Genomic DNA, 121,896 nt, shown 5'->3' on the forward strand with positions numbered 1-121,896 from the left:
AGTGGGAAGAAGAGCTCCCCACCCTCCAACAGATCGAGTTTCCCAGGAGCTACTTTCCCTCGAGCGTCAGTCTGACCGGCAGCCAGCTCTCCCTTCATGTATTCTGTGACGCGTCTGAGAAGGCATATGGTGCAGTAGCGTACCTGCGCGCGGTGGAGCCCGACGACACAGTCCACGTCTCCTTCATTCTTGCACGCTCAAGAGTTGCACCCAAGAAGCAGCAATCCATTCCCCGGCTGGAGCTCTGCGCAGCTCTAAGTGGAGCCCAGTTGGGAAAGATGCTGAAGGAAGAGCTGCACCTCCCCCTTCACGCGGTGTCGATGTGGTCTGACTCCACAACAGTCATCCAGTGGATCCAGTCGACTTCGTGCAGATATAAAGTATTCGTAGGAACAAGGGTGACAGAGATCCAAGAGCTTGTGGGGATCAGCTGCTGGCGATACGTTTCGACAGATGTCAACCCGGCGGACGTGATCACCAGAGGTGCGACCCTCGAGGAATTGGCACGTCCCAACCTCTACCACCGTGGACCCGACTACCTACGCAAGCCAGAAGAAGACTGGCCTTCTCCTCCGAACTTGGAGAACGCAGAGGTGGAGGTGGAACTTAAGAAGTCCATCTTCTGCGGCCTCACTGGACTCCAAGACCCTTCAAATACTGACGGTCCCAAGGTTGAGGATTGCCAGACCCTAGAAGAGCTCCAAGTACGTACCTTCCACCACCGGAACCCCGGTCCCGGAGACCCGACCCCTCTCAGCGCCGACGACTACGCCGCAGCTGAGATCATGTTGCTGCAGAGGGTGCAGCGGGAGGTCTTCCAGATCGAGATGGCGTGCTTGGGACGGAAGATGGAGCTACCAAGAGACAGCAAGCTGAGGCTACTGGCCCCCGAACTGGACGAGAAAGACCTCATACGTGTCGGAGGCCGCCTACGACGGGCTCAGGGCCTCACTGAGGACAGCAAACACCCCATCCTACTCCCCTCGAAGCATCCGGTGACTAACTTGGTGATTCGTCACTATGACACCAAATTGTATCACCCTGGAGCGGAGCGGCTCTTCGCGGAGCTCAGGAGAAGGTTCTGGATACTTCGCGGCCGGGAGGCTGTGCGGCGTTACCAACGGTCATGCACAGACTGCCAGAAGCTCAGAGCCCAACCCATCATGCCACGAATGGCTGACCTCCCATCCTGCCGCCTCCGTCTCCAAGAAGCGCCCTTCCACAACACGGGCATGGACTGCTTCGGGCCCTTCACCATCAAGGCGGAGATCGGGAGAGCAACTGCTAAGAGATGGGGAATCATCTTCAAGTGCCTCACCACGAGAGCCGTCCATCTCGAGGTGCTGGCTGAAATGACAACAGACAGCTTCCTCCAGTCATTCCGTCGATTTACTGGAAGGAGAGGGCGACCCCATACCTTATGGTCTGATCACGGGACGAATTTCAAGGGAGGAGAAGCTGAACTCATCAAGAGTTACCACCAGATGAGTGAGGAGTTGAGGGACGAGCTGGCCTCCCAACAGGTCACCTTCTCCTACAACCCTCCAAATGCACCCCACTTCGGTGGAACGTGGGAGAGAGAGGTCAAGTCAGTAAAGGCTGCTCTAGCAGCCGCGCTCAGAGGACAGGTTCCGAAGGCAGAGGTCTTCAACACCGTGCTGGTGGAGATTGAAGCCATTCTGAATTCCAAGCCACTGGGGTACGTCAGTAGCGACGCGGCCGATCTCGACCCCATAACACCCAACAGCCTTTTGATGGGGCGGCGAGACGCGGCCCTTCCCTTTGCGGTCTACGCCTCCACCGAGATCATCGGCAGAAGACAATGGAGGTATAGTCAGGCTTTAGCCGACCAATTCTGGAAGAGGTTCACCACCGAATATCTCCCATCGCTGCAAGGCCGCCGTAAGTGGATCACTGAAAGAGGCAACCTAGAACCAGGAACCCCAGTCATGATCGTGGATCAGGCGCTTCCCCGAGCCCGCTGGCTCACCGGAGGGGTGAAGAGTGTGGTAAAAGGGCAAGACGGAAGAGTCCGCTCTGCTATCGTGGAGGTCGGAGGAAGAACATACCACAGACCAGTGGCTCGACTGATCCGACTACCCCCGTACTCTGACTCTGACCAGCCTGAGTGACTACTAGACATTCAGCAGACCTCAGTACTGATTAGCGCCGCAAATCAGGGGGCGGCTGTGCTGAAGGGTCTGCAATTAGGTAAAATTAGACCTAAAATAATCCCCCTTTAAGTTAATATGTGGGAGTTAAGTTATTATTTACCACATAATGTTACACTGCTGCCTATTGATTGCATCTCAGGTTATATGACGGTGCTGCCATCTAGTGGGCCAGAGGTGGTTTAGTGTCCCCTCGTATCTGCGTCACTTCCTCTCTATGAGCTTGCGACATTGAACTTGACCGGACACGGAAGAGAGCGGACGTACACACGGCGTTGCTCTCGTTAACGTTATAAGTTTGACGGTGACCAAGTATGAAAAGTGGCTTACCAAGCGGACATTATACCACCAAGAGAGAGTGAGTTTTAGTACCCAGCTAATTTGATGTTTAGTAAACGTCTGGGATTAGCATATTACAGCAGACTATAGTATTCCCCATCTATCGTTACCAGTTAGCCGAAGCTAGCTGGCTCGGCGCTAATACCTAAAGTAGCTTCGGCTCATGCTTCGATAGCTGCTCTATACTGGACATATCAGTCGATATATAACACAGACCAGAGAACATTTAGATAAGGTCTGTGTCGCTGTAAAGGGACACAACTAGTCTTAAGAAGTAGCCATAGCAGTAACCTGTGGTACAGAGGGGACCAGCGTGTCTGCAGCAGCTGTCGGCGTGCGCCGTGCAGCACCACGGAGCGGAGCGAGACACTCGGACCACCACAGCGGAGCATCTGGTCTGCAGGAGCAGACTGGAGGCGCCTATTGGACCGGGCAGCGTCTTCCCGCCCTCATCAACACGCAGCGGTCTACTACTACTCCTCATCACCTCCATCTCTCTCATCCTGCAGAGGGAATTGTTCCTCTGTCACAGTGGTAACCGCGGCAACGTTTGGCCAGAACACTTTATTAGAACTATTTGGGCGCCCATCTAAATTTAGTAATAGTATTTAATTAGGCTTTGTGTAATGTGATAACAATATTTTGTATGTATCTTTTTTCCCCTTTTTGCTTATATAAAAGCATTATGTTTCAAACAGTTTCCTCGCTCTTTCTAGTTTAGGTGACTCCATTTTAAGTTATTCACTCAGTTGTGTATTTGGTACAATTAGTTTAAGAGTTAAGGCATCCTACCACACCCCCTAAGGTGATAATTATATACAGTCCTCTAAGCTCCCGCACACTCATGTTCTTGAATGTCCATTCTTCACAAGCAAATGTGTGAAGAACATACTCTGCAAAAACGCAAGTAGCTACTTGGTATTGATAATGATGTTGATTAGTCAGCCTGCATAATTAATCTCGATGTTTTTTTTACAAACCCCTGTCGCACAGATAATGACGTAAGCGTAAATAAGATGGAGAAGGGAGGGACATTCTCACATGGTAGATGCTAGATCGGACGGCCCGGAAGAATTTTCTTTTACATTTATTAATGTGTAGGTAGTGGGAGATTGGGAGTGGTTAGTGTTAATGATAGGTTTACAAAAAACGTTTAAGGTTAAAAGTATGACGACATGTAGCTTTGCAGCTTGGCCAAAAAACTGGACGCCTCAATAAAACGCCGATGACCCCGTCCGATCTAGTATCAACTTCCCACATGCAGGACTATTTTTTTTGCAGCTTGCAATCTCGACTATTTTGGCTTCGTACGCATTTGCTAAGTGATTAGGCGGTAGGTGTACATGTTTCTTCTTGGCTTATTTATCTCAAAGAAAGCAAATACGTCCAGTGCATGTCACTGCATTATCATAGCGCTGTTCTTTCTTCGCGTCAACAACAGGGTGAGGGAGGGCATACAAAGACGAACAATTTCTCCCTCCATGTCTTTTGCCTTTCAACTGATGTTGATGTATTTATGTTCCTGTATTTACATTTGCATTAACATGCAAGGAAATACGTGACAACAACATACTCACTCTGAATGTGTTACATACAGGCTACAGCGTACAGCCCAAGCCTTTCTCTGCAGGTTTGCTTTCGAACGTTTAGTGCTTTTAACGTTACAATAATGGTCCTTTCCCCCCTGTTTTACAGGCCTGCATAACCACATGTTGTGCAGGTGTGAGGTCATGAGTATTTGATGTTTTATCACATTTCCTAAGAAAGCACATTTATATAGGTTTTTTTGTGTGTTAAATGAAATATTTATTTTATTTAATTTCCTGGATTTAACGATTATAGCCTAAATCTCCTCTCATCTTGACCAACAGGCTGAGCCATGGCGACATCTTCGCCCAGATTCACCTGGTGCAGCTGTCGCAAACACAAGATTCCCGTCAAGGACACCCACGAGCTGTGTCTCCACTGTCTGGGCATCCAGCATGCTAAGGAGGCTGTGCTGGAGTATGGCAAATGCCCCCACTGTGCCAAGATGGACTGGAGTACCTGCATCAACCGCCTGACCAAAGTCCAGGAGGTGATGCACCGTGAGAGCCAGCAGAAGAAACAAGAGGCAGCCCGGTCTGAAGTTCAGCCCAAGACTGAAACCACCGCTGTGAGCGAGCCAAAACCAGAGCAGGACCATGTCCCCACCCTTCCCCCTCCCTGTCTCCCTACATCCACCGCTGCCCATTCATCCACCATGCCAGTGATGTTTACCATACTCTCACCACCCCCGGTGCAGATGGGAACCAATCCTAGCATACTCAAAGGTTCCTTCCTATCACAACTGGCTATTCAGCAGTCTGCAGACTCCACCCCCTCGATGAGTCAGCCGAGTTCTCACGTCCTGACGACCAGCTCCCGCAAACGCCGTCGCTTTTCGTCCTGCCGCTCCCGCTGCCCCAACCGCTCAAAGCGGAGCCGTGTGGGTCACCGTCGGAGGCTTTCTCCCTCGTCCTCTTCGTCATCCCAGTGCTGGACGTCGGACGACGACTCTTGTGCTTCTGGCACGGGGAGGAGGAGGTCTCCGAGAGAGTCTCGACGAGGGAGCAGGGCGGAGAGACGGCACGGGGAGCTGGTGGAGGTCGTCCAGCAGAGGCTCGAGGCCCAGCAGCAGGCCGTGCAGCTGCAGTGGGCCCTTCTAGAGAGACGCATCGAGGCCCTAGAGCGGAGAGGTCCGGAAGTTGCTTTTTCAATCCCCACACAAACCGCACAGCTCAATGCCCCTACCTCCCAGGCATCCACTTCCTCTCAAGAGCTCCAGAGAGACATGTCTAGTTCAGCGGGGGACCAGCTAGTGACGGAGTCCATCTCTAGAACCATAGTCAAACAGGAAGAGGAGCCGTCCTCCCTCTCGTCGGTCTCTAGGCCTCTCAGCGACGGAGAGGGGGATGCCTCCCAGTCCACTGAAGGTTCCATCTCCAATCAGGACCTACTCGCAGCCAAGGAGCTCCAGAGCCTCATAGCGCGAGCGGCCAAATACCTGGGCATTGATTTCCCCAGCACATCAGCAAACACGTGCAGCCCACCCCATCCCACCATGTTGCCGGAGTTTGAAGAGCTGGTCCAAAGCAGCTGGCAGAACCCGGCCAGCTCCAAACCCTACAGGGAAGTCTTCTCCAACATGTACCGGCTTCACGACTGTCAGTCTCCGGCTTACGACCAGATGCCGCAAGTCAACTGTTTCATGTCGGCCATTTTCCAGGCGGTGAAGCCGACGGAGAACAAGGAAAGCCAGGCACCGACTGAACGGTGGCGCTTCACCGAGACTCTGGTGGAGAAAATGTACCAGACAGCTGGCATGCTGGCCAAGACGGCCAACTACCTGCGTTACCTGTCGGACTACCAGAGGATGTTGCTGGTGGAGATCACGGAGGATCACCCTGCCCAACGTTTTGTCACGGTCCTCAATGAGCTGAAGCTCATCGGACAGTTTACCCTCCAGTTGTCCTCCCACCAGGCGGAACTATCCGGGAGGGTCATGTCTGCTTCTGTGGCTGTCCGGCGACAGGTGTGGATGGCCAAGACCAACTATACTGACTCCCTGAAAGCCACCGTGGCCGACCTACCCTTTGTGGTCAGTCAGTCGTATGGGGTCAGCTCAGGTCCTAGCTCCTCGTCGGGAACAGTGTGTAAACAAGAGCCATCATAATGGCAAAGTGTACATAGGCAAAGAGTTTTCAGTAGGCAAGACGTGTTAACGTGTATTTGTGCTTAAAAGTGGTTGAGACTAATTGATTTGAATTTTTAAATAAGCTACTTGTGTCTTGTAGACATAACATTTCCTATTATCTATTGCACTCAAGTTCCTATGAGACTACAAGTACCAGTTCCTATGAGACTACAAGTACCAGATATGTGAATTAGATTTACTGTAAGCTCTCAACTGTTTTTGTACATAAGTAGTGTCTTGTCATAATTCTTGTGCTCAATAAATAAATTGCATTAAACACTGGATTATTGACTTTTGTTTTTACTTCTGTGGTGCTGAAATGCATTTAGTAATATATAGTTAGTTACTATGAGTAGTGTGATCCAACACAATAGTGTTTTAAGTATTGAAATGAGTGTAGTTTGTTCCTGTGGAACCTAACTCCAAGACATTTATTTCACTCTCAAATTGACTTGAGATAATTATAAAAGGACTAACCGTATGCAACAGCTAAATATTACACGTATAATCTATAATACATTAATACATGTGATTTGTAAGCCTACTGAAACAAAATGGATCTTTTTAGTTTGAATCTGAAGAATGTAGATTTAAAAACTGCAATGGTAACATTTCATTGAGCAAGCCCAAAAATCTGAGTAGGCCTATTCATAATTTATATGATAAAGTGGATGGGGCGGGTTCAGTCTTGATTATATATTTATTATCTTGTTAGTAGTAGACACAGTACTGTACATGCTGTCCAGTGTAGTGGTACTGTACATGCTGTACAGTGTTCTTCCTGAATTTGCATACAGTGTGCAATATGTGGCATGTTGGTCACTCACTGTACATTAGGAGAGGGAATGATCTGAAGTGACTAACCCCTCGTGTTGACATGAATCATGGGGGCACAGCAGTAAACAACACTAGAGGCTACAGCAGGCCCCCTGGTCCTGGATCAGCATACGTGGCATCCAGCGGTTGCAGTACCAGCCAGGGGGCTCTCGTCGAATCGCGAGGCATTGTGGGGCGGAGGCGGCCTTCTCCATAGAGGCAGGCAGCAAGGGTTCTCCAAGTAAATAACGGTGGAGGAACACTTTCAACATAGCGAAACATTCAACTGCCACAAAACTGCATTGTCCTGAGCCTCAACTAGTATTCAGAAATGGGGCAGGAGGAGCTCATGAATACAGCCGAGGACGTGGCAGACCAGGTAACTTAAATTTTACCATGCCAATATTGTTAGCCAGCCCTAACAATACCAACGTTAGCTTGTTAGCCGGCTAGCTAACGTCACACACCGTTACGTTAGCCGCTAACTCAGTGGCGACTTGGCAATGATGTGGCAGAACGACAAGTGGTTTGTTGAATAACTCCTCTAGAAATGTGTCTGCCTACCTAACGTGTTGTTCCTACTAGCACAAGCTGACACATAAGAGGCCAGCGAAGCTACCTGTGGAACAACGCAACGCCACATTGATCCGTGTTTGATCAGCATGACATGGTTGTGTGCCACTGCATATCACTTCAGCCCAGTTGGCAAAGTGTAGCGCTGCCAACCATATAGCATGGGCAAGCTAAGTGACATGATACCTGGTTAGTTAGCTTCCTTCTAGCTACCTAGCGACGTGCAACACAGAGCACGCTACTAGTTAGTTAGTTAGTTAGTGCTAGCTAGCCTTCTGAAGCTGTCAGGTTTTATTACACCTGGACTGTCAAGTGTCATCATCGTACGAACTCAATTCAAGCCAGATGATGCTAACCAGGATGGAATACAAAAAAGAAATACATAAATAAATAAAAATCCCTGTGCTATATTATTACCGATAGATGACGTTAGCTAGATACTTGCGTGGAGAAATAATAATAATAATAATACATTCTATTTATCACTGCCCAATACCCCCTGCTGTTTGTTTTGTCTGTTATTTTAACTTCACTGTTTTTTATACTTCTTGTTTATCTTATTCTTTTCTTAACCTTGTCTTTTAACCGCCTTGCATACTTTGGGCATACTCACTATAACTGCACCCTGTGTGCCACTGTTTTATATTTCATACGTATGGCATCTTAAACCTTATTGCTAGTGCTGGCGGCTTATGGACATTGTTGGTAGGAGAGCTATTTCGTTTCCCCTGTTGTGGGCCTCCTCTGTGAATTAACAATTCCACCATCCACCTCTTTCGGGATACTTGAACAGACATGCCATCGTTTTGAATAGATTTTTATGTTTGCTGTAGGCAGCAGGCATAGAGAGAGAGCATGCTGCTTGCTCTGGATTAAATGCCAACCCCCTTTGGAATGCTCTGTTCTATAAGGGGAGCTGTGAGGAGAACCCCATCTAGTTCAAGTTACAGAGTATCTGAGTCTGATGGGAAGGTAGACTTATTATTGCATACCGTTGTGCCTTAATTGGGTCAGTAGGAAGTCATTGTAGTTTATGGGGTGTTTGCCTAGACATTCTGTCAGGTTGGGAGTGTTTATATATTGTCACAGGCCAGGGTAGGGTAGGCTTGAGTTACTTTTAATAGTGCCCTGAAGCGTTTAAACGTCAAATAGTCTTGTTGCGTCATGTCTGTGTCCATTTTGTCACAACTTGTGTTGACTCAAGCTCACTTCAAGATACTTGGCCTCCATTGAGCATGTTGCTAAATTACTTTCAAAAGGAAAGTGGAACTCTCACAACCATGTGCCTGAGACTCTTTAACCCTTTCACTGCCACACGGTTAACCGGCTGTAGTGAAAGGGTTAACCTTCTGTAGTGTGTGGTAGTGAAAGGGTTACCCTTTGTCGTGTGGCAGTGAAAGGGTTAACCTTCTGTAGTGTGGTCGTGAAAGGGTTACCCTTCTGTATTGTCGCCATGAAAGGGTTAACCGTTTGGTAGTGTGGCAGTGAAAGGGTTAAATGCCACTTTTACAGCAAATTCCTCACAAATAAGCTGCAAGCAAAACGGTCTTTGTAAATACACTCCAGAAAAGCCTGTTTCCAGGTTGTCACAGCACCCTCTGGCTCATCGCAATTGGCTCCCGTCTCCACCATTCATGCACCTCACACCGGTGCCATGTGGCGGTTGTTGGAGCGCAATAGGCTGCTGGGGTCTGGCAGTGCTGATGTGGACCGTTTGGTGGGTGGGACAGGGGGCAGGACTGCCCCCACACTGTAGTAGTGGGGAGGCTCTTCTCATGAATTCGGCTTAGAGGGAAACATTAGAAGAGAATATAGGGCAGTTGGTTTTTGTAACATCCTCTGCACCTTGACCAGTTCCCTCCTAGGAGGAGTACAAAGGGCCTCTTGGGGCTTCAACAGGAAGGCAATGTCCTATTTCTGTAGGAGATAATGTAGAACACTGCAGAACTGTTGACCTTTAAAAAAAAAAAAAATCAAAGCCTATTGCTTTCAAGTTTCAATATCCCCCCCACTGTGACATGTGTACTCTATCTGTATTTAACACCCACGCCTTTCTTGAGGGCAAAATCAGTAAAGGCGCCAGTGTGAGTCGTCCTGTATCACTCTGCTTTGGAGCGTTTTTTTTAGGGGTGCACCGATATATCGGTCGGGTATCGGTATCGGCCAATAAGTGCCTTGTTGACTGCCATCGGCCTATCGGCCGATAAACTCAAATGTGCCGATCAATTTGTGTCCCGTCAATCTGGCCCACACGTTAAAACTTTGAAAAGTTTCAGTCAAGCGACCTGCAGGCACAACGCCGCCCCACACACACGCTACTGCATCAAAGTTACTACTTTGCACAGCACGATCTCTCAGCGGCGAGGGTCTGCGTGGGAGGGACACGCCGCCCCCGTCGCTTCCTGATTCTACTGCGCAGGCGCACCAACCAACCTGTAGGAGTCGCTGTCCACAACGTCCGATCCCCACCCACCAGCTTCCCACCCCCTAATACTGCCAATTGTATTAGTATGAATGACCAGCCAAGCTGGTAGCAACGCCGAGACCTGGGCTCGAACCCAGCATCTCCTGCGTTGGTGGTGAGCGCCTTGCCCACTGCGCCACCTAGCCGCCCTTAAATTGTGGCTTTTATACTTTCCATTATCATCTCCTCAGGTGATAGTATAGGCCTAAATACTAAATAGTTGTGCAACGTATTCCTATACTTCCTGACTGTTCTAACCATAACCAGTGCCACTCAATCAAGTCTTCTTCCCAGGGGCTAATTAGATATTCCTTCTGTGGCATGAAAATGGTATAAGAAGCACCGACTTTAGAGTGTATCTCATATGGGTAGTCTTGTTAATAAAAGGCTGAAGTGTGACATTGTGAGATAGTTCAGAGTATCTAATTTCAGGAATAAGAGTTATTTTATGCAAATTTTATGCAACTCCATGCCATGGTGCTCAAATGGAATGTTTTATCCATACCCACCACCATCCATATTTACACTTGAAATGGCCAGCAAATTATGTGCTGCTTTGGCCTGTTTGATCTACAAGATTGCATTTTTCAACCATTGTACTATTCAACATGTCTGAGCATAAGAGAGAGGAGGTGAAACCATTTTTCATGTTGTGGAAGTCTCCTCTCATTCAAATAGCTTGTCTCAAAACATTTTGAAATTGGAAGTACAAAATCATGTTGTAATGATACATTGTGTCTTAAATACAATGTGTACAAAATATTATCTAACTTCTCCGCTGTGTAATAATGACAACGCAAACTATTTAATCATAACAGATTTGGCAGACGCAACACATTAATAACACACTGATCGCTGTAGCTTTGCAACCATAATGACAATAGTATTTTAAATTGTATTTTACGATGCAAAAGGCACTTCACGCAAGCAATAAAGTGAAACGGACACAAGGGATATTTTCTAGTATTCGCAATGATGACTTGTCATTTAAACAAGAACACCTTGAAATGATTTATAATGAACACAAATACCAAGAAATATTCAGGAACATACTTGCATAGTTTTGTTGTGCTTTTGGCTCAATATTTGAAGGCATCAAGCTGATAGGATATAGTCTAGAACAATTCTCACAAACTTCTATGTGTTGTTTAGCAGGTAGATTATGGTGAATTTATGGGTGAATTATTCATGCAGTCACAGAGAATTATTTCTTGATCTATAGAATTCTCTCTGGTGGGGGGGGGGGGGGGTCACGCAATTATTATTACGTTTTTAATAATATATTATAAAAAATTAAATTTAAATTTTTTTTCATGCAGTCAGGCCACTGAACTTAGAAGCAGGCCAGGCCAGCATTTCTAGTTGCAGCTGCGCGATAGTTGGATAACCTAGGTGGGGAACAACCAGGAGATCACTGCAACAGAGGGTAACACAGTCTAAACTCACACAAGTTGGAGAACTCAAGTTCAAGTTTCTTTATTAGTTGTCATTCGGGCTGGGCGATATGGAAAAAAATCATATCGCGATAACGATATGATAATTTAATTTAATTTCTCGATATCGATAATTATCGAATTGTTATAAGTATAAAAAAACTAATTTTTTTTTTTTTTTTTTTTTTTTTATAAACAACAGATGTATGTTTATTTTGCAGCAATTCTTTGTCATTGCCGCCATCTTTAGTGTTACATCCCCTCACACTCCAGTTCTCAGGCTGCAGTAGGGCTGGGCGATATGGCCTAAATATGATATCACGATATTTTCTGACCTTTCGGCGATACACGATACGCATCACGATGTTTTTCTTTTTTTCCCCAAACAATTCATTATGAGGCTTACCAAGACAGTATTTGAGTTTGCAAGCTAACATTAAAGACAAAATAAAATACCCATGCATTTAGCATTTTTATATTATATATTAGATTTAGATTATTGGATTATTAGATTATATATTGCATATATTTAGCAATGAGATATTATATGATTTAGATATGAAATATGATGAATTGAAAATGGGGGACCCTGATGTAAACAAGACGAAAGTCTTTCTCTGGTCTGCATCCTCCAGTCCACTGTTGACTGTTGTTGTATTGAGCTGTACTGTATTGTACCCATGCTGCAATCTGTTAATAACGTTCTCATTCATTCAGTCGGCAAACAGAATCATTTTGATTGACATTTGCGTCTGCCAATTACGTCACATCGCTTGCACCCGCCCTGCTGTTCTTAGCACCAATCGGCAAGCACGTATTCATTTTTTACTTCCGCCATTGGAGAGCTCAATGACAATAACAATGGCAGCGGTAGCTCGCCGCGGCCGACGTTTAGCTTTTAGCTCCGCAGGAGGACTAAACGACTGGAGGCATAATGATTTTACTGCAACGGATGTTATAATAAAAGCCTTTCCATACATCTGTCTGATTGAAAACTTTATTATTAACAGACCGCAGAATGGGCACAACGGAGTCAGCACGGGCTGAGATATGAACGACTAATGCTTGCTATATCTAGGTCGACCTCGGTCGTTGCTATGTAAATACGCTGATGTTATTGAAAGTGTAACTATATAACGTTAATGCCACAAAACGAATGCCTTTGTTATCATAAGTAGTAACTTTTGATGCAGTAGTGTGTGTGTGGGGCGGCGCTGTTCAAAAGTGTCAACGTGTGGACCAGATTGACGCGACACAAGCCTCTTGGGCAAAACATCACGATATCCACGATACGTTTAAAAAGTGTATCGTTAATGAACTGTACCCGATATTTATATAATATCGTCATATCGCCCAGCCCTAGGCTGCAGCTGGTTTAAAAGCTAAAGTAAACCGGCTTCTCTGCTGGCTGTGGCTCCAGAGGAGTTGAACAGTTCTGGCTCTGCTAGTTTATTTTCGATCTTTTGGTGCTTTTTTGGTGGACAAACCACCGCACATGTGCACTGTGACTCGTGACTGGAGTCTAGTTCTGCTAGCACACATAGCCTACTGTGTACAGACGGTTTCAAAATGTATTTTAAATTAGAAAGCAAACAAAATAAATGGACAAGAGAAAAATAAATCTGAATTTGGTCAGTATTGTCATTTGGACAAGCACAGCCATTATTTTAAGTTGCAGGCAAGAAAGACAAGTCTGTCCACTGTCTCTGGTTTTAAAACTGCCCTGTTGCAGGTAAAAAAAAAAAAAAACTAAAAAAAAAAACGATTTTTCGATTTTTTTTTAATTTCGATATTCGATATCGATTATTAAAATATATCGCGATATTTATCGTTATCGTTATATCGCCCAGCCCTAGTTGTCATACAGAAATACAGAATACTTTGTATGAAATGCTTCTTTCTGTTTTGCTCCTGAGAGTGTGCTAGATAAAATAAAGATAGTATAATATAAGTATAAAATAGAAAGTCAAGTACGTAAGCAAGTGTAAACAAGCAGAGTTAAGTTAACAATATACTCGTTATCACCAACGCTTATATTGAAACACGTTGACATTAGGGCCGTTCTTTCAACCTAAAAGTGCACTTTCTTCAACCTCGAACCTAAATTCCTTAGCGACCGTGTTACCAACTTAAACAAATCAGTGCGCACATTCGAGACACGCATATGAAACAAGTCATACGGAACAAATAACGTATAACAGAGGCTGAAATTAGACCAATGTGACTCTCAAACTCACGACAGTAGTACATAACTACACATACAGACGCACAACATTTATTCTGCATTGATTAACTGATCATCAAAACCCAGCTTAAGCCGTTAAACCCCTGTAGTGAATCACCAAGCCAATACGCACACACACAGTCGAACTGGAATGGTTTACCAAACATACACTCCCGGCATTCATAACTCGTACGTTCATCTTCCATACGCTTAACCATAACATAACTTACTTACCGGTACCCAAACAACGTGTCCCGAGTCCACATTCATGCACGAATCCATTTCAAAACGTTAGAAAAACGCTCCGTTTCCCGATTCCTCAATCATCCAATGTCTGGAAGTGGACCCATGGTCCATCCATTCGACCTTAATAAACGGAGGGCCACCGGTCCATAACCGCATTCTATAGAAGAATAAGTCTTTATTTGTCGTGTAGATTAATACACGCATGCGAGATTTAAGACTCAAAGTTACACGCGCGTGGCTCTGCTGAGCTCTGACTGAGTCAATCTGACTGCCCTGCTCTGCCCTCTGCTGGCACGTGCTGTGCACTACAAGCAACGCATCTGTGATCTGGCGCACAGTCTGTGACGTCACGGTATTGAAAATCATACAGACGGGATTTAGAAATACCCTGGTATACCGTAATACCGTCCTACCGCCCAAGCCTAATATATACAATGCAGTAGAGAAGGTAACTGAGTTACAACAATATACAATATACAATAGCTTAGCTTGTGGTGCCACAGGGTGAGCAGCTTCAAGTACCTGGGGGTCCACATCTCAGAGGACCTGACATGGTCAACACACATAGGCACAGTAGTAAAGAAGGCGAAACAGCGTCTCTACCACCTGAGACAGTTAAGGAAGTTCAGAGTATCGGGGAAGATACTCCAGTCCTTCTACTCAGGAGCTGTAGAGAGCATCCTGACCGGAAACATCACTGCCTGGTATGGAAACAGCACGGCACAGGACAAGAAGGCCCTACAGAAAGTGGTGCGCTCAGCCGAGCGTACCACGGGTATTGCACTACCCCCCCTGCAGGTTCTATACAACAAGAGGTGCAAATCCAGAGCCTGCAGGATAATGAAAGACCCTCACCACCCCAATAACAGCCTGTTTCAGCTGCTGAGGTCAGGCAGACGCCTGCAAATCCTAGCTACTAGGACAGAGCGGCTTAGGCTCAGCTTCTTCCCCCAGGCCATCAGAGCCATGAACAATGTACATTGAGTGCTCAGAACATTGAACTGTCCACACACAAGCACACATGAACACACACACGACACGCACACTGTGCACGCTCACACACGAGCAGCCACTTAACACTTTAACATGAGCGGGCACACACTCATGTCGCACACACGCACACTTATGGCCAAAGGAAAGGACACTTTAAATTAGAATAACAGGAACAGTGTATTGCACTACCAAAGCTAACTAGCATGTCACACATGCGCTGTAAATAACTATGTACAGATACCGAGATGTCACTCCATGTTACCTGCTATCTGTTACTGCACAATGTTGTTTCTTCTTTTGATTCTATTATATGTACCACTGTATTGCACATCGTTGCAGGCAAGACCACCCGCATTTCATTGTATACCTGTATGCCGTGACAATTAAAACTCTTGACTTGACTTGACTTGACCTTATGGTGGTGAGGTGCAATGAGGTAAGAGGTGATGTTCAAATCTCCTACCAATAACATAAAGTGTGTTAAGTGTCTAAGGTGAGTAAAGTGGGTGCTACAGTGAGTTGTCTATTTAAAGTGAGTGTGGATGTGTGTGCTGTGGCCTGTGGGTGTATTCAGGGCACGAAATTAACTTTTTGACTCACCGGCCAGTGGCGGGTAGATGGGAAAAATCTACCCACCAAGCATATTTCTTACCAGCCAATTTTTTTCTTTTTTTTAATAAATTATATATATTATATAATCATACTTGTAGTTGTATTATCTGCGAGATATCGCCACAAGTCAAAATGCTCGCTATCTGCACTTCTTGTGTGTATACTCGAGTAGCCTCCAGCTCCAGCAAGGATTCTCCGGCACTGCAGCTGGACCCTAGGTCAAATCACATTCAGCATGCCCTAATGCGATGGAAGCCAGGGGCTCGAATACGCATCGAATCAATGTTATAAGACATTGATACCAGGAGCTATCTGTAGCTACTGCTAGGGCTGGGCGATATGGCCTAAATATGATATCACGATATTTTCTGACCTTTCGGCGATACACGATACACATCACGATGTTTTTCTTTTTTACCCCAAACAATTCATTATGAGGCTTACCAAGACAGTATTTGATTTTGCAAGCTAACATTAAAGACAAAATAAAATACCCATGCATTTAGCATTTTTATATTATATATTAGATTTAGATTATATATTGCATATATTTAGCAATGAGATATTATATGATTTAGATATGAAATATGATGAATTGAAAATGGGGGACCCTGATGTAAACAAGACTAAAGTCTTTCTCTGGTCTGCATCCCCTTAACAATTGTATGTATTGAGCTGTACTGTACCCATTCTGCAATATGTTAATAAAGTTTTAAATCAATCAATCAATCAATCAATAGCATTTTAATGAAACTACTGTATATATGTATGTCTCTAAATGTTTTGATGAATTGAAAATGGAGGACCCTTATGTAAAAAAGTCGAAAGTATTTTTCTGGTCTTCATCCTCCTGTACTGTATTGTACCCATTCTGCAACCCTTTAACAAAGTCTTCACTCATTCATTCTGACGGAAACATATAATTTTGATTGACAGTCGAGTCTGCCAATTACGTCACAGCGCTTGCACCCGCCCTGCTGTTCTTAGCACCAATCGGCAAGCTCCTAGTTTTTTTACTTCCTGAATGTCCTGTGGCTCAACAACGTCAACAAAGCTACTAACGTTAGCTCCCCGCGGCCGTCGAGTAGGAGACCAGTGCTCAACAGGACTAAATGAGGCATAATGATTTTACTACAACGAATGTTATAATAAAAGCCTTTCCATACATCTGTCTGATTGAAAACTTTATTAACAGACCGCGGAATGGGCATATCTCAGCACGGGCTGAGATATGAACGAGTAACGTGTGGACAGATTGACGCGACACAATCCTCTTGGGCAAAACATCACGATATCCACGATACGTTGAAAAAGTGTATCGTTAATAAACTGTACCCGATATTTATATAATATCGTCATATCGCCCAGCCCTAGCTACTGCTAGCCGGCTAGATAACGTTAAGACAACGCCTCAGTCAGGGCAGTACAGTGCGATATATATGTCTCACGTGCGACACTGACGTCAGTCTGTGCGATGAAAGGATTGACTTCAATAGCACTGGTGCGATGGCTTGCGATGGCCCGCTATCCACTTGGTACTTGTAGTCTTGTGCGATTAAATACAATGTCCCTTCTGCGTAAAACTCCATATATCAAACACCAAATCCCATAATCCCTAGCGAACAATATCCCCGCGAGTTGCGAGCAGTGACTCATATCCGCTCGGCTCAGCTCACAACACAGCAGGTGACTGCAGGACTCGTCTCAGCAGCGTTTGGAACGCGGACATTGAAACAGAGCTAGTAGATAGTGTTGTCGCGACCCAAAACAAATCCCTGCCGTTTTATTCGGCAACGGGTCAAATGCATATAACATGCTTTGCAATCCTCGCGTCATAAAGTCCGAAATGAACGTTACGTTAGTATGAGCTAACAACAAGCTGTTCATAGCCATATTTATATAGAGAGAACAGCAGACGGGCAGAGTGAGGAGGAGGGTGAATGAATGAATGAGAACTTTATTTAACAGATTGCAGAATGGGCTCAATACATACAATTGTTAAGGGGATGCAGACCTGAGAAAGACGTTTGTCTTGTTTCCATCAGGGTCCCCCATTTTCAATTCATATAGAATAGGGGGCAGACATTCTCCCTTCTCTGTGTGTGTGTGCGTTTGGAAAGATCACATGAAGTCAGACGAGTATATTATATTGATAGTAAATGTACTGAGGGTGGACAGATAATGTTGATATTTAAACATAAAAAATACAATACAAAATAAATGTATTCATGATCATGCAACATAAAACGGTTGCGTGTTGCGAGTTCCAAAACATTTAACTTAAAGTTTAAAGCTCAATATATCAAAACGTGGCACTTTACAGTGAACAGGAGGTCTATGTGTATTAAAAACAATAGATTGTTTTTCCTTTAAAAGTCTGGAAGAGGTCAAAAATAAAAATGTCAAATGATATTTCCGTTGCCTTTTTTGAGTTGATCTAAATGTTACTGATTGTGTTAAATGGGCTTATGTTATGATATCGTCTCATATCGATTGCAGTCACCTGCATCGTATCATATCGTGGCATATATCAGCAAATATCGTATTGTTGTCCAAATAATCTATATCGTATCGTATCGTGATGAAACTGGTGATTCCCACCCCTAGTAGAGTCCATACACCCAACACCAAATCCCATAATTCCTTACACGTAGCGTGTCTGGCTGTGTGACGTCAACTTGTCAGCATAAAATGACAGCCAAACATGGCACTGCAACTAAATAACACAAATACAATAGGCACATTTGTGACTGTTACAAATATAACACATTTTATACTTGTGCTACAAGATTTTGGCCTGTGCTACAAAACGATCAACCTCTGTAGCACCAGTGCTATGTGCAAAAAAAGTTAACGTACAGCCCTGGCCTCAGTGAACTATTTAGTTTACTGGGACATTTCGTAGTGAGCTAACGTGAGCTACCTAGCCAACAGAGGTATTTAGGCACTACTAGACTATTTCTGGAGCATTTGTTGATATCGGGAGCTATCAGTAGCTAGCCGGCTAGATAACGTTAGACAATGCCTCATGTATTAAACTAAAAGTGAATAGTTGACTGGGTCATTTTGTAACGGTAGCTAACGTTAGCTCACGGAGGTTCCACTAGACTAGAGCAGTCAGCAGACTGCCCGAGGCAATAGCCTCTGTGTTTACACGGGTTTGGGAGGGGCAGGAGGAGGAGGAGGAGCAGTGCGCTGCAGGTCTGTGTGCTTGAGACAGAAATCAGCGAGTGAGAACTCCGCTAAGAATTGGATCATGTTTTTCGATCGGTTTTCACATGACTATTTGGTTGCCCGCCACATGGCGGACAGACTTCTCAGTCTCACTCGCCAAACCTAAAATCTGCCCCCCAATGGCGGGTAGTGGGCTCTAATTTCGTGCCCTGGGTGTATTTGATCGTTTGTTACATAGTGTTATTGTTCATTGAGCACTATCTCTCTCTCTCTCTCTCTCTCTCTCTCTCTCGCTCACACACATGTGATTGGTGGAGGCGGGACCCTTACACAAAACTAAAAATCCATCAAAATCAGTGTCGTTGCTAATCATTGACACATGCTATAGCCTGTAATTTTGTGGTTTTTTTTACAATCATTTGTAATGCCATCACACACACTGGCATTTAAAGGGTTAGAATTATATTGAATATGTGGTGGTTATGATCAGGGCTGAAGTTGAATAAAAATGTATGGAAGAAAAGGTGGTAAATTATTTCAACATATAATATTAAAGAAATGTATGGGTTTTTTGAAGAGGACAATTGAGTCCCTTATGGATATTTTTTTCAATCTGACATTACAATAAGACAAAAAAATCCATAAAAATCAGTGTTGTTGCTAATCATTGACATATGCTTGGCTAGCCTGTTTTTTTAACAATAATTTGTCATGCCATCACAAACACTGGCATTTAAATGGTACAAATAAAAAAATTCCTTCGCCAGAATGCAGGAAATTAAGTCTTTGTAACAAAAAAAACTCTTTCTTTTTCACTTAAATTATACATTTTTTATACCACCTCTTATAATAGTGGGGGTCGTGGCCTGAAAACTTGCCCTAATTAATAGAACTACCCATGTATCCTCCTTCCTAGCTTCTGCTGTGGTTCTCCTGTCGTCATGACACAACAGCACTGTCTGGAACCTCCACTTGTTGAACCTAACCAGCCCCCCCTCCCACTCCTCTCTCTCTCTCTCCCTTTGCTGTCCAGTTCCTGCGATTAACTAAACAGTACTTGCCCCACCTGGCGCGCCTGTGTCTCATCAGCACCTTCCTGGAGGATGGCATCCGTATGTGGTTCCAGTGGAATGAACAGAGGGACTACATCGAGGCCACCTGGAACTGTGGCTACTTCCTGGCCACCTGCTTTGTGCTGCTCAACCTTATAGGACAGTTGGGTGAGTCAGGGTAGTGGGACAGAGATATGGGCAGAACTAGCAACCGGGCAGGGTTTTAGGCCTAGAGTAGCCACAGCATTCAGAGATGAACTTTGTTCCGATCCATTCCGTGTTTTGCTTCATTCTTCACATCTGCTACTGTTTCAGTCCCAGTTTTGGTTCCAACACATGTTGTAGCATTGAACCTGTTCTTAGGTAGTAGAGGTGTAGGGATGTGCATAACGGTTATTTTGAGAACCGGCTATCCGTTGTCATTAACCGATTGAAAACTTTTTTTACGTAACATGGTTCCAAGTAGTCTGCCCTGCGCACAATCTGCTCACATTCTAATTCTCTCTCTTTCAACACAACAATACAAATCTATGTAACGACTAGACGACATCTCTACAACATAGGCTACACACAGCGATCATCCACAAGTTAACACTGCTGTTCATCACATAACGATGCTTGCTAATGCATAATGTAACGCATTTTTCATCCCTCCATTTTCAAAACAATTCCTGTCCACATCAACTGTTTTAGAAAATCTCTGTCCACAACACCACAAAAACATGCATATAAGCTGACCTAATGGCAGGCTACAGGGAGCTCTCCATGGTCCTGATTGATCTGAAGGCAGGCTGCAGGGAGCTCTCCATTGACCTGATTGATCTGAAGGCAGGCTGCAGGGAGCTCTCCATGGTCCTGATTGACAGGCTGGAGGGATCTCTCCATTGACCTGATTGATCTGAAGGCAGGCTGCAGGGAGCTCTCCATGGTCCTGATTGATCTGAAGGCAGCCTGCAGGGATCTCTCCATGGCCCTCATTGACCTGGTCATGGTGTTAAAGTCTTCCAAAAGCTCAGTTTTAGCTCCGTTTCACCTGTCCACTAGGGCTGTCTTAAATACTTCGAATTTTTTTTTATTTTATTTTTTACTTCAGTGTCTGTGTGTGTGCATGGGGCCATTGGGTGGGGCCGGGGGACAAATACACTGGAGGAAAGTAACCCAGCTCAGCACTGCCCAAATGATATCATCACTATTGCCTGTTTGAAGGATATCATCCTCAAACACATATACACCACCTACACGCCTATTCTCAGTCCTTGCCCCACAATGGTGGAATGAACTACCCACCCCAGTTAGGACAGCCGAATCCCGTCCAATCTTTCGCCGTCGACTAAAGACTCACTTCTTCAACCATTATCTGAAATAAAATAAAATAAATCTAACCCTAACTAACCTTACTGTCATGCACTTGTCCTAATAAACTAACCTACACTGTAACACGCAACACTTTGATGAATATTGTTACTCAGCTGGAAGGATACAACTCTGTCGTACAGAACTTATAAGTCGCTTTGGATAAAAGCATCAGCTAAATGACTAAATGTAAATGTGAATGTAAATGCCTTGTAGAATTCCACACATAAGAAAGAAAGATACTGGGATGAATAAACAAAATAGGAAATAAAATGTAGAAATGCATGCAATACATAAATAAATATGAATCTCCATATATGAAATAGAACATTTAGATAAGGTGCTACTGAGATGTTTTGGTGAGTTCTTTGTTTTTTTGTGGAAGTAGCCCTTCTTAAAAATGCATGAACATTCACTTATAATTGGTCTGTAGTGGAGTCTACAAGGTCTACATTGCCGGACCTTGTAGACTGACATAATTCTGTGCATAGTTTAGTCTACACAGGCCATATTTCAAATAATCAAAATCTTACTTCATTCATCTTAAACATTCTTGATTTGGGGGATTGGTAGTTCCCATGAAATCTGAAGTTGTTCAAACGACAACAGCGATCCACCTTGAATTAAATCACACAGCCGTGTTGGCTGTGTCACAGTCACGAAAGGGGCTACTTAATTCATTAATCCAATCCACTTTATTTATAGAGCACATTTAAAAACAACAGTTTACCAAAGTGCTGTACAAGTCCCACAACATAAGAAAAAAAAATATAATAATAATAAAAAAATCGAAGCTCGGCCCCGAAGCCGAACGTTTGAACGTTTGGGCTCAGCCCTACTGTCTACACATATATAGGCATTAGGCACATATTGCTTGCTACTTGCACTGATTCGTTTATTAAATGTAATGATCGATGACATGATCTGAATAAAACTGGCGGCTGGGTAGGGTGGAGGACTAAGCACTCGTTTACCATCGCAGAGACTCTGGGATTGTATCCAGCGTTACCTCCGGCTTGGTCAGTCATCCCTATGAACACAATTGGCAGTATTCGCGGGTGGGAAGCCGGTGGGGTATGTGTCCTGGTCATTGCAAAACAGCGACTCCTACTGGTCGGTCGGGACGCCTGTTCAGCAGGGAGGGGACCTGGGGGAAATAGCATGAACCTCCACACATGTTACGTTCCCCCAGTGAAACTCCTCGCTGTCGGGTGAAAAGAAGCGGCTGGCGACTCCACATGTATCGGAGGAGGCATGTGGTAGTTCTACACCCTCCCCAGGCCGACAGTGGGGAAATGCACGCAACGACCAGGAAGGGAATTATCATAATTATCAAATTGGGATGGGTGAAAAATACAGAAACCCCAAAAATAAAAAAGAATGCTAATTCTAAACATTATGTTTTTGTCTGCAGGGAAAAGCTTAGTTGTAACATCTCTTTTTGAATTGTGGGGTGTTTTGAATACATGAATTAATTCATTGGGAAGTCTAAACTAAAAAGAGCCTTTTACGTTTCGTAATATCTAACCTTTGTGCTCTTTAACAGGTGGATGTGTCCTCATCCTCAGCAGAAACTTTGTACAATATGCCTGTTTTGGATTATTTGGCATCATAGCTCTACAGGTGAGAACAGGTTACTTATTGGCACTGTTGCTCCAGTCCGCACAAGTAATTAATGATGTCTTCTTGTGTCTTGTTTTAAATATCTTTCTATCTTCCTCCAGACGGTTGCATACAGCATTTTATGGGATCTGAAGTTTTTGATGAGGTAGGTTTATCTCAACGAGAATTTTCTTTTGAATTCATTGAGGGAAAAGGTATTTTGAATATGGTAATATGGTAGAGCAGAAAATAAAATCACATTTGGTCTTAATTTCCTCTCTATACAATTTAGCAGAGTGTTGTATTCCAGTGGCAGAGCTGTCCTCCTAGCCTAGAGAATCTTAGTCAAGTGATAGTCACATGGTTCTGTTTACTAATCAAATACATTTAATTGACTAATCTGTAAAATAGCTCCACATTAACTCATTCTGCGCCACGGGTCGTGGAGCCAGAGGGCGCTATTACGCCAGCGCTGTAAGTCAATGGGGCGCTTTGTTCACTTGCGAGTGCTTAAAATATATCTTATATTATATCTATGGGTCTAATACACCCGTCGACTGTCAGTGAGTTGCTTCCAGTCAACATCCACGAAACAGATTGTTTTTACATTTCCGTTTTATACCGTTTTGAATATGAATATAGTTTGGGGTGCTTCTGAGTAATTCCAGGAAAAGACGCGATAATAGCCCTTTAGTGGAATACATGTTGTCATTTTTCGCCTGATTATCGAATCTTCCTGAAATCAACGCTAGATCATCACTGGCTCCCCCGCCACCTCCTCCCACCCAACGGCACACAGCCACACACACACAGAGACAGCTTCGATCGGGGTAGAAAGAAATATCAGATCAACGCAAGATTTTATATATAGAGTCCTTACCTGGTATCTGATATAATGCAAAAGAAATAATCCAATTATCTGATCGCCATTCCAAATACTGCTTGTGGAGGTCCGTCCCACATTACCGAGCGTTACACATGAACGGGCGGGCGGGGTTACTCTTCCATGCCATCGTTGCAAAGGCCTACGTCGCCTGAGCACCTAAACCCCGCCCGCACGGCTCGGATCGTCCCAGAAAAGAAACCACCATTTCCAATTGAGTGCAATACCAGCTCGAAGGCGTAGGCGGCGGTATCTTCCCTTTTGCGAGCTCAGACCCATTCCCAATGATAACATCAGGCTGGATGGATGAAAATGAATGGATATAGCTAATAAAAGAAATACCGATTTAAAACCTGAGTTTTCTCGTGATTGGCGCTGAACGGTTGGCGAGTTAACCTGACTTTTCTCATGGCTGGCGTAGAATGAGTTAAAGGTAGAATCTGTAATATTGTCAAACAGTCACCTCCAGGCAAAATAACCCCTCTTGGTATTGTGCTTTGTCTAATATCTTTTTGGTTTTGGTCTGATGTGTGGGTTTGATTTTGAGTGGATATAGGGAAGGGGTTGCAATTGCTAGCTACACCTCCAGTATATATAGCCATATACCGGTAGTAACTATCATTCTGTGAATCTGAGACCTCTCTTGGCAGAGCCTGAGGTGTGGCCAGTAATAGCAGTTGTTAGTACAGTATATAATTACTATACTGTACATTTCATCAGACCTCTCTCCTGAGGTGTGGCCAGCAATAGCAACTCATCTCCACTCAAAATATCCCACTCTACTCCAACCCACACATCAGACGACAAATGTAAACAAAGTGCAATACCTAGCGGGGCTCTTTTGTCTAGAGGTTTCTGTTTGACGGCCTTACAGATTCTACCTTTAATGTCCTGCTGCAAATAAATGCAATCATGCAGAAGGACCTCTTTAATTCTAGTGTGTGTTTAATTTTTTTTATAATAATAAATAAAAGGAAGAAAATATAATAATAATTACAAATACCATTGTGATATCAAGAGATGTGCTTATCATTTTCCACGTAATAACTCATTCAGGACTAAGCAAAAGAAAAATAGACCAAAGGAAACCCTATCGACCGATTAGTCGACTAAGACCAACTTCTTTATCACCATTCTGACATGTTGTCATTATTAGATCAGTTTATTTAATTATTTGTTATTGCACAGCACACATAAAGTACAATGAAAAGAAGTTGGTATCCTACCAGAGTGCAAATGTAACAGTAAAGTGCATTAACAATATACAGGACAGGAGTGTTATATACAGTGTAACAAGTGATTAAATGGAATATATACAACAAAGCTACTGAGTAATTATGTTAATCTGATGTATGTACAGTATTATTATGTACAGTAATAAAAGTATAAATATACTATGGTAGTAAGCCATACTGGCCAGTGGTATAACTAATGAGAGAAGGTATGTTATATTACATAAGTCTATACAGTGTGTACAGTGCACAGAGTGGAAATGTATACAGGAATATATGCAGATATATTCATACAAATATAGATACATCTATATATACAGTTATTGTACATGGCTATCACATTATAGGGGTATACTGTATGTTGAGGTAGGTAGTTATAATTACAGTGTAAGGCAGTTGTAGGCAGTGAAGTGAGTAGATTGGTAAACAAGATATCTAAACCCCATCCATCCTCTTCTCTCCCAGGAACCTGGCCCTGGGCGGCGGTCTACTCTTGCTGCTGGCGGAGTCGCGTTCGGAAGGGAAGAGCATGTTCGCCGGGGTGCCGTCCATGGGAGAGAGCTCTCCGAAGCAGTACATGCAGCTGGGAGGCCGGGTGCTCCTGGTGCTCATGTTCATGACCCTGCTGCACTTTGACGCTAACTTCTTCTCTGTGAGTATCAATATCACCGCCGCCCTGCCCCCGCCTCCCTGTGGCTTGCTTCCTACAGGAATAGATTCAACTCCTCTTGGAGCCATGACCTTGACTATACAGTTTGTTATTTGTGCAGAACTTGTCACCAGAGCACCTTTTTCCACATTCTTCCCCTGAAGAGGGAGTTGCATGTGTGATGCCACCAAAAGGTTGAACCTCTCGTGGTCCAATATGTGGTAACTTGACCCCTTTTATCTTCAGCTACACACAAAACTGAGTAGGTTCTGACAATTCTTGAAATAATAAAAGCTGCTGACTTGTGATTCCTGGCAAATATCAATGGGCGCTTGTTACCAATTTGCATATTCATAGATCCTTGCCTTTTCAACAAGATGTGTAGAGATGCTGCTAATCCATTTGCAGTAGTTATTGAAAAATTGTGTAGGAAAAAAAAACCTAAAACACCAGGGGATCTTTACTTAAAGACTTCAAGGCCCCCATGAAACTTGGTTTCGAGGTGTTTCCTAATGAAGCTTAGCCCCTTTTGTGACTGTGATGCAAGCCTTGCTTGAATACGCAGTCACTGATTCCACGCTACTAGCCATGTTAATGTGCACCATCATGCACTGGTTAAAAACGAGCGGTTGGTCCAAAATATATCACATAGACATTTCAAAGGTACTCACCGTTGCATTAGGGTTTCACACACAAAAGCGGGGGGGGGGTTTGAAAGCTCGTCGTTGCTAATAAACTGAGCTAGCCTTTGCTAAAATGGCTTCTTCCGCTTTTTGACGCAGGAGCGCTGTGATTGCTGGCTGCTTTGTCACATGCCTGGTGCGCCCAGCAATCACAGCGCTCCTGCGTCAAAATGCGGAAGAAGCCATTTTAGCCAAGGCTAGCTCAGTGATTTTTTTACTCATTTATAAAAATTATTTAAAATGTTTATTAGCAACGCCGAGCTTTCAAATTCAGGCAGCATCGGGGAGGGGGAGGGGAGGTACAGGTAGTAAAAACAAGCAGTGTAAATAATATAACAAGTCAATATAATTAACTAACTAACTAACTGAAATATACAGTATTCACATAAGGTGCAGTATGCATAAGGTAGTGTTATTGTCCTTTTTAGGTTCCTAGTAGTTGTGGAGCCTGATGGCCGCTGGTATGAAGGACTGGCCGAGGCGGTTAGTTGAGTGTCCGAGTCTGTGACTGAACGTGCTTCTCATCTTGACTAGCTCGTCGTAGAGGGGGTGGGAGGGATTCTCCAGGATAGCAGCCAGCTTCTTTCTCATCCCCCTCTCTGCCATCACCTCTAGTCTGACCAGCTCGACTCCCATCATGGAGCTAGCCTTCCTCACCAGCTTGTTTAGTTTGTTGGTGTCCCTCGAGTTGATGTAGCCCCCCCAGCATGCCACAGCATAGAAGAGGACGCTGGCCACTACAGACTGGTAGAATGACTGCACATTGAAGGACCTGAGTCTCCTCAGGAAGAACAGCCTGCTCTGTCCCTTCCTGTAGAGGGCCTCTGTGTTGTCCGACCAGTCCAGTTTATTGTTCAGGTGTACCCCAAGGAACTTATATGACTCCACCACCTCAACCTCCTCCCCTCGGATGGTGATGGGAATCGGGGGGGGGGGGGGGGGGGGGGGGGGGGGCCTCTTCTTGCCCCTCCGGAAGTCCACCACCAGCTCCTTGGTCTTACTGGTGTTGAGTTGGAGGTGGTTGCTGTCGATCCACCCCACAAAGCTCTCCACCAGGGCTCTATACTCCTCCTCATCATCGTCGTCGGTGATGTAGCTTACGATGGAGGAGTCGTCATAGAACTTCTGCAGGTGGCACCCGCTTGAGTTGTGGCAGAAGTCTGAGGTATAGAGGGTGAAGAGGAAGGGTGACTGCACAGTTCCTTGGGGGGGCGCCGGTGTTGCTCACCAGTACGTCAGACTGACTGTCCTGTAGTCTGACGTACTGCGGTCTGTCAGTGAGGTAGGCCTTGATCCAGGCCACCAAGCCATGCTCCAGCTGCATGACGGAGAGCTTCTCCGCTAGCAGTGACGGCTGGATGGTGTTGAAGGCACTGGAGAAGTCGAAGAACATAAATCGAATCAAATTTATTTGTAAGGCCCGACAACACACGTTAATGTCCCCATGGGCCGGACACATCTTCTTTAAACAAGTCAAGAAGAAACATCACAATAAGTCAAGAAACAAAACAAGAACACCATAAGGTCCAACAAATTTAGAATAAATGCAAAATAAATTAATGCAATGCTAACACTCTCAGACATACCCCACCACGCGAAGGTAAGGAAAAACTCACTAAAACCTAGCAATAGGAAAAAATGCACCACAGGCAGTGTGGAGGCGAGAAACCTTAGAAGGGCCATTCAAGGGGGGATCTCCCTTCTTAGATGTCGGTGATCATAATAGTGTTGCAGACGGACAGTTGGTAAGCATGCACTCATGTGTGTAGTGAAACACAGATGAGTGCATGCAATAGCAACTGAACATTTAGAAAAATGTAAGATAGAGCTGATAACATAATCCTCACTGAGCTGCGCGGCTTCTCCATGTGCGTGTAAACTCTTTGGAGCATATATATGATGGCGTCCTCCACCCCAAATGGAGAGTGACATTGATGTTGGGCCCTCCCTCGATTGTTTTATATAGTTTTCTTTATTTAAAAAAAGTACTGACAGGGTTAGCGAAACATTTAGCAGTTTTCTCTGAGTAGAGAAGAATGGAAATTTCATGTATTGGTGCTAGCTGGCTGGGCAATTAATTAATACGGCTGGGCAATTAATCAAGTTTCTATTACGATTTGGCTTCCCATGATCATGAAAAGAAAATAATGGAGATAAAACAATTATTGTGCCACATACCGTGTTGCTCTCATTAAGTCTTGAGTTGTAAATGCAGCACACTCTTCCTTCACAACGGTGCGCTCCGCCCCTCCCCCAAGCCCAAGCAGTATTTTCAGCTGGTGTTGAGAGGGAGGAGGGAGTCACGGCACGTTTCTCTGGTTATTTTGAAACGTCTTTGGTAACTTATAGAAGATGACAGAAAGGCACCCTTTGGTCGAGAAGAAAGGTAAAACAAATTCATGATGTTCTCAAATCGATGAGTAATCATGTTTAATAATCATGATTTCAATATCAAATCAAAATAATCGAGATTATGATTTTTGCCATAATCAAGCAGCCCTATAATGATTCTAAGACATGAGGTCTTTAACACTCCATTGGTCATACGGTTACACACAGATGAAGACTAGTATTGAGGGTTAGTCTCACGTGGTCAGTCTGATGTCATAAATTCCAGCGATGAACAATCTGAATGACAAGTCGGCATGTCCGGTTTGTGCCAGAGGAAAAAGTCCAGGGAAGCCTCTGATTGGCTGTAATTGAGCCAATGATTTTGCTTGTGGCACACTTTCTAAATGTACCGCCCAATGAGTTGAGCAAATAAGGATGTCTGTGGTTGGTAAATTCTAGAGATGTCCGATATTATCGGCCTACCAATATTATCGGCCGATATTGGCATTAAAGTGTGATATCAGAAATTATTGGTGTCGGTTTTCAAAAAGTTTTAATTTTTTATTATTTTTACATTTATTTAACCTTTATTTACCCAGGCAAGCAAGTAAGAACAAATTCAGATTTTATTTATTGTCAAAAGTATGCATAATGTTGTGTTAATTCCACAACAAGAGATATGTAATGTTAATTACCTGAAATTATTCCGTTTTTTGGGGGGGGGGGGGACCCTGCATATATCGGTATCTGTTGATATCGGTATCGGAAATTAAGAGTTGGACAATATCGGTATCGGTAAAAAAGCCAATATCGAACATCCCTAAATTCCTATGTCTGTCACATATTTATTGTGTCTTAGGCAGCGGTTCTTAACCACTTTTCAATAGTAGTTACGGCCCAGACATTGGGTATCTAAAGGCTGGCTACTGTGAGACTAGTTAAGGGGATACTCCTCAGTGAATGTGACATCACATTTAATCTATGTTGGGGAAACGGGTCCTATATAGACAGTTTCACTGGAATTCAGTTGCTAGGGAAGTGTTTGGATCCAAATGTATTTCCATGTACAACCATTGCAACAGGAAATCCATTTAGAATGGTTATGTTGTCAAGTTACTTGAAACCATCTATAAGGCATGTTGTCATTTAAAATGAACAAGGCTCCCACTGAATGGAATTTCTTACATGCCATGGGATTTAGCAAGGTGGTTTTTGGCCAAGGAAAGTTGGGGATTTTCAGGGAATCTTTTTTTGTTATTTGATATAAAGCCCAGGGCCCAGTTGTTCAAAAGGTGTAATCCGGATAAAACTGATCCGGATTTGTAAATCCTATGTTTTGCTATCCAGGATCATGTAATCCAATTTATTTTTGTGCAGTTTTTTTCAAAGCAACATCGGATTGGATTACTCTGATCCGGATACAAACTTTTCAGGATTACCAAATCCGGATAACCAGTGCTCGAAATGGGATAGGCTATCACAATGTAGGCTACTAGCTATGTAGACAGGTAGAATAGCCAGTGTGGGGTCACTTCAAGTGTTTTTTTTTTGTTTTTTAACAGAAAACAACACAATAAAACAAAAAATATCTTCTATTTTTGGAAACCGGCAGTCTGCTCATCTGAGACCTACAACAAATAAATAAAAATATACATTGTGGATATTTAGAACAAGTTTCAAATAACGATGTATTGAATTGAATAAAAAGGCTAAATGTCCAATACTTACCAAAAATAAATAACTTCAGAGTTCTTCGTCTGCTGTGGAGAGGCCAGCTTGTTGTGATTTCTACCCAAATATAATTTGTATTTTTGTTGGTAAGTTCTCCACCCTTAGCAGAACTAAAGCTCCCTACTATTGAGTCAAAATGGCACCTAACACCCTCTAGTAGCGCAGGTTTCGGCAACAGTGAAATTAGGGCCTTTTGAGTCCATGGTTCCATCGCTTTGGTGTAGTGAACATAGTTCATCATTTATAGGCCTTGGTTATGATTGCCTTAATTGAACACAAGTCAAAGTCAAATGACTGATGACCATGTCAGTGTGATTAATATACAGTGATAAGTGACAGTTTATAATTTATATATTATTTGTGTTCAATACTGACAGCTGTTTGGGGGATTATTTTATGAGGCCAAAATCTTTTGAATTTGCTGTACTGAAAGGCTGAATATGTAGCATAATGTCTACTTTATATATTTGATCACTGTAGCGGATGAACAAATTAAGTGAAAATCTTATGAATAAATGTATATACTGTATAATCCAAATATTCGATACAAATTTTAAAGTTTCATTACATTTTGTGACTGAAATCCACCCTGAATCCACCGTTCTACTGGGATCAGTTTAACCCTGATTTTTTTTGGATCAAAGTGATCCCAAGCCTACTAAAAGTTTTTGAACAATGCATACTGAAGGTTTGATCCGGAACAAAACCAAGATTGGATTACGTAATCCAATCCGATTTCAGAATCCTTTTTTTCTTTTGAACAACCCATTTTCAAGATTTGATCAAATCTGTTATCCGAAATCCGATCGGATTACTTTTGAACAACTGGGCCCAGGGTGTAAACACTGCATGAAAAGGATTTGAGTGACTTGGTATTGTGTTAAGACACTCCATATAGCACTACCATTCTTTAAGCCAATGGCAAAGTTTCACTGAGGTCATGTGGTCTCCTAACCTCACCTTTTCTGCCCTCCCCCAGATCCTTCAGAACATGGTGGGCACGGCGCTCATCATCCTGGTGGCCATAGGCTTCAAGACCAAGCTGGCGGCGCTGACCCTCGTGGTGTGGCTACTGGCCATCAACGTCTACTTCAACGCCTTCTGGACCGTCCCGGCCTACAAGCCCATGCACGACTTCCTCAAGTACGACTTCTTCCAGACCACCTCGGTCGTTGGCGGCCTGCTGCTGGTGGTGGCGCTGGGCCCCGGGGGCGTGTCCATGGACGAGAAAAAGAAGGAGTGGTAGTGAGAGAGAGTGAGGCTAGGGGCCTAGAGGATTTACACAGCACCACTACAGTAACTGCCCCCCCACACACACACACACCAACCGGGATACACAGACCCCTTCCCCCAGCCGTCATTGTCCCTCCCCTGTGTCCTCCTTCCCTCCAGGGTTCATGTAACGTAGCTGTTATTCTTTTTGGCCAACCATATCCACAGTGATGACCACCTCATGCGTCATTGGACACTCATGTTGTCTTTATCTTTCTTTCTTTTTTTTCTCTCAGCTGATGTCTGTTGTTTAAAATGAGATTAATACGATTGATACTGGATTTCATTTTTGTATACACCTTAATATTTATGTACCAACTTTTTGACAAGCAAGAATAAAAAAAGAAAGCAAAACAATGGCTTATTGAATAATATGTGTCAAAGTGTGGGGTTACTAACTCACGAGTGAAGGATGCGGTTTTAAAGAGGAGAAAATAACCCTTTGTGTGCGAAAGGGGTGAATATGACATTGTATTTTATGGCTGTCCTACCATATCCTGTCATAGATGAGCCACATAGTTTGTGAAATGTAAAAGTGGCAAAGTGGTGAGCAAACACGTCCGTCTGGGATTCCCGTGCGGACGGCAATCTTTTGGTCTTGTTGGACGTCGGACTGTCTTTAGACTTGCTGACCATATCCATCCTGAGACCTCGGGCACTGAAACCACAACGACTCGCCCACACTTTCTGCTTGCTGTCTGCCCTCTTGTCCCCAAAGCCCTAGCCTTCATACACAGACACACATTCAGTCTGCGTTGACTGACTGCTTTATGTACATGGGGTCGAATTCGGGCACGGGGAGGGGTAGGGGGGCATGTGTACATTGTATACTAAGTGGTGGATTGAAGTTGTGCTTGATTGAATATTGCAACACAGTTGTTAGCTCCAGGATTTCTCTGTTTTTTTGGGCACTTTGTACTGTATGTCTCTGGCAAATGCCTAACTAGTGAACTGTATTTGATGGGGGACAATGGGGAGGGGCTTGTGAAACGCCATATTCTGCGTTGATCTGGAAAAAGATAAAAGCGAAGAGGACTAAGTCGGGCCACCTGGACTTTGTCTTTGCTCAGTGTTTTTTTTTTTTTTTTGCTCTGTAAGAAAATTTTAAAAAAGATTAAGTGTATTGATTTTCAGACGTTTATATTGTATTTTTGATCATTTGTTTTTTTGATTTTGGAAGTTCATGGCGAAGAAATAAAAAATGCAAAAAAAAGTCACCGTCTCAGTTGAAGGTTTTCTTTTGGCACTTTTTTGACGACATACAAAATACATTTTACAAAAATGGGGGGAAATAGAAACATTTATAGAAATGAATTTAAAGCCCATAACAAATTGTGTTTTATATATAAGTACAACGTTCCATTGCTATGTAGAAAACAATGGTTGCTATGTTACAGGCAGCCATGCTGGAAGATGGAGAACTTCACAAACATTCTGTGCAAGGCCACTATTGGGTTTCATCCAGTTCCAGTATGTATACCAGTGGTAGGGTGTGGTCTAGAAAAGGGGTTCCCAAATGTGATGTTAAAGTGGCAAAACTCATTCTGCACCAAACCCGAGATAGTTCGGGTTTCGAATCCAAGCGCTGAGCGCCAAACCCGAACTAGTTCGGGTTTAGATCCTTTTTTTGATTTTCCCATTCTAAACTCGCGCGGACCTGCCTGTGTCTCCCTGGCACTGCTGCCTACGTTATAATTGCAATGATGATCGAATCCCGACAGGTGGCAGTATCGCGTACCTTTTGAACTGGGTGTCTCGGTTTTCTTTCAGTGCCTCAGTACCTCCGGCTGCAGGAATCCCCTCCCCATCAAAGTGAATCAGCAGCACACCGCTATCTGTCGCCGATTTGCTCGCCTGAAACCTATTGTTTCCCATGTTATAGGCCAGGAACAATGCACACCAGTAATGGCGATTACGATGGAACTATTGGGATTATTCATTTTGGAGTACCTTCTGACTAAGGTATGGTCTATTTTAGGTCTATTTTACCGAACCTAAAACATGCTTTTGTATTGATCACAGCGTTGTATTTTACAGAACCTAAAACATGCTTTTGGTAACGATCGCATCTTCGTAAAATGACCCCCCCCCCCCCCCCCCCCCCCTTGATGATTTTGTGGCGAAACATCTATATGTTATATACCTTTTGATTTGGAAATAATATAGGTTTCAGGCGAGCAACCCGAACGATTTGCGCATATGCATATAACACGTCATATCTCACGATCTAGAAAACAAGACTGGATTATTTTGTAACAGGGCGATGTTTAGCGTGGAATAGCGCACAAACGAAGGTATGTAGAAATTAACTGGTTTGTCCCTGTTGTACAATAAATAGTGCCTGTCTCCATAGCTATAATATAGAATATACGATGGGTCGGGTCCACAAAACATTGTGAAAATGGTCAATAACGCTGGCGAAAGATGGGAAAACAGCGTGGCAGTCAATGAAGATCCTCCACACGTTTTACTCTAGTGTGAATTGCTCATCATCAAAACATCTTTCAATACTCATTTTTTTTATAATTTTCTTTTGTTTATTTTAAAAAGGACAGTACACATTAATCAACATTTCTGTAAATGTGTCAGTTTTAGCCAGCTGGCTAATTCGCAACTGTTCCTACATTAAATTTAATCTTAAAGGAACACACCAACTTTTTGGGAAATTAGCTTATTTGCTATCTACCATGGAGTTAGACAGTCACAGGCAGATACCCTTTTCTTCTCTGCATTAGGCTTAGGGAACAGCCGCACCGTTAGCCTAGCTTAGCGTGGAAGTAGGTGTGCCAGTGTAGCCTAGTTCCCAACAGTCACGAAATACACTCCAAAACTTTTCTGTAAACATGTTGTGACCTGTGTATTTACCACATGGAGAAATATAAAAAAAAATATTAGACATTTTCGTTTTCTAAGCAGATATATGCTCAACCCAACCCCCTCCACCCCACCTACCAACCTCCAACCTACCAACCTCCTCCAATGTACAGTTTCTTCGTCAAATGTATATACTCTCTTTTTTAGACTCTTCTTGTATCAAAAACAGTACTGTATTTGTAAATCTGGTATGTCATAAATGTATAGATGTAGCAGTACTATCTATCTGTATGTCATATATGTTACGATGAATTGAAAATGGGGGACCCTGATGTAAGCAAGATGAAAGTCTTTCTCTGGTCTGCATCCCCTTAACAATTGTGTGTATTAATTGAGCTGTACTGTATTGTACCCATTCTGCAATCTGTTAATACAATTTTCAATCAATCAATCAAACGGGTTGGCCCATTCCTACCTGACCAACCTACTCCACCACTCCAGCACTAGGCCTCCACTCCTCCAACTCCAACCTCCTCACCATCCCCCGCACCAGGCGGTCCACTCTGGGAGACCGAGCTTTCTCTGTAGCTGCCCCCAAGCTGTGGAACTCCCTCTCCCCCTCCATCCGAGGCTCTGACACCATCAACCTCTTCAAAACACACCTAAAAACACACCTGTTCACAATTGCCTTCACGCAACACGGCCATGCTCCCAAGTAGCCCACCCCCTGGGCCCTGACTCTTTTCTTTTAAGCCACAGATCCTGTTGTTTTTGTTTTTGTTAATTTTCTTGTTACCGTTTCGTCCAACTGGACAGCACCTTGCTTCCTTTTTTTTTTATCTTATTTGTTTTATTTTTTCCTGTTGTTAGTTTACTTACATATATATTCATATTTTTTTACCCTTTCTTTTATATACCTTCTCTCTCTTTGTACAGTGTCCTTGAGTCTGAGAAAGGCACTTCTCTCTTTAAATCCAATGTATTATTATTATTATTATTATTATTATTATTATTTGATGTAGTATCATGTAGCAAGATGTGCTAAACTTTTCTTTAATATTTTTTTATTTCAGTTACCCTCTTAGATGTGTTTTTGGGGGGGGGGGTGAATGATTAGAATGTTGAATATTATACATTTTTTATTTCCTTTATGCTTTCTGTTTTCTTTTTTGTATTATTAATTACAATCTGTATTTGTATTCTGTTGTATTATTTTCTTGTGAGGACCCCAGGAAGACTAGCTGGCTGTTACACTCCCAGACCAGCCCAAGTCATGGCGCCATCTAGCGCTCACCTGCAGATGATGCAGTCAGTAAGAATCCTCTCTGATTGCATTAAAGATATGGTGTTGTTGCAATTCGTTTATTTGTTACAAGTGTTATCTGTTTAGGTTGTTCTTTGTGTTGGTATTCCGATTCTGTGTTTTGTATAGCCTAGTCCTTGTTCCTGTTGTTTTTGATTATTGTTTTGTTCTAAGTGCCTGTCTCTCCCCAGCTGTTTTTCATTATGAATCAGTGTCAGTATTTATTGCTGTTGGTTGGTTGGGTTATTGTGGCGTCATTGTCTCTGCGTTGTCCCCGTGTTGTGCCCGTGTTTCCTGGTGTTTTGTCAAGTGAGTTCGTGCCTGTCTACTCCTGTTGTTTTCTTGTTTTCACCTCGTTGTTATGTTAGCGACCAGTGCCAGTGCCTTTCGTTTGTTTTGTATTTTGGTTATGATTCAGTCAAATTCCCTTCATTAAGTATCACCCTTCGTCTCTGTCTCGTTTCATCCTTGTCTGCAAACTGTGTTCTCCTCACCTTCATCATCACCCCAAATCGTAACAGCTGGCCAGCTGTTGAATTTAGAGGTTGTATGTAGGGTTGTAACTAACTGTAACTGTACTCTACTGCTCCCATGACTGCATATATATCTGTGTCCACTGGAGGGCGCTATAGGCGGAGCTTCTACTGTCTACGCCAGGTTGGGAGTATTTAAGCCTTTGTTCCCTCCCTCTCTATCTTCTTACCACATCTGCCTCTCCCGGAGAGGAGTGCCCATGTGCTGTGCTGCTGTGAATCACTATGAATGAATAAACAAGCCAAAGGCTAAAGATGGAATTCATGCCTCCTACATATATTATTGTCGCCCCATAGCCAATTCTGTCAACATAGCTAATGGGGATCCTAATACAAAATAAACAAAACATTCATGAACTGGTTATAGATAGAATCACTATTGTGTTATATCCGTTGGAGTTAGAGTGTGGTAAAATAAACATTTATTTATATGAAAACGTTACAAGATTATTACTTTAAGCACCTCCAAATAAATGCAGTGAGGTGACACTGTGGCATTTGATACAGTTTTGTCCCAGGGACTCCCATATGGCTTAGTACAGAATTACATATGTCAATGTATGTAATAGGTGTTTTGCTATAGGTGGGGAGATATTGTAACAGTGGGGAGAGAAACCCATTGTCGATATAACTTTTAGTGAACAAAATAATAGTGAAAATGAAAATTCCAAATTTTGCAGGGGAGCTACCCTGGAGCTTCCTCAAAGAACCCTGAGTGTCTTCACACACCTGGAGAATCATTAGTGTAAGAGACTCTATGGACAAATACTGACCTCTAATGGACTATATGGGCAAAAGCAACAAAAGCTAGGGCATTTCATAACACCCTATATAGATGTTGATCAAATATACTGGAAGATGCACAACATGCAGCAGCAGGTTTCATGGTGTAGCAGTAGCCTAATTGGTTTTTGGCCGTTGTGTTCTAGCGCTGTTGTGTTCTATAGCGCCTAGATTGTGGAACAGCCTCCCCCTCAGCGTACGGGCCGCCCAGACCGTGCAGGCTTTTAAATCACCTTTAAAAACCTACCTGTTCTCCTTGGCCTCCCCCCCACTTAATCACCACTAGACCCCTGGCCCTTCTATCCTCTTTGTTTTACTGTGTCCTACCTGTTTTTATTACTTTCATTGATTTACTGTGTTTTAATCTTATATCTTGCATCATATTATTTTGTTTTTATCAACCTGCCTGTGAAGCACTTTGGTGCCAGCTGCCACTGCCTGGAAATGTGCCAGCTATACAAATAAAATGTACTTGACTTGACTTGACTTGACTTGAGGGTGGTGGTGGTGGTGGTGGTTTAATCCCTCACCTGGACCGTCCAACAGCAAAGGTCCCAAAGGTCAGTGAATACCACAACCACTACACCAGAGGAAGCTCAACAAATCATGTTAAACCCAGATTCGGCTCAAACAAGGGACTAAACACGTTTCGCAATTATGCCACAACAATGTGGAACGCCCTACCCAAAGCTGTAAAGGAATGTGAATCCCTGCCCACATTCAAAACCGCTCTTAAAGAGCACCTACGGGAGGCTGCAATTCGAAACTGGCCACCGTAAATGCCCAAAACCCCCACCACCTCCTAATAGACAGTCTCCTCCCCACCGCATGTATATATTCCCTCCCCACCGTATGTATATTTCTCTCCCACCCACCCACCCCCTCCTAATGCACAGTCCCCTCCCCATCATATGTATATACTCTGTCAGGATCTAGGGGTAACAGTACTGTATATTTGAATACCGTTTATGTCACAAATGTATCAGTACTAAATACCTATATGTCCCTATGCCATAAATGTCATGTATGTTGTGTATGTCATAAATGTCTATATGAATTGAAAATGGGGGACCCTGATGGAAACAAGACAAACGTCTTTCTCAGGTCTGCATCCCCTTAACAATTGTATGTATTGAGCCGTACTGTATTGTACCCATTCTGCAATCTGTTAAATAAAGTTTTCATTAATTCATTCAAACGTGGTCTGCTGGTCACGACGATGATCCCGTCGTCTTCAGCAGCTATACTCTAGTCTAGTCTAATTATTAAATGTATCGATCTCTAAACTCAGTTTATTCACCAAAGGCAATCACCACTTCCAGACAAACCCCATTCATCCTGATCCTGACCCAGAGAGGCACGTTCCTAACCTCTCCACGCCCTCTCATGAAGTCTCTTCTTGATTGGCTGTAGATGTTGTTGCGTGAGATTTTTGTGTCCGACACATGTGCGCTGCGTGCGCAGCCACCATTTATAACCCTGTCTGTCTGTCTGCAGCCACTACTCTCTACCGAGCGGCGGAAGAGCGACTGTTCACATTTTGGAGAAAGTCTACAGACATTTTCCCCAACGAAATAAATTGTCTGCATTTTGTAAGTACACCATTTATTTCAGTAAAGCAAGCTTTTCCGTGCTGACTACACACACCTTGAATGCGATTGTGATTATTATTATTATTTATGATGAATTGAAAATGGGGGACCCTGATGTAAACAAGACGAACGTCTTTCTCTGGTCTGCATCCCCTTAACAATTGTGTGTATTGAGCCGTACTGTATTGTACCCATTCTGCAATCTGTTAATACAATTTTCAATCAATCAATCAATCAATCAATCAATCAATCAATTGCAAACTCCACCGTACAGCTGCCAGCCACACATACGATAATTTACGATTGACTGCGGATTGATGAATGGCTAAACGTAAAGCCTGCCAGGCAGCCATCCAGGGGCTACAGCTCGTGTACAGTAGTTTTCAACACAACGTCACTCTCAAGAGACTCTGGCTCTTCTTATTAGCATATGCTGGCTTTTTATTATTTTCGTGAGGCCATGGTTTAAACCACGAAAATGAAATAGCCTTAGATAGAAGATGTCATCATCTTCTTAATTTCCCGGTTGTGGAGATGCATCTTCCTCACAACGAGTCTAGTTGCTTCTTCAATGCCGCATGCTCATACATCAGTCGTTATCATAGCCCTGATCCATTTATTACATGGTAAATGACTCTCAGTATGTCAGAGAATTTTTCTTAATAAAAAGAAAAACCTGGTAAATGACTCAGGGTCTCTGGCCCTGTATTCAACGGCCCAACAGTTGTTTATGTTCTTGTGCGTGTTATTGAGCAGAAGTCACTGTCATAACGTTATGAGGAAATATCATTTTGTACGTTAAGTCCAGCAAACTACAGATAAAATGCTATTCTGTATACTATCTCTAATAACAACAATAACATGAAATAGCCTGGTGCTCAGTAGCTCCTGAAAGATAATCTTTTCCATTCACTCTCCTCCGCTATCTGCATAGCTCTTGTGACAGAAGCCTAAGCAGCCCCCCCATCATGTCTAAAGGCACAGTGGTCCTGGCCTACAGCGGTGGACTGGACACCTCATGTATCCTGGTGTGGCTCAAAGAACAGGGCTACGATGTCATTACGTACTTGGTAAGGCAGGAAGCAAGTGTGTGCAACAGGTGTGTGTGTGTGTCTCTGTCTGTCTGAGAGGGCACAGAGTCTCCAGCTTGGCACCCAGTTACTTGCTTGGCACTTCATTGACCAGGGGGCCTACATTTAGCACTACGTTGGCAGCTGACAAGTGAACCCGTTATGAACACGACTAGAGCATACACGATACAACAACATCAATTGGTAGAGTCCTATACAACCAATATCCACTGACGATAATCTCACAGTCCTATCAAACACAGTTAACTGCCTACCATAGGGCTTTTGGCAGCATAATGCCAGCGCTAAGCCAGCTGGATTAACATCTCTGCTCTTCGGCGTCAGAACTGCACAGCACGCACATTTCCCTCTCATCCAGCTCTTCATTCAGCGGCTGGCTAGAGAAACAGTTTGGCTGGGATAATCGACCAGGGCCTGGTAGGTCCCTGCTGTGGCACGCGAGGCTTCTTGTTGCTTTTGGGGTGACTCACTCCCAGGCTTAGAGAAGAGGAGCAGAAGAACGATAGAAGAACAATAGGTTTCTGTCCCAATATGCCAACCGGTTGTTTTTGGTGAAATCCCCAAAGCATGTCTGCTGTTGTGTGATGTTTTGATTGAAAACCCCCGATAAATAACAAGCAGCCATGCATGGTGACCGCACGGGGGAGCGAGACAAAGCCTCACGCATACCTCAACACCTCAGTTATGGAACAAAAAAAAAGGCTCCGGAAAGTCTTTTTATGTCACGCGCTGACGACCAGTTAGCTGAGACTATAGCATTTTCGTGTGGACTGGATTATTTAGTTGCTCATGGTGGAATGTCCCATCGCGTAGGTTACGTATTCAGTGTTTGCCGTGCTGAACCTGTGTGTAGTCATGGTTAAACAGCAACCGCAGTGTTGTTTAGTGATATTCATGACTGGTGTCTCTGCTGTGGAGAGCATCAGGTCATCAAACGTGACCTGAATCGCACAATGGGGGGGGGGGGGGGGGGCTGGCGGACTGAGAAGCGCTCGCCAGCCAATCAGCAGGGACCTGCTCCGCTAGTCCATGATTCTTTGCCCTCTGGGACTGGGAGCTTAGGCCAGAGATGACCTGCACAGGAAATGGTTTCGAGAGAGTACACAGTGAATTAATGTGATGTGCATCTTTTCTCATTGAGCTTGCACTCACAGACTATGCACAATATATCAGTAACCATATCAGTATTGGCTATTGGCAGATGTAAACGGTGATTGTTTATTTATCATCAGCACCAGTGAGCAGAACTGGACGGATGTGAGCAGAGCTTGTTTATTTATCAGCAGCACTAGTGAGCAGAACTAGGCAGATGTGAACAGAGATTGTTTATTTATCAGCAGCACTAGTGAGCAGAACTAGGCAGATGTGAACAGCCAATGATTATTTATCTGTCTAGCTGTGCAGGGGTTTGTTTGGGTTCGTGCATTTTGCGAACAGGAAGCACAAAGTTGATCATCTGATTAGACAGGGGAGGAAATTAAAGGGAACAAATGTGTACATACATGAGCACCTCACAAGAAGAAATGTAGAGATTGCAAAGCAAGGTTCTTAAGAAAGCAGGGAAATATTGTATCTACTTGGTCTTTATAAAAATGATGAGCACACCAGGGGCGGTTAGGTGGCCGAGCGGAGATTGCGTTCGTCACCAGCCCCGGAGCTGTGGGCTGGATTCGCCTGTTCGAATCCGGCTCACAGCTCCGGGGTTGTCACCAGCTTGGCTGGCCGTCTGCACTAATACAATTGGCTGTATTAGAGGGTGGGAGAAGCTGGCGGGGTGGGTCCGGGTCGTTGTAAACGGCGACTCCTACAGTTCGGTCGGGGCGCCTGCTAAGCACGGATAGGACTCGAGGGGGATAGTGTGGTCCTCCCACACGCTACGCCCTCTCGATGAGAATCCGCGCTGCCAGGTGAAAAGAAGCGGTGATTGGCTGGACGTGTGTCGGAGGAAGCACGTGGTAGCCTCCACTCTCCCAGATGATCTGACTGTGGGGGGTAAGTGCGCAGCGACCAGGAAGGGACTGGGAATTGGCATACGACTAACATTGGGATGGGAGAAAAATCGGGGGAAAATGGAGGGGGGAAAAAGACCAATAAAAAAAAAATAAAAATAAATGATGAGCACACCAGAGCAAGCCAAGGTGCTCTGTATTAGGAGCATCGAACAACTGGAGAGGTTTGAGAAAACCTAGAAAAGACATTGATGATGTTTACAATCTCTTTGCATGTACTCTCATTGCATTGTACTGGTTTGTTGCACTCATTATGACACATTATGCTAGAACATCAACAAGATATAGATCTGGAACTTAACCTTTTTGATAATATATATATATTTTTTGTATTGATCTTTTCCCCCCTCCTTTTTCCTCCGATTTTCTCCCATCCCAATGTTAGTCGTTATGCCAATTCCCAATCCCCTTCCTGGTCGCTGCGCACTTACCCCCCACAGTCGGTCTGGGAGAGTGGAGGCTATCACGTGCTTCCTCCGACACACGTCTAGCCAATCAACCGCTTCTTTTCACCTGGCAGCGCGGACTCTCACTGAGAGGGTGTAACGTGTGGAAGGATCACACTACCCCCCTTAGATCCTATCCGCGCTGAGCAGGCGCCCCGACCGAACTGTAGGAGTCGCTGTTTACAACGACCCGGACCCACCCCGCCAGCTTTCCCACCCTCTAATACAGCCAATTATATTAGTGTGAACGGCCAGCCAAGCTGGTGACAACGCCGGAGCTGTGAGCTGGATTCGAACAGGCGAATCCAGCGTCTCCGGTGTTGGTGACGAACGCAATCTCCGCTACGCCACCCGACCGCCCCCTTTTTGATAATATTAATACAAATTGCTGTTATTACACAGAGCAGATCAAATCAAAATGTATTTGTAAGGCCCGACAACACACGTTAATGTCCCCCATGGGCCGGACACGTCTTATTTAAACAAGTCAAGAAGAAACAGTGAATAAAATCTCACTCAATATTCATAAGTTAGATATCACAATTCTCAACCATAAAATACAAATGACATATTCAGTCCATAAGAACAAAACAGATCAAAATCATATATATGATTTGAACTCATATTATAGCATAACTTTTCTCAAGTCACCGATCACCTTTATATTTCCATACCAATTTCAAAAGTCAATGGCCAAAATGTAACTCATTATTCATGAGCGCAATTTAAAACTTTTTTTAAACATAAATTTGTTCCTTATCATAGTTATATTTCTGGGTATTTTATTCCAATAAGCAACTGCTCTATACATTACCGTCTTTTTCAGAGCATTTGTTTTTGGTAGAGGTAAAGTAAAGCATGAATCTAATGCTTGCCTTGTGCTATATCCATGTCTCATATTAGTTGGGTAAAGTTGTGAGTGCAAACCCTCCCGTATGTATGTATACATCCGTATGTATACAGGATGAGATACAAGACAATAGCTCAGGGCCGTATGCAGTGGTGCAGTCATAATATGGGCCAAGGCCAAACGCCACGTGCACGCGCGCTCCAGCGCGCACGCGCATACATGTCTCTCTCCTCTTTCATGAGTCGGAGCTGGGGACGAGATGGGCGGTCTTTTGTCACATAACACACGCCCAACACTCCACACACACGCACACACACACGCACACACACACACACGCACTCACACACACACACACACACACAGTCTAGGTGATAAGTGCCGGCCGGGGTATACCCCGGCCGGCACTTATCACCTAGACTTTGCATAATAATAGGATACGCGCACTTGCCTCAGTGACGAAGCCCAAACGTCGTTTGACCGCGTATGCCCAGCACTGCACCCCTGGCCGTATGCCCCGGGGGGCAGGAGAAACCACTCAGAACTGGTCAGGGCAGAGCAGGTAAGGTTCAGCACAGCAAGGCAGACAGAAGGCTGTATGAAACTGTTCCATGGGACTGGTTGAGACAGAGACGGAGGTTAAAAAGGTTCTCTCATGTCTGCAGAAAAGCAGACATGGGTGCAAATAGACATCCTAACTAAACTAGACAGATTAATCTAAGGGTCAGTTTAAAAAAACATTTAATATTATAGCGGTTTCAGAAACATGGATCAATGCAGATAAGGGAATGGATTTTGATCTACAGGGATATGATTTAAATTTCATCAATAGAGAGAACAAAATGTTGGAGGTGTGGCTCTCTTCGTGGATAAAGGCCTCATTTAATCATTGATGATGTGATGGAGTGTATTACTGTGGAAATATCTATGGAAAGGAGCCCCCTGCTGTATTCACTGTACACACATGACTGTGTGGCCAGGTTCAGCTCCAACTCCATAGTGAAGTTTGCGGACGACACGGTGGTGGTGGGGCTGATCTCTAACAATGATGAGAACAATGACGAAAAGGCCTATCGGGAGGAGGTTGATGAACTGGCACGCTGGTGCCGGGATAACAGCCTACTCCTGAACATTGGTAAAACCAAAGAGCTGATCGTGGATTTTAGGAGAATACAGCAGGGGACATACATGCCACTGTGCTATCGTGGACAAGGTGAGCAGTTTCAAGTACCTGGGCTGGGAGTCCACATCACAGAGGACCTGACATGGTCTACACCAGGGGTTCTCAAACTTTTTTATACCACAACCCCCATTTGATTTAGGATATTTTTTGGCGACCCCACACTTAACACTTTCTATGCCGGGAAACGTGTTTAGACATCATTCCCGGCCATGCTCAAGTTGCCGGAGGACGCTGTACATATCTTATATCAATATTTCAAAAATCTGCGATCGGATTCATATGTCCCCTCCGCTGGCCTGAGATCCACCAGGAGGACCCACTGAGCTCTCTGGCGGTTCAGGAGCGCCATCTGGTGGCCGATCGGCGCAATCGCTTAACAGGATGTGCCATAGAGGTTGTGCTCGACGTCCGTATTACTTCCGGGCACTCGCTATAGGTCCCGGCATTCTAGCTCGTCACAATACACAGTGATCGATTGGCAATAACTCGATAACAACATGATTTGGACGTATATACCATTATACAAGCTGGAGATGGACCGGGTAAAAATACATCCCATAATGATAAGAGTTCTACTCTACGATGATCGCCCAACGGCGCGCGGAGACTGGGGTGAGTTTTAGCGTGTAACGTTACCGTCTTCGATACTAACTGCTATTATCAACATTTGACCCACATTAGATGATTGGTATAACGCTGCCCACGGAATTATAAACGCCCCCTAGCCCATCCGGTCAACATCAGATGACGTGTAGTAACTTCTAGAAGTACGTCTAGTTGGAATTTTTTATATCGCGCTGATTGCCATAAAACTGTATTGCATCATCAATATAATGCATTTGGGGCTATAGATCACGTTCTGGAGAAAGCTGCAGAAAGAGATGAAAACATACTTATACATTAGACCATACTTTACTATGAATATGTGAATGAAAAAGTTTAACGTTGCTACACAATGAACAATACATATAGGACTTTGAATGGGCCCTAATAATGGCAATGTAGCAATAGAATTTAAAAAGTTATAGCCATGCAAAGAAGGGGTACTTCTCCATAGACAAATAGAGCCGGCAACCTATGGTATATCATGAATTTAACCCAAGGCAACCAAAGTGTTAATGTATCGCGTAATTTCAAGTGGAAATAAGGAATATCAAAATAAAAGCACACATTGTTGAACTTGATCATGCATATTTATTAGAAAATGAAATTTCAGCACTGTTATCAATGAAATTAATTCATATTATCAATAAAAGCAACGGAATTGTTTCTGTTTACACATTTATAAAACGAGGCATATTTAGCCAAAATATGTTGCCAGAACATGAAAAGAAAATGCGCTCACGTGCGCTTTGGCGGAGATCCGCTGCTACTCTGAAAATCCGGCCTCACAGAGGTATGTTTATGAGAAGGGGACACGCTTTCTCAGCGCAGCATTACACACAACACTGGGTACTCGTTCTGGACTGATATCCAGAACTTTGCGAGGGCCTGTCCAGTGAACTTGACTTTCAGTAGCTCGTCACACGAAAGACGAATTACCCCAAAATCTCCGCTGATTAACCTGGAGTGTCACTAACGGAGTTTCGTAATCCAGGTCATTACCAGCACATTTCTCTGCCAATCGTTTTTTTGTCTGCAAGGAAAATCTGCGCTTCTTCTCTGAGTTAAAAAAGGCGATTTAATACTCCGCCTCGAGATAGCCACCGGTTATGTGCAGAGCCCATTTCATCGTGACAAACCGGCTGCTGCGGTCAGGCAAGCGCCTACGGTCACGCGCTGCAAGAACAGAGAGACTCCGGCTCAGCTTCTTCCCCCAGGCCATCAGAACACTGAACACTGAACTCTCCACTCACAAGTACACAGACACACACACACACACAACACTCATGTGGCAACCGCTAAAACAATCACTTCAACCTGTTAAGCTGTAGGAATATTTCGCCTAAAGGTACATGTCTAAGTAAATGGAAGATTGCTCCACTTCTGCAAGGTCAATTTGCATGTTCTTGGTATCTAGGAACATCTAGGGACCTGGGGGTATGTATTTCCAGTGTCAGAAATATTGTGTCTGTTACTAGGCTGAGTACATTTTAATGAAGAAAAGGAGAATATAAATGATGATTTATGATTTTTGCATCTTTGATCATGTTAAATCTGCGGGGTACGAGAAAATGCTCACTGAGCTCATTCACCACCTTATTGCTTATTAAAATCTAAGCAAATGAATAAAGGGAAGATGATTAAACAGAAGGATTTGTAGATACAGTAATTAATGATAATCGATTTTAATAAAAAATTCATATTTGACCTTGAACTTGACCTTATTATGGCCAAATCATACATCTATGGATAGGGAACATGCTCCTCTTTCCAATGGCAGGGTTTCCTTGCATTTTTTACGATAATTAGCATTTTCTGATAAATTCGTATTTCCGATAAATCGTATAAAACATCTGTAAAAATGAAAATATACACTTTGACTACTGTTTTTGATAGGGTTATGGTCTTTACTCTTGGCTAAATTTTTATTTTTTTTTAAACATTAACCTCTTAACATCCAAGGGCCCACATGTGGACGATTCTTTGCCGACCTCTAGTGGCTCGGTGTGCATTTCTTTTAATACAATATATAGATAGAATTAAAGCCCTATTTGTTGCCCGTCGATTGCCCTTTCAGGTGACAAAATCCGTTCAGCGGTTCTCGAGTTACATGCCGATTTGTGAGGCGTGCCCCAAAGTACGCAAAAGTACACATTACCACCCCCGACTCCCGGGGCTCTAGCTCCGTTAATCATTTGGCGATCTCGAAAATCTTTGCACAGGGTTGTAGCCAATGAGTGTGGCTTTCCAATGATACCCCATGATATGATAATTGGGGATCTTATACGGTCTCTATTGATCGATTTATGATAAAGAAAAGCAGGGTCCCCCTATAGGGGGACCTTAAGGCTTTTAAACAAAATGTCACTTTAAAAAATAGTCACTTTAAGGAAGGAGGTACTGTATAGTATAGTTTAGATACATTAAGAATTAATATTGTATAATAGTGTATATATTTTATTTTTTTCTATGCCTATTTTTATTATTGTATTTTGCACAATCAATGCGGGCATGACCACCCGCATTTCACTGTATGCCCTGGTATGTATGTGACAAATAAACCTCTTGATTCTGATTCTTAAAATGCAATTGTCAGTTGTTTGTATAGAAAACCAGGATCCAACATTGATACCTTCACAGTCAATATGGAAAGGTTGTTTACTAAAACAAAACAAAAGATAAATTATGTTTGTGGGGATTTTAATAGACTTGTTGAATCATAACAAGCATTAATTCAACAGACGAATTCATGGAAGTAATGTACAGTATGAGTCTCTTTCCAACAATCACAAAAACCAAGTAGAATAACACCTCACAGTGCCACTTTGATTGATAATATATTTACAAATAATGTGAAGAGTAACTGGGAGTGGACTATTAAGTAAGGGATAATGTATAGCTACGAGGTCATTGTCGCAAAATAATTGACAGACACAGAGTTTAGAATACCGAGGCTCCTCGCCGAGGTGTTCTAAACGTCAGTGAAGGTCAATTATTTTGCGACAATGACCGAGTATAGCTATACATTATCCCGCTTATTACATGGCTAACTTACTAACAATACACCTAATTCATTTTACACCATCGACAAGACGAGATCAAATGCAGACGCAGTTGTTCTGTGGCTCTGTCAGCCCAAATAAAGTGATTATTATTATCGCCGGCAGGTGTGTCTGATTGCACTGATGCAGTGTGTGTCAGTGGGCTTGATTGCTCCAGCTGCGAAAAGCAATAATCACCGGTGATTATTGCGCGTTGCCCATGGCAGCAGTCAGTTATCGAAAAATTATTCACCGCTGTCGAGGGCTATTGACCAATCACAATCAAGCATTTCGGCGAATGTGAAAACGCCATGTAATAATGAATATTTCACCTGCCTGACTTTACAATTTATGAATGTAACTATAGGAAGAAATGGGAGTTTTAATGAAGTAAAATACAGCAGGTTAGAAGAACTGAGGAATCTATAGGCGTATTTTATTTAGATATGATTTATTGAATTATGATTGGAATGGAGTATACGAAGCAGCTGATATTGACAAAGAATATGACTTATTTTTTTATTAAAATATATGACAAAAATTTCCAAATAAAAACGGTATAACAGGAAGAAACATTCAGAGACCCCGTGGATGACCAAGGGACTTGAAAATGCATGTAAATGTTTTTTTATTGATGTTTATTTTGTTCTGTTATTTTAGGTTTGCAAGATATTTAGTTTTATGTATGATATTGTGAGGAAGGGGCAGGACTAGATAAGCATTTGCTTCCTTCTTCTACTTCTCAAAGTCATTTCTTTATCATTTAATGAATTTGTATTATTTTTAAAGATACTGTATGTTTCAAATTCTGTCCATGCAGGCCAATATTGGACAGGATGAGGACTTTGAAGCCGCTCGGAAGAAAGCCGAAAGTCTGGGTGCAAAGAAGGTGAGAGACTTATTCACAAGTACTGTTGTAAAAGTGTCTCGCCAGAACATACTTAACCAATACTGGTGCTAGTCTTGGCTAGGCTATATTCCTGTGTAATCAATACTGACCTATACCTCATTACCTCAGTTCACATTTCCCACTTCCAGTGTTACTTCAGTCAAGTAGCAAGGGTTAACTAATTCTATATACCAGGGCCAGACCTAGCAAATAATAGTACCACTATTACCACTATCCACTATTATCCCTGTACCCAAAAAATCCAAGCCTGCTTGCCTCAACGACTACCGCCCTGTAGCTCTCACCTCCATAGCCATGAAGTGCTTTGAGAAGCTAGTAAAGGGCTACATCTGCTCCTCCCTCCCCATCAACGTCCTGGACCCCCTGCAATTTGCATACAGCCCCAACAGGTCCACGGAGGACGCCATAGCCCATGTGCTGCACACAGCAGCATCACACCTGGACAAGAGGCAGGGGAACTATGTGAGAATGCTGTTCATCGACTACAGCTCAGCATTCAATACCATAGTCCCCTCAAAACGCATAGCCAAGCTCAGGGACCTGGGCTTGAACTATGACCTCTGCCAGTGGGTCTTGGACTTCCTGACGGGCAGACCCCAGGTGGTGAGAGCAGGCAACTGCACCTCCTCATCCATCACTCTCAACATAGGGGCCCCCCAGGGCTGTATTCTGAGTCCCCTCCTCTACTCCCTGTACACACACGACTGTGTGGCTCAGCGGAACAACAACACAATCATCAAATTTGCTGACGACACAGTAGTGGTGGGCCTGATCTCTGCCAACGACGAGAGGGCCTACCTGGAAGAGGTCAAGGTCCTAGCGGGATGGTGTCAAGAGAACAGCCTCTCCCTGAACGTCAGCAAAACAAAGATGATTGTGGACTTTAGGAGGTCAGGGGTCAGGGACTACAGCCCCCTCAGCACCGGTTGAGAGAGTGAACAGTTTTAAGTAACTCGGAGTCCACATATCCGAGGACTTGACATGGACCACACACATTGACAGTGGTGTGAAGAAGGCGCGGCAACGCCTCTACTTCCTCAGGCGCCTAAGGAAGTTCCAAGTCAGTCAGAAGATCCTTAAGAACTTCTACTCATGCACAATAGAGAGCATCCTGACTGGCAATATCACCTCCTGGTTTGGGAATAGCACCGCACAAGACCGTAGCAGACTACAGAGCGTGGCCCGTTCAGCCGAACGCACAATTGGAGGGGGGCTTCCCACTCTCCAGAACATTTACAACAAGCGGTGCATGGGTAAGGCTAAGAGAATTATCAAAGACTCCAGCCACCCAAACAACTGCCTCTTTGAACTGCTGTGTGAAGCGATACCGGAGTCTCATGGCAAGCACAGAAAGACTCAGAAGAAGCTTCTATCCCCAGACCATCAGGATGCTCAACGAACAATAACACTATGTAACAACCATCAAATGCACTCGCAGCACTAGGGATGACCCCCGGACCCCGGTTCTAAACAGGAACCGGTACTATATTAGAAAAGACCGGAGTATTTATAAGCTCCGACGTCATCGGTACTGCTATCGATACTCTAGAGAAATTATTATTATTATTATTTAAAAGTTGCGAACGATCTCTCCTCTCTCTGTCTCTGCAGCGAGCCATTATTATTACAGACACTCCTCGCGAGTCGCGATAGTCATACACATACGGGTACTTCTTAACGAAGGTGCTGTCTCCGTGCTGAAGCGCGCTGCACACAGACAGCTCTGCCTCTGCATGCACTCGTCATGGCGGAGAGAGCGAAGCGCTCGAAAGTATGGATATACTTTACAAGAGTCGATACCGACAACGCACATTGCCACAAGTGCAACAAAACATTTGCCAGTAAGGGTGGCAATACGAGCAATTTATCAAAACATCTGTTGGCAAAACATGATATTAGTGTGCAGAAAAGCGCCGTATTCGACTACCTTGCGCACAGTGCCATCTCCATCCACGTCCACTGCAGCCGGTAAGCCAAGATACGGAGTTGCCTAGGCTAATAACGAATTATTACAAATAGGCTAATAAACAAAATAATTGTTTAGCTACAAATACTACAATCTAAAAACGTTTTATAGATCGTCAAGCTGAGGCGTCAGCCACCATGTCCCAGCCCAGTGAGCCCAGGCCACCACACATTCTCCCTCTACCTCCACCACCCAAAGTCCTTTCTCCCTAGCAGCTAGAGGAAGGATGACAGAGGATAGGGTGAACGAGTGTCACAGGGCTGTGACAAAGTTTGTTGTCAAAGGCCTGCACCCGTTCTCTACAGTGGAGTCCAAGGACTTTAGGTAACAACTAATCATTCAGTGTATATAATTTTCTTTTGTATACATAGTTGTCTAACTTGTCTGTTGTTGTTATAAGTTATTATTGAAGCAGCTATTCCCACCACTCCACACAAATTTACAATAATTCAATCATTTCTAATCTTTACTGTAGGGAGATGACCAATGTTCTCAACTGTAAATATAAAAATCATAAAGAAAAATTATCAAAAAGAACCGATAAGAGTATCGATAAAGTACCGAACCGTTAAGCAGTATTGATAAGAGTAGTAGTATCGATAAAATCTTAACGATACCCATCCCTACGCAGCACACACATCCACACGCACACACTCACTTTAAACAAACAACTCACTGCAGCACCCACTTTACCCACTTTAGAACACCTAAACACACTTTATATTTATTGGTAAAGAATTTGCACTACAACCCATCCCTCATTACACCTTACTGTAAATTGTACCTCATCCCATTTCTGCTTTGCACTGTATAGTATATTGTATATTAGTATATTGTATAGTATATTGTATGGTAACTCAGTTACTTCTACTCTGCATTGAACATTGTATATATGTACATACTGAACACTTGTGTCTACGTACTTGACTTCTATTTTATACTTGCTATACTTATTAACAGAAAGAAGCATTTTGTATAAAAGTATTCTGTACTTCTGTATGACAACTAATAAAGAAACTTGAACTTGAACTAGTAAATAAATACAAATGACAAATTCACTTTGTCTCAGTAACTATTTACATTCCACTCCCTATCATCACACTTCAAGGTTAGCCTACATATTAGCTCCTACAGGTTTCCATTTATAGTGCAATCCTTCTGGCCTTCCTCCCTGCAAAGTCATCAATCACATCATCATATGAAATCTGACCACCAACCTCATGGTTAATACTGATTACAGCCAGACCACTGAGGCGTTCTTGAGCCATGGTTGACCTCAGGTATATTTTCAAGAGTTTTAATTTAGAAAAACACTTCTCGACTGAAGCTACTGTTACTGGTAGTGGTAAACCTCTCTTTTTGTGCTGACACTTCAGCATCCACCACCACGTTAAAGAAGGTTACCTCCAGATTTAGCATGTTCTGACTGTGAACACCTAAAGCCTCACCCCCAACCTCTTAAAGACAGACCGAGCGACCATTTTAGATTTTTGGCTAATTTTCCCTTATGTAATTTTTTTAAAATGTCTAAATATTAGTTGCAAATATTGTGTTCGCCTATAGGAAGCTCCGCCCCTGAGGGGAGGTTATGATTGCAGGTGATTGCTTAACCCTTGACATCCATATACCCATTTTGATATGGGGGATCTTTAGAGGAGGAGATAAGGTCAACCATAGATGCCAAAGGTATTATATACCAAACAGCTGGGACCCTGAAGATTAATTTGAAATGCAGCTGAGCACTGTCAATTCTATTAGTCATAAATATTTTATAAACACTGTTTTTGTTTATTTGTGCCTATTCAGGCATTCAGGCATTTTGAGTGTATTTAGGCATTGAGACATTATTAAGGAAGCATATGATGCCTGTTCCCAAGCTCGAGTAATTGATTGCTGTTTCAAGTTTTGCCACAGTGTGCACCTTTTTGCTAACCGAACTACAGTAGATGATTTTTCTGCACACCGGCTCCCAGTTTGTGATCATTTCTTATTGGTGTGGAGCCGCAGAGTGGGTATGGGGCAACGTGTTTGAGTTTTGATTGTAGGTCTTAATAGAGGACCTGATCGTGTTCTCTCCCTCCCTCTCTAGGTCTTAATACAGAACCTGATCGTGTTCTCTGGCTCCCTCTCTAGGTCTTAACACTTTGAGTGCCAGCAGGGGGCGCCAGAATTAGTGCTTGAATGCCAGCCTTTTTGGGTTGATTTTCCGATAGTTCATGCTTTTCATGGAGCTATTTCTATATTCTATATGTGTCTAATACGCCCGTCGCTTATCAATGACTTGCTTGCAGTCAACATGTACGAAACGGATTGTTTTTCATCTGTACATTTCCGTTTTATACCGTTTTGAAAAACGGACGTTTTTGGAAATTTCCAGAAAATAAAAAAGATTCTGTGATATCGCCTATTTATGAATCGTTTTCAAATAAACGCTAGATTATCGATAGTATACGTATACTTATGCACGCTAGAGAAGCGGGCTGAAAAACCGATTAACTATTTCCTGGTCAGCACACACACACACACATACACACATAGGGGACACGTTGAGATATATGTGAAAAAAACTCTGATTACCCCAAGACTGGTAAAATAGATTCCTTACCTCACATCAGATGTTCTGCAAAAAGATTATTCCAATTCCTGATCGCCATTCCAAATATCGTTCGCGTTTATTGATCCAACACTGGGTACTCGAAACACATAATCCACGCTATTCTGAGGGTCTGCGATGACTGCAGTAGGCTCGGGTTACATGCCTGAGAAGTAAAATGTGGATTCCGGATTTTTCTTTTCTGATCCATTTTCATTGAATCCAATGCGTGCATTACCATCCGGGATAAGATAGGGGGCGGTATTTTCCCTGTTCGAGCTCAGAGACAGTCCCAATGGTAACGTGAGGCTAGATTGATGAAAAATGAATGGAAATCGCGAATACAAAAAATAACGATTAAATAACGAGATGGTGCAGCAGTTAAGGTGTTGATACCATTCAGCACCACATATCTGTGTGAAGCTGGCTTTTCATCCATGACAGCTCTGAAAACAAAATATAGAGCCAAGTTGAGCCTTGAGGATGACATGCCTTGCCTTGTCAAAGATCTCCCCACGTATTGACCGTATTATTAGCCAGCAGCAGCAGACCTCGCATTGAGCTAGAAATGTCCACTGAGTGAACGAGTGCTTATTTTCTGTATTTATTTATATTTTTTGAGAAATGGTAACTTGGTGATCCTTTTCTGTATTTAAAAAAAAATACATGATTTTCTGTTTTTGAGAAATTGTCAAACTTATCCAAATATGCTATTTTTATGGAGAACAGTGCAGCTGCAACAGATAGCACTTTAGTAATAATTTTCTGTAATTTTATTTAAAGAAATATGCTATTTGATTTACTACTACAAGCAGTGTAATGTCAACAGTACTAAGCCATTTAGACCTGAAACACCTGTTAATAATGCATTATATAGCCTGCATATACACACAAATGTGTTTCCCGGTTTCTTAAATACACATTATTTTGAAAGCAAGCACTTTTGTCATCATTGTAGCAAAAAAGACAGGACCGGAAAAGTCTTTATCGTATGTAGGGCAGCGTTTCCGTTAGAACATATTCGTGCCGGTCTGAGTGTCCTGCAAGATTTCTATCCCCGGACATATTCGAGAAATGCCGGTCAGCCTGGTTTTCCTTTTTACTGGCTGAATGCCACCATCGGCGCCAATGTTAACGTTAATATCGCCTAATCTATGTTTTAAATTATGGTTATGTGTCTAATCTGCCCATCGCATTATCAAAGACTATTTTCCAGTCAGTGCTGTCAAGGCTGTTTATCGCGTCGTTTCCGTTTCAGAGCAGTTAGAAAAGCCCCCGTTTTCAGATAAAAAACAGCTCATTCTGGAGCATTCTATGAAAATCGTCTTTTAGTGGAATATTCCACAACGTTGATATTCGTCGGCCTTTTTATGAATCGTTTTCAAATAAACGCTAGATGATCAATATTATACGTGCACGCAAGCACATTACGGCCGCGCGCGGATAATCGCCCCGTTGATTTCCTCTCGGACTTTTAGTGAAACCGAAAGAAGACATTTCACAAAACAGCTTATAACTTCATCAAACTTACTCTGATTATCCTAACACTGATAACATAGAGTCCTTACCTGACATCAGATGGTATCCAACTGGTATATTCCAATTCCTGATCACCATTCGAAAAAATCGATACGTGTATGGATCCAACGCGATACTGTAGAACTCCATGATCAGCGGGGATCTGAGGTTCCAGAATGAACTGTGTCACTGGTAACCCTGGCTGGATCAATGAACTGGAAAATGTGGATATAATGTCGCACCTCAGCCAGGATAATTAAACTTTCCACTCGGGCCTGATATACCTGTTTGTCGTTATGGTGGCCAGACAGGCTCAAAAAAAGAAAGAAAAAAAGATTCACATCCGAGCGGCGCCATCCGCGCTTTATCAGCGTGAAGCAACATGTAATGATTGTTTCGTTCATCGCATAGGCTATTTAATTTGAGCCTATTTGAATACAATTCAAATAATAAAATTGTGCTTAGAGAAATTATTTTCACCGGACATTATGACCGGAGATATTTAAATATTCGGACTTCAACATATTTTGCCAGTCAAATACCGGTAATTACCGGCTAACGGAAACGCTGATGTAGGGGTGCCCTGGAATATTTGATTGAACACAGGGGTGCCTTGGCAGCAGAAAGGTTGAGAACCCCTGGTCTAGACTAGAGGACCTGATGGTGTTCTCTCCCTCCCTCCCTCTCTACATAGGTTTTATACAGAACCTGATTGTATTCTCTCCCTCTCTCTCTGCGTAGGTGTTCATAGAGGACCTGCGGGCAGAGTTCGTGGAGGAGTTCATCTGGCCCTCGGTTCAGGCCAACGCCATATATGAAGACCGCTACCTGCTGGGCACCTCTGTGGCACGGCCCTGCATTGCCCGCCGCCAGGTCCAGATCGCACGGCAGGAGAGCGCCGAGTATGTATCCCACGGTGCCACTGGAAAGGTGAGATGATGGCAGGGGGGGGGGGGGGCATCACTCTAATAAGTACAAGAAGATAGATACCAATTTCCTCTTTGCGTGTTCCATAGAAAGCTATCCGGTTGCACGCTAGCCTAGCTTAGCACAAATGAATGGAAGCAGATACGGACCACTAGCCTAGCTTAAAACTCCGGGAGAGGTGTTTTAGGCCAACAGCTAGGCTAGCTGGTCCGTATTCCGCTTCCATTCATTTAAGCTAATGTAGGCTAGCTTGCAGCTGGATAGCTTTCTACAGAACGCACAGAGAGGAAATTGGTATCTATCTTCTTGTACTTATTGAAGTGATGCCCTCGTTGACGGTGTCCTGAGCCAATGGCAGAAGAGCCTGACATAAGCAAATGCGCAGATGAGAACGCTGATAACCTCCCAGGGGCAACAGTGGCTCAGGATGTAGAGCGGTCGTCTGGTAATCAGAAGGTTCCCGGTTCAATTCTAGCTCCTTGTTATCCCTGCGATGAGCCTACAACAGAAATTACTTCACGTTGGGACTGATGCTTATTAGTCCAGCCTTGAACTTTGATTAGTCTATAATATGAGTCGTCTTATAATATGATTACAAGGACAGGGTCTGGATTCAAGATTCAGATTATTACAGATTCAGCCTGTAATATATTGTAGATAAGAGAGGTTTTATCAGTCAAACCACCTTGATTGTTTGCAAGTGTAGCTAAGCTGTATAATAAATGAGTCGAGTCGGGTTGTGTCTCAATGCCGTGTATTGCAGAACGCAGGTAAACATACCACACCTTTTACATGACGCGAGACAGGTATATATATCAGTCCGTCCACAGGGTGGAGCTGTAGAGCAGCCTGTAACATCTCCCTTCCTTTAGTAAGCATCAACATCAATCAGTGCACACCTAAGTAGTATCCGGATCAGAACACCTCAGCAATAACAACCACAATAAACACAGAACAACAGAATCACAATTTTCCAACATTCCCCATTACCATCTCTCCATTAACTCTTTTTTTCTTCACTTTACAGTCCATGACCGTGTGAATGTGCACAGTCCATGCGTGTTTTGGTGCAAGCGTGACTGTGTGTGTGTGTGGTGTGTGTGTGTGTGAGACAGTCTCAGTTCGTGTGTGACCTAGAGGTTAAGTCTGTCAGGAGGCCTTAACGGCCTCCCGCTCCGGGAGAAGGCCCGGCCCTGTAACTCACGGCCTGGTGTGTTACCAGTCTGTGGGGAAGACGCCGTCGACCTCGGGGCTGATGGCCTTGGAGACTCCTCAGGACTGCTGGCGACCTCTCCGGCGCTTCCCCCACTCGCAGGCTGCTCTGGGGCCAATTCTGGGTGAACTGACCGCTGGGGAGGGGCAGCTTCTGCTGGTCGGAGATCAACCCTGTTGCACCCATACGTGGTCCCCTCCACGTCGACCAGATAGGACTGGAGTCCCAACTGCTGCAGGCACACGCCTCTCCTCCATCGGCCCGTCCTGTCACCCGGCCCCCGGGAGTGGCTTCATCCGTATGGGCCGGCCGACATTCAGCTCCGGCAGATCCTTAGCAGATTGGTCATACATCAGCTTTGCTGCTTGATGTTTCACTCTCGGCTTGTCCGGGACCCCTGTGACGACCTGAGGTACCAGTAGCTGGTCGGCCACAGGGAGAAGGGTTCTCAGTCTCCGCAACATAAGTCACTGTGCAGGGCTGCACCGCATACCCTCAGTGGGTGTGTTTCTCTAATGCAAAATGGCCTTCCAGGGGTCCTCTCTGGCCCGGTCGGCCTTTCTGCACAGGCTCTTCACAATTTTTACTGCCGACTCTACTTTGCCGCTAGCCTTCGGGTGCCTCGGTGAGGACATGACGTGTTCAAAGCCCCACTCCCTTGCAAACACCCGGAACTCTCCACCGGCAAACTGGCCCCCACCATCAGAAATGGCCCTGTCTGGGACACGGTAGCGTGCAAACTGTGCCTTGCATCATCGAATCGTGGTGTCCGCTGACGGGTCAGGGAGCAAGTCGATCTCCCAGAAGTCAGAGTAGTGGTCCACCACGAGAAGGAAGTTCTGTGCTGCATAGCTGTGCAGGTCCATGCTTACCAGCTGCCAGGGCCGTGTGGGGAGCGGGTGTGACATCATAGTCTCTTTCTGTTGTCCGTGTGCATACTCATACGGAGCACTGCTGTACATAATCTTTGACTTCCACTTGCATACTGGGCCAGTAAAGTTGATCACAAGCCTGTCTGTAGCACACCTCGGCCCCCACATGGTTGTAGTGGATCCGTCTCAGCATTTCCGGAGGACGCATAGCTTTCGGAATGATGATGCGCTGACTCCTGAAGAGCACGCCATCCTGTGCACTTATTTCATCTCTGATGGCCCAGTAGTCCCTGATGGCTACAGGGGTCTCCTCTCTGTGTTCTGGCCATCCCTCCAGCACGACTGACTTGAGTGTTTGCAGACACACATCCTCCTCGGTGTGTGTTCGAATCTGTGCCAGACGTTGGCTGCTGACGTTCAGATAGTCCGCCTGCTGAATGGCCGCTGTGTCACAGAGGTTTAGTGAAGATGGACACCAACGGGCGGTGGGCGGTCTCTGCAGTCACATCACCCCTCCCATATAGGTAGTAGTGGAAGCGTTGACAGGCAAATATGATGCTTAGGCACTCCTTCTCTATATGTGCATAATTTTGCTCCGTTTGGGTCAATGCACGGGAGGCGAACGCGACAGGCTGTCCCTCCTGAAGCAAGCAGCAGCCCAGACCCGTCTGACTGGAGTCGCTCTGGTTGGTGACCGGCTTGTGGACATCATAGTACCTTAGGACTGGCACCGCCGTATCAGTGCCTTGATTTCCTTCATGGCGGCCTCATGTTTGGGCAGCCAGTGCCACATCACATCTTTGTCCAGCAGTCTCCTCAGAGGCTCACATACCGCTGACAAGCGTGGCATGCATCTTGACAGATAGTTCACAAACCCTTTCTGTGTGGCTTGGCAGATCCAGAACCGCCCTGACCTTGTCAGGGTCAACCTTGAGGCCCTCTGCGGACAGTATGTGGCCGTGGAAGCGGACCTCCTTCATTCGAAGCTGCAGCTTTTTCAGGCCCAGCCTCAGCTTTACTTCTCTGCATCTGTCCATCAGACTTAAACAAATCTGGAAGTCAAGCCAATACAGCAACAAAACAATTTTATTTTGCAATGTTTGTGGGAACCCTGCATCCATGTGAATATGGGTAAAACTGGGTCTGTTCCAGGATACATTTAAATTATATGGTAGTTCGGTAATGCATTTATATCGAGCTTTTATGCCTCACATTTACCCACACATTCACACTCCGGTGGCGGAGGCGACCATGCAAGGGGCCAACCTGCTCAAGGACACTTGGATGCACTGCCGGTAGGGGCCTGAATGGAACCGGGAACCTTCTGATTACCAGACCACCGCTCTACCTCCTGAGACACTGTCGCCCCCCACAACAACAACAACATACTGAAAAATACATAGTGATTCAGTATGATTGGAGAGCAATGAAGAACTGCTCTAAACCTACATAAATGGTAAATGTACTGAATTTATATATTTATATCGTTTTTATCCAAAGCGCTTATGCCTCACATGATTCACCTATTCACTTATCGGGAGCAGTTAGGGGTTAAATGACTTGCTCAAGGACACTTCGACATGCTGCCGGGAGGAGCTGGAATTGAAGCCGCCTACGTTTACCTTTTCTTTTACATTAGTTTGTAATTGAAAAATTCCGAATGGGCCCACAACCCTGGTTTTTATGATTTCGTTATTGTGTGTTGCCCTGCTGTCCCTAAGTTTATGTAATTTTTTTAGATGCAGTGCCCTTTTCCTGCCTCTAGATGGAAACATACACCACTGAATTATGTCACAGAAATAAGTGCCGGCAACTGATTTCACAAAGGGAGATGGTGCGGCCGCAGGGGTGGCATTCCCATCGGCGTGCATGGCGGTGTGAGTGTCGCGCGGGCTGTTTGTGTTTTCCTTCGGTCATGGCGTGCTTTATCGGGGGGGGGGGGGGTGTCTTGGATGGGGACGTGTGGTAGGGATTGATGTTTGGGGGACTGACTGTTCCGGGGGGGGGTTCACATGCCTTCGAGCGTCATTGTACTATTCTACTTATTTTATGCCTATTCTTAAGTCTGCACGTTTACATTGCACTACTTTTATTGTCTTTTATACCTATTCTTATGTCTGCAATTTATGCAGTTTATTTTATTTTGTCAATTTGTGTGCTGATTTTATGCCCATGTTCATTTTATACTAATTGCTGTGGTGCACTCTGGACTGCGGTCCATGTGTGAAGAGTACTATATAGATAGTTATTAATATTTATTATTGTTATATTGTAGAAATGTGTGCATTGAAATGTCTGTAAAGTCTCGACGACATAAAAAATTTGGGTGACCTCAATTGTATTTTCGAGAATAAATAAAGGTTGATGATGATGATGATGATGATGATGATGAGATGTTCCTGAACAAGTTTAAACTAACTTGAGCTGTGTTAATTTGTCTTTTGTGAGGTGGATTTCTTTTTATTGAAATCACAACATTGATTGCAGATGAATATTATTTGAAAGAGTTTGAAGACGAGACATTTACGTGCATGGATTGGTATTGTGTTGCTGAGAGATCTGTCTTTCTGTCTTTCAGGGCAACGATCAGGTCCGCTTTGAGCTCACCTGCTACGCTCTCTACCCTGAGGTCAAGGTGAGTTCCCTCCACTGCTCTGCTCTGCTCTGCTCCGCTCCATACTGGATCTGTTCAAACTGAAGAAATTAAGAAATATTACAATATTCGGAAGGGACCGTTTTTCATTTTTTACGTCACACTATCTGCTTAGGTATGGAAAATCACACGTTAAGAGAATCCAATCTGTGGTCATCATATAGGATTGCATGGTAAGGGCGGTCACCCTTATCGGAGGAAGATAAATACAAAAAAAATAATAATAATAATAAGGATTGCATGGTAATGTGAGGTGCGATGAAGTATCAAACAAACTCATTTTCAATCAACATGATTATATATTTCAGAAATCATTTTGTGAGAAATCGGACTCAATATTAGCTTTTTAGCATTAGTAGACCACAAAATTGCATATAATCCTTCGTATGCTGTCGGTCTCCTGTTTAGATCATCGCACCCTGGAGGATCCCAGAGTTCTACAACCGCTTCAGAGGGAGGAAGGACCTGATGGAGTATGCCCAGGTAAACCATACAGCCTATGATTTATTAATACGGCCAGGTAAACCATACTGACCTATGATTTATTAATATGCCCAGGTAAAACATACTGACCTATGATGTATTAATATGCCCAGGTAAAACATACTGACCTATGATGTATTAACACTTTGAGTGCCAGCGACGATAAATATCGTCTTTTTTGTTTGTTTATTATTATTAGCGATAATTCACCCCATTGGATTAGACCAGGGGTCGGCAACATGCGGCTCCCTGGCCCAATTTTTTTTTTTTTTTTTTTTTATCCACTTTTTCTCCCATTTTCTATTTTTCTCCCATCCCAATTTCGTATCGTCCAATTCAACCCTCCCCTGTCTCGAACGCTGTTTCTTGCCTCCCACAAGCCGGCTGCAATGTGGACTAAGTCATACATAGCATGTAGGGCTGGGCGATATGACGATATTATATAAATATCGGGTACAGTTCATTAACGATACACTTTTTTAACGTATCGTGGATATCGTGATGTTTTGCCCAAGAGGATTGTGTCGCGTCAATCTGGTCCACCCCGTTCAAACTTTTGAACAACGCCGCTCCCACACACACACTACTGCATCAAAGTTAGTTAGTACTTATGATTAACAAAGGCATTCGTTTTGTGGCATCAACATTATATAGTTACACGTTATATAGTTACACATCAGCGTATTTACCCAAACATAGCAACGTCCGATGACGACATAGATAGCAAGCGTTACTGTTCATATCTCAGTCCGTGCCGAGTTGTGCGTGCCCATTCTGCGGTCTGTTAATAAAGTTTTCAATCAGACAGATGTATGGAAAGGCTTTTATTATAACATTTGTTGCAGTAAAATCATTATGCCTCGTTGTCATGCTGCGGTGCGCTAGTAATCACTCGTCGGCTGCGGTGAGCTGTTGTTGTTGTCGTTGAGCTGAGCTCTCGTTAAAATCAAGGAGGGCATTCAGGAAGTAAAAAAAGAATAGCGCTGCTTGCCGATTGGTGCTAAGAACAGCAGGGCGGGTACAAGCGAATGATTGAATGAATGAAAACGTTATTAACGATTGCAGAATGGGTACAATACAGTACAGCTCAATACAACAACAGTGGACTGACTGGAGGATGAAGACCAGAAAAAGACTTTCGGCTTTTTTACATAAGGGTCCTCCATTTTCAATTCATCAAAACATTTAGAGACATACAAATATACAGTAGTTTCATAAAAATGCTAAAATCCTATTGATTGATTTAAAACTTTATTAACATATTGCAGAATGGGTACAGTACAGCTCAATACATACAATTGTTAAGGGGATGCAGACCAGCGAAAGACTTTCGTCTTGTTTACATCAGGGTCCCCCATTTTCAATTCATCATATTTCATATCTAAATCATATAATATCTCATTGCTAAATATATGCAATATATAATCTAATAATCCAATAATCTAAATCTAATATATAATATAAAAATGCTAAATGCATGGGTATTTTATTTTGTCTTTAATGTTAGCTTGCAAACTCAAATACTGTCTTGGTAAGCCTCATAATGAATTGTTTGGGGAAAAAAAGAAAAACATCGTGATGCGTATCGTGTATCGCCGAAAGGTCAGAAAATATCGTGATATCATATTTAGGCCATATCGCCCAGCCCTAATAGCATGAGTCCCCTCCGATACTCGAGGTAACTGCAGTCGCATCTTATCACCTGCGCGGCGCGATCTTTCAGCGTCAGGGGTCTGCGCTTTGGAGGGGCGCCGCCCCCATCGCTTCTTGATTCTACTGCGCAGGCGCACCAACCGACCTGTAGGAGTCGCTGTCCACAACGTCCGATCCCCACCCATCAGTTTCCCTCCCCCTAATACTGCCAATGTGTATTAGTACGGACGACCAGCTAAACTGAAAGCAATGTGGAGCGCTGGGTTCGATCAACTAAAATTCTGTGCTGTTCTGTTGCTGTATGGTAGGGTAGTTCATCGAAATCCCGACGGCCATTAACACTTTCACTGCCCAAGATTAATCCCTTTTTACCCCCTTGAATGCCCAGCACCACTTCAATGTTAACGTTAATATCGCCTAATCTATGTTTTAAATTATGGCTATGTGTCTAATCTGCCCGTCGCTTATCAAAGACTCATTTTCCAGTCAACATTGTCATAGCAGATTGTTTTTTTATCGCTTCATTTCCGTTTTCTAGCATTTCACGGAAAAAATAAGACATTCCATGATAATCGCCCTTTACTGGAATATTCTAGAACGTTGTCATTTTTCGGCCTATTTATGAATCGTTTTAAAATAAACGCTAGATTATCGATAGTATATGTGTGCGCATGCACGCTCGTGCCGCGAGCTGAAAATCGATTCTCCTAGTTACTGACCGCTCGCACAGCCAAACAGCCATATCACATAATCACATAAAAGCTTATATCTCCGTGAAAACGGATCTGATTATCCTAAGCCTGGTAACATAGATTCCTTACCTGAGATCAGATGGTATCCAAATGGATTATTCCAATTCCTGATCGCCATTCGAAAAAAACGATCATTTTATTGATCCACCGAGTATAGTGTAAAAACACATAATCCCTGCTGCTCTGAAGCTCCAGAGTGAAACTGGTCGACGGCGGTTGCATGAGTGAGAAGTAAAACGTGGATTCCGTTTTTTTTTTTCTCATTCATTTTCATTGAGTTCAATCCAAAAGGGTGAATTACCATCTGGGAGACGATAGGGGGGCGCTTTTTTCACATCTGAGCGCCTGGAGTGGTTGATTTTCCAACGGTAGACTTGGTTGATGAAATATGATTTCAGATCGCTAATAAAAAAAAAAAAAAGAGAAAATACGAGAATTCTCGTGATGGGCCTTCAACCAGCGGGGGGTAAACCCGAGAAAACTCGTGATGGGCAGTCAAAGTGTTAAAAGCTTTGTCTTCCCTTGATCATAACGACTACAAAAAACGCTACTTTTTATTCATACTAGTCCTGTAGTCTTGTGCATCCGATTGTGGTTAAATGCGACACTGTACCACACACAAAACATATAAAATAATAATACACTTACCCATAAATAAAGCAGAACGTTGGACGTGAAGTCGGTTGATGAAACCTCAGATAACACGGGATCATCGCGGTTTATAAAGTCAAAAATTGACCCGTTAATTAAATCTGAACCGTCAATGTCTCTGCCTCTATTGAGAGCAGCCGATAAACTATGTGCGTCCATCGTTAATTAATCTGAATCTGAATCTGAAGTCCAACGCACATGTCTGCTGAGCACTTTAATCTAAACAAAAGCCATGTTGAGTATTGTTGTGGGCGTAGTTGGAAACTCCCGACGAGCAGGCGGCTCTTATTTATAACTGTATTATATTATAACTGTTTGCTGTTATAGTAAATATGGTCTTCAACACTCGAACTGTAATTATATAAAAAAAATATGAAGTTTTTTTCTGAGACATTCCAGCCCTGCGACTTGTCGGCATGATCGCTAGACTCGGTCACATATGTTCTTCCTGTGTCCCAGAACAATTCAGTCAGTATTTGTGAACACACACCACTCTCTCCTAAAGCTAGAAATCAGAGAGATCCCTCCAATCTGTGATGTCACCTGGATGTAAAATCTAGGGCTGCTCCATAGACCACTGTATTTTCAGGGGAGGGGCGCAGGGGATACAATTAATGAACGTTGATGAGAGCCTTGACGTAAGTGGTTGTAGCTACGGCTGTGTGGGTGCTGGAGACATGATCCACTCCGCATGCGCAGATGGCCCAGGGAGTCTCTCTGGATTGTCCAGACACACTCCCTGGGCAATCTGCACATGAGCCGGTTGGGGAGTAGGTGCGGAAAAGTGACTATAGCTCGGCCGCGAAAGTGCCAATCGACTTGGGATTGGTCTCTACGTGTTCAGGAGACTCGGGCATATACAGAAAAGTATATTGGATCTCATGTCTCCAGCACCCCCACAGCCATAGCTACAACCACTTACGCCAAGGCGCTCATCGACATTCATTAATTTTATTCGCCATGAGCTCCGTGTAACGCGGAAGTGCAGACTCAGGCATATACAGAAAAGTATATTGGATCTCATGTCTCCAGCACCCCCACAGCCATAGCTACAACCACTTACGCCAAGGCGCTCATCGACATTCATTAATTTTATCCGCCATGAGCTCCGTGTAACGCGGAAGTGCAGCGGTCTATAGACAATGAATGGGGCTCTGACTTTATGAGGCCATGGAATGTTTGTGAACTCTTACACCCAAGTAGTTTTATTTTCTAGCATTGCTAGAAGGTCTGAACCTAAATTAAAGCCTAAATTGAGAGTGTTGTGTGTTCACAAATACTGACTGGACTGTCCCAGGGCGCAGGAGGAACATATGTGGATGGTGGTATGGGTGGTATTTATTTACTTCACCTACAGTCAGTCAAGTGAGACAGACACACACGCACGCACGCACATACATACACACACACAGGCTATTTGTTGGTGTCGTCCTTAAGAGTTATACTGATCTTTTCCACTAGAGGGCGATGTTTCTCTGTCCTCTAGCTTGTAGACAGTGAACAGTGTCCCTCTAGGCAGGGGTGTCAAACTAAAATACACAGTGGGTCGAAATAAATAACTGGGACAAAGTCGCAGGCTAGACTCAATGTTTATTGAAGAATTGACTATAATTGAACATGTTTTCCCTTTTCACCAGATTTATAATGATAAACTTTTTCATATGGAAACAAACTTAACCCCTATTTTCTGAAATCCGCCTAAAAATACATACCTAAGTAAATGGAAGATTGCTCCACTTCTACAAGGTCCATTTCCATGTTCTTGGTATCTAGGGACATCTATGGATCTCAGGGAATGTATTTAGGCTTGAGTAAATTGTAATGAACCAAAGGAGAATATAAATGGGCTTTTAAACTTAAAAAAAAAATATATATATATATCTTTGACAGTGAATTACACCATGCTAAAATTGACCAGACATGAAAAATTGCCACTGAGCTCATTCAGCACCTTCTTGAGATCACGTCTACAATAATTCTAAACAAATTCATAAAGGGAAGATGAATAAACAGAAGGTTTTGTAGATACAATACTGAATTCTGCCATCCGGACACAATTTTAAATATGATTGTAGAATATCAGGCCTATAAATTACCTTATTATAGCCAAGTCGCACATCTATGGATCAGGCCAAATCTCTCCTTTCCAATGGCAGAGTTCAATCTGGATTTAGTATCACCAGGCGTGCAGCAAAAATCATGAATGAAATCTACAGGCAACATGAACGAGCACAAGGCGGCGAAATACAACGTAAGGAGGACAGTAATAGAGGCAAAAAGGCGATACAGGGATAAGGTTGAACTTCAATTTGAACAGGCTGATTCCAGAGGTATGTGGCAGGGCCTCAAAACGGTGACTGATTACAAAGGCACCTCCCCCAAGCTGAATAATGATATCTCCCTGGCGAATAAGCTAAATACCTTCTATGCAAGGTTTGAGGCTGTGAATAACACCAGCCTACAGACCACTGCAATAGAGAGGGGAGCCACTGCCGGTGGGATAACAGAACATGAGGTGAGGAGGACCTTTAAGTTAAGAAAGTGAATATCAGGAAGGCAGCAGGACCCGGTATTCACTGACATATTCAACCTGTCCTTAGAACAGTCTGTCATCCCCACCTGTCTGAAAAAGTCCATGATTATCCCTGTACCCAAAAAATCCACGCCCAATTGCCTCAATGACTATCGCCATGTAGCCCTCACCTCCATAGCCATGAAGTGCTTTGAGAAGCTAGTGAAGGACTACATCTGTTCCTCCCTACCCAACACCTTGGACCCCCTGCAATTTGCATATCGCCCCAACAGGTCCCATGTGCTGCACACAGCAGCATCACACCTGGACAAAAGGCAGGGGAATTATGTGAGAATGCTATTCATCGACTACAGCTCAGCATTCAATACCATAGTCCCCTCCAAACTCGTAGCCAAGCTCAGGGACCTGGGCTTGAACTATGACCTGTGCCAGTGGGTCTTGGACTTCCTGACAGGAAGACCCCAGGTGGTGAGAGCAGGCAACTGCACCTCCACATCCATCACTCTCAACACAGGGGCCCCCCAGGGCTGTGTTCTGAGCCCCCTCCTCTACTGGCTGTACACACATGATTGTGTGGCACAGCGGAACAACAACACAATCATCAACTTTGCTGACGACACAGTCGTGGTGGGCCTGATCTCTGCAAGCGACGAGAGGGCCTACCTGGAAGAGGTAGAGGACCTGGCGCGATGGTGTCGGGAGAACAGCCTCTCCCTGAACGTCAGCAAAACAAAAGAGATGATTGTCAACTTTAGGAGGTCGGGGGACAGGGCGGCTAGGTGGCGCAGTGGGCAAGGCGCTCGCCACCAACGCAGGATATGCTGGGTTCGAGCCCAGCTCTCGGCGTTCCTACCAGCTTGGCTGGTCGTTCATACTAATACAATTGGCAGTATTAGGGGGTGGGAAGCTGGTGGGTGGGGATCGGACGTTGTGGACAGCGACTCCTACAGGTCGGTTGGTGCGCCTGCGCAGTAGAATCAGGAAGCGACGGGGGCAGCGTGTCCTCCCACGCAGACCCTCGCCGCTGAGAGATCACGCTGTGCAGGTGAAAAGATGCAACGGCTGCCTCCTCGTGTACGGGAGGGGACACGTGATGCAAGGCTTCGTCCACATTGCAGCCGGCTTGTGGGAGGCATGGCCTAACAGCGTTCGAAATATGATTATAGAATATAGAATATCAGCGACATCTGCAACAATAGGTTGCAGTGGGTGCTTGGCCACCACTCTTGAAGAACAGGAACATGACATGCTGTAATGAGGCTTTCTTTGTGATTTATTGTATTCTTCTTGGGACCATGTTGGAAACAAGTCGACAGACTTTCACATGTTATCCTTGTACCCCTTGTTTTTATACTTTTGTATGAATTGTATGTACTAAATAAAAATCAAATCAATCAATCGAGACAGGAGAGGGTAGAATTGGACAATACGAAATTGGGGAAGCGAGAAAAGATTTAAAATGGGGAGAAAAAGTTGATAAAAAAAGGAGGTCCGGGGACAGGGACTACAGCCCCCTCAGCATCGACGGGCACCGGTCGAGAGAGTGAACAGTTTTAAGTACCTCGGAGTCAGGGGCGGACCTAGCACATTTGGCGCCCTAGGCGAGATTCACCACTGCGCCGCAGTGTAATTTTTTTTTATGGCTTTTGCCTCTTCATAGTTCTCTAACGTTAGTCTTTCTTTCCTCAACGCTCAATTCTATAAACACTTGACCGATACCCATCAATGCACAGCGCTCTAGCATGTTCTGACTGTGAACACCTAAAGCTAAGGCTCAGACCGACTGACCGTTTTAGATTTTTGACTCATTTTCCCTTATGTTAGAATTTTTTGTATGTAAAAATAATGGTTGCATATATAGAGGGGGGCGCCAAAACTGCACAGAGAAAAAAAAATTTAATAAAAAATAAAAAAAATAATTTTTTTTTTTTTTTTTTTTTTTTGGCGCCCCCCTCTGGGTGGCGCTCTAGGCGACCGCCTATATCGCCTGTAGGAAGGTCCGCCCCTGCTCGGAGTCCACATATCCGAGGACTTGACGTGGACCACACACATTGACAGTGTAGTGAAGAAGGCACGGCAACGCCTCTACTTCCTTATACAACGGCATGCACATTTCTCGATTCTGATTGGCTGAAACAGTCAAGTTAGACGTGGTTATTTCTCATAACCCACGCTCGTGATCCCAGAACCCGCCCACACCCGAATTACAATCACTCTGCCAGTTCGACTTTTTAGGAAAAACCAAGATAGCGGACAATAATCTTTACAAATGGATGTGTTGAAAGCGTCATACCGACTAATTCAAAAACGATTCTGTCATGTGGAATGTGTTAGTTTCTTACACAATTGTAACTCTCTCCAAGCACAGCAGACACAAGTGGTTTCTTTCTACGGGTTTATTGAAAGCTTGGTCCTCCAATCCACCGTGAAAACTTAAAAGAGAAAACATAAGTCGCGTTAGGTCGACACAAACAATGATATACACAGTATGAAAAACAACACGTTAACAAAGCAAAATACAAACAAACACTAAATACCTCGTTGGCTGCATGCTACAAAAAAGGGGTTTTCATTCTTCTGTTCTTGTCAACAGTCCTGGGGAACCTGTACAACTCCGACCATCCCTGCCGCTTGCTCGCAGGGGCCGTAATCAGTCCCAAAAGTAAAACGCGAGAGCAGCCCAACGGGACACCATATATAACCAGACATCAAAATGAATATACTATAAATTGTAGCAAATTAAATAAGAAAATAAGAAATGCAACATAAATACATTCTCAAATATTACACTAGACTTACAAACTTAAATAACATAAATTATGAAACCATATAATGGCCACAGCTACAACAATGTTGGATTATGTAATTGGTGGGTCATGAGTCATTGTGGAACAAAATAAAAATCGTGCAAAGTCTGTTGTTAGATGCCATTCGTCAAAAGGACACTAATTTCACTGTTAATAAAAATGTCCAATCAATCAATCAAACCAATAACATGCTTTGAAGCAACCTATTCAAAATATAAATCACGGGAAGTGTGGTGTTAGATGGCATTTGTTGTAAAATCTCCCTCTCCTTCAAAAGGACAGTAATTTCACTGGATGTCCCGCACAGGTTTGTTTGTAAACACAAGTTGGTAAACATTTCCGATTTCATTGAAAATTTTGATCTATTTGGTGGACTGACATTTGATGAATGGGATGCAGGACTGTATTTGTAAATCTGGTATGTCATAAATGTCTAGTTGTAGCAGTACTGTCTTTCTGTATGTCATGTATATGTCATGTTATGATGAATTGAAAATGGGGGACCCTGATGTAAACAAGACGAAAGTCTTTCTCTGGTCTGCATTCCCTTAACAATTGTGTGTATTGAGCTGTACTGTATTTGTACCCATTTTGCAATCTGGTAATAACATTTTCAATCAATCAATCAATCATTCCAATAACAACTGCTAACTTCATAATTCATCTGTATCGCAACCGAATCACTGATTTCGTCGAGGCAGGTAGCATTATGTTGGGAAGAATTTTATAAAATAAACAAATATGAATTAAAGAAGTTAAAACGAAGTTTAGCCTATTAAATTGTTTTAAAAGCCTATAGCCCATGACCTATTTTAACACTTTGAGAGCCAGTCCGTGTTTTCCTTTTTACCCCCTTGAATGCCCAAATCCACTCCAATGTTAACGTTAATATTGCCTAATCTATGTTTTAAATTATAGCTATGTGTCTAATCTCCCCGTCGCTTATCAAAGACTCATTTTCCAGTCAACATTGTCAAAGCAGATTGTTTTTTTATCGCTTCATTTACGTTTGATAGCATTTTGAAAATCACTTGTTTTCGCGGAAAAAACAACCCATTCTATGATAATCGCCTTTTACTGGAATATTCTAGAACGTTGTCATTTGTCGGCCTATTTATGAATAGTTTTCAAATAAACGCTAGATAATCGATAGTATATGTGTGCGCACGCACGCTCGTGCCGCGCTGATAATCGCTGCTCTTATTTCCTGATGGCTTTTATAGTCAAAACAGCTATATCACATATAGGGGAAACGCTTATATATCTGTGAAAACGAGTCTGATTATCCTAAAACTGATGACATAGATTCCTTACCTGAGATCAGATGGTATCCAAATGGATTATTCCAATTCCTGATCACCATTCGAAAAAAATCGATCATTGTATTGATCAACCGTGTATACAGTAGAACACATAATCCCGCTGCTCTTCAGGCTCCGGAGTGATGCCGGTCGATGCCGGCTGCGTGAGTGAGACGTAAAATGTGGAGTCAGAAATCCTTTCTCCCATTCACTTTCATTGAGTCCAATCCAAAAGGGTGATTTACCATCTGGGAGACAATAGGGGGCGCTTTTTTTTTTTTTTTTTTTTTTTTCTTTTTTTTTTATAACATCTGAGCGCCTGGGGTGACTGGATCTCCAACGGTAGGCTCGCTTGATGCAATATGATTTCAGATCGCTAATATATAAAAAAAAAAAAGAAAAAAAAAATATTCTCGTGAGGTGGGCATTCAACCCGGGGGGTAATAACCCGAGAAATGCCGTGAGTGGCATTCAAAGTGTTAACACACTCAACTTTTTTTCTTTTTTTTGGATCTACTTTTTCTGCGGATGGTTTTGTGAATAAATCTCCATTATGCTTCACAATGTGTGTTTATTGTATAGCAATAAGGTTGGATGAATTCGGCAATTGTATAAAGATGTAAGCACTGTCTATCTGTAATAAAAATGTCAATCAATCCCATAACCCACGCTCATGCCTTGAAACAGCGCTGCTTCTACACACGGAGGCAACGTCTCTTCTTTTTTTTTGGAACTACTTTTTCTGCAGATGGTTTGTCAATAAATCTTCAATTAATGTGTGTTTATTGTATAGCAATAAGGTTGGATGAATGCACCAGTTGTATAATGCTTAATTAGGCACCTAAGGAAGTTCAAAGTGAGTCAGAAGATCCTCAAAAACTTCTACTCGTGCACAATAGAGAGCATCCTGACTGGTAACATCACTTCCTGGTTTGGGAATAGCACCACACAAGACCGCAGCAGACTACAGAGAGTGGCCCGTTCAGCCGAGCACACTCTAGTCACCCAAACAACTGCCTCTTTGAACTTCTGCGGTCAGGCAAGCGTTACCGGAGTCTCATGGCCAGTACAGAGAGACTCAGAAGGAGCTTCTATCCCCAGGCCATCAGGATGCTCAATGACAATGACACTATGTAACAACCCATAATCTACACAAGATGGCGCCATCTACACTCACTGCACACACATCCACATATACACACTCACTTTAAAACAAACACTCACCTACCACTCACTTTAGACACTTTAACACACTTTATATTTATCTATTATTAAAAAGATTTGCACTACATCCATACCTCATTTGCACCCTACCCTAAGTTTTATACCCCATCTCATTTCTGCATTGTACCTCACTGTTACTCATTTTACTCTGTGTTGTATATTGTATATATGTATATTGACTTTACTTACTTTTACTTACTTCTTAATAACTTTTTTTTTTTTACTTTCTTTTTTACTGTATGTAGCACACTCAGGGGCTCTTTCAGAAATAAGCATTCCATATAAGGTATTCTGTATTTTTTGTGACATATAATAAACCAACTTGAACTACTGTAAGTACAGTTACTTCTTTATAATGTAAATGTATCCGCCATTTTTCATCAGATTGCAATGCCGTTTTTTGCTAGAATATTGCGTTGATCTGATATTTATTTCTCCCACGATCCAAGCTGTGTGTGTGGACTCTGTCTGTGCTGTGTACCGTTGGTGGCGGGGGGGGGGGGGGTGCCCCGCGGTTCAAGCAACATTTCATGTATACACGAGGAGACATCTTACCAATAATCTAACGTTGATTTCAGGATGATTAGATAATCAGCCGAAAAATTACAACGTGATAACTGGATTACACTAAAATGCCCTTTTCTCGTCTTTTCCTGGAATTACTCAGAATCACTCAAACCGATACTCATATTCAAAACGGTATAAAACGGAAATGTACGGATGAAAAAACAATCTGTTTTTTGCATTTTGACCAGAAGCAACTCACTGACAGTCGACGCCGTTATTAGATCCATAGCTATAATATAAAATATAGTTTTAGGACTCGCAAGTTTGGCATTCTAAAACTATATCCATTGAATAACGCACTGGCGCTGAAGGCCATCAGCGCCCCCTGCTGCTGGCATCCAATGTGTTTAAGTGTTACTTAAACATTGAATCTGGAACAAGCAAAGCTTATAAACATGAGAAGTAACATTTCAAATAAAGATATCAGTGGCATTTGTCTCTTATTTTTATTTAAATAAATAAAATACCATTCTTATGCCCCTCTCTCTATCTGTAGTCTTTTTTTTTTTAAATATATTTTAGCATTTGTACAGCTTTTTACAGACGGAGAGGGAGAATGGGAGAAGATGTGGGGGGAAGACATGCAGTAAATGTCGCCGGTTCCAAGAGTCGAACACGGTACAGCTGCGTAGCACCGCAGTGCGTTATGCGGTGCGCCACCCTGGCGCCCCTCTATCTGTAGTCTTGAGTTAATTTTCAATGGAAACCTTTTTTAACAGGCAACAACAATATAATAATTAAATAAATAATAATAATAATAATAAGCCATGCCTTAGCGTAGCAAGAAAAAAGTGCATAAAGAAAATATCCATTCAACCTCACTTTGCTATAGTCTGATTTACTCTGATGCACATTGGTCCAAGCCAGATACCTGGCATCTTTTCTTAGATGCCAATTCATCAATGTTTGGGGTCCGGCTCTGAGCTGAGGAAATCCTCAGGATTGAGTGAAGGTGTTCATCAGTGAGACGACTTCTGTGTGATGTTTTGTTCAACTTCCTCAAAGAGTAATGTAAACCTTGAACATACCCTATTCAAGTTGCAATACTTTTAACCAAACAATACTCTCTTTCTTGTCTTTCCAACCTCAGGAACACGGTATCCCTGTGCCCGTCACCCCTAAGGCACCCTGGAGCATGGACGCCAACCTCATGCATATCAGGTGGGTGTGCCGGCACAGCACTGCTTCTATGTTTACGTTTTATAGAAAGAATATCTTAGTACGGTCCAAAAATGCTAAATGATAATGGTTTGTAATAATTAGCCTCATACTCATCTACGTTTTTGTGTGTGTCTTTCTATGAACAGTTACGAGTCTGGGATCCTGGAGAATCCAAAGGTAAGACACTGAACAGAGAGAGCGAGAGTAATAGCAACGTAGCAATGCACACATGCATGCATGCACCGATTCACACGTTGACATAAAATGTCTCAATTCACAAAAAGTAGAGTAAACCAACACAAAGCAGGAGATAACTGGGTGAAAGACGTGGCTGATACTGTAGACTGAGGCTGTTGAGCAACATCTTCACATCATACATGTCACTGCTTGGCCTGGGGCCACAATCAACAGGTTGCACCAGTGGCAACTCCTTCTGTTGCTCAATCACAGCCAACTCCACACACACACACACACACACACGCTCACACACACGCTCACACACACACACACACACACACACGCTCACACACACGCACACACACACACACACACACACACACACACACACACACACACACACACACAATACTTCTTCATACCATTACTGTTGTATCCTAAGAATGAATTATAAAAAATTTCATCTGTCCTTCTTACACTCATGCGCAATTATCCCGTCAACGGCACTACAGTGCAGACATTGTACGTTTTTTCCGTCATCTTCTTGGAGCAGTGGACGTGTGCGTCGAGGAGACCGCTGTGTCGGTGCGATGTGTACGTAGCATTTAGCCACTGGAAGCGACCATGAAGATAACGAAATGTCAATCCCACAGTCGCTCCTATTCACCCGAGCGCAGACAAACCAAACTCCCCCCCCCCCCCCCCCAGCCCCTGCAGACCAAAAGTTTGATCTCTGTCGGGTCAGATGGGGGTCGAGGCGGTACACGGAGGTTGCCCCCGATGACCCCCAGAGCTCCCATCCCTCCGTCGTCCTCTCCTCGCCGCTGTCTGCGTCTCTTGTCTCCGCACGCCCCGGGTCCTCGCCGGTCCTGGGAAGAGTCCGGGACACACAGACTCTGACTTGTCGTCAGCAACGCTTCGCCTAATTCCCGATTTCATGGGAGCCGGCGAGGGTGGTGTGGGGGGTGTAGGGTGGGGGGGGGGGTTAGGGCGGTGCGCCCAGCTGGGGCCTCCCGGGTCCCAGTCCCTGGCGGCTCTTCGGGGGCCTCCATTGTCAAGGCCCCCCCCCGACCCCACCTCGGCCGGGTTGGCGGCGCCGCGGGCTGCGACGTGGGAGGGGAGCTGTCTCGTGGTGACACCGTGACACCAGCGTGTCACCAGGAACAGTAACACACAAAGAGGACGGGGCGAGACAGATGAGTCTCCCCAATGGACGGGGTGTCACAGGGAGACGAGGGGTGCCCCGCTTCTGGAGTGGCAGGGCAGGGACTGGGCCACTGTAACCCAGAGGCTCCTCTCTCTCTCTCCCTCTCGGTGTCTCTTTCTCTCCCTCTTGGTCGCCCTCTCTCTCTCTCTCTCTCTCTCTCTCTCTCTCTCTCTCTCTCTCTCTCTCTCTCTCTCTCTCTTCTCTCCTCGGCCTGTGGAGAAATGTGATGAAAAGAACTGGGGGGGGATGACGACAACAACTCAATAGCATAGCGATGTATGATGACAGTATTGTATAATTGATTTCATTCACAGGTTTCTTTCATTCTGTCGGCCCATTTACTCAAACAATGAATCGATCAATGGCTTTACATACAATGAAATATTTATGGTGCCAGGGGTCTGAGAGTGTTAATGGGATTTGAATACATTACCCACTGTGCCATGTGACCTGTCTTCTGAACACGGAGCACACTGTAATAATTCAGCGATTTGCATGTATTAAAACCTAGTTTTCTTGTCTTTTTGAGTTATAAGAAAGTGTTTATAATGGTGTAAATATTTAAAGTTTTAGGATTTCAATTGTAATAAGGTTAAACAAGCATTTAAAGGTCAGTTGTAAAAGGTAATTAACGTGATGACCAAATGAATGTCGGGACTTAAACCACAAAGAGTCATACTTTCGCCCGAAATACTACATAATCTGTCTCGCCGGCGAGGTGCAAGGATACATCAACAACGTACAAAGTTGTGGCGGCTAAGTGGCACAGTGGGCAAGGCGCTCGCCACTAACGCAGGATATGCTGGGTTCGAGCCCAGCTCTCTGCGTTGCTTCCGGCTTGGCTGGTCGTTCATACTAATACAATTGGCAGTATTAGGGAGTGGGAAAGCCGGTGGGTGGGGATCGGACGTTGTGGACAGTGACTCCTACAGGTCGGTTGGTGCGCCTGTACAGCAGAATCAGGAAGCAACGGGGGCAGTGCGAGCCTCCCACGCGTTACTCCTCGCCGCTGAGAGATCGCGCTGTACAGGTGAAAAGATGCAACAGCTGCCTCTTTTGATGCAAGGCTTGGTCCACATTGGAGCCGACCAGTGGGAGGCATGGTCTAACAACGTTCGAGACAGGGGAGGGTAGAATTGGATAATACGAAATTGGGATGGGAGAAAAATAGAAAAATGGGGAGAAGAAGTAGATAAAAAAAAAAAAACGTACAAAGTTCTACAGTCCGACAGACTCGTATGGTACAATGACAATCCTGACAAAACAACAGTAGATTATACATTATCGCTCTGATAAATACATGTACGTACATAGAAGAAGAAGAAGTCTATATTCATCATGCAGTGACACACCCATGCGATTTTTGGGTCGACGATGATGAAATTGAGTCTCTGCGCTTGACCCATCCCGTCGTCCCTTCCCCCAAGGGCAGCTGGGAGCAGATAGGGGCTGCGGCGTGGAGCCGCCCCCCGGGGACCAATCCAAGTGCTCCTGTCCGTCTTCGTCAGGGAACGCAACAGCGTTAGCTGTTATGGTTTGACACCGACCCCAAACGCAACGACACAAGAGAGTAGGATTCAGAGTTGCCAAATACGAGAGCTTGTTTATTTGGTACTAAGAATAAGAGAAACAGGGAAAGCAGGTCAAACAAGACAGGTACAATGAACAAGGGGCAAAGTTCTGCTGCTCTGCAGCTTCTCCCGTGAGGGTTGTCTTGGGAAGCAGGTGTTGACTTCTGAACCGCTCTGCAGAATCCTCTCGGTGGGTTCTCAGATGTTGTTGCGAGACCGAGAGAGGGAGAGAGGGAACGAGTCAGTGACAGAGCAGTCTTAAACGAGCAGGAGAACAGGGTGTACAATTCTTCGTGTTAACAACACAGTGAGCACAGTTCCAAACACAGCCCAAGTGAATCTCTTCGTGTTAACAACACAGAGAGAGCACAATTCCAAAAACAGCCCAAGTGAAACTCTTCGTGTTAACAACACAGTGAGCTAAATCCAAACACAGTCCCAGTGAATATCTTCATGTAAACACACAGTGAATATCTTCATGTAAACACACAGTGAATATCTTCATGTAAACACACAGTCCAATTGTGAAATAATATCTTCGGTGTGAGCAAACACACAGTGGATATCTTCATGTAAACACACAGTCCAATTGTGAAATAATATCTTCGGTGTGAGCTAGCACACAGAGGGAGATGGTAGATCCCAAAAATATTATTCCATAAAGGAATAAGCAAAAATAGATAAAGGCTGGGTGAGTGACTGTTTGACAAAAAGGTGGTAGTCTTCAGTGTAAGTTTACACACGAAAAACGGAATAGGTCAAGAACAGTCAAATAGATAACTCACCCAGACGAGATGCGTAATTGGAACTGGAACAACAGTGGAGGCGAGCGCGCGCCACGGGAGCAGGTATCCAAGCGAAGGCTTCTAGGAATTCCTGGAGAACAGCACAGAGAAAAAGGCAGCAGCAGCAGCAACGGGGAAAAACATCCAGAGACAAATCAAGGCGACAAAACAAGACGATCCAACAACTTAGGGTGGGGAAAAACGGGGTATAAATAATGAGGGATCGATTGATTGAAAAGCGTGGGGAAGTGAGAGAACCAATCAGCGGCGTCTCTGATGACGTCAACGGGGAGAAAGCAGTGACAGCTGGGGAATGTGATTGAAAAGCGTGGGGAAGTGAGAGAACCAATCAGCGACGTCTCTGATGACGTCAACGGGGAGAAACGTGTGAACGAGGGGATAGAACCAATTGACAGAAAAATGAATGAAAACAAAGCGAGGGTGGTTAAAGGAACAGAACGAGTGAGAGCGCAAGGACAGAAACCTCACATTAGCGATCTGTTGTGCATGTTTTTCCATTGGGTTTATCTTATCGGGAGGGGAAACCCTTGCGAGCACAGGGAGAACATGCAAACTCCACACAGAAAGGCCTGGGAGATACCCCACCTGGGTATCTGGCAACGCGGAAACCTGGTCCCTAAGCAGGAATCGAACCCTGGACCTTCTAGCTGTGCGATGACTGTTAAGATAAGATGATCCTTTATTAATTCCCTTGGGGAAATTCGGGGTGTCAAAGCAGCATGGGGGGGGGGGGGGGGGGGGATACAGAGCCTCACAGTCCTATACAGTCCAGTATCATATACACTATAGATACAATATTAAATATAAATACAAATACAATATAATATGAAAAAGTACAAATACAAGATAGTCCAGTGATATGAGTCTCTAGTTCTCAAGTCCCGAGTTCTGACAATGATAGTTCTGGCAGCAGAGCCGGCCGTCCGAGCCCTTTGTTGTAGAGCCTGATGGCTGCCGGTATAAAGGACCAGCCCAGGTGGTTTGTGGTGTGTCGGGGGGGATGAGTCTTTGGCTGAACGTGCTCTTCATTCTGGCTAGCTCCTCATAGAGGGGGTGAGAGGGGTTCTCCAGGATGGCTTCTAGCTTTTTCCTCATCCTCCTCTCAGCCACTACGGAGCTAGCCTTCTTCACCAGCTTGTTCCGCTTGCTGGAGTCCCTCAAGCTGATGTTGCCCCCCCCCCCCCACCACACCACAGCAAAAAAGAGGACGCTGGCTACAACCGACTGGTAGAAAGATAGCAGCAGTCGGTTGCACCCGTCGCTGAGTCTCCTCAGGAAGAACAGCCTGCTCTGTCCCTTCCTGTAGAGGGCCTCAGTGTTGTCCGACCAGTCCAGTTTTTTGTTCAGGTGAACTCCAAGGAACTTGTAGGACTCCACCATCTCTACCTCCTCCCCTCCAAGGATTATGGGAGATGGGGTTAACCACTACACCAAGCAGCGTGACAGACAGCGTACCCCCCAGGACGAGACCCCCATCATCAGAGGTCGTCTCGATCGTGTTCTCGAAGTATCTCTTCCCTGTATCTTTTTGTATATCTTTCTTATCCATCTATCTATCTCTCTCTCTCCTCCTGTTACAGGCCTCCAGGCCCAGGGCTGACCTCACCTATTCAGTCACCCCCCCGACTCCCCTCAACACAGTCACATTAGGAAATGTCCAAATGGTCGCTCATATGTTCCCCAGATAAGACTTTGGCCCCCGGGATCTGCTTCCACCGCGATTATCGCCGTAGTATCCTTCCTGATGACCCCCCTCCCCAGCCAGTCTGACCGTAGCAAAGCGTGACCTCGGTTACATTGTATTAACTCGCTCACATCTGGCATTTAACTTGTGTGAAGAAGATAATGCGCCTTGGGGCAACATCGGCTAGGTTCTGTGCTGCGTTTATTTACTCAACGTCCAGCACTGTGTAGTTGCGTTTGCTGACTGGATTATGAGGCGTCACAGTAGACGGGCTGAAGTGGATTGGGTTGATGTATGACGGTGGCCATAGAAGATAACATGCAGATATTCATTGATTGATCCCCATTGGGGAAATGCAGGTGTCATAGCAGCGCGGGGGAGAGGAGGTACAGGTATGGGCAGGGTAACGGGAAGACAATAAATATGGGCAATACAATTGTTTTTATATGAATATAAAGTATGAAAAGTAAACGGTAGATAAGAAGGTGCAGATGAGGGTCTGTATATCCTATCGGTCATTATACACAGTGCTAGAGTCTGTACAGGGTTTAGTGTTTAACCTTCCTGCAACCCACTAAAACACTGCACACGTTGACCCCTTTGGGACGTTTTATGTCCCATGTACTTTACATGTAATATATATATATTTACTTATTTTTTTATGAATACCATTATTAACACATTAACTGCCACGCAGTTTGCCCGTCTCATACCACTCTCTGCCACCACTCTAAGCCTATGGAGATGTTCACCTTCTTTGCAGGGCTATAACTTTTTAAATTGTATTGCTAAATTGACATTACTATGGCCCATTCAACATCGATTATCTATCGTTCAGCATGTAGGAACATTATACTTTTTCATTCATAGATTCATACGAAAATACCGTCTAGAACAGACCTGGGCATTGTACGGCCCGCGGGCCGCATCCGGCCCGCGGGATGATTCTGACCGGCCCGCGAAAGATTATATGATAATAAAAAAAAATAAAAAAAATATATTTTTTTTAATATTTTTATTTTTTTTTACTTTTTTTTACTTTTTTCTTTTCATGTCAACGTTCACACGCACAATATACGCTTAGGAGACATGCTCAGAAGATGTTGGTTCTCTTTGGATCCACCTACATATGTGAACAGACATTCTCAGTCATGACGTTTACCAAGTCCAGGTACAGATCCTCTCTCACTGATGAACATCTGGCAGCTGTGCTTCGCATCTCCACCTCAGACATGCAACCTGACTTTGATGGACTTGTTAAAGCTCAACAGAGACTGGATTTCTCACACTGAATGAAACAAAAAAGAACTGAAGAACACTAAAATGTGGAAATATAACAAGTGAAATGGGACACTTGATTTTTTTTTTCTTAAATGTTTAATATAGGCATGTAAAGTAAAAAAGGCTACAAAACTGGGACACTTTTCTTTACACAGTTCAGTGACATGTCTTGTTTATTTTTGCTATAAGATGATGTGATGTCTTTAGAAAGCTAAGAAAATCCTTGTTTCAATAGTATATGAAACTCAAAATGCCCTTTGTTATTAATGTTTCACATTTTGTTCATCATTTTGGAAATAAATTCTATTTGAATAAATGATATTTTTGAAAGCTAACCTCACCTTTTAATTGCCAAATAATAACATACACTCTTACCAGGGGTCAAAACAATGCCATTTACTGCTTTTTATATAGAAATAAAATGTATATTATGCATAATTGAGTTTGGAATTTTGGCCCGGCCCCCCAACATATTTTCAGTTGCTCATTCGGCCCCCTGGGAAAAATAATTGCCCACCCCTGGTCTAGAATATAAATATGTTTTTATCGTTTTCTACAGTAATTCCTAGAACGTGAGTTATAGGCATAAACGCATATATAGATTATCAACTGCCGTTTGTTGCCGATACACGTTATATTAAAAACTTCAACTGTACATGATCCTAAACGTTATGACTGATCATGCGCGGATGAGCGGGGGGGGGAGGGGGTCGTTTATAATTCCGTGATCGTCAGTAAATGCTTTATGTAGTATGGGTGATATATTGATCAGAGCAGTTTGCATTAATAATAATAAACACTCACGCTGAAAATGACGTCAGCGTCCTCTTACCGTTTGCCGATGAGACTGGAGGAAAAAGATCCTACTTATTTGATGGTGATCAACTCGATCCATTTCCGGTTTGTATAATAATAATAAACGCCCAAATCATATCGATTATTGAGTTATGGCAGTGATCCATATACACAATGTGTGTCTAGAGTCCCGCAACAATATGTGAGTGCCGGACGCATTTGCCCGGTGCACCGAGATCACCAGAGATCCATTTCCGGTTGTAACTCGCCGATCATCCACCAGGCGGCAGTATTGAAGCGTTGCAGAGTTGTGCAGGCTCCCACTGCATCAGACCAGGCTCCGTGAGGGCATTCTGAATACCATGGCGAAAAAATGAAATATGATCTCAATAACGTCGTGCGCCGTGGAATGGCAGAATTAGCATGACCTTGAAACACGTTGTACAACATTTTTGGCGCAGGATGTGTTAACTTCAGTCCTCAACATACATATAAAGTATTCATTCATTTTCAGGATTTTAACCCCTTAAATACCAGTTTGTGTGATTGAAGCGTGGCCTATTTTCAAGACAAAAAACACTAAGGGTTAATTATTTTCCATCCCATAAATGCTAATGTAATTTTTTTTGGGGTGGTATTATGAGAGCCTGGAGTGTCGAAGATTGGCAAAAAAAATAAGTTTGATATATAATTTTTTTTGTGCAGTGACACAAAAAAAACACTGCACACAGTGTACCCTTTGGTCCAAAAACTTCCCTATTGACTCCCATGTTAAACACGTTTTTTGAAAACGACGCCATTGCAGATTGAATTTAGATTTTTATAATTTTTTTCATCTAGGCCCCTTTATGGGCATTTACATATGCATGATTACAAATTTTTTTCAAGATGGCCGCATTGCGTCATCTATTTCCGGCGTCCACAGCTTGTGTGTTTACTGCTTATATCCTGCAATGCCGTTAAAAAAATATTTGTATCTAAAATTATTTGAGAATGTTTTATGGAGGTCTTAGTGTGGTGTGCATGCGTGTGTTGAGAAATTAATGTGTGTGCATGTGGTCATTTGCAGCCATTATGTGAAAATGGCTAGTACACAGTAATGTGATAAAACATTCTCAAATCATTTTAGATTAGATAGATAGATGACGCAATGCGGCCATCTTGAAAAAAATTAATAATCATGCATATGTAAATGCCCATAAAGGGCCTAGATGAAAGAATAATATATTTTTTTAATTCAATCTGCAATGGCGTTCCAAAAAAAGTGTTTAACATGGGAGTCAATAGGGACGTTTTTTTACCAAAGGGTACACCGTGTGCAGTGTTTTTTTGCAGGACAGACTATAGAGTAAAAAAAATAAAAAAAATGCAGACTTTTGCCCCAGAAAAACTGCCTGACTTAATTTCAGGGGATATGCAATAAATCAAGACAAGGTTATCCCAAGTACAGTATGTACAGTATATACAGTTGGGAAGTTTTTTGTCCCAGGGGTGCAGGAAGGTTTTAAGAGTCTGACATTTCTAAAAGTTCTCAAGTTCTGTGTACATCTGGGTACTGCTTGATTACATTTTGAATTTAATTTTTTTGTATCTTAAGGAATTAAATGGAGATCATGCATTGGATTTTTTGTCATTCACCAAATCAGTTGAGCAACTTGAGGCCACTCAATGAGATAACCACAAAACACCTTGAAACGACACCGTTCTCTCTGTTTCTCTCTCTCTACATGAGTGGTCAGGGTCTCTCTCTCTCTCTCTCTCTCTACATGAGTGGTCATGGTCTATCACTCTCTCTACATGAGTGGTCAGAGCCAGGGCCCCCAGGCTGTGTGACACTCGTCCTGAGTCATTAAAACATCACCTCAGTCTTAATTATACCCTGTGTCAGCGGCCCCCAGGCCCATCACTGAGACTGATGTGTAAGCGGGGCCCCCCCCCCCAGGCCCATCACAGTGACTGGTTTGTATAGAGGTGGGGGGGGCTTGTTGTGTGGTAAACGCAGCCCGCCCTTTGATCAGGGAATCCACGGAGCGCTGGTGTTGACCAAGAGGAGAGAGAAAAGGGGAATGAACGTAACACCAGGCCCTTGTTCCCCAGAAGAGGAAATGAGGAAACTTGTTTTCTCCTGGTCGCTTGGCAGGCTGACTAGATGGATGGACAGGGGGACAGGAGGTCGCTTGGCTGGCTGACTAGAAGGATGGACAGGAGGTCGCCTGGAGGGAGAGGATGTGGGGGGGGTGCGCTTGTGCGTGTGGTGGTGCCCATGTGTCCATTTGAGCACAGGGATCAACATATGTCACGTGTCTTACCTGTTCTTTGGTTCAACAGTTGATCTGACCTGTAATAATTAATTACTGTGTTTAAGCTGCACTGAAACCACAAGTCCTAAACCTTTAGGTATCATCCAGTGCATAATACTGACCTGATGTATTACTGAACAGTATAGACTTAGACCAGTGCATAATACTCACCTGATGTATTCCTGAACAGTATAGACTTAGACCAATGCCTAATACTGACCTGATACTGACTGAACAGTATAGACTTAGACCAATGCATAATACTGACCTGATGTATTCCTGAACAGTATAGACTTAGACCAATGCCTAATACTGACCTGATACTGACTGAACAGTATAGACTTAGACCAATGCCTAATACTGACCTGATATTGACTGAACAGTATAGACTTAGACCAATGCCTAATACTGACCTGATACTGAACAGTATAGACTTAGACCAATGCCTAATACTGACCTGATACTGAACAGTGTAGACTTAGACTTAGACTTAGACCGTTAGTCAATGGATAAAAATGATTAACACTAGAACAGCCATACATGGAGAAAATGTCACTGATTCCCGCCGGAAGGGGTCAGATGACCCCACAGCTTATATGAGAAATATGAGAAAAAAATAAACAGTGTAAACTATATAATGACCTCTTAATATAAAAATATGCGGTTTACCACAGGTTTGAGTGAAAAAAATAATATAATAATAAATAAAAATATTATAATTCTTTTTTTTTTGGATGGAAGAGCCACACATTGACGGAGCAAAGAGCCACATGCGGCTCGCGAGCCATGGGTTGGCCACCCCTGCGCTAGACGCTCGCAAAGTTCTGTGACTTTCCACATATATATTCCATATATATGTGGAATAACGATCTAATTACATTTTCCTGAAGTCATTTTGAAATTTCAGAAACCGTGCCAGATAAAACTTTGAGTGACAGAGCTGGAGCTCGACCGAGTGACGAGGATACATTTATTGAAAATGCCTAGGGGTCATTTGACCCCTTGTCAGCTGTGCTAGTGTTAAGAATGTAAATTTTTTTCTCTATTCTACGGATGTGCCAAAAATGGAGAAGACCTGTTGAACATGGCTTTGATTTCTCACATGTTGAACATGGCTTTGATTTCTCACATGTTAGATTTCTGACATGTTAAACATGGCTTTGATTTCTGACATGTTAGATTTCTGACATGTTAGATTTCTGACATGTTAAACGTGGCTTTGATTTCTGACATGTTGAACATGGCTTTGATTTCTGACTTGTTAAACATGGCTTTGATTTCTGACATGTTAAACATGGCTTTGATTTCTGACATGTTGCACATGGCGTTGATTTCTGACATGTTGAACATGGTGTTGGTGTCAGATTTGAGTATATGGCTTCTTTGCTTTCCTTCCATGTGCAGCCACTTTTATCAACTCATACAGTTAGAGACATTCAGACCTGTACAACCACAGTCGTCTGCAGTTGGCCTCTGAACCAATAGCGTATATCTGCAGTGCAGCAACCCCCGGCTTGTACTGTGTGTGAGGGCTTGTACTGTGTGTGACTGTACGTCAGGGCTTGTACTGTGTGTTGTTTCCGGTAAAACCCGGAAGTAGACAGTTTGTGCTGTTTATTTTTGCATTTCTGTGTTCCGTGTTGCGGGTTAGGGTTAAGGTTAGGGTTGGGGTTAGGGTTAGGGTTAAAAATAAACAGCACAAACTGACTACTTCCGGGTTTTACCGGAACAACACACAGTACAAGCCCTGACGCACAGTCACACACAGTATAAGCCCTCACACACCGTACAAGCCGGGGGTTGTGGCACTGCAGATATACCCTACTCCTCTGAACAGCTCTACTGGAGCATTCCAGGGTTGCTCCAGTAGGGGGCGACAGTGGCTCAGGAGGTAGAGGGTCATCTTGTAGTCGGAAGGTTCCCGGTTCGATTCCCACTCCTCCCGGGCAGTGTGTCGATGTGTCCTTGAGCAAGACACTTAACCCCTAATTTCCCCCCGATGTGCAGGTTGGCACCTTGCATGGTTGCAATTGTGTGTATTGAGCTGTACTGTATTGTACCCATTCTGCAATCTGTTAATAAAGTTTTCAATCAATCAATCAATCAATGCTCCACTGTCGGTGTGTGAGTGAACGGGGGAATGTGAGGAACAAGATTGTAAAGCGCTTTTGGATAAAAGCGCTATATAACTTCACCATTTACCATTTAAGTGCCGTGCTCAAGGACACTTCAGTGGTGATTTGTCGAAAGAGGGAACCGCGTTAGTCATTCACTGTCCCCAGGACAGATTTTTATCCCTGCCAGTCTGGGCGTCGAACCTACGACCTTCCAGTCCGCTTCTCCAACCTTGAGGCTACGGCTGCCCCTGGTGCTGCTTACTGACATTCTGTAAACTCGGTTAATGGTTTAATGCCATTCTGTAAACTCTGTTAATGGTTTAATGTTAACCAAATGTGCCAGGATGTTAAGCGTATACAGTACAACACACGCGTCACGTAGATATTGTTTCATCTCAATTGACCACGTTTGCAAAGAGAGCCTGATTTGAAACGTGGTGATTTAAGTGTCATTTCCAACCCAATGGGCCAAAGTCTCTCTCTCTCGCTCTTTTCTCTCCCTCCACCTCTGCCTTTCTTTCAGCCCTATCGGAGTCGATTGAAAGCCAATGAGGCAGCTAACGTGAGGAAAGCTAGAAATGTACTCGCTTTAAGTTCATGCATCAGGCCTCTCCTCTCTCTTTCTCTCTCTCTCTCTCTCTCTCTCTCTCTCTCTCTTTCTCTTTCTCTTTCTCTCCCTCTCTCTCTCTCTCTCTCTGTGGGCCTGGCATTCAGCACAACAATATGGCAGCAGCAGAGAAAGACTCGCCAAAGGAGCTGTTCTCTGTAACACGATGGTTCGCTTCACGCCCCATTTGCCACCAATACCCCTCTTTTCCTCTCTTTCTCGCTCTCTCTCGCTCTCTCTCTCTCTAGCTCTACCTTCCTCTCTCTCTCTCTCTCTCTCTCTCTCTATCTAGCTCTACATTTTTTTCTCTTTCAGGGCCAGGGCTTTGGGACAGGTCCACCTGCGGGGGGGGTTAGAATTTAAACGCATTGATCTCTAACACACTGAATACAAGCCTATTTCCTGGCTTTCTCTCTCTTTTCTTCCACCGCTCTTTCTTCGTAAACACTTGTCAGCTTGAGCTCTCCTTCACTCTCGTGAGCATGCAGGGTCCATGTTTTTTTAATTGTGTTCCGTGTTTGCGCTTTTGAACGAGCGCTTGTCCATATTCAGTCCATCGTAAGTGCTCTCAATTTGCACTGGAAAACAAAATACTTTTATACTGAACTTCTATAAATCTATTTCCGGGTGGATTTTAAGTAGCGTATTCAGTACATTTTATAATTACAGACATCAGTTGTATTAGCAAAAAGTCCACTAAGACTATTACCTTGGAGCATCGCTGTTGCTAGTGGCTCTTATCACCGCTGTTGCTAGTGGCTCTTATCACCGCTGTTGCTAGTGGCTCTTATCACCGCTGTTGCTAGTGGCTCTTATCACCGCTGTTGCTCGTGGCTCTTATCAAGTGAGTGGTTGAACGTAATTGAACTGAGCTGTTGACCACCACTGGTGCTAGAGCAGCCTTCACAGACCACAGTGTTGGGGTATTTAAAATGCAGCCCATCATCCTTCCCTTTTAAGGGTGTGTATCAAAAGGCTTTTTTAGGGCTGTCGTTTTGTCCCTCTCCTGCTCACTTTTCACTTGGTATCTTTGAGGGCGCTGAGGCAGAAAATACATTGAGTGGGAGACGGGCGCCTTCCAAGTCAATTTGGGTGTTTAGTTAAAAGGAAGGAAAGTGATTGCGCCTCTCGTTTTTTCGCCTCGCCAATGGGGCGCCATGCAGATGGAGATTAGTTATTGTATGATGATTTGGCGTCTGGTAAAGCTTTCCATTTAAATGCACCCAGTGGTTATTTTGCATAGTGTTGTTCCCCCCTGCAATTTGCCTCAGCTCAGCAGACATTGGCCATCGTCTCGTCTTAATGCTGTGTAATTGTTGGAGGAAGGGGGGGCAGGAGGTTGGGAGGTAGTGTAGTGGAGGTGGTGTAGTGGAGGTGGGAGGTGGTGTAGTGGAGATGGGAGGTTGTGGAGGTGGGAGGTGGTGTAGTCTGTAGTGGATGTGAGGGGTGGAGGTGGTGTAGTGGAGGTGGGAGGTAGTGTAGTGGAGGTGGGAGGTGGTGTAGTGGAGGTGGGAGGTGGTGTAGTGGAGATGGGAGGTGGTGTAGTGGAGATGGGAGGTGGTGTAGTGGAGATGGGAGGTGGTGTAGTGGAGATGGGAGGTTGTGGAGGTGGGAGGTGGTGTAGTCTGTAGTGGATGTGAGGGGTGGTGTAGTGGAGGTGGGAGGTGGTGTAGTGGAGGTGGTGTAGTGGAGGTGGGAGGTGGTGTAGTGGAGGTGGTGTAGTGGAGGTGGGAGGTGGTGTAGTGGAGGTGGTGTAGTGGAGGTGGGAGGTGGTGTAGTGGAGGTGGGAGGTGGTGTAGTCTGTAGTGGATGTGAGAGGTGGGAGGTGGTGTAGTGGAGGTGGGAGGTGGTGTAGTCTGTAGTGGATGTGAGGGGTGGTGTAGTGGAGGTGGGAGGTAGTGTAGTTGAGGTGGGAGGTGGTGTAGTGGAGGTGGGAGGTGGTGTAGTGGAGGTGGTGTAGTGGAGATGGTGTAGTGGAGATGGGAGGTTGTGGAGGTGGGAGGTGGTGTAGTGGAGATGGTGTAGTGGAGGTGGGAGGTGGTGTAGTCTGTAGTGGATGTGAGGGGTAAAGGTGGTGTAGTGGAGGTGGGAGGTGGTGTAGTGGAGGTGGTGTAGTGGAGGTGGTGTAGTGGAGGTGGGAGGTGGTGTAGTGGAGGTGGGAGGTGGTGTAGTCTGTAGTGGATGTGAGGGGTGGAGGTGGTGTAGTGGAGGTGGGAGGTGGTGTAGTGGAGGTGGGAGGTGGTGTAGTCTGTAGTGGATGTGAGGGGTGGAGGTGGTGTAGTGGAGGTGGGAGGTGGTGTAGTCTGTAGTGGATGTGAGGGGTGGTGTAGTGGAGGTGGGAGGTAGTGTAGTTGAGGTGGGAGGTGGTGTAGTGGAGATGGGAGGTGGTGTAGTGGAGATGGGAGGTTGTGGAGGTGGGAGGTGGTGTAGTGGAGGTGGGAGGTGGTGTAGTGGAGATGGGAGGTTGTGGAGGTGGGAGGTGGTGTAGTGGAGGTGGTGTAGTGGAGATGGTGTAGTGGAGATGGGAGGTTGTGGGAGGTGGTGTAGTGGAGGTGGGAGGTGGTGTAGTGGAGGTGGTGTAGTGGAGGTGGTGTAGTGGAGGTGGGAGGTGGTGTAGTGGAGGTGGGAGGTGGTGTAGTGGAGGTGGGAGGTGGTGTAGTGGAGGTAATGTAGTATATATGGGAGGTGATGTAGTGTATATGGGAGGTAGTGGAGGTGGGAGGTGGTGTAGTGGAGGTAATGTAGTGGAGGTGGGAGGTGGTGTAGTGGAGGTGGGAGGTGGTGTAGTGGAGGTGGGAGGTGGTGTAGTGGAGGTGGTGTAGTGGAGGTGGTGTAGTGGAGGTGGTGTAGTGGATGTGAGGGGTGGTGTAGTGGAGGTGGGAGGTAATGTAGTGTATATGGGAGGTGATGTAGTGGAGGTGGGAGGTGGAGGTGAGGGGTGGTGTAGTATATATGGGAGGTGATGTAGTATATATGGGAGGTGATGTAGTATATATGGGAGGTGGTGTAGTATATATGGGAGGTGATGTAGTATATATGGGAGGTGATGTAGTATATATGGGAGGTGATGTAGTATATATGGGAGGTAGTGGATGTGATAGGTGGTGTAGTGGAGGTGAGGGGTGGTGTAGTGGAGGTGGGAGGTGGTTTGGAGCCTGTTCTGGGCCCATTAAGCTGAATTATTAATCTGAAAGTGGAATAAAAAGTTTTTACAGACACAGGTATGTTTTGACTTGTTTCTCTCTCTCCCTCTTTCTCTCTGTATCTCTCTCCTTCTGTATCTCTCTTTCTCTCTCTCTCCCTCTCCCCCCACCTCACACTCGTGTGCTTGAAGGTTTGTACAGAGAAAATGAAAGTGGTGGTGGTTTTTGTCTTTTCACTCAGGTTCCTGATGGTGTTTTCAGGTTTCTTCACACATCATCTGCTCTTGTCTTCTTTTTATTATGATTTTTTGCCCAACTGGTCTGGAGTCTGTAATCACCTCAAACAATACTCTCTCTCCCGTCTGCACCATGTTCTGATGAGGTCTCACAAGGTCCTGGCTATTCATCAAGATTGTGTGTGTGTGTGTGTGTGTGTGTGTGTGTGTGTGTGTGTGTGTGTGTGTGTGTGTGTGTGTGTGTGTGTGTGTGTGTGTGTGTGTGTGTGTGTGTGTGTGTGTGTGTGTGTGTGTGTGTGTGTGTGTGTGTGTGTGTGTGTGTGTGTGTGTGTGTGTGTGTGTGTGTGTGTGTGTGTGTGTGTGTGTGTGTGTGTGTGTGTGTGTGTGTGTGTGTGTGTGTGTGTGTGTGTGTGTGTGTGTGTGTGTGTGTGTGTGTGTGTGTGTGTGTGTGTGTGTGTGTGTGTGTGTGTGTGTGTGTGTGTGTGTGTGTGTGTGTGTGTGTGTGTGTGTGTGTGTGTGTGTGTGTGTGTGTGTGTGTGTGTGTGTGTGTGTGTGTGTGTGTGTGTGTGTGTGTGTGTGTGTGTGTGTGTGTGTGTGTGTGTGTGTGTGTGTGTGTGTGTGTGTGTGTGTGTGTGTGTGTGTGTGTGTGTGTGTGTGTGTGTGTGTGTGTGTGTGTGTGTGTGTGTGTGTGTGTGTGTGTGTGTGTGTGTGTGTGTGTGTGTGTGTGTGTGTGTGTGTGTGTGTGTGTGTGTGTGTGTGTGTGTGTGTGTGTGTGTGTGTGTGTGTGTGTGTGTGTGTGTGTGTGTGTGTGTGTGTGTGTGTGTGTGTGTGTGTGTGTGTGTGTGTGTGTGTGTGTGTGTGTGTGTGTGTGTGTGTCAAGTCTCAGGTCTTTAAGATAGAGCACAAGTCAAATCAAATGTATTTGTAAAGCCCGCAATCACACGTGTTAATGTCCCCATGGGCTGGACAAGTCTTCTTTAAGTCAAAAAGAAACATCACAATGAATCAAGAACAAAAAAAAAGTCCAATACAATTAAATACATGAAAATGACGTAGGAGAATGGAAAATAACAAGAAAGAACAAGATGGTGGTTTAGAATAATCAATACTACGACTATGTTATGGCTATCCTGGGATGAAAACAGAACAGTTTCCCACACAGCTATGTTATGGCTCTGAAGAACACACATCGTTTCCACCACAGGGACCCTGATGTAAACAAGACGAAAGTCTTTCTCTGGTCTGCATCCCCTTAACAATTGTGTGTATTGAGCCGTACTGTATTGTACCCATTCTGCAATCTGTTAATACAATTTTCAATCAATCAATAACCTCACAGGTAATTCTTTTTTTGATCCACTTTTTCTCCCATTTTCTATATTTTCTCCCATCCCAATTTTCGTATCATCCAATTCAACCCTCCCCTGTCACGGACGCTGTTTCTTGCCTCCCACAAGCCGGCTGCAATGTGGACTAAGTCATACATAGCACAAGTCCCCTCCGGTACTTGAGGTAACAGCAGTTGCATCTTTTCACCTGCGCAGCTCGATCTCTCAGTGGCGAGGAGTAACGCGTGGGAGGCTCACGCTGCCCCTGACACTTCCTGATTCTACTGCGCAGGCGCACCAACCGACCTGTAGGAGTCGCTGTCCACAACGCCCGATCCCCACCCATCAGTTTCCCACCCCCTAATACGGCCAATGTGTATTAGTATGAACGACCAGCTAAACTGAAAGCAATGTGGAGCGCTGGGCTCAAACTGACGAGCCCAGCGTCTCCAGCATTTCGTGGCGAGCGCCTTGCCCACTACGCCACGTAGCCGCCCGAACCTCACAGGCGTAAATCGTTATTGCCCGCCATGCATTGAACGCCAACAACGGCGTATCACGTGTTTGGGATCAATATTTAATTTTTTCGCCATGGCATTTGTAATTCATCCAGCCTCCCTCCGGATCGCAGCCGGACCCTGTTCTGATATTGCAACCCCTCAATACCGCCGCCTGGTACGCCAAACCGGACGTGGCGATCGGTGCATCAAGGAAATTCCTCCGCCAGAGATATATTGTGGCGTGGATCAATATACACACTCGAGTGCATTTGGATCGCTTTCTAAACGCAATAATCGATATGATTTCGGCGTTTATTGCGTCATACAAACCGGAAATGGATCTAGCAGATCGACGTCAAATAATTGGGATCTTTTTCCTCCAGTCTCATCGGCGAACGGTAAGAGGACACTAACGTTAGCTTGATTGTCCATTTCTTTGTTTGCAATCAGTCTGATCAATATATCAACCCATACTAAATAAAGCCGTTACTGACGATCAATGAATTATAAACGACCCCCCCATGTCCTTCACGCATGATGAAGCATAATGTATACCGATCATATACATTTGAATTTTTTTATATAGCGTGTATAGGAAAGAAACGCCAATCGATAATCTATCATTATGCTTCAGGGCCTATAACTAGCGTTTTTGGAATTACAGCAGAAAAGCTTAAAAACATATATTCTCGACGGTATTAACACAACAATGTATGAATGAAAAAATATAACGTTCCCACATCTGGAACGATAGATACCCGATGTTGAATGGGCCATAGTAATGCAGATATAGCTATAATATTTAAAAAGTTATAGCCCTGCAAAGAAGGTAAACATCTCCATAGGCTTACAGCGGTGGCAGAGAGGGCATAATGATGGGCACAATGCATGGCGCCCAATGTGTTAACCCTTTCCCCGCCAATAACGTCGTACAACGGGTTTCAAGTTCATGCGAATTCTGCCAATAACGGCGTACGATGTGATTCTGATCATAATTTCATATTTTCGCCATGGTATTCATATTTCACTGACGGAGCCTTGTCGGATGCTGTGTGAGCCAGCACAACTCTGCAACGCTTCAATACTGCCACCTGGTGGCTGATCGGCGAGTTGCAACCGGAAGTGGATCTCTTGTGATCCCGGTGCGTCTCCCTATTCCGTCCGGCCACTCGTTTATTGTCGCAGGACTCGATACACACACCGTGGATATGGATCTTTGCCATAACTCGATAATCTACATGATTTGGGCGTGTATTAGTAATATACAAACCGGAAATGGATCGCCTAGATCCCCACCACATAACTGGGATCTGTTTGCTCCACTCTCATCGCCCAACGGTACGAGGAGACTGACGTGAGTTTCAGCGTTTTTGTTTATCATTTTCGATACAAACTGCTCTGATCAATATATCACCCATACTACATGAAGCATCTAACGACTATCACGGATAATATAAACGACCCCCCCCCCCCTCCGTTCACCCGCGCATGATCAGTCATACCGTTTAGGACCATGTACAGTTGAAATTTTTAATATAGCGTTGATCGGTATCAAACTGCATTTGATGATATGCATTTGTGCCTATATCTCACGTTCTGGGAAATACTGCAGAAAATGATAAAAACATATTTATACTCTAGACGGTATTTTTGTATGAATGTGTGAATGAAAAAGTAAAACGTTCCTACATCCTGAACGATAGATAACATCCCCATAGACTTACAGTGCTGGCAGAGATCAAACAGCGATGGATATAAGCGTGGCAGAGAATGGGTTAAGGGGATGCAGACCAGAGAAAGACTTTCGTCTTGTTTACATCAGGGTTCCCCATTTTCAATTCATAATGAATTGTAAGTAAGGGTGCTCCGTGCAATCCATTCTTTGTGGATCTAGCCCTAAGTGTTTAATCCGCTGGGTTAACGTGTTTAATTAGGTACAAGTCTCAAGTCAGGTTTCAAATTGATTTCCATGCGACTTAAGTCTGAGTCACTAACCAGTGTGTGTGTGTGTGTGTGTGTGTGTGTGTGTGTGTGTGTGTGTTTCAGAGCCACGCTCCGGCCGACCTGTACCTGATGACGAAGAATCCCGAAGACGCTCCCAACACCCCTGACATGCTGGAGATCGAGTTCAAACGAGGTTTGTGTACTTGAACATGATTTATGTCCTTTCTTTTCTCTCTTTAGTTTGCTGCATTTTTGTTATTTATACTCTCATTAACACTTTCAGCGCCACACTTAGCGGTTATCTCTATCGCTAGATGGCCAGCTTGATAGTCATTCCCGCAGTGTTTCACTATGTTTGCAAAGCTGTGTGTGTGTTCTGTATTATAGCTGTGGAGACAATGGTGTGGCTCATTTGACAGACATTACTTGTAGTGCAACATTGGAAAAAAAAAAATTTCTACACACTGTAGTTTGTAGTTTATTACACGCTAAACATTGCGCATTTCCAAGATAATCCAGTCTTTTTTCATAGATTGCGAGATAAAAATGTGTTATGTGCAATAAAAAGATCAAAGGGTCAAAACCAGAGAAATCTCGGGTCTGGCGATCAACCGCTGGTGAGTTAACCCGGCATATCTCGGGTCTGGAGCCCAATGCGTTAAGGGCGGGAATCACCTGAGGTTAGGGTGACCAGATACAAAAAGTCCAAAAGCAGGACAACAGTAAGATTTTGGCGGGACAGATAGATAATGTCTATGTTTTTTAAAGGTTGCCAATGCAAAAGATAAAAAAAGTTTTCAAGTTTGGTTATTATTTGCCACAACAAAATACAGAATACTTTATGATGAAATGCTTGTTTCTGTATGAGCCTGTGAGAGTGTGCTTCATACAGTAAAAAGAGTCATTAAGAAGTAAGTAAAGGAATGTTCAATCAATATACATATATACAATATACAATACAGAGTAAAATGAGTAACAGTGAGGTACAATGCAGAAATGAGGTACAAAACTTAGGGTAAGGTGCAAATGAGGTATGAATGTAGAAATAACTTTGATATAATGCGTATCAGGCTTATCAAACACATATCGTGTCCAGTTACACTTTTGCCCACTAGTCGATGTACAGAGCTTGCTTCAATAACATTGCGGTTACAGTGTAGTCATTCCGTCTTGGGACGGATATCCGTCCATTTGATTTGGAGATTCCGTCATTTGATTTGGAGTCGTGACGGATTTTAACCTGAGCCAATCAGAGGCGTCAAATATCCTTTTTCCCCCTACCGCGGCCGCACCAAACAGTCATTTGCGAGCAATCGGCAAATTCTCAGGCAAATGCAACCAACCAGAAGGCGAGATTGTTCTGAGTTTACAGCCCTTTCACCCGCCTCCGCTGTGCTCAGCACCAATGGGAAGCGCCCATTTTGAGACTCTCTAGCGTCTAGCTCTACTCGCGAGTAAACTTGACTCATCAACACCATGCGGCAACTTTTTACGAGACCGTAAGTTCATTTGACTTATTCTAGTCTAAAGAAACATATATATTACTATTGCTATTGATAAATCTAGGTAACGTGAATGCCACAAAACGAATGCCTTTTGTTAATCAGAACGTTATTTACGCGACAAGCAGTGTGTTGTTGTCGTTGTTGTTGTTGTTGGTGGTGTTTCGTGTGTGTGCTTGCGCCGCTCGCTTTCTGATAAATGTATGAATGTTGATAAATCTAGATAACGTTAATGCCACAAAACGAATGACTTTGTTTAAGCTCAATAAACGTCTTTCTCCCATTTGTCCGGGAGATCTCTGGGTAACAGTACTGTATATTTGCATATCATATTATGTCACAAATGTAACATTACTATATACCTGTATGTCATGTATGTCACTATGAATTGAAAACGGGGGACCCTGATGTAAACAAGACGAACGTCTTTCTCTGGTCTGCATCCCCTTAACAATTGTGTGTATTGAGCTGTACTGTATTGTACCCATTCTGCAATCTGTTAAATATTGATTGATTGTTATTAACAGATTGCAGAATGGGTACAGTACAGCTCAATACACACAATTGTTAAGGGGATGCAGACCAGAGAAAGACTTTCGTCTTGTTTACATCAGGGTCCCCCATTTTCAGTTCATCATAACATATATGACACACATGACATACAGATAGACAATACTGCTACATCTATACATTTATGACATACCAGATTTACAAATACAGTAGCCTATTGTTTGTTTGTGATACAAAAATAGTCTAAAAAGAGTATATACATTTGACGAAGAAACTGTACATTGGAGGTGGTTGGGTGGGATGGGGGGGGGGTTGTAACTATACATTGGATTATCGACAAAACCTTACTTGGTCCCAAGAAGAGGGTCTCGTGTATTAAATAAAGTTTTCATTCATTCATTCACTCTGGATCTTGTAAATCCAGTAGCAATACACACAATTGTTAAGGGGATGTAGACCAGAGAAAGGCGTTTGTCTTGTTTACATCATCAGGGTCCCCCATTTTCAATTCATAGTGACATTTATGACATACACAACATACACATGACATCATGACATTTATGACATAGGGACATACATGCCTTACAGGTATATAGTAATAGTACTGTTACATTTGTCACATATACGATATGCAAATATACAGTACTGTTACCCAGAGATCCTAACAGTAAATATATACATATGATGAGGAGGAGACTGTACATTAGGAGGGGGTGAGTGAGTGGGTGGTAAATAAATATATACAAACGGTGGGGAGGAGACTGTCCATTGTTGTTGTGGCATAATTGCGAAACGTGTTTAGTCCCTTGTTTGTATGATAACAAGCCATTTAGTTCATGGTTCAAAGTGGGGAGGGGTGCTAGCTCGCCATCAATCAGAAGCTAGCCACAAGACTTGCATTCACGCTCTCCAGCACACAACAGTAGGGTCTCTATAGTCACAGTCAGGACAGTAGGCTCGCTCTACAAGTAGGCTCCCTTAAAACGCTAACGCTATTAAAAAAAAAATACAGTATAGGTTAAAATAAGAATATGACTTGGCCAGAAAAAAAGTTCAGTCAGGAGATTTTTTTTTGCTTTAATCCCTGCATTTAGCAGATGCTATTATACCAACGCGACTTAGATTTAGTGCAATTAAGTGGCGAGAAATACAACGCTTCGGCGAGAGAGAGTGGTTACAAAATTCAGTGTTGCTCCTACCAGCTCCCAAAATGCAGCTACAATCCCATCGGGGCTACCTAAGTCGAGCTACAACAAAACACAAAACTAGCATTGTGGCATTGCATTGGTAATACAGTATATTATGATACAATCTAGTTGTTCTAAACAAAGTTGGATCTTACCTTAATTGTTCTTCACGTTATACTTTTTGTTTGAGCGTGCAGCTTCCAGTAGAACCTTATCCTTGATTTACGCTTCATTCCATACAACTGAAGTTGGTCTTGACTTGAATTTCAGCCTAATGAGCTCCACACTGCACCGGTTTCATTGGTCGGTCCACGCCATTGCCATCAGGGAAAACACCCTCTCAACGAAAGCGTTAGTAACGAGGATGCTGATTTCTAGGTTGCTTGTGCTGCCTTGTAATGTTTTTTCTTTGTTTTTTTTTAACAGTGCGCTGAATTACTACCAATCAGATCTGCGATATGAGGTAGCGTCACAAGCAATGTGGGTGGACAAGAGGAGGGTTGCTAGGGTAACGTTTACTGTAGGGAGGGCTTTTAGACCCATGTTTTTTTTTTGCTTCAAAAAGCGGGACATCATCTCAATATGTGGGACGCGGGACATTGGGTCAAATGGATGTGCAGTACAACCAAAAGCGGGACACCTGGTCACCCTACCTGAGGTCCTTCGTACGATATTCCGCTTGTCAAAGAAATTCAATTATATCCCTTAGAACACAGACACAATGTAGTAGGGCCTCAGGCCAAATTTAATCCTCCATTCCAACATTATTTTTGGCCCTCCTTAACACTTTTGCAGCCAACCACGTATATATACGTTATTGGGCACCAGCGGTTAACGGCCAAAAACGTATATATATATGCTTTTGGATCATTTTCCCTTTTTTCCGATTTTAATATCCTATTCAATGTCAGGGACCTGTATGTTGCCGTTAAAAGGCATACTGGGATTCCGAAGGTGCAGTACCGGCCAGATCCTGCTTGTAGGCAGTATCGAGAGTGCAGTAAAACCCTGTTCCAGACCGCGTGCTACGTTTAAACCGCTCCGGACGGACTTTTCTACTAATGTGAAACCTAGGGCTTCACCCGATCGCATTGAATCGTTTTCGGGACCATATGCTCGACCATATGTTGTGGTGGGTTATGTCGTGGACCAGATGGACATAGGATGGAACAGATGGCGATCAAATAATTGGAATATTCTTTTTGGAATACCACCGACCACAGGTAAGGACAATCTGACGTCAATTTCAGCTTGATCGTGCAAGGTTATCATACCCATCCCCCTAATCGGCTTGTGTTGTGGTAATAACGAATGACGTTACTGGCAATCAATTAATCAGAAACGACCCCCCCCCTCTTTCATGCATTCATGATGAAACATAATACCTATGATATAGATTTGATTTGAAAATAGTAGCTTGTCCAGGGACGAAACGCCAATGGTTTTAGTAGAATTCACGTTGCGCCCTGTAGCCGGCCTCCCAAGAATTAGCCCGGATCATTCCGAAATTATACTATTCACCACGGGATAACGCGTGAACGTATTCATGAAAAGATTCATTCTTTTTTGCATCTTGAATGGAAGATAGTTACTGTCAAATGACCATGGTATTGTATCCATAGCTATAATATAAAATATAGATTTAGCTCTACAAACAAGGTGACACACAGTGACACTATGTAATGGAAAGCTGGCCCAGCTATAGCTAGATGGGGAAATCGAATGGCCGCGAATGTGTAAAGAATATAGACACTATTATTGTATGAATATGACGAAATTCAATATATAAATTGAATACAGTAAAGGGTTCCAGAAATTGAAAAATGCATTCCATTTGTTCTGTTTTTGGTGCAAAGGAGTGATCTTGAATTGACAATGACGCACAAAGGCACAAACATAAGATCTAAGACACAGTTATTAAACTTTTTACATTTAAAAATAATGTTCAGTTGCTTTCTAGCTTGGCCAGCCTTGCATTAGGGAAATAAAAATCTAAGAAGGATAGATAAAATGTTATGGTTATTTTACGTCATTTTAAAAAGCCTCAACTCAATAGACCTCTCACTGGTGACATATCTGGATGCTCCCGAGTCTCCAGATTCTCCTGCAGCTATAGGAAAATAAATTGCTCCTACTTCATCTGTGGTTAATGCAGCTGATGTCACAGTGAACTAGGGCTGACCTCGACTAGTCGAATAGTCGACTAATTGCAGATCAGGTCACCCAATGTCACCTGCGTCAGTGCATTCTCTGCAACATTTAGGCTTTTAAAAATTGGAACGTTAACAAAACATAGAATCCTTTGCTGAAAAACCCAATTTTCACATTAACCCAACATGCTGTATCAAGGACAAAATTACTTGTAAACGGGGAAGGAAGGTTTGCACCAGGGCTTGTCATAATGACATGACAGCATGAGAGATCTGTTACTAGATGAAAGAAATTCAAGGCCTTTCAGACTTTCACCATTATTTCCATTCAAGAAAAGCATTGTATGCCATCTCATTAAAAGCCCTGAAGTAATACCATTTCATTAAAAGCCTTGAAGTAATACAATTTCATTAAAAGCATTGAAGTAATACAGTTTCACTAAAAGCCTTGAAGTAATACCGTGAAAAATATCACAATACTAACCATCACATATCAATACAATATGTGGGGGGAAAGAATCAATACAATACAATATTTAATATTTTTCCCTACCCTTAATCTGTATGTATAGAAATATTCTTCCGATATTTGGGGACCCCTCATGTAGACCGAAGACCCTGGCCAAGAAGGGGAAGTGTGCATCACTCAGGACTTGAAGACCCAGATCTTCCACCACTCCAGCTGAAGTTCCATTTCAGTCCAGTGTTTTGGTCTTCAGCCAACGCTGATGGTTAGAGCCTCAGGGCTACACCCCTCGTGCTGCCCTGGCTGTGTTTTATGACCCACCCTGACCACCCAGACTTGGCCCAAGCCCCTCACTCCATTACCGGGTCCAAAGCTGCCACGTTTGGCCTGGGGGGCGCAACACAGGCCGGAAGCATTAAGTCCAGCTAATACACCAAGCCCCCGAGGGCCCAGAGACACGCTCATTAGATATACTACCGCAGGGGCCGGGCTAAATAGTGGAAAGTGTCACATGTTTGCACAGAGAGAGAATGGCAAGAAACATCCTCGCCTGGAGCTAAAGACACAGATGGCCCTTCATCCCTGGTCACTATTGGAGGCTAGAGGCTAACGGAGGGCTAAAGGCTAACATCAATGGCCTGACGGACACTGGCCTCACTGATCACTTCGGCTTGACTGACAGCTTTATGAGCTGTAATAGCAACTTAAAAGCAGTTCAGAAGGTTGGCAGAGGTTGTTGGGATGGAGATTTACGAGCACTGACGCACAAGCTGTTGAATGCTCGCTTTTGGAACTAAACCTATTGCAGACTTATAAAACGTCAACACCACTCAGTATTCAACCAAGGTCTGTTTATGGTGATTTTGAGACATCATTCTGCCTCCACTAGTTTCTATGGAACGTGTTTTAGCTCCCGAAAAAAACAAGTAGTTTTGATAACGGTTGAACTGGTAATGAGACGTCTTTTAGTAAAACACCAGTGCAGTGGTAGACTCTATTCTTGCGTCTCGGGGATTCTTTTTAGCTGCCTGCGTTGCGTTTTCACACATATTCACTCTGTGGCTTTATTGAGCGCCCTATGACAAAAGCTGTTTTAGTCGTCCTCACAAAGGCCCCCCGAGTCTCCTACTCCTCCTCCCTCTCAGCACAAGATCAGCGCAAGAATGTTTCATTTCATTATTCTCCCACCTTTTCATCGCGGCCCTTTCTCACCAAACGTTTCTCACTTATAAAAAAAAAAGAAATATTCAAAAAGAGAGAGAATATTTTAACAGGAACTTTTTACCCCAGTCCCACTCATCTCACTCGCCTTAAAAAAAGTTTAACCCCCCCCCCCTCCTTCCCCTTTCATCCCAAAGAAGGAGAGAGGAAAAAAGAGACAGAGAGGAAAAATGTAAAGCAGTAATTTTTCCTACAACTGTGTCTGCGCTCCCATTGTCTGCGCTGTTTCGGCTGCGAAAAAAGAAACCTGAAGAAAAGGATTGTCGGGGGGGGGGGGGGGGGGTTGCAGCCGCACCCCCCCTTCCCAATGAATGATAGAACCCGCGAGAGGGACAGAGAAAGAGAGAGCAAGAGAGTTTAGGGAGGAGAGGCCGGCCCCTGCACTCCAGCATTCACACCCTCACTTAATTTATTTGAACTTTTAATCGAATTATTAACCATTTGGGGGGGGGGTTGTTGGTGTGCTATCCACACTACCCTCTCCTGCGCTGTGAGTGTTCGTTTGCCCCCCTACCCACCTCTTTTTTACACAGGAGCCACCTGAGATTCCCGGGACATGGGAATGGGACCAGCGACAAAGCCTCTTGTCAGGACGAATATTTATCAAATCCTTCATGTGTCATTATCCAACCTGGGTCTTTTTTTTCTACTTATATAAATTTAAACACGGACAGGCGAGCAGAAGTCCTGCTCACAACGCCGCTTTGAACGGCAACCGCAAGCGTGCTAAACCCTAGTGAGACGGATGTACGGAGGATCGACTGTCAGGCGATTTGTCCTTTTTTGGACGTTTTCTCCTTCTTGTCTGGTCTTCAAAAGGCTTTTACCTCCACCCCTCACCCCCTTCCTTCTCTCATGTCCCGATGTGTTCATCCTCCTCCACCTTTGACCTCTGGTGTTGCTAGTTGTGGGCAGCGAATAAGCACGTCTGCGACATTGATTGATTGGTATACTTGGTTTAAGTGGCTTTCAAAGGGGATGTTTGTGGACGTGGATGTTGTTCGGGCCCAAGTTGAGGTGTGTGTGTGGTGTGTGTGTGTGTGTGTGCACGCGCGCGCGCGTGTGTGTGTGTGTGTGTGTGTGGTGCCAGGGGAGGAAATCCACAGGGGCTTTGGGCCTTTTGAATATCCCTAAATATCACAGAGCAATCCCTGAAATTATAGGTGCAGAAAATGCCATTGGAGGGGGGTAAAACGATAGCTAATGTTACAGCTTATCTTATTGTATTCCAGGTGTAATAATAGGAAAAAGTTAGAGGTTATTTATGAATGATACAATTGTCCCATAAACACTATGGGACGATATCAAATTCACATGGACAATAAAGACTCCCTTTAGAGAATTTAAAGGTCCTACCCTGATGTGCGTGTGTTAGAGAAGAAGTCTGGAGAAGAAAAAGTGAGATGGACGGAGTCTCGCCTTCGCTCCCGCTTGTCGATGTTCCATAGCTCTCGTAGCGCAACATGCGACACTCGAGTGACACACACACACAAAAAAGGCCATAGCTGGAAAAAAGCCTGGGTGTGTAATTGAATTAGGGAAGGGCCTGCCCACAATTTCACAGCCTTCAAATGAGCTGAGCCTTTGAATTTATTAGCACTTTAGTCTTCCCACCAAATTCCCTTCAAGTATTCTATCATTATATACCCCCCCCCCCCCATCTCCTCCTCCTCCTCTCTTCACATTCCCCCACTCTCAAATCTCCTTTTCTCCTCTCTTCCCTCGCTACTCGCTGAGACATTCTCACATCACCCACCTGACCTGTGAAGTGGTGGCTTACTGCAGTGGTTTTCTCTCAATAGAATGGACTCTGGTTGAATGGACTCTACAGTGGGCCTGTGTGCGGCTGTTGTCTCGGGGGGGGGGGGGGGGGGGGGGGGTTGCACAGATATACAGGCTTATGTTATATCTGATCTTAAAAATACTAGACTTCCGCATCAAAAGTCACGCTAGCGTGTCGGGACTCAAAGCAACTGGGCTTTTTTGTCTTTTTCACACATTGCAAGATATGAATATGAATCTCTTAGTGGAGAAAGGGGATTAGTCTGTATCTCACTCACAATGGCAACACAAACAAATGGGGACCTGACCAAGAAGGGCAGCAGTACATACAGTAATAGTTCCAAGATGCAACTTGCATCAAGACAAAGACAGATGTGCAATACAGCAATACAGTTGCAATTTTACAAAATATCAGGATTTCACAGCAGATGATCCAGAAATTTTTCGCGCTTTAAAACGATGCAGATGTTCGCCGGGAACGGCGATGTTGTTGCCTAGCAACTAAAAACACTGTTGAAACAGTTGATGAGAGTGAAAATAGCAGGCTGGTGATGATGTTCTGTGTTCTGTCATCCTTCTCTGACCCATCTCTCACCCCCCCACCCCCTTTTAGGAGTGCCTGTCAAGGTGACGCATATGAAGGAATGTAAATCTAAGGACACGCCACTGGAGATCTTCTCCTACCTCAATGAGATTGGGTAAGCTGCATGTTCAGAGTAACTCTGTGGCATCCTGATTTTAAAGGGGAATGCCACCCATTTTAAGAATTCACATAATGTTCTTCCTGTGATAGTTCAGTCAGTGACATAAAACAACTTCTCCTAAAGCTAGAAACCGGAGAGAAAACCCTCTCTGAACCCTCCAAGCTGGCATGTAAAAGCTGGGGGCTGCTCCATAGACAATGAATGGGACTCTGACTTTGTGAGATCATGAAGTGTTTGTGTGAGCTCTTACACCCAAATTAGGTTTTTAATTCTGGTTCGGAACTTCTAGCAATGCTAGAATATAAACCTCATTTGGGTGTAAGAGCTCAAACAAACATTTTATGGCGTCACAAAGTCAGAGCCCCATTCATTGTCTATACAGTCCCAGATTTCACATCCCACTTTTAGATCACAGATTAAAGGTGATTGACTGATTTCTAGCTTTAGGAGAGAGTGGTGCTTGTTCACAAATACTGACTGAACCGTCCAGGGGCACAGCAAGAACATAATGTGAATTATAAAAATTGGTGACATTCCCCTTTAAGCAGCAACAATGATGGCTAATGTTTGCATGTAGAGGTTCAACTCTGCTATAGTAGTATAGTATGCACTTCTCAGTGCAGACAAGAGGATATGAGCACGGTTGTAGTCTATATGAAATAGTATGCACTTCTCAGTGCAGATAAGAGGATATGAGCATGGCCCACCATTAGAGGGCAGTGTATGTAACCTTTCGCCACTTGATCAGCATCTGCTGCTATTGTTGTACCAAGTGATAGTTGGAAATGGTGATTGAATGATTGAAAACTTTATTAACAGATTGCAGAATGGGTACAATACAGTACGGCTCAATACAAACAACTGCTAAGAGGATGCAGTCAGACCAGAAAAAGACTTTCGTCTTGTTTACATCAGGGTCCTCCATTTTCAATTCATCAAGACATTTATGACATACAAGACATACAAATATACAGTACTGTTTAAGAAAAAGAGATCATAAAAAAATATATACATCCGAAGGGGAAGAAACTGTACATTGGAGGGGGTTGGGTGGGTGGGTGGTGTAGGTTTTTTGACATTTACCGGGGCCCGTTTCTAATTGCAGCCACCCGTAGGTGCTCTTTGAGAGCGGTTTTGAAGGAGGGTAGGGATTCACATTCCTTTACGGCTGTGGGTAGGGCGTTCCACATTATTGTGGCATAATTGCGAAACGTGTTTAGTCCCTTGTTTTGTGAGCGATGGTACGAGGGGGAGTGGAATGGCCAGAATGTGACTGTGCAGACTGACAGGTTGCTGCCTCTTCTCTCTCTCTCCTCTCAGAGGAAGACATGGAGTTGGTCGCATCGACATAGTGGAAAACCGCTTCATCGGCATGAAATCCAGAGGTGAGGAATCAACAGGGATTAATCGACGTGTTCGAACAGCCTATGTGTAAAAATCGAGCGGCGTGGGGAACAAATCTGGTAGCGTCCCATACAGCCTATGCCTTTTCCAGTATGTTACAAACTGTCAAACTGTTATTTTTACAGTTCCTATAGTGTATTAGTGGTGCGTCATGACGCCTTGATTGTAGGGAACATTGTATTATTTATTTTGGTTCTTAAAAGTTCTGCTCCCTCGAAAAGGACAAAGATGGAACGCGTATCCTCCTGAAATCCCGCGCGAGGCTTTATAAATGCTGTCCAAAAGATGCGTACCTGCACCGTAATCTGAAATAAGTGCTGATACTTTCCCGTCTGATTCCATTCAGAAGCCTTCCTTTCAACGTCTGGGGCTTTCAGGCAATTGCAGTTATTTTGCGTGAGTGCTTAAAGTGTGCCGCTTGCATAAAAGCGGTCTGGGAGTGAGAAGCGTGGCCCGTGCACAAACATTATGTGTTTTTTTTTCTCTCTCTCTCCCCCCCCCTCCCCCCCCTCTGCCTTGAGCTCAAAAGAAATGTCTTTTCTCTGTGTCACCGGGGAACTGAGGACCCTGGAGTCACCCCTATTCACTCACCCATCCCCACGCACGCACACACGCACACACACACACACACACACACACACACACACACACATGCACACGCACGCTGTGCACAAATAGCAGTACGTACGCTTCATTGGATATATACAAACAAGGGTCAATTCACATCTGCACATATGCCACTCACACACACACACACACACACACACACTAACACACCAACCTCTCCTGAGCATGGCTTTCTTCTTTTTATTGTTGGGAGCAACAACAACAACAATGTTGATAGTGGAGACGACTCCAGTGGCTACATTGTGCCCTCACTGCATGTGTCACCCCCCCCACCGCCACGTACATACACACACACTGCTAACCCCGCCCCCCGCTCACACGCAGCGCTGTAACTGGTCAAATCGACTGTCCGACAACAACACTGCGGTCCACGGCGCTGAGTGGCAGGTAGAAATTGGAAAATGGGCGAAGCAACACTTTTCTCTCCTGAACAAAAGATCAAAGCGCTTTCTTTTCCTCCGTTAAGAGCAATAGGAAGAGGAGGGACATGAGGTTTGTCCAAAGTGGTTGAATAACTGCTGTGTGTGTGTGTGTGTGTGTGTGTGTGTGTGTGTGTGTGTGTGTGTGTGTGTGTGTGTGTGTGTGTGTGTGTGTGTGTGTGTGTGTGTGTGTGTGTGTGTGTGTGTGTGTGTGTGTGTGTGTGTGTGTGTGTGTGTGTGTGTGTGTGTGTGTGTGTGTGTGTGTGTGTGTGTGTGTGTGTGTGTGTGTGTGTGTGTGTGTGTGTGTGTGTGTGTGTGTGTGTGTGTGTGTGTGTGTGTGTGTGCGTGCGTGCGTGCGTGCGTGCGTGTGTGTGGTAATGGTCTTAGCACAATAGCTGGCATGGCAGGACTGAATAGAGAGACATGTCATATTTGTGTTCCTCCTCCAGAGCCGGGGTCACGGGGGAGGGGGGGGGGGGGGGGGGGGGGGGAATGTCGCCACGAAACATCCGACCTGCCTGTGTTTTCCGCAAATGCTGTTGTCCACCTGTCAAAGTCCCCGTCACACCTCTCGACTCTGGCCGCGTCGGTGGCGTTGTTGGACACAGATGGCAAATTGCTCTGTCTGATGATGAATAGGCGGCTGTCATCGCCAGACCTCAAGCCCAGCGTCGAACTCCGGGCGGCATTGACGCCACCGGGTTTTGGTTGATCAAAAGTTACATTCTGAAAGTTGAAATTAATTCTTAATTGATAGTTTCCTTATTAAAGGGGACATATTTTAGTCCCTTTCAACAAGTTAATATAGGTATTTGATGTCCCCTAAACATGGAGTTTTCTTGCTGAAAAACCCCACTCAGATGATTCATTCTAGCTGCCTCTATACCCCTCTGTTTCAGTCCTGTTCTCATTCTAGCTGCCTCTATACCCCTCTGTTTCACTCCTGTTCTCATTCTAGCCTGTCTCTATACCCCTCTGTTTCAGTCCTGTTCTCATTCTAGCTGCCTCTATACCCCTCTGTTTCAGTCCTGTTCTCATTCTAGCTGCCTCTATACCCCTCTGTTTCAGTCCTGTTCTCATTCTAGCTGCCTCTATACCCCTCTGTTTCAGTCCTGTTCTCATTCTAGCTGCCTCTATACCCCTCTGTTTCAGTCCTGTTCTCATTCTAGCTGCCTCTATGCCCCTCTGTTTCACTCCTGTTCTTATTCTAGCCTGCCTCTATACCCGTCTGTTTCAGTCCTGTTCTCATTCTAGCTGTCTCTATACCCCTCTGTTTCAGTCCTGTTCTCATTCTAGCCTGTCTCTATACCCCTCTGTGTCAGTCCTGTTCTCATTCTAGCTGCCTCTATACCCCTCTGTTTCACTCCTGTTCTCATTCTAGCTGCCTCTATACCCCTCTGTTTCACTCCTGTTCTCAATGGGCCGTTTCTTCATTTCCCATCTAGCAGTGGTTCACAAGCCCGTACCATCAAATGAAATTCAGATCCAACTACCAGACTAGACATTGCAGATCAAATATGTCTTGAGATCATGGTGGCCGGGTAGCACAGCGGACTAAGCGTCTGTCTACCATCGCAGATACACTGGTATCGAATCCGGCTGTTAGCTGTGCCTCCGGCTTGGCCGGTCGTCATACTGGCACAATTGGCAGTGTCAGCGGGAGGGAAGCCGGTGGGTGGTAATCTGGTCGTTGTAAACAGCAACTCCTACAGGTCAGTCAGGGCGCCTGCACAGCGAGGGAGGGAAATGGTGAAGGTAGTGTGACCTCCCACGCGTTACACTTCACCAATGAGAGTCCTCGCTGCCAGGTGAAAAGAGGCTGCTGGCTGTCTCCTATGTATCGGAGGAAGCATGTGATAGACTTCAGGGCTCCCTAGACCGACCAGTGGGGGGCACATGCGCGCAACGAGGGGGGAATTGGCATAACGACTAAATTGGGATGGGAGAAAAATACAGAAAAATAGGAGGAGAAAAGGTGGATAAAAAAATATATATGACTCGAGATCCAGAAATAGCATAGCCAACTTACCGTAAACTATTTTGCCAGAAACATATTTTAATAATACGAATAATACATTTCATTTATATAACACACTTTAATCTTTAAACAAGATTTCAAGGTGCTTAGATTTTAGGTTCAACTTTAGATAGAAAAGAGAAGATTTACAAGCAAGCAAGATCTCTTCACACTCACACACACGTGTGTACGAGGTCTTACTAACTACGGCGATTGTGGCTACAATTCTGAATGGCTCGTTTCAAGAGGGAGGGTTCTTGTCACAGCTGAACTGCAGAAAAGGCACAATGCACATATTTTCTCAGCCCTCATTCTGTAAAAACAATGCAAAACACAGGAAAAGGCATGGGTCCCCTTGAGGATTCCTCTATACATAATAGGAAATTGAGTGTGTTGCTATCCTGTATCCCTGTAGTAGAATGTTTTACTTAATTATGTTAGTTTACTTGTGTTTTATGGCATTTTACCTGTGTGAATGGGTACTGGCAACATGCCGGTGAGGCTAGACGGGTTCAACCCAGGTTAGATAAAAACCTTTATGCACAGGTAGCCTTACCCACAACAACTGTTTAAAAGATTAATACCTCAAAACCACAGGGTGGGGGTAGGGGTAGGGGGTGCTATCTCCCTAAGCCTAACTAAGCCACCTCTGCCAGATAGCTGTTTTTCTGTTTTATTGTTCACTTGTCTCTGTTAAGCTAGCTCTCTTTTGGAGCGCTTAAGCCTTAATGTGGTTGGAGGGCAGTTTTAACTGTGTTTTATCTGATGGGACCGGAGGAAATGTCCCTACGCGTCCTCCGAGAACCCGGAGCGGATGAACCCACGCGGCCCCCGACGGCTCAGGTCGCCACCTTTTTGGGGGGCTTTAAGTGATTATCAGGTCGGCTAAGCTCTGTTTTGGGTAGCTGAAGCCACGAAGTAACACCTCTCCGTTTTCAGATTAGACCCAGCGTGTGTGTGTGTGTGTGTGTGTGTGTGTGTGTGTACGGGGGGGGGGTCTTTTACATCTGAGTTTAGCTGTTCACCTGAGCAATGGCAGAGTAGAAAGCATTTGTCTGTTAAACCGGCTGTGTATTGGAGTTAGAGGAGCAAACAACTGAAGTGTAATCAATAAGGAATAATCTGCTCAGCAGCATAGAGTGAATGCAGAAGGTCTGAGTGTTAAAAGTAAGGAACCGTGTTGACATCTTAGACGTAGATACAGTTTAACTTTTAACAGAAGCACATGCCGTCGTCGGGGCTCCTCCCGTCCCTCCCACTCCTCCACATTCCTCCTCTCTCCTCCCCTTTGTTCCGGACTGACAGCTGAGCGACAGCTTCATTTCTCCTGTCGTCTCCTTCGTGTGTCCCCCCCCCCCCGCCCCCGCTCTCCCAGGTCCAGAGGAGGTAAATTGCAGGGTAGGCAGAGCCCCGGCCCGGGTTCCAGGCTGCCACGGGGCCTCCTACCCCGTCATTTAGCCCAGGAACAGGCTTATCCCGGGGCTGTGGAGGGTGAGTCTGTCAGAGGACGGATGACTGACGGCTAATAGAGCTGTCTCTCTTCATCCTGACGCTCAGGATTGCCACTGAGAATGATGGTGGGCACTGGTTGTAAATGTGGGGTTTGTCGCGAGAGATTTGACTCACACGGGAGGACCGTGTTCCCATTGTCCATTGACACAGTCTGGCAAAAGTATTGTGAAATGTGTTCTCTTTGCTGTATGTTGTACTGTAGTTACTTGTGAAAGTAGAATTGTATGTATATGAGGCAAAAATGTGGATTACGAATGTGGATTACAGGCTATCGATTCTGTATTTGCTCAGATATTAGCTAATATTGGGGGGGGGGTGCAGCAACTGTGAACAGTTGACATGCAAGCAAAATCAAAAAGCTGACATTCTGACAGTGCATATAAAATTGTGAATTTTGATTTCTGATTGCTGAGTGGTATGTTGTGTGTGTGGTTCACGCTGAGGTCCGGGGGTGAGCGGGGGGAGGGGGGGGGGGGGGGAGAGCGAACGAGCGAGTGTCCATGTATATTGTTTTTTTTTATGTATTATTATTATTGTATTGTGATATGTCTTTGTTAAAATATTTGATCACAAAATCAAAAAGCTGACATTCTGAACTTTAGTGTCAAATAGAAGTTTATGATTGGAAATGCACATTGTGTAAAACCCACACGACTTTTGCCTATTAATGTTCACACACGACTAGACTAAATACTAAAGTTTGGACGGATCAAATTTGCAGTCATTAACTCTGCTGAATGTCTTCTTTGCGCTGCGTGTGTCGTGCGCCGGTCGGTTCCTCAGGGATCTACGAGACCCCGGGGGGCACCATCCTGTTCCAGGCCCACCTGGACATCGAGGCCTTCACCATGGACAGAGAGGTGCGTCGCATCAAGCAGGGCCTGGGCCTCAAGTTCTCCGAGCTCCTGTACAACGGTAAAGACACACACGGTGGACCACAGCACACCACACCCTGCGATCACGTCTGATTGAAAGTGCATTGTGTTATTTTACTGTCGTGTGTATGTATGAAAGAAGCAGATGTAGCGGTAAGAAGCAGGACCCGAAATATCAACAACCGTTGAGTTGAACTCTCCTGAAGACATTATTTTGTATGTAGCAATGTGTGGTGGTGTCAGCACATCGCTGTAATATCACTAGTTGCTTGTGCCAGAGTGTTCATCACTTCATCACTCGCAAGGAAGGTATATAGTCAGGGAGGAGGAGCTGTGTGTGTGTGTGTGTGTGTGTGTGTGTGTGTGTGTGCGCGTGCGCGCGTTGTATGTTAATGCACTTTAACCTGCTTGTCAATTGCGCACCTATATAACTGACAGACTACACTGGGGGGGTCATCACAACGAAGCAGGCTATTCTCAGTCCTCCCTCCACACTGGTGGAACGAACTCCCCACCACAGTCAGGACCGCTGAATTGTTCGACTAAAAACATACCTCTTCAAACAATATCTGAAGGAGAAAACAATACGAACTTTTTACTGTTATGTACCCTAATACTATGCTACTATTCTTATACTCTACTACCTATATTGCTAATTATGTCTATACTACTACTATGCACTCCGAGTGTAACACTCGAGCTCCGTATTTGACCCACAATGCCACTGATCCTTAGCTGCCAGGGATGTACCCCTCCTGCTGGTGACACGTTGTTCACAATCTGTAAGTCGCTTTGGATGTAAGTGTAGATGACTCAATTGTAAATTGACAGACCTCTTTCACATCTGATGACTATGATTACAATATTTGATCTCCCTTGTCTGTATGTAGTTGTATGTGAACATAACTAAGTGATTTGTGTGTGTGTGTGTCAGTGTGTCAGCGTCAGTCAGTGTCTCCTGGCTCAGGTGTCTTAATCCTCTCTCCTGCCCGGTCTCTCCATCCCCCTGGCCTTCATCCACATAATAGGATCAGCACCATTAGAGGCTGATTACTGGGCTACTGCAATTATACCCTCCAGAGAGAGTTAGGTTGAGGAAAGGAGAGAGAGAAGCCCTGCCTACAGAAAGCACACACACACACACACACACACACACACACACACACACACACACACACACACACACATATATATATATACACACACACACACACACACATACACACACACACACGCATATACACACCCACACACACACACACACACACACACATATATATATACATACACACACACACACACACACACACACACACATACACACAGACACACACACATACACACACACACACACACACACACACACACACACACACACACACACGCATATACACACACGCATATACACACACACACACACACACGAAGGCTACAGGAGGGGGCTAGAGATTAAACTCATTATGGATTTTCAAAGCATAAAAAACCCATCAGATACACAGACACACGGCCAGAACCATAGAGGATGAGCTGAGTGGCTTGTTGCTACAGTGATCTCTATAGTGGGAGTCCTCCCACACACACACACACACACGCACACGCACAGACCCCGCCCCCACCTGCGTCTGTCATACGGCAGGATTATCCAAATAATTCCTCTTATTGCAGCAGCAGCAACTAAGCAACATTTCCCCAAGGGGATTAATAAAGTATCTTATCTATCTATCTATCTATCTATCTATCTATCTATCTATCTATCTATCTATCTATCTATCTATCTATCTATCTATCTATCTATCTATCTATCTATCTATCTATCTATCTATCTATCTATCTATCTATCTATCAGGTAAAAACTACCAGGTAAAAGGTTTGGACTTTATACAAATGTGACTCTATCTGTATAAAGATGCGTACAATATCTCACCCTTTATAACTGCCATTGTTAATGTAGTAGAGGTTTATCTATGCACACGTGCTGCAGGCCCACACACACACACACACACACACACACACACACCCACATGCATCTTGCAGGAGACCAGTTATCCCACTCAGTTATCACACTCGTCTGACAACGAGTCCCACGTCTCTCTGACAGACAGTGATAACTGACTAAGACTCAGTTGACTGTGATTCAACCGAATGAGATTATATTCAGTGTGTGACTTGACAAGGAAGCATGTACAAGTTCAAAAAGGCTGAAAGGAGGAGGAGGAGAGCCTTGTCTTTGAACGTGGACAGATGACGAGGTGGAGGTCAGCCATTGATGAGAGGAGGACCCCCTGCTGGGAGGGGTGTGGCTGAACCCCAGCCCCACACGACACACACACACACACACATACACACACACACACACACACGCACGCACACACGCACACACACACACACACACACACACACACACACACACACACACACACACACACACACACACACACACACATATATACCCTGGGCCCATCTGTCCCTACATAAGACTGACAGACCAGGTCACTGGAATATAAAGCAGAGCGGGTGGTGTGTGAACCTTACCTGGAGCTGAGATGAAGGGGGGGGGGGGGGATGGATTCGGGGCGTGGGTTTTAAGGTATTAAGGGGGGTTGGGGTCAGGGGTCATTATGTGTCCGTTTGAGCCACGCTGCTAATGGAGGATCAAAGTCACACATCTCTGCTGGCCTTGTCCTGTTCTATTATGAAACTGCTGCTGTTGTGTCATTTCATAGACGGGACACGTTATGTCATTTATTTTAGTTGTAGGATTTAATGTCTTTGTTTTTTTTTTTATCCACTTTTTCTCCTTATTTTCTATTTTTCTCCCATCCCAATTTCGTGTTTCCAATTCTCCCCTGTCTTGAACGTTGCTCGCATATGCCCCCCACTGGTCGGCTGTAGGGAGGATAGAAGCCTTGCATCACGTGTCCCCTCCGGTACACGAGGAGGCAGCCTGTCACATCTTTTCACCTACCAGCGTGGACTCTCATTGGCGAGGTGTAACGTGTGGGAGGCTCACACTACCCCCGCTACTTCCTGTCTCTGCTGTGCAGGCGTCCCCCAACCGACCTGTAGGAGTCGCTGTCCACAACGTCCAGATTACCACCCATCGACTTCCACCTGCTGACTCTGCCAATTGAGCCAGTATGACGGCCGGCTCAAGCCGGAGGCAATGCTGACACCCGGATTCGAGACCGGGGTCTCTTGCATTGGTGACGAGCGCAATCTCCGCTGCGCCACCCAGCCATTTAATGTCTCTTTGTTTGCTGTGGTCCTGTCCACCAGTAGTAGCACTTTTTCTGGGTTTTGTTTTTGTTCTATTAGTGTAAGATAAGTTAAGATAAGATATTCCCCTTGGGGAAATTCGGTCGTCATAGCAGTAGTAGAAGACATAAATATAGGCAATAAAACTATAGTAAAGATAGTGTAAACAATATAATTAACTCTGAATATAAGAATATGAGCAAGTAAGCAGTGTAATCAAAGGTACAGATGAGGGTCAGTGTGCCCCATCAGTTATATTGTTTGTATGTTACAATAAATATGGGCAATAAACACTTAGAATCTGAATATATACTATGAGTAAGTAAAGTATACAGGACACAGGTTCAGTATACATAAGTTACCCTAACTGGCATGATATACGTCATATGTTATACATTGTAGTCTGTGCAGTTTAGGTGGTAAGAGTCAGACACACTTAGTTATCAGCAGTGATGCCACAGATTACTTGTAAAAGTAATTTGATTACTTATTACTGATTACTCCTTTAAAAAGTAATCTTAGTTACTTTACTGATTACTTGATTATCAGAGTAACTTAGTTACTTTGAAAGTAACTAGGTTACGAAGTCGTCGTCCCTGCTGCTGCCACAACATAAGAATGACAAAAAAATTTTAGTAAAATGTACTCAGTTTGAGTAAAAGGTACTAATAGGGCAGGTAGGCCTATCTATAGATCTATAGATTTCACAAAAGATAAATGGTCAATAACACCAACACCAACCAACGAACTAGATTATTGTACCGGATCTCCTCTCTGGTAAACAAGAATACCCTGAAGACTCTGGCAGGAGCACTCATTCAAGGGTACTACGACTATGCGTGCACCTCATGGTACCAAAGCACCTCAAAGGCGCTTAAAACAAAATTACAAACATCACAAAACAAACTGGTCAGACTACTACTTGACCTGAACCCCAGAACCCACCTCACCCCTGCCCACTTTGACAACCTAGGATGGCTTAGAGTAGACGACAGAGTACAGCAACTTGCAATGGGCCTGGTCTACAAGATACACTATACGACCGGGGTACCCATGTACATGTCAAAATACTTCCCAAAGGTCAGTGAATACCACAACCACTACACCAGAGGAAGCTCAACAAATCATGTAAAACCCAGATTCGGCTCAAACAAGGGACTAAACACGTTTCGCAATTATGCCACAATTATGCCGCATGTATATATTCCCTCCCCGCCGTATGTATATTTCTCTCCCACCCACCCACCCCCTCCTAATGTACAGTCCCCTCCCCATCATATGTATATACTCTGTCAGGATCTAGGGGTAACAGTACTGTATATTTGAATACCGTTTATGTCACAAATGTATCAGTACTAAATACCTATATGTCCCTATGCCATAAATGTCATGTATGTTGTGTATGTCATAAATGTCTATATGAATTGAAAATGGGGGACCCTGATGGAAACAAGACAAACGTCTTTCTCAGGTCTGCATCCCCTTAACAATTGTATGTATTGAGCCGTACTGTATTGTACCCATTCTGCAATCTGTTAAATAAAGTTTTCATTCATTCATTCATTCACCACATGTAGGCTGATATGTAGCCTACCTTTGAGGCCTGCCCTATTCAGATATGGTTCTAATGTTCCTAGTGATGCATTGTGTTCTGTTTGTTTTGTTTAATCCCAGCGTCCTGTGTTACTTCTTACTCTAAAGAAGAACTGCTGAACATTGGGAAATCAATCCCACTTGACATTTTCCCTCAACTACTCACCCGCTCCACGGATCTGTTGGATGTGCTCGTGAGGGGAACCGCGGTCTTCATCCAGGCTGTGAAGTGGGTCAGGCGGCAGCGCGGCAAAAGGGCTGGCTCCCTGGCTCGCCTCCGCCGGAGAGGATCTCGTCCTCCTCTCCCGGGTATATTCCTCTCAAACGTGAATTATCTCTGCAATAAAATGGATGAGCTCCGGTCCCTCGTAGCAAAGAGCAATGACTTTCGCTCAACAGCAGTGTTCGCGTTCACGGAGACCCATCTGTCACAACAATAACAGCCGCGCCCACCAGCATGGAACAACTTGAGGTTGCGTGCTGTGACGTCACTCCCCCAATACAAGGAAATACAGCTCCAAGCGTATTTTTGACTGTCTAAAACGAAATAAAATACTGCATTCCGCCTGCATTATGAATTTATGATGAGATAGTAATGAAATAGTAACGCACAGCCACTTGGACAAGTAACTGCAATCAGATTACTGGCTTTTAAAGATTAACGCGTTAGATTACTATTTTCGGGGAAAAATTATCAGATTACTGTAACGCGTTACTTAGTAACGCGTTAGTGGCATCACTGGTTATCAGACATTCTAGTAGTTCTCGAGTTATGCTGTCGTTAGTTCTCCAGCTGCTGGCAGCGGTCCCTGCCCACTGTTGAGATGTGTGGGAATAGCTGTGTGTGTATGTGAGAGGGAGAGAGAGAGATATAATTTCATATTCTAACACATAATACCCATGCACAGGATTTGATGCAATTATCCCTTACAATCTAATCCCTTCTGCATCCTCTCCTTGTTAATACCCTCCTCCCTCCACCGCTTTGTCCAGGCTTCTGGTACAGTCCGGAGTGTGAGTTTGTGCGCCACTGCATAGCCAAGTCCCAGGAGAGCGTGGAGGGCAAGGTGCAGTTGTCCGTCTTCAAGGGCCAGGTCTACATCCTGGGACGAGAGTCTCCCAAGTCTCTCTACAACGAAGAGCTGGTCAGGTAAGTCAGAGCAGGGGTTCTCAAACTTTTTCATTCCGCGACCCCATTTTATTTAGGAGATTTCTTTTTGCGTAATTTCAACGTGGAATTAAGGAATATCAAAATAAAAGCACACGTTGTTGAACTTGATCATGTATATTTATTAGACATTTATATTACAGCACTATGTTATCAATACACATTTATAAAATGAGGCATATTTAGCCAGACTATTGGTGAATATTACCTGGAAGATGTGCAGATACTTTTCTCACAAATGATTCATTCGACACACGCATAACTCATTCAGCACACACATACTGTAACTCATCCAGCATACAAATAACTCATTCAGCACACAAATAACTCATTCAGCACACAAAGACTCATAGACTTGAAATGTCTTGGTTGACTGAGACCCTGATGACCCTAATGTGTTGAACAACTGACCTACCTCAAACCTCGCCCTCTTTTCTTGATCCTCCAATCACAGCTGTTTGCACAACTTTTGAAATGTTGAGGGGGAAAAAGTGAATTATGTCCGTTTCCATCAGTTGGGTTGAGGTGAATAAACCTTCTACCTGAACACAGAAGTTCAATGTCAGAAAGGAATATCCAATGAAAAAACAAGCTTGGCTGTCTAGAATTGTCTACTATTGTCAGCTCACGTAAGACCATATATTGTGCTTTCTGAAGCAAGATGAAAACAGGCCAATATCTTGATGCACAAACCAACAGGAGAGACTGGGAGCGATTGTAACAGGGGTGATGTATCAGGCTACCTAAAGCTATTCTGCCATGAGATATGGGAGAGGCATGATGTGTTACGGTGTACATCCATGAGATATGAAGAAGAAGAAGAAGAAGAAGTCTTTATTTGTCATGCAGATTTAACACACACATGCGATGGGCGACCCACAGGAACACACACACACACACGCATGCACTGAGTCGCTGATGAAATGTTCTCTGCACTTCCCATCCCGTGAAGACCATGTAGGCTAACCACTAAATAACCTCTAAATTCCGTGCTTATTCCAATCAAATGGAATATCTCTGCACTGCTGCTACACAGATCAGTGAAACTGACTGAGTCAGTGTGTCCATGTTAAGATATGTTTTGGAGCCAAATTCAAAGAAGAAAATGTTTACACATTGTAGTTTTAAGGAATTTAAATGTTCAGGGAGGCCTGTGTGTACATCTGCAAATAAGAGAACAAATGAGAGACGGAGAGAAAGACACAGATAGAGACTGATGAGAGAGCAAGTAGGAGAGACACAGACAGAAAGAAAGACTGATAGAGACACAGACGGAAAGAAAGACTGATAGAGAGACAGACAGAAAGAGAGACTGATAAGAGACACAGACAGAAAGAGAGACTGATAGAAACACAGACAGAAAGAGAGACTGATAGAGACACAGACAGAAAGAAAGACTGATAGAGAGACAGACAGAAAGAAAGACTGATAGAGAGACAGACAGAAAGAGAGACTGATAGAAACACAGACAGAAAGAGAGACTGATAGAGACACAGACAGAAAGAGAGACTGATAAGAGACACAAACAAAAAGAGGCACTGAGACAGACAGACAGACAGACCAAGAGAGAGAGAGAGAGAGAGACTGCCTGCTAGAGACAGGTGGTGCTGGTTTTGACCTGCCAGCCAGCGGCAATGACCAGTCAAACGGTACAGTAGAGTCCTATCACTAGCATCAGCTCAGCCAGCCCCGTCCTTCTGAGAGCTCCACATCCACACACCAAGTGGACCCTGGACTTACAAAGACATCAGTGGAGTGTCAAGCTCAATTCCTGGAGGGCACACACACACACACATGCATAAAGCACCCCTCCCTCCAATGGCCTCTTAGCTGTGGAACAGTGAGTCCATTCAGAGGACTGACACACCGTGCCCTCTAGGCCAGCTCAGCGCTGACCAAAGCAAAGACCAACCTCCTTCCATATGCCTCGCTTTCTCCCCTTTCCATCTCTCGTCCACCCACACACACACACACACATACTACACTTCTGCTGTAGCGCTAATGGCATTTTCAGCCAGGGGGGGGGGGGGGGGGGAGGGGGGGGGGCAGAGAGAGAGATGGAGAGAGGGCGGAGGAGGTGACGTGTCAGAGTTCTGTTCTTTTTAGTTTGGTTCTGTGAGTGGAGCGTGTTGATTTATTAAATCCGTCCTGTTCATTCACACATCATTATTCTCATAGTCACTCAATGACTCACTCGCACTCAAACTAACTTACGACTCACACTCACTGACTCACACTCACTGACTCAAATCAATGACCCACTTACTCACTCACTCACTAAATAAACATACACTCAAGTGACTTCTGTCACTGACAATAACTTGTATACTCATTCCCTCATCCGTAGCATCCCTACTCCCATTACCTTATAAGACACATGGGCCTAGGGGAGGGGGGGGGGGTCGTCACATTGGGGTGACAGGGGGTGTTGGATTGCAGCATAGAGAAAGTCCTCAGGCCCTTGGACAGATGGGCCCACAAGTGTCCCATGAAGGAACCCATTGTCATTGCCCCCCACCCCCTTCCTCCTCCCCTAAACCGTCCCATCACCTAAAAACCTGGCACAGTTGCAATCACGCACACACAAGCACACGCACATGCACACGCTCCTTAAAGATCCTGCTGTCGCATTCACACTAAGGTTCTCCCCAGGATCCCGTGGCAAGAAGGTTCTAGGGTGCCGTTAATGTTAGTAATGAAATTATATTCCCAATTCTTGCACTCCGTAATGACTGATTTTGAAGGTTTCTGAGGTGGTGCTGGAAATTCATCTCTCTCTCTCTCTCTCTCTCTCTCTCTCTCTCTCTCTCTCTCTCTCTCTCTCTCTCTCTCTCTCTCTCTCTCTCTCTCTCTCTCTCTCGCTCGTACCATTTTAGAACCCTGGCCTGCATACACCTGAAAGAAACCACATACCATACACAGTTACACACACACACTCATTCACCACTACCTGAAGACCCACCTGGCACACACACACACACACACACACACCGGAGTTTAGGAGTGTAATTGCTGCCAGTGCTCCATGCACTCTCCACCGGGTTCCGGTAAAACCGTGTGATTAACACAGCGGTGCTGCAGCCGCACGGCGAGAGAAATGTCACCCTACTGGCCGACCGCTGCCTCTGCTCTCAATTAGACCACAGGGTTTCCCAGAGCTACACACACACACACACACACACATCTCACGTGCAAACATACTCATATACACAGTCAAATACACACATTGTCTCAGGTCTGCACACACACACACACACACACTTACACAACACGAACACACACAACGCGGTATTCTCCGAGGCCACTCGGTCATGTAATAGTGGTTAGCCGCTAGGTGGGGAACCTGGTATTGAGAGTTTTTGGCATCCGCCTTTCTTTTCACAGTCTTTATTCTATCGTTTGTTGGTAATTTCCTCCCCGGCTAAGTGTTTTTGAAGGATGAGTGTAGAGCCGAGAGATGGGGGGGGGGGGGGGGGGGGGGGGGTTAGAGAGGGAGGAGAAGACAGAGGGAGGGGAATGTGTGATCACTGCAGGTAGAAACTGCTGTAATTATAGAGCGCACACACACACTCTGTAGAGAAGGGACAGCGCAGCGAGAGGCCCACACAATGGAGGATTCTCAGCAGCTCAACAGTTTATAGATTTATCGCTCCTTTAGAAGAAGGGAAAAAAGAGGTGGGGGGGGGGGGGGGGTTGTAAAAATATTACAGGACTTGAGAAAAATCAAGTTACGTGGTCGTCCTTTTTCTCCTGGCTTAGCCCGGCATTGATACGATAGGGTTGTTTTGGAAACATGTTACAGAGCGTCGGTAGATGTTTTCCCGCATCATCGATCGTCTCCTTTTCACGAACAAACGGCTGAGAATGGCATTCAAGAGAGGAATTGATTTGAGACGTTTGTCCTCCTCAAAAGGGATATTTTTTTTATGGCAATGATTCATTTATCCCAGTAGTTGATGAGGCTCCATACCTTTCTATTTAGCACACCTGATACCGTTCCATTGACACCCTCCCTTTTGTCGCTAAGAACTCCCCCCAGACACGGAATCGGTAATCTATACATACAGCATGTTTGATCTGTTTTCATCATGAGAGGGACCCTCATGACAGAGATCCTCTTATTTGTAATTCACCAGACATTGTGTGAGTCGGATGTTGATGCATGTGCTTGTCTGTTCGTGTGGAAATATGTAATTTTACTACTATGTAATTACATGAGAAATCCATACAATAAGTCATCAATCCGACCAAGACCGCAGTGTCCTGCCTGAAACTATTGATATAATTACAATTATATGTTAAATTGCAACTGTAATGAATATGCATATTCCCTCAATTACTTTTGTATATGCTATATACTGGTCCTATTGACTTCTACATATATAAATACATGATTTATTATTTATACATATTTATACATCTCCTAAACCGTAGGTCCGATTGCTACCAAATTGTCTGTGGATCATTACTGGAACAGGTTATAATTATTTGTATAAGGCTTATTGATATCTAATTGTGTTGTGAAGATATTGACCAATGAACTTCAGAAGGGCGTGGATCAACACATAAATAGACCAAAGTCAACAACCATTGGGCCAATCATCATAAAACCTGCAGGATATGTCCACATAAGTACCTGATACACACTCTGAAAGTTCCATTCAAATCTTCCATTAGGGGGCGCTGCAAATGAAATAAATGGACATGGCATTACACAAATCAGACTATATAAATCTATAAATCTAATATTTTTGTCCAATCATTACAAAACTTGCAGGATATGTTCACAACACTGTTAAACCACATGTGTAAAACTATTTTGAAATTGCCCAATAGGAGCATCACCAGGTCCAAACATGTACATGGGCCTGGCAAGGAAAATGTCAAAGAAAATGGCTGTGGCACAACACTTTTTGACTATACATCAAAAAGGGTTTGTACAGTCTTTTTAAAAACTCACAGGATATGTTTCATAACACTGTTGAACCACTAGTTCTATCCATGAATCACAATTTCCAATGTAAAACGATGAGACTAATCTTTGCTGTAGATGTAGCCGGTATAGATTTCAAAATAAGTGCTGCCACATGACTCGCACGTGTTGCTCACATTATGCTGACGAGACACCATCAATTTGAAACATTTTGTATTTTATCTCTATTCACCCTCCAGCATGGACGTACAGGGAGATTATGATCCATGTGATGCCTCTGGCTTCATCAAGATCAACGCCGTCAGGTCAGTACTTTGATCTAGTACCTTGACTCAGTCACAAGTTCACAAACTCAGCCAAGAACAAGTCTAATTACTTGATGCTACTCGATAGAGCTGTTTCACAGTTATAGAATGTCCATTGAAAGAACTGACTTAAAGGAAACCTGAAGGAAGGCACAAAACAACACCCATCTCATTTCGTGGAACCTTGGTTCGTTTAGTGTCAGTACTAACTGGATATTTCCGGTTAGTCTGGATTTCACAATTCACCACGGTGACTCCAAAGTTATGTCATCATTCCTGGGGGCAAGCGTCATTTTGACACAGTGAATCCTGAAATCCAGACTTAGGAAATTGGAAATATCCAACTGGTAATGATGACACTTGCATACACATTTGACCAAGGCTCTACCAACTTAGATGTGTGTTGTTTTGCAACGTTGTCTTTCATTATGTCCTGTCCTATTCATCTTTCCTTTCATTCTTGTTTCTCTTTCCCCCGTGGCTTTATTTCACAGGCTAAGGGAGCATCATCGCTTGCAGGGCTTGGAAGGCAGCAAACACTAAGGCAGTGTGATCTGCGGACCCTCTTCCTCCAGCAGCTCGCTCTGTGGACCCTCATCCTCTCGTCTCTGTCTCTCTCCACTGTGTTCTGAGCAGTAGTTTTTAGACCAAGGTGCCTCGTGTCATATTCAGTACCAGCCCTTTGCCTTACTATCTGCAAATAGTTATAGACTCTTGGTCAACATGTATAGGTTGCAGGAGCTCTTTGTTATAGTAATAAAAATACTGAACCCGGGTTGAATCTTTCTTCTTCTTTTTTTACCGGCAGGTCTGTGAAGGAAGACACTTGAATGCATAAGTAAAGGTGATTTATTTTCTCAATCAGCTGCACAACCAAGGCAACACACTTCTTTACACAATAACATGCACACCCTTTTAATCCTCACTCCATTCTGACCGTGATTGATAGTGGAATTCCTTTGGTACAGGGCCCGTCTTAATATCTGAACGGCT

The 121,896-nt window shown here is 44.1% G+C and overlaps 3 protein-coding genes across 3 annotated transcripts; all 3 read left to right on the forward strand.

The window, feature by feature from the left end:
• The first annotated feature begins 3,754 nt into the window (after positions 1-3,754).
• On the forward strand, positions 3,755-6,430 carry LOC311236574 (uncharacterized protein). The gene is made up of 2 exons (XM_084324260.1): positions 3,755-3,843; positions 4,382-6,430. Exon 2 carries the CDS (start codon positions 4,390-4,392, stop codon positions 6,202-6,204), a length of 1,815 nt encoding a protein of 604 aa, XP_084180386.1. The 5' UTR covers positions 3,755-3,843; positions 4,382-4,389; the 3' UTR covers positions 6,205-6,430.
• A 775-nt stretch (positions 6,431-7,205) lies between these two features.
• On the forward strand, positions 7,206-32,755 carry surf4 (surfeit 4). Its single transcript, XM_084324261.1, has 6 exons — positions 7,206-7,420; positions 19,794-19,980; positions 22,712-22,788; positions 22,890-22,933; positions 25,348-25,534; positions 31,256-32,755. Exons 1-6 carry the CDS (start codon positions 7,373-7,375, stop codon positions 31,520-31,522), a joined length of 810 nt encoding a protein of 269 aa, XP_084180387.1. The 5' UTR covers positions 7,206-7,372; the 3' UTR covers positions 31,523-32,755.
• A 5,711-nt stretch (positions 32,756-38,466) lies between these two features.
• ass1 (argininosuccinate synthase 1) lies at positions 38,467-121,672 on the forward strand. Its single transcript, XM_084324624.1, has 15 exons — positions 38,467-38,573; positions 39,508-39,643; positions 48,614-48,682; positions 55,522-55,710; positions 60,371-60,427; positions 60,854-60,928; positions 73,507-73,577; positions 73,724-73,754; positions 93,376-93,466; positions 102,705-102,789; positions 104,116-104,180; positions 109,558-109,689; positions 115,491-115,647; positions 120,838-120,903; positions 121,398-121,672. Exons 2-15 carry the CDS (start codon positions 39,542-39,544, stop codon positions 121,444-121,446), a joined length of 1,239 nt encoding a protein of 412 aa, XP_084180750.1. The 5' UTR covers positions 38,467-38,573; positions 39,508-39,541; the 3' UTR covers positions 121,447-121,672.
• The last annotated feature ends 224 nt before the right edge of the window (positions 121,673-121,896 follow it).

The sequence above is a fragment of the Notolepis coatsorum genome (genome assembly GCF_963971535.1).
Source record: "Notolepis coatsorum genome assembly, chromosome: 11".
Taxonomy (NCBI): Eukaryota; Metazoa; Chordata; class Actinopteri; order Aulopiformes; family Paralepididae; genus Notolepis; species Notolepis coatsorum.

What these genes read in the sequence shown, in the direction of transcription:
- LOC311236574 (XM_084324260.1), top strand. Translation starts at nt 4,390, where the DNA reads ATGGCGACATCTTCGCCCAGATTCACCTGGTGCAGCTGTCGCAAACAC.
- surf4 (XM_084324261.1), top strand. Translation starts at nt 7,373, where the DNA reads ATGGGGCAGGAGGAGCTCATGAATACAGCCGAGGACGTGGCAGACCAG. An exon ending in CCGAGGACGTGGCAGACCAG is followed by an intron (nt 7,421 to 19,793) that starts GTAACTTAAATT and finishes TTTGCTGTCCAG; the next exon opens with TTCCTGCGATTAACTAAACA. An exon ending in GATCTGAAGTTTTTGATGAG is followed by an intron (nt 22,934 to 25,347) that starts GTAGGTTTATCT and finishes CTTCTCTCCCAG; the next exon opens with GAACCTGGCCCTGGGCGGCG.
- ass1 (XM_084324624.1), top strand. Translation starts at nt 39,542, where the DNA reads ATGTCTAAAGGCACAGTGGTCCTGGCCTACAGCGGTGGACTGGACACC. An exon ending in AAAGTCTGGGTGCAAAGAAG is followed by an intron (nt 48,683 to 55,521) that starts GTGAGAGACTTA and finishes CTCTCTGCGTAG; the next exon opens with GTGTTCATAGAGGACCTGCG. An exon ending in CATCGGCATGAAATCCAGAG is followed by an intron (nt 104,181 to 109,557) that starts GTGAGGAATCAA and finishes TCGGTTCCTCAG; the next exon opens with GGATCTACGAGACCCCGGGG.